We start from the raw sequence: 144,179 nt of genomic DNA on the forward strand, positions 1-144,179 counted from the left end.
CATAATGGTAGATACCAGGTCTATAAAGATGCTCTGAAGACTATACAAGTGATTACTGTAACATTATATTCGATGATGACAGGAGATGTTCTCTATGACTAAAGTCTTTCACTTTTTCTCTTTTCCATCCGCCTCAGACCTCCATGATGTCCTCATCCAGCCACAACTAGTTTCTGTAAAGCTTGCAGCACAAGACATCTTTGGCTTCTCACTTTATCAACACACCAACAACATTTCCCCAACCTACACAAACTCTCCATCCTGTTGCTACCCCCAAATCTGGGTCTATTGCTGCCCTATCTGTCCCTAATACTGTACCTATCACTATACTTATTAAGTAATAGTGCCCCCCACTCAGTGCAGTGCCCCTTAGTAATAGTGCCCCCCCACTCAGTGCAGTGCCCCTTAGTAATAGTGCACCACACTCAGTACAGTGTCCCTTACAAATAGTGCCCCCATTCCGTATAGTGCCTCTTAATAGTGATACCATTCAGTATAGTGCCTCTTAATAGCGCCCCTTTCATAATAATGCCTCTTAATAGTGATCCCATTCAGAATAGAGCCCCCATTCAGTATAGTACTCCTTAATACTCCCACCACTCAGTGTAGTGCCCCTTAATAGCACCCTCATTCAGTATAGTGCCTCCTAATACTGCCCTTATTCCATGTTATGCCCCTTAACAGTGTTCCCCCTTAACAGTGTTCCCATTCAGTCTAGTGCCCCTTGATTTTGCGCTCATTCGGTATAGTACCTCTATGCAATATTGTGCCTCTTAATGGTGCCCCCTTTCAGTAGAGTGTCCCTTAATAGTGCTCACATTCAGTATAGGGACCCTATTTAGTATAGTAGCACCTACCATGGCAAAGGCATGACTCCACCCATTGAGGTGACTGCTCACTCCACAAGTGTGGTGGGTTTATCCTGGGTCGTGCCCCATAACACTTCTGCTCTCCAGGTCTGCAAGGCCACAACCTGGTCTTCACTTCATAACTTTACTAAGTTTTACAGAGTACATACTTTTGCATCCTCTGATGCTGCTCTTGGTCACAGGATTCTGCAGGCAACAGTACCCTCATAGAATCAGAGGTACTTTTGGCCCACCCCTAGGGACTGCTTTTGAACATCCCAATGTATCCCCCAATGACACACCCGAGAAAACAGAATTTTTTTTTGTCAACTTAAAATCCTTCCACCCATTGCTTGAAGGAATCAGGAGTTTCTCTGTTCTGAGCGTCCCACTTCACTTCTTCCATTTGTTGTATCTTGTTTCAAGTTATATATTCCATTAGCCTATGGGGCTTTTCCTCTCCTGCTGCTTATGTACAAACTGATTTCGCTGAGTGGCTACAAGAGAAGTATAGCTGGTAGGAGGAGTCAACTCTTCCTTTGCTTAGTGTCCGCCTCCTACGGGAAGGAAACAGGCCCTAAGGTCTTAGCATGTGTTTCCCATTGTTTTCAATGGGAAAACTCTCATCCCACTTTCGTAAACCTCGCATGCTGGGTTATCCTTTGCCGGCCTCATTGAAAACAACGGGCGAGGCGTTCTGAGGGAACGCCCAAAGATAGGACATACTGCAATTTATTTCCGCACTCCAATGCGATGCGAAAGAATCACCACTCGTGTATGACCCCATTCAAAAGAATGGGGTTTATATTTGTGCCACATTTATGCATCTCGCAACACACAAAAATTGCGCGATTTTCATGGCAGTGCTTTCACGCGGGCTGAATATTTCACCCGACCATTTGCTCGGCTCTAAGCAGTTCCATTTACACGGCTGCAATCGGGGTGTTCTTTCATTGTTGCACTATGTTTTCGCCAAGGATGTCATCAGTCAGGTTAAGTAATTGTATCTTTCCCGCTATTGCTATCATACTGGACAAGGACAAGTGATTTCTGATGATTGCTCAGATACAGATTATAGGCTATGCCGGCGCTAATAACATGTTTTTCCACTTTCTAATAGACAACCTTGAAAAAATTGCACATGGTCATTACATTTAAAAATGTCCTTCGTACAAAAAGGCTTTGTTGGGCTTGTTCCCAGTCATCCGTATATGTGACCTAGAAAAACGTGATCTTCATGGAAAGAAGAGCGAAAAACATGTTAAAGGGATCCTTCACACGGACAGATGTGCTAATAACTAGGTAGATTTGTGCGCGAAACGGCGCATTTTAGTGTACTGTTTTCACATGCAGGACGAGGGGGGGGGGGTTGCATGGGACACTACCACACTCTGATTTAAAAGGCTATTTAGCCTAGTGTTTTTTTTTTCTCAGAATTGCGCATTCGTGCACCTTTTAGTGTGAAAATACGCACAAAAATAAAGCATGCTACATTTCTTGCCGTGCGCACAAAAAAAAGAGCAATGAAATTAATGGGTTCTAATCTCTACATATTGCGTGCACTAATATGTCTGTGTGAAGTCGCCCCTTTCACCTCCTCTGACATGGTAAGTGTAATCCAAGCACTGCTGTAAAGTCTCATGGTAGCACAGCGAGGTCGACTATTGGCACATGTATAAACTGTGCCATTTGCAGGCAGAATTGAGCTGCTCATCTTAGCATGCACTGGTAGCTGGCAACATGGTGTAGGTGCAAGACTTTGCAGCGGTGTGTGGATGATGCCTACCACGTCACAGCAGGTGAGAGGGGTGGACTTTTGGCAAATATGCAGTTAGCAGAGTCATCGGTCCACCGGAGCCGCTCTATCTCATTATATATGCAGTAGCACCAGCGGCACTCACCAGTTTCCCAGATAGGGCAGGACCCAATAGTATACATGCCACAGTAAGTGATTCGGATCAAATTCCCAGAAAGGCAATAGTTCAAGTAAATAAGTACCGTAGCGGCATGTATAGATGCAAAAAAAACGTAACTTTTATTCCCCCATGACATAAAAAGCTGCAACATTTCGATCTCTAAGTAGATCTTTGTCAAGCATGGGGGAATAAAAAGCTGCAACGTTTTGATCTCTCAGTAGATCTTTGTCAAGCATATGCTTGACAAAGATCTACTAAGAGTTTAAAACGTTGCAGCTTTTTATGTCATGGGGGAATAAAAGTTAAGTTTTTTTGTATCTATACATGCCGCTATGCTAGTTATTTACTGGAGCCACTCTATCTCATTAACATGCAGCGCGGGAAACTTTCAAACTGCTAATACTAAGGTATGCTTTTATCCATAGTGATAGTAAAGTAAAGTAAGTTTGGGAAAGACAGACTTTTGGGGGATCTTCATCTACACTTTTCAAAAGTCATAACCTTTTAATTTTTCCATTGACATGTCCATAATTGGATGGTGGAGCACTGATGATGTCACAGAGGGAACTCTCTCCCTTTGTTAAAGCAACCCTCTGAGTCTGGATAAAGAGGGCCGCACCACTTCTCGGACTACCGGATGCTCACTGTGCATTAGTATACATTGGTAGTCTAAGGCAGTGTTTCCCAATTCCAGTCCTCAAGGCACCCCAACAGGTCATGTTTTCAGGATTTCCTGAGAATTGCACAAGTGATGTAATTATTGTCGGTGCCTCAGATATTGCCACAGGTGTTCTTACATAGGAGATCCTGAAAACATGACCTGTTGGGGGTCCATGAGGACTGGAGTCAGCAGTGGTCATGTGTGCAGCACTGACCCATCAAAGCAGGTGTAGCGGCTTAAGGCCCATTTACACCAGCAGATGATCGCTCAAACGATAGTTTGAGTGACAGCTTTGCAATCATTTTGCATAAAGTATTAAGTAGCTACTCAGCTACTTAAATACCAATTAGATATGCAAATGAAGCCTTCACTAAACACAGATAATAGCCAGAGGCTATTATCTGCGCTCAAATCCTTTGTTCTCCCGGGGAAACAATACTATCAGCACTCCCCATGGAGAACTACTGATAAAAGTGAAGAACGATTTTTAGGTTAGCTTGAATTTAACGATCAGCTAACAGTGCCCGAAAAGTGGACGATGGGCACACTTTTACACGCACCGATTATCGCTAAAATGATCGCCAATTAGCGATCATCAGCTGGTGTAAATGGGCCTTTAGACTAATGATGAATACTAATACACAGTGCATTGGGTAGTTAGAGAAGCTGCTTCCACCATCTGCTTGTCCAGGCCCTTTAACGGATTACATGCCAGTGTCAACATTGACAATGGCACGTAGAGGGTTAATGGCTGGGATTGGAGGTTTTTCTGATCCCAGCCGTGGAATTCATGGGTGGTCCACTACTGAGCCACCTACTGTAGGTGCAGTACATGTACAGCATTTCATGAGAACTGCTTCCTCCTCATAAAGTACATGTACATCATGGGGTAGGAAAGTGTTAAGGTTTAGAAAGATTACCACTCAATAGTGTAGCAGCATCCGGGGTACGACATTTCACAAGAAACGTGATGTTCACCCAAAGTTCCTTTTTATTGCCACAGTTTTTGCATACAGAACTTTGGGTGAACATCACGTTTCTTGTGAAATGTCATACCCCGGATGCTGCTACACTATTGAGTGGTAATTATATGGATATCGGATGACGAATCCTCATCCAGTAAGCGTGCAGCATTGCCCAGAAGTGCTCCCTTGTAAGTATAAGGTGGAGTGTCTGTGTGTGTGCTGCAACCATATACAATATTATATCAAGGTTTAGAAAGATGCTACTTAAATAAGCTTGATTTGCAGGTAAATACCTCAGGTTTAGTGAAAAATCACGTGGGAGTATGCACAAAAATGCTTGCGTAAGCACAGCGCATTCGTGCTGTGAACAATGTGCTTTTGCTTATATTACCGTACTTTTTGCGCACATGGCGTGCAGGACACAGCCGCGCCCAGATTTAAAAGGCTATTTAGCCTGATTAGTTCCAGATGTGTTCTTTTCACCACAAAATTGTGCAGCATATTGCCTGGGTATAGACTTCTATGGGGCCTTTAGTGAGCAAATGCACACTAAGGGCTTATTCAGACGTCCGTATATAGGCCAGGTTCTCACGCCCAGCCGATATACGGTCTCTCTCTCTGCAGGGGGAGGAGGCGAGACGAGACGGGACGGGAGCAGTGCACTGAGCTCCTGCCCCTCTCCACTTTTTGCAATGGGAGGGGGAGAGACAGGGGTGGAACTAAATCCCACCCACTCCCATTGCAAATAGCTGTAATACCAGACCTGCCCTAACTACAAAGCCAAACCCAGATAACCAGAAACCATATTACTGGTGTCTAATGGCTCTCTGGTATTCAAGGTATTAACACTTTACAAAAATCAATTTTTGAATTGAGGGTTTCCTAGGAGGTTGGTTGTTTCTGCTGTTATACAACAGCACCATCTCCAGAAACTACATTGGAGTGACCGGCGGAATACAGTAAGTATACCTTGTCTGACGTCCTCCGACATTGGAGCTGCACAGGCTTCAGTGATTATGTCAGATGATGTCCAACAGTGGACAGGAGGGGGTTAAATGGTGCTGAGCTACCTCACCCACCACAACCAATAGCCAACAGCAATACGGTTTCTGTAGATAAGCAGCCATTTTTTAAATTTACAACCCTTTATGAAAAGAGTACATATCAGTGCCTCCCAAACTCCAGAGCTTACAGTATAGAGTGCTCTGTGAATAAAACACTAAATCAATTAGAATCAGCAGTTATTGCCTCATTATTGGGGCTTTTTGCTTAGTTGAGGCAGTCCGGCTGCTTTCACACCTACGTTAGGGCTCAGTCCAGAGTTTCCATCGATTGGCTCAGTACAGATTTGTTCTTCCCATAGATTTAAACAGAGTCTCAAAAAATAAAGTGAATTAAAGGCAACTGAAAGGCTTCACTTTACATATGTTCGGTTTCCATTTTCTTGGATGGGAAAATAGCGCAGTTTACATCATGTCTGTACATGACAGAACAGAAGCAAATTGGAGCGTTCAGTTTGCGTTCTGTATTTTTTTTCTAAATCAATGGGGGAAAAAATGCATCGGTTTTACTTCAGTTTCCTCTAAAAATGGAGTCGAGAGGCTGAAACCATGAACTGAGCCCTAACACAAGTATGAAAACAGCCTTAAAGGGGTTTTCAGAGATGAAAAGAATTAAGATACCAGTGTAAAAGAGAGGGGGGAAAAAAGAAGCTATACTCTCCTTTCCAATGGCTTCCCTATCCACCCCTGCCATTCCAGTCCCATCCTGTAGAGACTGTGGTATTCATGTCACTGCTCAGTCAATCCCTGACCTCAGCGGATACGTGTGCAGAAGCAGCATGTATCCACCGAGACCACTCACTGATTCGCTGAGCAGTCATGTGAGTAATGACCCAAGGTTTATAGTCCACAAGTCGCCTAATGCTGCCACCTTTTGCTATTATGCGGGTAATGACCGACGCACACAACATTGTCATTCTCTTCAGGGATCGGACTGGCAGGTATGGCTTTTCCCCCCTATTTTACACCCCTTGTTTTTTTTTCCCTTCATCTCTGATAACCCCTTTAGGATGCATTCACAAATAGTAGAAATGCTGCAGTAGAAAATTCTGCAGCAGAAAAGACCAAGCCCAATGGTGTGGATTTTGACCAGGAATCCGCTGCATACCCGCCGGTGACTTGAGCAGCTACAGTGCTCACCCTCACCTTGTCACACAGTAGCCTCTGATGAGTGCCAAGACACTAGTCAGGTGATTTGGAAGAGGCATCACCTGACCAGCGGTTCGGCCCTCACTAGAGGCTGCCAGTTGATGGTGCGTAATGTATTATGAGGTGGGGGCGCTGTAGCTGTTAATATAAGAGCTAGGTTTTGACCATTATTTTGTGCGCAAATGTTGTGGAATTTCCGTGGCAAGTTCTGCAGCATTTCCGCCACCTGTGAACATACCCTTAGGGTGGTTTTACACATAAGGGTTTTTTTGTGACAATTTTTGATGCAGTTTTTTGAGTCAAAGCCAGATTTGGATTCAGCGTGAAGAAGAGGTAGAAGTCTTTCCTTTATATTTCTCGTACATCATGAATCCACTTCTGGTTTTGTCTCAAACAACTACCCCAGAACCTTCCACAACACACACTTGTGTGTGAAACCACCCTTAAAATGGGGTGCTTAGTTACCGGACAACCCAGCTTCAGTAGGGCTGACCATATTAAAATAAACTGGATTATACTAACTGCTCCACACAACCGCCGGGATCCAGCATTACAACCCCGCTGTTGTCCCGGTGATTGTCATGACAAGTGATGTAACAGGAAATCAGGTGACTGCTGCAGCGTCATGTTCCTGAACTCCTACCATCATGGAGTTCAGGATGTGAGTGCCGATTCCAGATGAAAGAGTGGTTATGCTGCAGTCACTTATTGGCTGCACGGTCACCCGATTTCCTGCGACATCAACTGTTACAACAATCATTGGGACCACAGCGAGGCAGCAGTGCTGGATCCCAGCAACGGGGTAAGCAAAATTTATTTTAATAAAGGCAGCTATATTGAAGGGGAGTTGTTGGGAATATGCCTTTAAAGGCGTTGTCCAGTTTCCAATCTGGTGAATAATATTGCAGAAGTAGTACATGCAAGTATAAGAAATTTACCAAATATAATCAATTATTTTGAGAGCTTCATTCGCCCATCCTGCTTGCTTACCATTCATTATCAATGGTTCGGACCACACTTCCACTGTTTGCTCTGATGGATAGCCGGAAGCCCTCATCCTGCTGCTCTATTGATGTATATAGGGTAGCTCTAGGGCATGCACAGTAGCCCTGGAGCCATTTAATACTTCAACATAGCTGCAGGGCTCAGCATAGCACATGTTCAGAATGGTACACTGCCGCTGGCCTACAAGGAAGGGAGAAGTTGCCAGAGACAGATCTTAGGAAATCAAGTAAATGACATGGATAGCAATACCCCTTTAATGGTTGCCGGCGTCAGACCATTCCCTATGACCAGACTTTGTAAGAAGTATAGAGGTCTATATATTACTTGTGCAGCCCACGGTGATGGCATCTACTGACCCATCTGTGATGCTAGAATCTATTGGGAAGTAACATGAATCCGCTTTTTAGATGTAGTAAAGATATATTAACTACTTCATGACCTGATCCAGTCTACCAGCATATGCCGTTTGAAAAGAGATATTTGTACCTTTGTATATTTCCATCTTGGTACCCTGGGTGTAAAATCCATCACACCTGACAGCTATTTTCGGACACCTTTAACAACTGCTAAAGCAGAGATAATGGGTGCATCCTGCGGTACACAGATATGAGAGTCCTCTCACTGCTGGAATGTAGTAACACCAAACACAGGGGACGATACTGTCAAATTAAGGCAGCTTAAAACTAAATGTGTCAAACTTATCACAGTAGTGCATACTGTGTGATCGATTGTCTGGGACACACTTCCTTACACCACAGACCAAAATTATTGGGCACGCCATTAATACATCTGGCACATTTGAAGATGACTGCCCAGCCAACTTTTCTAGACACTTTTCATAACGGTCTTGTGAAGCTTGAAAGGTATCCAAGACACAAATCTGACACATGGCATGTACGCCACATTTTGCAGCAAACCGAGGAAATCTCCTCTTATAGGATATTAAGACAAGAAGACAAACGATTTCACTTTAAACATCACAAAAATTTAATAGAGCAGGCAGGCACGACTGTAAAAATTCCAGGAATCCTCGTCCATAGAATTCCCAATAAAAGTTCTTTTCAACATCACAAATCTTCATCAATTTGACAAATGCACATTTGTTATAATGAACACACACAAAAAGCACGTAAACACAATCATCCAATGCTACAGACTAAATGCCAAGCAAAGTGTATACAGTATATATATATATCTCAAGTTATGTAAAGTTCTCCACTGTGTACGGAAACAAATAACCCCCCGCCCCAATGAGTTCTAAAAACAAAGATTTAGCACTTGCAGCTGAACTCCTATCCTCCGCCAACGACGGGTGAAGAGTTCAGTAACCAAGTGCCAAGTATTGCCCATCATGATCTGACCCCACAAAATGCTCATCGGAAACAAAAAAATTGGCAAAAATGTGCCCAAAACACAACAGTCAGCTGTCTTACCCACGGTATACACACAAGTCTACATGTAGAACAAGACCATCAAACACAGTGCACCTTTTATAGACTCACTGTAAAAAGAAGCAGAGGCAGCAGTATGCCAACTTATATATGGGCAATAGAAACAGTGGCACATTAGAGGGACGGTGTTGGCAAACAGAAACCATTGATCTCCGTTCTGATCAGCTTAGATCTACTTGGGGGTTATGGTTTCATTTTCGAGTCCATTTCTGTGTGTGATGGTGTTACATAGACCCTAAGCACAGCAACTGTGTTGAGAGGGATACAGAATCTCTCCCATCAGTTACTGATTGTGATCACAAAGCTCCTGTTACACTGTTATAATAGAGGAGATCACAGCCCATCCTCTTGACTGTATACTTATATTGTGTGTCTTATTTAGGGGAATACAGAAGGTAATGATAATTAAACTGTTGTACTTGCAGACAAAACTGGTATAGTCTTAATTAATGTTGGGCTGATGCATCATAGGAGTGACTGAAAGTGAAAGTAAAACAAAAAAAATCTTACCATTAAGATAGTGGCTGACAGGGGTCTGCAGTGAGGGAAGTGACTAGAATACATAAAAGGGACCTCCGGAATGTGACAGGCAATCAGGTGAGGAGGCAGGCATGGAAAAATGTGTTTTTGCCAGAGCGGGCCTTTAAAGGGGGATTCAGAAATGAAGTTTTTTGAAACTAAACAGGCGTAGACAGAAAAATATAAAGGTTTTTTTCTATACTTTTCCTCTTCTGCAACTAATCCTGGTTCTGAATGCAAGCAAACAGTGCATGTGTCTCCAACCCTAATGATCTATTGTGCTTGGAAGGTAGGAGGATGATAACCTTAAAGGGGTATTCCCACAACTGACATATCACCTATTCACAAGAAAGGTGTTAAATGTCTGATCAGTGGGGAAGTGGGGGGGGTCTCACCGCTGAAACTCCCACTTTTGCTGAGGACTGTGGTCCAATGTCCCCATCGGCTCTTCACTACAGGCTGCACCCCACATGGAGGAGGAGACTGAATTGAACGGTTGTTGTGCAAGCAGTGCAGCTCCATTTAATTTTAATAGGATTTCTACAAACAGCCGAGTGCTTTATAGTCCGCTATTTCTGTCAGCCCTACTGAAATCAATGGGGCAGCACTGCGCATACAACGACTATAGCTCCATTCGTTCTTCATGTTCCTGTAGGTGGGCGCAGCGAATCCACAGTGACAAAAGGCGAGGGGGGGGGGGCAGGATCCCCATTCTTGGGATTGGTGACAGGCTCAGTGGTGAGATTTCCAATCAAACCTTTATCTCCTATCTTATGAACAGGTGATAATTCAATTGTGATACAAACCCATTAAAATTTCCCATTCCCAAAAACAAAAAAATATCAGCTACATGATAAAAATCTAGTCCCAATAATTTTATGCAAAGCTTTTTCATTATTGAAACCTACGAGCGCAGAATTGTAGATAATGTAATTTCTATTAAAGAGGCTATGAAAAACAGGTTAAGAATTCAGATTAAAAGTCAATATGGTATTAAGGATTTTGCTTAATTAATCCTCATGTTGCAGCTCAGTAGCATTACAACATTCTGGTGGAACGCAATGGCATAGTCTCCACACTCGGCCACCTATGTATTAATCTTACCTGTATAGTCTCCAAATCCATTAGTATGAATTAAAAAACGTCTGCAGCACAGACACTGGCATGAAGATCTAGGGCGTTAAACTCACAATGGGCGAGGTTCATAAATCACATTATACCGACAAGTACACTTTAGTCTATATATTTGTAACTGACTGTCTACGTCAATAGCTTGCTTTTATTTTTCGGCGCTACCATATACTTTAAATGGTGACATAGATCTGAAATCAGCCCTTTCTATAACCCCTTACTAAAAAGGAATGGAGATATTAAAGACCGCCTGTTTTTTTTACTACTTGCCTTTCCCATCAAAACAATTCTGAAGCATCTATTCTACGAACCCTGTTGCACCGTTTTTCTGCTATTCTTTCTGGAAATTTCTGAGTAGATTGACAACTACCTTCTCATATACTCTAACGCTGTCCAATGGGCGCTAGCAGTATATGGATGACTTATTAAACAAGGGGAATGGTAACACCTAGTTGTCAATTTATTCATATATTTCAAGGTGGAATAATAGAGAAATAGCATAATACAAAGAAAACACGCTACAGTACTGTTAATTCATGAGGCATACAAGTATTTTCTTAATTAAGGATCCTCTTTTAAAAAGGGTTTTCCAAATTAGTGAAGACTAGGGAAAGATCAGGAAATGGTTAACAATAAAAAAACAACTAAAGTTATACTTACCACTTTAAATCGCTCACTGCTTCTGTCCCTCCTGCCGATCCTTGTTGACAAGCTGTAGCGGTGATGTGTCTGTATACAAATACCTGATCACTGCAACCATTCACAGCCCTTAGTGGTCTTGAGCCATATACCAACGAGATCTGTGATTGGCTGCAACACTCATGTATGTATATGTAATGTCACCGCTGCAGCCAAGTAAACAAAGACTGATGAGCATCGGATCGGTGGCGTTTGTCCGTCGGGGATCAGAGCAGCGAGTATAACTTTTTTTAAACCAATGTCTGCCCTCTTGCAGATTTTTCAGCAACTGAAGGCCAAGTTCACACCATGCCTTTTTGGGTATATTTACTTTTACTAAGTAGGAATGGATCTCATAGGAGTCGTCATCTCCCCTCTCAAGGATCCATTACTGATATATCAATAGAAACGTACCACCAAAACACATCACTTGAACTTGGCCTAGAACTACTGACTGGCATCTTGCACTACATGTGTGCCCCAACGGCAGATCTTATTTTTTACTGAAAAAGTAGTAGATGCTTGGAACAAACTCCCGGCAGACATAGTTGGGAAAATCAAAAATAAATGGATGTCTAGGATAAGCATAGATCTATCCTAAGAGATGAGAAAGAGGAAATTACGTAAGGGCAGTCTAGATGGATCAGGGGGGCTTCATCTGCCATCAATTTTCAACGTTTCTAAATAACTTCTTTATTACTTATTAGCATAGCAGCTTTTGGTCAAGTTCAGAATGTAATGCTTTTCTTAGGAAACATATACCCCTTTGGGAAATATGGCCTTTTTTGGTATGAAAAAAATATATATATTTTGGGTTTCCCTAAATCAAAAACCTTCCATCATGGTCCTAAAAATTAAGGGTTGAGTAAATCTATGTGCAAAACCCTATACTTACACGTTGTGGAAGGCAAGCAACTGTATTTTTCAGGGCAAGCTTACCTCTGCTTACTTTTCCGACCATCCTGATATTCAGTACCTAACGGCCAGCATTGGGGTACACAAAGGACAGCCCGAGGTTCCATTCAAATAAAATTACATGTGCATTTTTCTCTGCTTTGTACAAGTTGCAATTTCAAAAGACTATATTACAAGGCAATGTAAATAAATACCGGGCTAGTACAAAAAGCTCTTATTTACAGTTGTACAAATGAACTGTATTCAGTGTAAATGCTGTGTTTTAAAATACACAATTCTAGTAATGCATTTTTACAGGAGTTCAGTTAGAGGCTCCAATGTGTTGTACAGTATTAGAAAAGGGGAAAAAAGGAAACAAAATACCACAAGACAAAAAGAAAAAAAAAAAAATTAAAAGTTCAAGTTAATGCAATGCATTTCTTTGTGTAGAATTAAATATAGACAAACCCATTTATATCAAGAATGGCGTCTGTTAAAGTGCTGATAAAATATTTCTGTGAATGTTCAGGAAATATACTAAACATCGCTTAAAGCTTGAAGTCTCTGAAAACTCTCTAATGTATTCCCATGGAGTCCCTCTCTCCGGTTGCCATCGCAGGGTTCGCACAGAGAGCATTATGTACTCCGGGCTCATCCTTCAGCTGCAGTGTCAGGCTTCACTATTTGATATGTAATTAAGTATTCAGGGTATGCCTGCAGAACAATTAAAATGCATGTTAGCAATTTCTCAAGCAGCACATCTTTACTTTCACCATTAACCTTTTGTAACGGACTTTTACACAGTTGTTTATTTAGGCAGCAATTAAAACAGATTTTCTCGGAAATTTACTAAAGCCTTATTATGGCCCAACATGCAAGACAAACTGTAATATAGTTTATTGCTTGCCATCCAGGACTGCTGGTTTTACTTTTAGCCATGTTAAAACTTAATTAACACTAGAACCTCTGATTTAGTTTTTCCTGCCTTGCCTTTGAACTGCAGAAGGAGTCAAAAATTACTCCCATGGTGGTTTTAGTGTTAACGCCAAAGTACATAAGTTTCTGTCCTGGCTGCCTGGTACTTAAGGCGACAGGACGTAAACCTATGGCCTGTGCGTGGAACGAAATTAGACGTTGAGCTGAAGCGATCTGCAGTGGCAGCCAAATGTGACTGACAATGTTGATCGCAGCATGTAAAGGGTGGAGCGTAGTCAGCCCACTGTGATGTCACCATGGAGAGGCGATGGGTTGTCATGGCAACTGGATGCCATTGCCTGGTGTCAGAGTCTGCTACGGCATATGACTAGAGATGAGCGAGCACGCTCGTTTAAGGCTGATGCTCAAGCGAGCATCGGTCTTCTCGAGTAACTGATTACCCGTCCGAGCAAATGGAGGGGGTGGAGGGGGAGCGAGAGAGATCTCAGTATAACAATTTGACCTTTAGAGCAGAATAGGCTGTGCACCCCTGCATATGTGCGCTAAAGGGCCTAATAAAAGGGGAAAACGCTAAGAAGGTTGGGAGTACCGGATCTCTCAACATATGTTGTGGCCAATTTTAGAGCAAATCACAGTGGAAAAATAAAAATCAACATAAGGGAAAATTTCCTTCCTTCATATAGTCACCTCCGAGAAGTCTCTCAATATCCAGTAAATAACTATAAAATACTGCTTAAGCAGATGGAGTTAATTACCTGTTCGCCCCTATAGATTACATACTCTGCCAGAGCAAGCCCATTGACGCTAGGCCGGCCAGTGACTGAGTGATGACCAGGAGGAGAATGAGCCATCTTCATTGCACTGAACTGAAGGAAGGATTTCCCCAGCGTCACTCGACAGAACAGCAGCTGTCTGTAAGAGAAAACAGAATGGCGTGAATTACATCTGACAGAACAAGGAGATTCTCAGCTATAACCTACGGTTTTCATTATTTTTCTGCATTTCTACCCCATGCACGAGTGATCGGAATAAACTGGTAGAGAGCAGCTAAGAATACAGAAGTGAACGGTTTTTCTTTTTTACTCTTCCGCACAAAGATTAAAATGCTCTTCCCCACCACAAAAATTAAAGTTCCCGTGAACGTCATGTGCAAGAGGAGAGACAACCCCATTCAATTCTCTTCTATGGCAGATAGACGAGGGTAATGTGCTATCACCCAGCTGAATGCTGTATATCCAACACTAAAGGGAGATCAAAAGGTGTCTAGCTACCGTTCATTTTGTTCTTTACTTTACTAGATGAATCTGCAAAATAAAGCTGCCACCTACTGGTGAAAGTGAGGAATGATCGATTTTTAAAATGCACTTTATTATAAGCTTATAATACTGAACAAACATGTATTTTTAATTTAAATACATTTCTTCCTGTAACATCCACAGAAAAACGGCTGCAAATCCACAAGCGAAGCACAAAGACCTTATTTCAGTAACCACAAAGTATTGCAGTTTAGCGCTCTCACCTATGGCAAATATAACAAGATCGATCCTTGTGAATTGGGCATCCTGTGCCCCCTCCAATGCCATAGACATACTGGTTGCTTTTTGATGAGTTTTCAGCAAAGTAAATACCGGCTCCAAACATGCCACCAATGTAAGCGTGTCTTTCATCAAATCCCTTGTGAATAATGGCATTTACAAATGGAGAACCTGTGAACGATTAAGCACAGCACAAATATTACGTTTTAACCCCCGGCAGTTTAGGACGAGCTCTCTTCCTTTTGCATGAAAAGGACATTACAGTTTTGGATGAACTTTAAACCGCTGTAGCTGCGGTTCTATCAGGGCTACCAATATGCTTTAAAAGCTAAGATTCTTAGCTTTAAAATGACACCCTAAAGCCGCTGCAGAACCAGAGCTATAGTACCTTAAATAGGACTCAGGAATACGGAGCTCACAGCTGTCATATTTTAGTCAGTGTGTGCAGTGGAGTGAGGGAGGGAGGGGAGACCAGACCACAGCAGAAATTTGTGTTTCACTTGTATATCTCCCTGTCCCAGGAAAGGGGTGACATCATTTTTTGTTCATTTTACACCCCCACACCCATCAATCAGAGAGCATATTTGCTCTCTGATTGACATATGGGTTTTTTCCCAGAAAAGGAACGAAATGATGAGGAGTTGCTCATCTAATTACTTCTCTACATCGTGTAACTCCACATATCGATCTGTCTATCTATCGTTATGACCACTGGAACAAAATAGAAACAATTAACTGGATCTTAAGGTTAAAGTTAGTTATGTCACTTATTGGTTAAAAAAAAAGCACTTAAGATGACAGAGTTCTGTGTCAAATATATTCACATGAGACAAATTCAAAATCTACAGTAAAAAAAGTGTCACATTTTCGGAAGGGTTTTTCCAATTTTAACGTGGCTGCAGGGGGTTTAATACTGTATAAACACATAAAGCTGCTTCCGAGATCAGCTAAGGCCACAGTCAAAGCAGCCTAATGCAATACTGCAGCAGGAAACCACATTATTAATGGTCTCAAGTTTGCCAGAGTGGATATCTACATGCAGTAATGGGGTATTAGGAAAAAGATGGCAGGAAGGGACACCTTAAATAATGTGAAAAGTCTAAAATACCATCACTGGTCAATCATCCAAGACACTTAAGTCTGCAGTGACAGCAGTAGTAAAGGTGGTATGTAGCGATCTGCCTTCTTCCAATTCCGAGAGGGAAGGTACGCAAAACTCTTGTAATTGCCTAGATTTCTGCATTGCACTAATAAAATGTGTCCGACTTCAATCAAAATGCCAATTATAGGCAAACACCATCTAACTAAACTCAAACAAATGTACCATTCATGTCTTTTATTTAGAAAACACTCCTGTGTTTCCTAAAAAGTCATGAACAGTTAACTGTGTGTTACTAGTTCAGACCTCCTGGGTCTTTAATTGGGACTTATATTATCAGACCACGTTTTATTAGTAATCAATGATGCAGAAATATCTAAGCGTTCACTTAGATACTTAGACACACATACTTCTGAAGACAATAGGCAAACCAACTGCAGTAAAAACGAGCCATCATTGAGCATGCTCACGAACATAAGGGCTCTATGCACATCTTTATAGCTCATTAATCGTGATCTTTTGTGTACCCATTAGAGTTCTCCTCTTACTAATTGCCTGCAATTAAAAGATTGTAAGCAAAATAGAATATGCAATAATGTAATAATTGTGATTGGATAATTCCCACTTGGTTGTGAATGTTGGATCTTAAGGGAAATCTATCCAGCTTTCATTACGGTTTTCACTTCCCCCTCAGGTACACGTTACAAGAAATGAGAACATTGCCGCAGCTTACCGTGAAACAGCATTCTTTCATTAGAATGATTATGGTTTTCCTCTGTGACTTCTTTTCTACGGTGAGTGTATCTTTCCCATAGCTTTTTATTGCATACCTTTTGAATCTAGACAGACGGAATGACAATTACTACGTTTACTGATCCACCTCTACAGCATAAATAAAACTGCTGAAGATTCATGATCTTACCTTCAAGATATTGTATCTGTTAAAAACGCCACCTGCATGTCCCCCATCACGATGCTCCCTGACTGTGCTCTGCATCTACAAGTCAAAGTAACAGGACATCAATTCACAGATTGTGCTAAAACCCAAGTCACATAACGAGGCACAAAACAAATTTATGGAAGTCTTTTTTTTTTTTCTTTAAACAGCTATGGCAAAATAAACTGTGTGCACTAACTTGTTTTGGGCAGCATATTTGATTGCAAGTGTATCTAAAGGTTTTCATTACCTTTTTTCTTTTTTTTTTTTTTACAAGTGTCGCCAATATATGTTCTGGTCAGTGCTTAACAGCAGCCGCCACTAGCAGCTGAAAGTGTCAAGATGTGGCAGATGCACTTGCTGGCACTTCCAATTTTGACTGTTTGCTGCTTCACAACGCTAGTGCAAGCATAAGTAGGTAGATAAATATTTCTGCATTTGGAGGCACCACTATGGATCCAGCAGGGAACTTTTCAGTAGATTCTTAATTTATACTATATTAGGCATTAATAAAGTGGGAGAGAGAGGAATGGGAGGATCATGAGAAAACATAACATTTTACCTCTTCATCCACAGAAAGAAACTCTTTATCATCTGGAGCAAGGTCAATTAATATGGTCCCACTGTTAGAGGTGTTCAAAGTTAAGTATGGATTCAAGCCTGCAAAACAAACCAAGCTCATCTATAACTGATCAAGAAGAACTTTACATCGCACACAGTCTCAACTAAGTTAGCCATTAAGAGAAAAAGTATCAAAACCAAATTGTAGGCACAATTGACCATTTTTAAATGTACATCATTGATGCACATACGCATGAAATGAAATCTTAACCCAAATTATACTTTGATCCCATATTAAAGGGGGGTTTTCAAGAGAGAATAGTAATGATGACTTATCAGGATAGGTCATCAATAATAGATCGGCTGCGGTCCGTCGCTCGGGACCCCAACCGAACAGCTGAGCAGGCGCATGCTGTTAGTGCTGCAAATGCAGAGGTCCGAGAGGAAGCATCCGTGCCAACTTCCATGTAGTGGCCGATGCTTGTAACTGCAGGCACTGCTCTCATTGAAATTAATGGGATGAGAAAAAAAACAAGACTCCTGCGCTCAGGGTACCCAGAGAACCCAAAAAAACCCCACCAAATATTTAGTGATGTAAAAGGAACTATATCTAAGAGAAACTTCTCATGCGGTCAATAAAAGATAGTAATAAGATGGAGGTAAATCCTTAGTATGTAATAGAGTGCATATTTATTGACAAACCATTCAATGTGCAACGCACTTCGGAGCCAAATGCACTCCTTTATTGAGCACAAATCTATGGAATATCAGTACAAAATATATACAGGTGATGAATATCACAAAGAAAAAATAAAAAAAGGCAAAAACAAAAAAAATTAGAATTATATACAGTCAGTCCACATAATTATGGTGTTCTTTGAGATTAATAGTACATAGAAGGTATGACATAGATTCTATAGGTCTAAACATATTAGAGAGTCAATATAGGACATATCTAAAATATACGACTGTATGTTCACAAAAACAAACATTTCATCGAGCCAAAAAAAGGGTGGATAAAGCTTACCTTGCTGACCCGATATAAGCCTCTCCACGCCTTTTATGATTTTATGTCTATGACCATAAGCATTAATTCCAATTTCCTTGAATTCTTTGTGTCCCATTTCAATTAGGACGTCTAGAGTTATCTGTAAATACAAAGAATTTATAACGTATATGAAGAAATAAATAGAAAAAAAAAATAATATACTAATACTACATCTAATTAAGTAAGTAGCAACGTTAGGCGTATGCTACTTGGAATACCTGACGGTTGCATCTGCTCTGGGTGCGCTTTGCCCTCGGGAGCAGAAAAGTAAAGTTTGTAAGTCTGTTCGATTATCTCAGAATGAGAATTAATTTCCCTGTTGTGTGCTGGGAGCGAGCTTGTAAATATCTTCTGTTTTAAGGCCCTGTTTTCCAGATATACTAAAAATTATGTTTTTATGGACTTCATTCCTTTTTTCTGCACCAAGCACAGTCCAATGTCTAACTAATCTCGTCTACATGCCTTGTAAAATCTAGAAGTGCTAAGTTATAAATGTTCTGCACAGTAGTCTCATGAGGGATCTAGGAGTGTAAATGCTCAAACAGCAGCGTATAACAAGTTATGAGACCTCTGAACATTCCCCAATTTACTTCCATTATACTAACTACTCCCTATAATACAGCTGTGATCCTGCAATAAAGCAGATTGGAGGGTAAATCCTTTGCATTGGCTTGTGAGAGCGTTTGCAGTAAAAGCTTTCATCTGATAAAGGTCCAACAATGTTTTCTGCTTTCCAACTTACCTGTTCCCTCTCAAAGATGTCAATTAAGTGATCAAGCCCAAGGTTCCTCAAAAACTGATTGATACTGAGATCAACGCCAGGTACTAGAAAAAAATGAACATGTATCTGTAAGAAGTCTAAACTATGCAAAGTATGGGTTACATTGTTTATAGGATATGGAGGCGACTGAGGAAAAGCCAAATGTATTATATACTGCAAGTCAAAGTAAATTAACCCCTTAATGACGTGGCCCCTTTCTCTTTTTCCATTTTCGTTTTTTCCTCCCACCTTCAAAAAAAAAAAAAAAAAATCGTAACTCCTTTGTTTATCCATCGACGTCGCTGTATGAGGGCTTGTTTTGTGCGGGGCGAGTTGTACCGGTACGTCATGGAGTGGCGGGGGCATGTATGAAGAGAGGTTGCGTGGCAACCTCTCTTCATACAGTGCGGGCGTCAGCTGTTTATTACAGCTGACACCCGCGGGTAATAGCCACTATCGGCCGTTCGTGGCTATTAACCATTTAAATGCCGCTGTCAGTTCTAATAGGGGCATTTAAATCCCCCGAACGATGTTCGGGGGTCCGCACGGCCCCCGGCGGTGAGATCGGGGGAGCCGTGCAGGTGTCATGGCAGCCGGGGGCCTAATGAAAGGCCCCAGGACTGCCTTGAGAGACTGCCTATCAAGCCATCCCCGTAGAGTGGCTTGATATACTGACTGTGAAATTGCAGTATGACGTAATGCTATAGCATTACGTCATACTGCAGGAGCGAATAAAGTATCGCATGTTAACCCCTTAACGACGGCCCCATCGGGAAACTACGTCCTCAGAAAGTGGGCCTTAATCCTAGAGGACGTAGTTTTATGCATCCTCTTTGGATTGATGCCCACTGGCCTGAGGACGTGACAGCTCCATGCTGTCGGTGCCCGCAGGTAGCCGACAGCATGGAGCTGTCATCCCAGGATGCGGGCAGTCCCCCCCGGCATTGCGATCGGCGCTATAAAATGAATAGCGCCGATCGCAAAAAAGTAAAGAAAACAGTGTTAAAAAGTAGTAATTCAGCTGCTATGATGGATCGGATCCATCACGGCAGCTGAAAATACTCACACAGCTTGTCGGCGGTGTCCCCCGGAGATCTGGTCCTCCCGGACCCGCCGGCGGCCTTCTGCGCATGCGCGCCTGACGATGACGTCACGCGCACGCGCAAAAGCCCGGGTGTCCCCGGCAAATTTAAAATCTCCTGGCTCCCGGCTCCTGAAGGTAGCCGGGAACCAGGAGGTGTTACCGGGGACCACTGTGAGCGGTCCCCGGGCCCGCGATCACCGCTATCCATTGCGATAGCGGTGATCGCGAAAAAGTTTAAAAAGTAAAACAAAAGTAAAGTTTCACCTCCCCTCATGGATCGGATCCATGAGGGGAGGTGAAGATACTCACCCCCGGTCCTCTGCGATGTCCCGATGTCCCGGGACCCGAAATCCCCGTCTGCGCATGCGCGCCCGATGATTGACATCGGGCGCGTGCACAGAGGGGCTCGAGCCCCGGGAAATTCAAAATTGCTCTGCTCCTGGCTGCCATGTGTAGCCAAGAGCAGAGGGATGTCACCAGGGACATGATCACTGTCATCCAATGGATGACAGTGATCATGTAAAGTAAAAAAAAAAGTGCAAAAAGTAAAAAAAAATAAATAAAAAAAGGGGTAAAAGGTAAAAAAAAAAAAGTGCAAAAAGTAAAAAAAAAGTTTTAAAAAGTTAAAAAAAGCTTGCGTTTCATCTCCCCCCACGGATCATATCCGTGAGGGAGGATGAAATGACGTACCTAAGGCCTGCGGATTTATCCGTGGACCTCACCCCAGCTTCTGCGCACGCGCCCGTCACCAATGTGGCAGGCGCATGCGCAAAAGCCGTGGTTTTTTAAAATCTCCCTGCTCCTGGCTACAAAACTTAGCCGAGAGCCTGGAGATTTCACGGAGGGCCGCGGTGAGCGGTTCCTGGTCACGTGTTCGCTGTTATCCAAAGAATAATGGCGATCACGTAAAAGTTAAAAAAAGGGGAAGGTTCATCTCCCCTCACCGATGCGATCGGTGAGAGGAGATAAAAATTTTTACCGGAGGCCTCCATATTTACACCCCGACGCAATCTTCTTCCGTGAACTTTCCCGTATTCTGCGCATGCGACCGCTGGCAAAACACCGGACACATGCGCAGGAGTCGGGGAGCCCAGGAAACCTAATATCTCCTTGCTCTCGGCGACCAATGGTCACCAAGAGCCTGGAGCAGTGACGGGTGGCCTCGTTGAGCGGTCCCCAGTCACGTGAAAAAATGGTAGCGATCTACCTTTGGCCGGTCTCACATGACCGGATAGGAATTACGGATTCCGCATGCGTTTGATTAGCGGTAATACGCAGATCAATCGCATTGGATTACACAATTCCGCTCACATTAGCGGGTTGGAATTGCGTAATCCACTCGCAGAAAAGAGAACGCAGCAGGTTCTATTTTACCGCGGATATCCGCAACATAGAGCCCATTGTGCTCCATGGTCATGGATATACCCGCAGCCCATACGCAACTACGTTGTATACGGGCTGCGGGTACCCGCGTCATCGCTAAGCGACGGTGCGGGAAATACAAACAACAAAAAAAAGTGTACTGCGCATGACCGCCCGTGTAAGTACGCAGTTATGCGCAGTACATTACGCGGCCGTACGCAGGGTCACAGCCGGGCTCACAGCCGGGATCCGCTGCGGGCCTCCACAAGCGGATTCCCCATACGGCTGCCTGAGCCCGGCGTTATTCAGACCGCTATCTGTAATACGCAATTTACAAGAAGCCCCGGGAACGCCCGCCTTCATGCAGTTCCAGGAGCACCTTGTTGAGTGCCTTCTGTGTGAGACCGCCGCACCTCATCAAGCTTACGGAGACTCACAGAGCGCCAATTTTTACACCCCATCCCCGCCGCTGAGGTAAAAAAATGACTCCCAAAAAGCATGAGAGAAGGGGGGATACCCGGTTTTATTGCCCCATGTGCCCATCCCAACCAACCTCCATAATTACCCGTCTTTGGAAATACTACACAGTTCACATTATTACTTTTATCTAAGATTTGGGGAACGCCGAAAAGGGCGTGTGGGGGGGGGGGGGGGGGATTTTAGGGAGTCAATTTTTATTCCGTACAAATGAGCAATGGGGCCTGGAATTTATTCAGTTATGCCCTGCAATCCAACAGGTGTTCCCTCCATTATAGGCCTTGCCATGTTTCCTGTAAGTAGATTAGGGCCACAATGGGTATGTTTTTGAACACGGGACAAACAGGGGTATCCATTTGGGGGTGAACGTCTTCATTCCTATGTAAACTGTACAAAAAAAAAAGTTTTTAAATTGACAAAATTGCCAAAAAAATGAAAATTGTAATTTTTTTCTTCTGCTTTGCTGAAATTTATTCAAATACTGTGGGGTCAAAATACGCAGTACACCCCTAGATGAATTCGTTAAGGGGTCTAGTTTTTAAAATGGGGATATTTGTGGGGGTCTTTATAGTTTTGGACGCTCAATGACTCTATAAGTGGGCAATGGGGCCTGGAATTTATTCCGTTGTACCCTAAAATCCAACGGGTGCTCCTTCCATTATAGGCCTAGCCATGCGTCCTTTAAGTAGATTAGGGCCACAAGGGGTATGGTTCTGAACACGGGACAAACAGGGGTATCCATTTTGGGGTGAAAGTCTTCATTCCTATGTGTGCTGTACAAAAAAAACAGTTTTTAAATTGATACAACTGCCAAAAAAATGAAAATTGTATTTTTTTTCCTACTGCTTTGCTTAGATTTATTCAAAAATTGTAGGGTAAAAATACACAGTACACCCCTAGATTAATTCGTTAAGGGTCTAGTTTTCAAAATGGGATCATTTGTGGGGGTTCTCTGTCGTTTTGGCCGCTCAAGGGCTCTACAAGTGTGCAATGGGGTCTAAATCACCTTCATGCTAAATTTCTGTTCTGAAAGCCACCGACTACTCCTTTCATTTTGCGCCCCGTTGTGCATCCAGACAAAAGATTAGGGCCACAATGGGTATGTCTCTGAACACGGGACAAACAGGGGTATCCACTTTGGGGTGCAAGTCTTCATTCATGTGTGTGCTGTACCAAAAAAGCAGTTTTTAAAACGACAGAATTGCCAAAAAAACGAAAATCACAATTTTTTCCTTTTGCTTTGCTTCAATTCATTCAAAAACTGTGGGCTCAAAATGGGCAGTACACCCCTAGATAAATTCATTAAGGGGTCTAGTTTTCAAAATGGGGTCACTTGTGGGGGTTCTCTTTGATTTTGGCCGCTCAAGAGCTCTACAAAAGTGCTATGGGCCTAAAACTCCTTCAAGGAAAATCTATGTTCTTAAAGCCACCGACTACTCCTTTCGTTTTGGGCCCCATTGTGCATCCAGACATAAGATTAGGGCCACAATGGGTATGTCTCTGAACACGGGAGAAACAGGGGTATCCATTTTGGGATGAAAGGCTTCATTCATGCGTGTGCTGTACAAAAAAAGCTGTTTTTAAAATGACAGAATTAACAAAAAAATGAAAATCACAATTTTTTCCTTTTGCTTGGCTTGAATTCATTCAAAAACTGTGGGGTCAAAATGGTCAGTACACCCCTAGATAAATTCGTTAAGGGGTCTAGTTTTCAAAATGGGGTCACTTGTGGGGGTTCTCTTTGGTTTTGGCCACTCAAGAGCTCTACAAAAGTGCTATGGGGCCTAAAACGCCTTCAAGCAAAATTTATGTTCTGAAAGACACCGACTACTCCTTTCATTTTGGCTCCCGTTAAGCATCCAGACATAAGATTAGGGCCACAATGGGTATGTTTCTGAACACGGGAGAAATGGGGGTATCCATTTTGGTGTGTAAATCCTCATTTTCATGGGCTCTATAGGAAAAAAATATGTCTTTAAAATGACATATTTGCAAAAATATGAAATTTTATTTTTTGTCCCCTAAATTGAACTAATTCCTGAAAAGAACTGGTGGGGTCAAAATACTCATGATACCCCTCAGTGAATACACTAAGGGGTGTAGTTTTTAAAATGGGGTCATTTGTGGGTGTATCTATTATTCTGACACTTATGAGCCTCTGCAAACTTGGCTTGGTGCAGGAAAACAAAGTGCTCCTCAAAATGCTGAAAAGTAATGTTAAATTTGTACGTCCTCTAAATGGTTAAAAAAAACACAAAAGTTTTTCAAGTGTGCATTCAGAATAAAGTAAACAGATGGAAATACATATCTTATCAAAAATTTGTACAGTATGTTTGGACATATTTGAGATATTACGGTTGAAAATGTGAAAAAATGACAATTTTTTCAAAATTTTTCCAATATTGGTACTTTTAATAAATATACACAAATTATATCGGTCTCTTTTTACAATCTAAATGAAGTACAACATGTGGCGAAAAAACAATGTCAGAATCACTGGGATATGTAAAGCCTTTACGGAGTTATGCCACGTTGAACGACGCATGTCAGATTTCCAAAATTTGGCTCCGTCACTAAGGCGCAAACAGGCTTCGTCACTAAGGGGTTAAAGTCCCCCAGGGGGACTTCAAAGTAAAGTATAAAAAAAAGTCAAAAGTTTTTTTAATTGTAAAAAAAAAAAAAAAAAAAAAAGTTATAAAAGTTTAAATCACCCCCCTTTTGCCATATCAATTACTAAAAAATCTAAATCATAAAATAAAAATATGTATTTGGTATCGCCGCGTCCGTAAAAGTCCGATCTATCAAAGTAGCGCATTATTTTTCCCGCACGGTGAACGTCGTCCGAAAAAAAAGACCGCCAGAAATACTGTCTCCCAGAAAAAACGCAATAAAAAGCGATCAAAAAGTCGTATGTATTCTAAATTGATACGATCAGAAACTACAGGACATCCCGCAAAAAATGAGCCCTCAACTACGTCGACGAAAAAATTAAAAAAGTTATTGCGCGCACAAAATGACCGCAGAAAATAATTGAAAAAAATTAAATGTCTTTGAAAAAAAAAAAAAAAAAAAGTAGTATAGTAAGAAAAAACCTATACAAGTTTGGTATCGTAGTAATCGTACCGACTAGAGGTGTGCGAGCACCCAAATGCTCGGGTCTGCGTTATTCGAGTCCAGCTTTTCGTAAAATTCGAGAGCTCTACTTGAGTAACGAACCCCATTGACTACAATGGGAGACTCGAGCATTTTTGTATGTGGAACGCAGGGGTCCCAAGCTTTTTTTTTTTTCTTGGTTCGTGTTTCTCTCCCTCCCCCGCCAGACCACAAATTTGCCAATGACACGCGCTGCGTCGTGGCAGGGAGGGGCCAAAACATGCACGTCACAGCGGGGAGGAGCCAAAAGCTGGGGCGGGGTCGAACGCGATTTGATGCTTGTTCAAGTAACGAGCACCATCGAGTACGCTAATACTAGAACAAGTATCAAGCTCGCCAGAGTAGGTTCGCTGAACTCTAGTACCGACCCATAGAATAAAGTTATCATGTCACTTTTGTTACCGTTTGTGCGCTGTAGAAACAAGACGCACTGAAAGATGGCGAAATGTCGTTTTGTTTTCATTTTACTCCACTTAGAATTTTTTTTTAAGTTTTTCAGGACATTATATGGTACTTTAAATAGCACAATTGAAAAATACAACTCGTCCCGCAAAAAACAAGCCCAAATACAGGGACACCGATGGATAAATAAAGGAGTTACGATTTTTTTGAAGGGGGGGGGGGGGGGGGGGAGGAAAAAACGAAAATGGAAAAAGAAAAAGGGGCCACGTCATTAAGGTGTTAATGTACCAAATAATGTACTAAAAAAACTTACGTCATACTGCCATTTGACAGGCAGTCAATCAAGCCATCCCACGGGGATGGCTTGATAGGCAGTCTGCTGAGGCAGCCCTGGGGCCTTTCAGAAGGACCCCGGCTGCCATGACACCTGCACAGCCCTCCCCCACCCTCCCCGCGGGGGGGGCGTACAGGACCTCAAAACATTGTTCGGGGGATTTAAATGCCGCTGTCAGAATTGACAGCGGCATTTAAAGTGTTAATAGCCGCAATCGGCTGAACGCGTCTATTGCCTGCGGGTGTCTGCTGTAATAAACAGCTGACGCCTGTGCAGTATGAAGAGAGGTCGCCCCGCGACGCTCCATGACGTACCCTTACGTCCTGGAGCGGGAAGGGGTTAAAGGTGTAAAAACTGTTAAAAAGTGATTGGAATAGTCCACATAAAAATCCAGAGATCAGCAGGACAACCAGTCCCTACACATGGAACAGTTGCACCGCCATAGATTAATGGTGTATGCAATGCCATTACCAGCTGTCACGAGCACCCCAATATGAGGAAAAATAGGAAAGAACAGCAACACTCGCTTCAAAAATGCAGTAAAAGCCAAAAAGCTTAGTTCACCAAACACCACAAAGTTTTGACGCAGGTATTTTTCCACGTTATCTATACTTATTTGTTGTGTAGTTGGAGCAAGCGATTACAAAATGTCACTTCCTCAGCATTAGCGATCATTAAGGTTTTGAAAAGGATTAAAATCAGAAATGCAAATCACAGTTTAAAAGAGCTTGTCTTCATACAGATAACTCTTGCCCATGTATCCTATACCATAGAGGCGTCATCCGCTCAGGACCCCCCTCTATGAGCCAAAATTGAGCGCCACTCTATGAGAACTGTTCCTGCTCTGTGGACTTGTGCCATGCATATATTCCACGGACAGCCTTTCCTCCAAATAGCTCCCATGTAATACTACCTTTCTAGACAGTCGTGGCTTCTCCCAGGAGCTGCACCCACAGCTTACAGCTTATTCTAACCAAAGTTCCCATACGTAGCTTCATCAGTATTAATTCTACAACCATTTACCTTCTTCCTTTTTCTCTAAACCGACGGCACCCTCAGCAACGCCGCTGTTTGCAGATGGTGCATCAGGGAAGCTGGTAGCCAAGTTGTCCAAGCTGCTGGCAGCAGAGAGAGTTGGCGGGCTAGAGGGCACAGATGACAAAACTCCCACCGGTGGGTTTGTGGGCTGGGTAACACTGATCACTTGAGGCTTATAAAATGTTGGTAGAGCAGCTGGAGGCATAGCTGCTGCAAGGAGGGCTCGTACGTCATCGGCCTGATTAAAAATAAAAAAAGGAATGATTAATATGGATACCACTCAGCTTCTTGGGTTTAAAGCACACAAAAGATGGCAGTCACTTCTATTGTAAATGAATTCTTAAAGAGACTGTCACCATCTTTTTGAGATCAGCATAGGTTAGTGCCTGTCACACTGATTATACTGATATGCCTGCTGTGTGTATCCGTACAGTAGATTTGGTGAAACTTGCATTTTATTAGTAGCAGCCAGACCCAGAATTAGTCCTGCATATTCATCAGCTACAGTCTAGTCAAAGCCATCCCGTCCTCCAGCCAAAAGCTCTCTATGGACTGTAATAAGCAGATAGCAGTCAACCATTGACTGCAGGGCGGGGTAGGTCTAGTAGCTTGCAGCTCATGAATATCAAGGACTACTTTAAGTAGTCTTCTATGCATATGATGCTACTGATAAATGGCAAGTTTCTCCAAAATAACTGCACCGATCCCCACAGCAGACATGTCCTTGTGATCAGTGTGACATGTGCTACCTTCTGCTGCTCTCAGAGAGAGTGAGTCTTTTAAACACCTTAATGCAATGTTTCCAAGGACAGTAGGATCTATACATAGACATTTTTGTAGTAAAAGCTCAATACAGAACACCATCATCTCTTGTATCCCCTGTATGTACATAGATTAGAAGTGAAGTTATTAAATACTTACTGCAACCAAGTCTAGTGAGGTTTGTCCCTCCTGATTCTTTAATGTAGGATCGGCGCCGTGTGCCAACAGCAGCGCACACAGCTGAGTTCTTCCTTTCTGAGCAGCTTCATGCAGCGGTGTGAAAGCCCACTTGTCATTGGCATTAACACAAGCATTGTATTTTATAAGTAAAGCGGCAACGTCCACATGCTGCAAACGACAACATCCTGGCTGGTTAGTACAAGACACTTACATAGAACGCAGAGTATAAAGGAGTAAAACAAGCGCTGCGGAATAAGTTGGCGCTATACAAATAAAGATTATTATTATTAATGCATGCAAAAACCGATCAAACACACAAGGTACAGGACTGAAAACCATTCAAACTATATCTGCAGACAACTCCACCACTGAAAACGACTGCCATGATGATGAATCACTATCGAGTCAGCTCCTGGATCGGCTCTTATTGCTGGGTTATATTGCAGCTGGCCATACAAATACATAACAGACTATGTAATACATGGACAGGTTAGATCCAGAGAGGGAACCACTCTTACATAGCAGCTCTCCACTGGAGCTCATGGAATGGGTGAAACCCCCTCTATAACATTCATACCCCTTAAAGGAGATGTCTCGAGGAAGCAGTGAATTTTTTTTTTTGCCCAGTCCCCCTAATTAAGCAAACATTACTAATTACCCCTGTAAATGACTTTTCTAGCTGGTTTCTACTTACAGTTCCAGCGTTTCAGCAACTTATAAAAATTTTGCCAAGATGGCCGCCGGCTCTTTTCCCTTCGCTCGCTGCAGCCCGACGTGCGCGCTCCCGAGACGCTACCAGCTGTGTCTCCATGGCAACCAGACGCCCCGCAGCCGCCGACCGGACCCCTGGAGTGAACACGGCCGACCAGTCACCCACCGCCAGGCAGAAGGTAACCGGCGCAGCGCCCACCCCCCCATCACAGCGGCAGCCCCCCCCGGCCCAGCGCTAGTTCCCCCGGCCTAGCGACAGCCCCCCCCCCCCCCCCCCGGCCCAGCGCTAGTTCCCCCGGCCTAGCGACAGTTCCCCCCCCCCGGCCCAGCGCTAGTTCCCCAGGCCTAGCGACAGCCCCCCCCCCCCCCCCCCGGCCTAGCGACAGTTCCCCCGGCCTAGCGACAGCCCCCCCATCGCAGCGACAGCCCCCCCATCGCAGCGACGACAGCCCCCCCATCGCAGCGACGACAGCCCCCCCATCGCAGCGACGACAGCCCCCCCATCGCAGCGACGACAGCCCCCCCATCGCAGCGACGACAGCCCCCGCATCGCAGCGACGACAGCCCCCCCGGCCCATCACTTACCAGGACGGCAGGACAGCTGGGCGGCAGGACAGCTGGGCGGCAGGACAGCTGGGCGGCTTCTCCGGACAGCTGGGCGGCTCTGCACCTTCCTCTAACAGAGGATGGTACAGAATGGCCGCTCCAGCGCGCTCCCGAGCAGTGACAGCTCATCTGCGCATGCGCAGAAGAGCTGTAGCGGGGAGCACACTGAAGCGGCTCGTGCTGAAAGGAGAAGACCGGACTGCGCAAGCGTGTCTAAAAAAGCAAGCTGCCAGCGAATTTAGACGGAACCATGGAGATGAGGACGCTAGCAACGGAGCAGGTAAGTGGAATAACTTCTGTATGGCTCATATTTAATGCACAATGTATATTACAAAGTGCATTAATATGGCCATACAGAAGTGTATAACCCCACTTGATTTCGCGAGACAACCCCTTTAAGGGTATGTCGAGATGGGTCAGAAATACTGCAGAATATCTGTAGCATTTCCAAGCATTGTGGATGGGATTGTAAGAAATCCCATCCACAGCCTAAATTGGCCTGTACTGCAGATTTTAAATGGAAATTTTACATTTATTTAAAAAGAGACTGTCGCCATCTTTTTGCAGCCAAACAGGTAATATGGGGCTGCATATTTTACATGCAGTACACAGTTAAATACACATGTGCAATACATATTTAGAGCACATTTTAAACCCCCCATTGCCTATAATGAGTGTATTACCAACCAAAATAGGACTTGCTGCAGTTTTTTTTCACGTGGATAGAAAATATGTATGTCCAAGTGACCCAATGGAAATTACGGGGTTTTAGGACTGTGTATTCCGCACGTTTAATGCAGCCCCCATACGCCTGTGTGAGTGAGCCCGAATAAGGGAGTGACAGGCACACTGACTAGTGATATGTCTGTGCAGTAGTTTTGGAGAAAGTAGCATTTTATTAGCAGCAGCCACAGAGAACTAGTCCTCCCTATTCATGATCTGCAGGCAGGCCTCACCCACTCCACCCTCCAGCCAATCATTGGCAGCAGTGTGTCAAGGCACGTAGGGGGGTAAAACTGGCAAAAGGCCATTTACATATCTATGCTAGAGGTTGAAGGAGGTTTCACAAAAAAAAAAAAAAAAAAAGGAATTCATATTTTGGAGAATTCCACAGATCCACAATGAAATTTTACATGTACAGTGTTTATTACGCTCCTATAGAGCTCTATTGCGCGTAATACATGGCAAAATAGATCATGTTGCGTTCTTTTTTACGCGTGTAATATACGAAATGTACATGCGCAAGTGTGAATGGATCAATGTACTTTCATTGACTCCATCCACCACATATCATGCACGTGTAATATGCTATTAAATTGCGCTCGTGCGAGCCTGCCCTAACATTTATGGGTCGCAAGCAGCAGTAATGTAAAGTAGCACAATATTCAAATCCATGTACTCATCTGATTACATATCGCTATATATTTATGTTTAACCCCATAATGCTAACGGATGTAAGTTAATGTCCTTGCTCTGGAGAAGGACTTAACGCAACAGGACGTACACTTATGTTCTGTGGATGGCACAGGATCATAAGTCAGCCAGCGCCATCCGGCTGTGCCTGATAGCCAACCTCCTGCTGAAACAGGGGTTATCGACGAGTACATCGATCCTCGCTCTTAACCCTTTACATGCTGCGATCAGTGTACATCACAGCACGTAAAGGATTCATAGTGGAAGCACGCTCCCTCGAAGACGTCATCGACACTGCGATGTGATCGCGGACAGCCAATAGGTTGCTACGGCCTCATTTGCTATTGTGAGCGATAGGGCATTGTAGTGCAGAAGTATTGCTATGCATTATCAGGGTGAACAGGGCATTTATGGTTTAAGTCCCCGACATAAAAATGTACCAAAAATTTTTTTGCCTACTTTCTCATTTGTATAAAAATAACTTTAAAAAATCCCACATATTTGGCATAATTATAATGACCTGTCATCCGTAAAAGTGATCATAAAAGCCGTATGTATCCCAATATAGCACCAACAACTACAGCTCGTCACGCAAAAAAACAAACAAAAAAAAAACACACAACAGACCACGCAGCATCACCCATAAAAAAAAAAAAGTTATAGGACTGTGAATGCAACTATGTAAAAAAAATAATTACGACCCCCTTCCCCCTCAAAAAAGCAAAACACTGGCTACTGCTCTACTCAAGGCCTAATGCCCACAGCTGTGACAGACACTATACTCCCCTCCCGGATCCGCAGTGCAGGTCCTGCATAAAGCGCTGGCGCGCATGCACAGTACGGCGCATGATGCTCCGGCAGTGTCATATGACAGGGTCGGCGGAGCGCGTACTCACGCTATACTTCTGCTTTGCTACAGCGGAAGTATACTGTGACGGCCGGCCGGTGTGAATTCCCGCGGCAAATGGGACATGCCATGGGTTATTTCCCGCTGCGGAGTTCCGAGGCGTGAACATTGAGACATTAGGTTCGATAGAACCTAACAGCTGCGATGCAACGCCACGGAATCCGTCCGTTGGCATTAGCCCTTAAGGAGCTGCAGACCGACCCCAGCTTTTAGCCAATAATTGGCAGCTCTCTCTGAATACAGACAGCAGTCAATCACTGGCTGGAAAGCAGGTTGTGCAGGACTAGCCTGCAGCTTAGGAATATGCAGGATGACATCTATCTGTGATGCTACTCATTAAATAAAAACTTGCAAGGCACTACACAGCCGACATATTACTGTAATCAGTGTGGCCATCACTAAATTATGCTGCCCTCCATGAGGGGTGCAACAAGATGATGATAGTCTCTCTTTAAATAATGTTCTGTAGCATAATTCTAGTCTTAAGGCCCATTTACACAAAACTATTATGGCTCAAAAGTCGTTCAAACGTCCGAAAGGGAGCGATAAATCGTTACATGTAAACGCGGGCAGCTGTGCACTATGCGTTCACTTGTCGTTTATGGTTGTTTTTTAGCCGGCATAAAAATAGTTGTCAGGCAACTCAAATTTGTTCCATTTGAATGGCATTTCTTCAGTCTTTTGAGCGGCTGTTTACCTTTCCAAACACAATGAGTATATTGTTTACTCATGCTGGCTGAAGGCAATGGATTTCTTCACACTAATTAAAATGAAAACTAAACACATGCCCACCTGAGCAAGCAACTGAAGGCCCATTTACAAGAAAAACAATCTTTCAAATTGACAGATTTAGCTATCGGTTTTCATAAAGTGTTAATGGACACTAATGTCCATTAACACTTTATCAACTTCATTTGTGTGTAAAAAGGGCCTCCAGGAGCCGTTTGCAGAGCACAGCATGTGGTCTGAGCTCTGCACACAGCTCCATTGTTCTCACACAGGCTGTTGGTAGAATACAATGTAATCTCCGACTCCCGTGCAGAACACAGTGTGCAGTCCCTGTTATCTCCTTTCGGCTGTATGATGGATTTTAAGCTCACCATAAAAATCTCGTTGAGCGGATGAACAATGGTAGTGTTTAAACGCAACGATTATCACTCATATGCCATAGTTTAAACTAATTTTGAGTGATAATAGTTGCGTGTAAATGGGCCTTTATACGGCGTTTACTTTAGCTAATTAAAGAAATGGATATGATTTCAAGCAATTATATTTTATGCCAAAAAGTCATCAATTCGTTAAGTCGTTCGGCTGCTTTAGCGATAACCGTTGAGTGTAAAGGGGCTTTTAGTGAGTTTGCGTGTACAATTAAAACTTCACAACATACCCCATAAGATGCTGCATTGTGCAGTGGGATTAATCCTCCTTTGTCTTGTGCATTTACATCAGCGCCATGTTGTAGCAAGTATTCTGCAACTTCTAGATTGTTGTAGCCAGCTGGTTAGAATACAGACAAGAATGTAATAAGACAAACATGTTCTTCATGTTTCCTGAATGTTGCCGTCTCACTAGAGCATGTTCAGACATTAGGTAAAATAAAGCAAACTATATCATCTAGACACTGTATTAAATCTTTCCAATCCAATTTCCCTGCCGCTCGCACACTCCCCAGTTCTTGTTCATTTTAGGTGGGGAAGCACTTTGTGGATTCCTTGTAATTACTCAACAGAAAGGGGCATCTCACACAGGCGTATGCGTATAACGCAACGGTTTACAGCTGGGTAAGCTGACAGTAAGCAGGCATATCACTGTGCAGGGCTGCGACACTGCACTGTGCATGACAGCGTATCTCACACACGTAGTCATGCGCAGTCTGACTTTTTTTTTTTAATATCCCACTTCTTACCAAAGCTGGGTATAAATGCCGCACATACGCAATGTAATTGCGTATGTACAGTGTTTATTACACGGCCATAGAGAACAACAGGGCTCTGTCGCATGTAATAAGCGGTAAAATAGAATATGCTGCATAGTGAGTGGGTCAATGTACTTTCATTGACTCCATTCGTTGCGTATTATGTGTGCAAAATACGCAATGAAATTCCGCTCATGTGAGCCCACTCAAACACAAAAATGAACTGCTATAATGATTTTATTATCAATCTTTTGAAATTGAGTTAATATGTAAATTTAAAATATATGGATATTACACTATACAGAAGAGAGGTCCAACATCAGACCTCTCTCATGCATACATATGCAGAAAAGAACTCCAATGACAGACCTCTCTTCTGCATAGTGTTAGAAACATGTGTTGGACCTCAAACGACGTGGGAGCTATGCAGGGAAATCTCCATGTCGGACAAGGTCTGACACTGGATTGGAAAGGGTTAAGACCGATTTTGGGTGACAATACAACTCCAATCATATACTTACAGTAATGTGCACTATAAAAGGAGCTAACTAAGAACTCAGCAACTTAATGTGGTTTTATGGGCACTGCAGATGAACAATACAGCACAGTGCTTCTGCCCCTGCCCTCCCATCATGCACTGCTCACAGGATGTTGGTGGCTATGGACAGGGGAGGAAGTCGCAAATGCAGACAAAATGTCAGATGAAGGGGAGATATTTTTTGAGCGGAGGCTCACAGGACATAGATAGAAAATGAAGAAAGTAGCTAGACCAGGTACAGTGAACCTATTACAGAATGACTTATTACGATGATGTACATTAGATTCTAGAATGTTAAAAACAAGAGATGCTTTAATGAAAAACAATACTGACCGGCTAAATGCAATGGAGTAGAATGTCGGCCCTGTGTATCCCTGCAATTGACATTTTCCGGCGTGCACAATTTCTTAACTCGAGCCACGCAGCCTCTTTTAGCAGCATCTAATAAGGCAGCATCCCCACGAAGAAGATCTTGAATGTCTGTATCTCCATCTTTGACCAGATCCAACGGGGTGTTACCATCTCTATTCTTCTTTGTAGAATCAGCTCCATGCTGTTCATATGAAAGTAGAAGAAACATTACATTTTTAAAACTTTTTTTTTTTTTTTTTAAAGATCATGTATCGGGAAAGGAAGCAATGCTTTAAAATTCGAATCACAAGAAATTCTGCAATTCCAACCTGCATCCAGCTGTATGCAGACGTGAAGTATGTTCTATTTTGAGGGTATACATAAGATGTAGATCCTTACACATGCTGGATTTTAACCCTTGTGTCATTCATTAAGTATTCTTTACACTACCTTTTGGTGTGCAGAGATTGTGGCTGACCACCCTGTGGAGGAAACTGTAGCTTTACAAATCGCCAACTATAGAGAATAGTTGGCCACCTTACTGAAACTAAGGCTATATTCACAGTGTTAAGCTCTCCGTTAAGCCATTCTGTGTCCAGGTTTCATTTAAATAGATGGAAATGGTTTTCAAGTAGAACCCAAAAAAAAGGTACTACTGACTTTAAAGGGGTTGTCCAGCCACTTAAAATTGCTTCACAACCGCTGTCCTTCTGGTTGCTACAGAGTAGGTCTTGTGACTGCTGCAGCCAATGGCTGGCTGTAGGTGGTCACTACTTTGGCCAGTGATTGGCTGTAGCAGTCACAGGCCTGGTCAGCAGCATTCGCGAAGAACAAAGCAGTTCTGAAGCAAATTTTAAGTAGTGGGACAATCCTTTTAATGAGTCAGATGGAGAACAAAAAGATGTAAATTTTGGTCTCTGACATAATTTAGGTTTGTTTGTTTTTTTGGAGGCCTCGAACATAAGTCAACTACTTTATCCTCCAAAGTAGCCAAAAACAAATGGGAACCATTTGAATACTGTTTTTTCACTATTTAAACAGAACTCGAAGTAAAGGCTCAGAGATATTAACACTGTACGAATGTAGTCCAATACTAAAACTTGCACATAGCAACGAATCATAGCTTAGTTTTAATTACTTCAGTTGTTGAAGCAACTAAATGCAGACCGTACAGTAATTGCTATAGGTAATAGGGCCAGTGTTTTCTAAATCACATTCATTTTTGCTTCTTCTAATGTATGGAGGCATGGGATTTCAGAATGTTAACTTTTACCATGAGTTGCACTGTGATATAATGGACCTGACTAGTTCAACATGCTTTGTGGGAGAAAGGAATTTACGCAGTCATTCCGTTTTGTAACCATCATACCTGAAGCAGTAACTTGCAAATCTCATATTTCCCTTTTGCTGCAGCCTCATGTAAAGGTGTGAATTTCCACAAATCTGCAACATTAATAATTGCTCCATGTTTAACAAGTAGCTCTGCTACCTCATAGTGTCCATAAGAGCAGGCATTGTGTAACGGAACCAAGCCCCTGAAAGAGAAACAAATGACACATTTTATCTGCTGGATCCTTGAAGGATTGATTCTGCTGCAGGTCTCCCGCACAAGACAATATTATGGGTCCATGATGATCCACTATGGGGCACCCACAGTGTGCTATGGGCCCATGCCGTAACTGTGTGCTTCCATGTTTTTATATAGCATGCTTCATCACATGCCACATTTCTACTAGGGAAGAATACAGTGACTGTTCAAACAGAGGCTGGACAGACATCAGTCTGGGATGATCTAGTGAATCCTGCGCTGAGCAGGGGGTTGGACCCTATGATCCTGGAGGTCCCTTCCAACTATACCATTCTAAACAAGTGCTATATGGTGGCACAGAAAGGGACTATGGGTATGTAGAAGCCAAATATCTGGATTTTGGGCAAAACTTAAAATTTCAGAAAAATGCCAAAATTATCTGAGGAAACAAATACAAGGGCAGATAGAAACAACTATCCCCAGTAGTATACAAAGTCAGAATGTTACATGAGGAGGAAGCATACATGCAAAATACTAACAGCTCCTCAGACATGAATCACATCAGGCAAGGTCCAGAGGAGGAATGCCTAATATTATGATTGCATTAAATGTCTTCTATTAGGATACTGCTCTTAGCCTTACGTGTAGTGCTCCACACACTTAAAGCCTCGCTGTAGGGGTTGCCTTCGTCCCATTGCTTCCAATGGGGCGGCAGCAGCACCGGATCCTTTCAAACCAATGTTATAGCATCGCGGTCCTCTGTGACAGGGGGTTTCTTTTGTCCCCGCTACAGAGATTGAGTGCGGTCAGTGTTCAGTGATGAGGGTACTCCCAGAGGGGATTAAAGGAACCCTCCGGTAGAGTCCCCTCATTCCCTGTCTTTATACGCAGCACAGACCTTACTAGCACACATTCAAGGAATGCATGTAATATGCTTTGCAGGTGTGAGTATTTTGTGCCTCTAAAAAACAGACATGTGAACACTTCATAGGAAACCAATGGTTCTAATAGGTGCGCAAAAAAATAAATTAAACAATTGCTTGTCTGTCCAAGCCCTAAGAATGTAATTTATTAGAATGTAAAGCCTGCTGTGACTAGAATAAGTCGACTGGATGTGGTCATGGAGAAATAAGCTGGTAACTGCTTACCCTTTATCTTTTGCATGGACGTCAGCGCCGTGCTGCAACAGGTACTCCACTACAGCCACTCGATTGTATCCCGCAGCAAAATGAAGGGGTGTAGACTGACGCCCTTCCACATCCCTGCAGTTAACAGTTTGTCCATTACACAGTTTCTAGGAGTAAAAAGGAGAATAAGGCAGTTTTAAGTAAAATTTTTATCCCTAAAAGCAATTAAACAGTACTTGCCTGTAGCAAATAAATGTGCAGTAATATCATTAGATGAGGTCCAAGTAAAGCTGCTCTCTGCATTAAAAAGAGTTTTCCAGGACATTAAATAAAATTATAAAGGGTTGAAATGAATAGAAATTGAATACGCACATATCCCGGTGGCTCCGGTCCAGCACTGCAGCGTCGGTGCCCACTGCACGGAACCCAGAAGTAGTGGGTGGACACAAGCTATTCATTGTGTATGTGACTGTTCAGCCACTCGCAGGCTTCAGTGGTCACGTGCACAATGAAGAGAAAGTGACCCCCCCCCACCCTTCTTTCCATACAGTATTCAATTTCTCTTCATTTTAAACTTTATAATAATAATTTTTTTATGCCCCCCCCCCCCCCCCCCAAAAAAAAAACCTTTAAAAAGGTTATAGCAATTTAGTGGACTAAAATAACTTTAATCTCAGAAATTCGGTACGGACTAGTTTAATGTAGTCATGACTTGTTCGTACTAGAGAAGTGAGAACAAACAAGAAATACTATATTCCGCCCCTGTTGCTTATATGGTGCCAACAGTTATTAGTCAGCCATGTACAGAGATTGACAGCGCTCTCATCAGTTCCTGTCCCTAGTGAGGTTCAAAGTCTACATTTCCCTATTTCAGATGAACATGCATATACTAATTTCAGAGGAACTCAATGAACCCATCAAAAGTGTAGGAGGAAACCAGAGAACACCTACACAAATATGAGAAGCATGTCCAACAGCCATGTATTTGCTACCTTGGCTGGAAGCCAACCAAGAACCGCAGAGCTGCAAGGCAACAGAACTAACCACAAAGTTAATCTTTATAAAGATCATCTAAAAGAATAAAATAGCGGTTTCTATAGACCAAATGATATCTGGCAATGCCTGTGAACTCACAACATGAGTAATATCTTAAGACAAAATGACACACATGACCACTCACTTTTACTATTTCTATGTCCCCAGCTTTTGCAGCTTCCAGCAGCTGTCGATCTGCGTCTGTATTACTGAATGATAAGCCTTCTGGTGAAAAAAAACACAACATTACACAATATTAGTACAAAGCACTTATTACAAACCTTTATTGAAAATGATAACAAAAACAAACATAACACAAAAATTAAATAAAATATATCTAATAGATATAAAAATAGGGAATGAGTACCCTGGAGAAGTTGTTGCACGTTCTCATTCCCCATCTGAAGGGCAGTGAAACCCTGCAGTGATATAAGTGCGGGGTCACATCCTGAGTTCAAGAGAGTTCGGCAGGTTTGTAAATGGCCGCAATGTGCAGCGCGATGGAGGCATGTCTGTCCCAAGTTGTCCAACGCATTCATCTATTGTAGAAGGGGAAAAGGACAAGGAAATGCAAATACCGTAAGCAAATGTTAGATAGGTTTTCACACCTCCCAACTTCTACAGTTTTCCTTAGATTGAAAGTACCGGTACATTATTGCACAGAGGGAAGACAGATCAGCACTCATGTCATAGGAGCCATTATAGCTGGGTCATCCTTATAGAGAAGCGCTCCAACAGGTAGACTTCCTACCTTTGCCTCGTGTTTCAGCAACACCTCGACAATATCATTGTGGCCCTTCTCTGCTGCTACGTGGAGCGACGTCAGGAAGCTTTTGTGAACAAAACAGAGAGCAAATTGGATTTTGAGAACTATTGATTCCAATAACACAGAAAAGTTACGCAGAACAAGACTTACTCTTTGGTCTTTTCATTGACATTTGCCCCTTTCCTAAGAAGCAGTTCACAGACTTGTTTCCTCTTGGGGTATGGAGATGATGCAGCAAAATGCTAGAAGACAGAATACATAAAATATTCTTTAGCTCCATGAAATTCTGCTTTCCAGTGTTTTTTGAGCCAGGTTAAAAAAATAAAAATAAAAAATAATTTCAAATTGCGTACATAATGCACAAAAAGTGTTCATGAAGTATACTTTTTTAATGGGCGTTAAATACAGACAAAACCAAACCTTTATGGGTATATGGCTGCTAGTATGCATTTGAAGCCACTTTTTTTAAATTATCGATCCCTCCTAACACAGTTTCTTCTTTTTCGCAGTATTTTGTGTCGCATGCTCAGTGAAACACACAAGTCAATGAGCCCCCAATTCAAGCATTGTTCAGATAATTTACACTGGGACTCTGATGGCACATATCAGCAACAGTGATTTTTTCTACATTGATGCCTACATGCATTTATTGGTACGACCCATAGCCTGTAAAAGGCTTTATCTGAGCAAACTTTTAAGGCCTCAAATAACCAAAAGAAAAAGTATATAAACGATGATAATTGTTAAAGATCCTTTTTTGCCCGTTTAGTAATTATGGTAACATGTATCTGCAGGTTCAGTAAGGTTCAAACAAGCACATTGTTGAGTAGCCATTTCATAATAGGAAGTGAAGTGCACATAAATAGCAAGTTATCGAAACATGTAGCATTCAGTGCAAATCCAAAAAATTAAGATACAGACCACCTCATAAGAATTCCCTTCTTAAACACTCTGAAACTACTTTTTTTATGGAAAGTACTGAAGATAAGCACGTTTTCCCTGGAGCCTTGCTTTACTGGAAAGTGAGGTCAGACGGATGACCTGTGAATAGCTTACTGTAAAAAAAAATGTTGAATCTGAGTTTTTTCACTCTACAGCCTGACATACATAGATTTTCCAGGCTTAGCAGAGGCGTTGTGGAATTCTCTCATGAGAAAGTCTAAAAATGCATTGGAGATGCTTCTAGGGTAAATTTAACTAATTCAGACTAAGAAGAGTAAAACCTTTTTGTCTCTTTACCACTGTCAAAAAAAAATACACTAACTGGCTACAGTAAATAAAATTCAAAGAATTGACACTATGTGGAGGAAAGCATTCCAGAAAGATGCAATAATTGGTCATTTCCTCCGTGATGCTCTATTCAGATCATGATTAGGGGATCCATTCTCCCATATGCCTTTTAGGATGAAAAGGAGAAATAAACATATTTCTAAAGCTGAAGGTTTCCGCTCTCACTTGTGCCACAACGTTCCCCTGGATGTTTAACAAAATAAATTAAGTAAAAAAGACACATGAGAAAATAAAAACTTTTGAATGTGACAGAGACCTAAAATGAAGGGACTACTGCTCGGCTGCTATTGTAGAGGTTCACAATCTCTATGCAGTTTTAGGCTAACTTCATACAGGCGAGGGCGATATCAGGTGTGAATCACGGCCCAATATCACACTCGCCATCCATCTGAGATCCCTCTTGATGCAAGGCGTTTTCATGTGAAAGCAGCCTCGCATCACTTCAAGGATGCAGGGAATCACGGAGTTCTCCCATTTCTTTTAATGGGGCCTGCGATGCTGCCGCCGACTCCTATGAAATCAATGGGGCTGTGATGCGAGATCACGCAGCCAGATAGAACTTACCGCAATTTGTTTCTCGCATTGCATTGTGGTGCTATGTAGGAAAAAAAAAAGCTCATGTGCATGACCAGATTCAAAGGAATGGGGTCCGTATTTGTGCATCTCGCAACGTATAAATCTAGCTCGATTTTCTCAGCCGCGTGAAGGCGGCCTTTGTTAAATCTCCTTGCTACGCCTTTAAAGAGATAGTTTAAATGGGACCCTATCCTTGGGTTTATACTGCCTGAAACATAGCTGGTATGAACCCAGGACCCATGCACAGTGCCCCATCTATGCGTTATTCTAAAAACGCTGCAAACACACTGAACGGAGCTCCCGAGTTAAAGAGGCGGGCCGCGCCAGATTCTCACTGCCCCAATCATGTAGACCGAGAGTTCTCTCCTTCTACAGAAGCAGGGGCAGAGCTGTCAGTCAACATGCTGCTTTTCACGAGAGCCAAATGTTGCTTGCTTCTGACTCGAGAGCTCTGTTCTCAAGTCCAACAAGCAAACTGTAGAGTGCATTTTTTCTGAAATGCCGCAGCGCTTCGGAACAACACAGACATGAGCAATGTGCAGATCTGTCCTGGGTTCATGCTGCCGTGATTTAGGTAGGATGAACTCCATGGCAGGTTCCCTTTAAGCCATGCTCTTCATTTCTTACTACTGCATGAATAGGTTTGCGAATATACATTTAGGTGATTTTTTTTTTTTTTTAAAAGAACAAACTTATAAAAGACACTAGAAAAAGTTACAAAATTGTGTTTTCCAAAGACGACAAAACCTTGGGAAGTACAAAGAATTCAATACATGCTCTGATCACTTTCTACGAACAAATTGAATTGGAAATTTACCAGTGCTGTCTCATGAGTCTGAGGATGCTTGAAATTGACTATTTCCAGTGAGAGATGTTTCTTAATGCGAGCGACATCTGCTTCTCTTGCTGCCAATAGCAATGAATGACCCTTAAATTCATCTAGATGAGAAGAAACAGCAAATGGAAAAAAGGATGTTGTGAGCACTTGGCTACTCTGGGCAAACAAGATCTGCACAGCAATTCCTTGCACGTTACAAAGTTAACCCCCATCCATAGGACAGGGGATTATTGATTGTTGGGGGTCGAATCATTGGGACCACCCACTGAACCCGAAAACAGGGGTCCTATAGGTCCCCACATGAATGAATTTCATTCATTTTAATAGTAGCGAGAGATGGATGAGCACTTCTACGCAGCAATTTCACACACTCCTATCAAAATTAATGATTTTCAGAGAAAAAGTGCGGACCAGGGAGGGGAGTCACGGGATGGCTCTCCGACTGCTTCTTCTTGCTTGCATTGCCAGGTCAGGCAAGTATAGCGTTGTAAGTGGACTGCTGAACCTTGGCAACTGGCATACATGATCCTATCTGATCATAAGCATCTGTACCTGAGATTCTTTTCCACCACGTAGCCCCACCCCCTTTGTATTAAGCTCCACCCATCTCAACTCTTAAAAAAAATAATAATAATAATCTTATTCCCTAACTTTACAGTTACTGTTGTCTAACTTTGCCCCCTCCCTCCTCTGGGGGTCCCAGTGCAATATGCCCCCTGACTGAAGAAATAGACATAAGGCACCAGCTTATGTTTGCAGCCGTCCGGCTTTGCAGCCAGCACTTTTATACTGACCCCGGCTCCCCGTCACCTCCCCAAACAGCACGATAACTTAGTTTATGGTGCTGTTTGTTCAATGGCGACAGCTCCCTTTAAAGAAAACACCTAAACCTTACAACTTGCAACATTTTTCAGAGATGAAATACAGAGATTCAGTTAGTTAAAGGGGTTGTCTCACGAAAGCAAGTGGGTCTATGCACTTCTGTATGGCCATATTAATGCACTTTGTAATATACATCGTGCATTAAATATGAGCCATACAGAAGTTATTCACTTACCTGCTCCGTTGCTAGCGTCCCCGTTGCCATGGTTCCGTCTAACTTCGGTGTCTTCTTGCTTTTTTAGACGCGCTTGCGCAGATGGATCTTCTCCCTTCGGCTGGTCTTGGAAGCATCTGCGTTTTGGCTCCGCCCCCTTGTACGCGTCATCGCGTAGCTCCGCCCCCATCACGTGCCGATTCCAGCCAATCAGGAGGCTGGAACCGGCACACGTCATGGGCGGAGCTACGCGATGACGCGTACAAGGGGGCGGAGCCAAAACGCAGATGCTTCCAAGACCAGCCGAAGGGAGAAGATCCATCTGCGCAAGTGCGTCTAAAAAAGCAAGAAGACACCGAAGTTAGACGGAACCATGGCAACGGGGACGCTAGCAACGGAGCAGGTAAGTGAATAACTTCTGTATGGCTCATATTTAATGCACGATGTATATTACAAAGTGCATTAATATGGCCATACAGAAGTGCATAGACCCACTTGCTTTCGTGAGACAACCCCTTTAATTGGGAAGCTGGTTCATGCCAATACATTGCCAGGAATAACAACCTATATCAAAATGGCACTCCTCAAATAGTCAATACTTACATGCTAATCGCTCCTTTAACTGTGGTGTTGGGGCCAAATCAACGGCACTTTTATTGTGGCAGTTGAGCATGTGGGGATCTGCTCCGTAACTAAGCAGGAGGGAGCACACTTCCACACGGTTCTTAGAGGCCGCTTCATGAAGAGGAGTGAATTGCCAGAGGTCCATTGCATTTACACAGGCTCCGTGCTGTAAGACAAGAAAGTCTATTTAGGTATGTCTCCATCTGGTAAGTTATGGCCGAACATCTTCATATTGTGTTTGATATGAAAATCCGTTGGATCTTAAAAAAAACATCAGATTATAAGGAATGCTACCGGACCCAATAGCAGTAACAGAAGCCATCCAATCATTACAGATCTGTTTAATAATGGCCCCAGACACTGACATGAATGGTAGTCTTTTGGGCTTCTGGTATATTGGGTGCTGCAGACTGCTTTTTCTAACGTCAAGTCAACCCTTTAATATTTTCACAATGGAACAAGGTAAATATCTGCCACTTGAACAGCACAGAGCTTGCAGAACTGTTCTGGGCTCCCGCACAACACATGGAATGGTGCTTGCTCCAGCTGATCAGCAGGGGGAGCCAGACATCAGACCCCTGCTGATCTGACTGATGTCCAATCTAGAGGATAATACATCAATATTATCCTCAGCATTTCATTAGTGAACAAACGGGATGACGTTACCTTAACCAGAAGCTCTGTCACTTCAAAGTGTCCATAAGAGCAAGCATTGTGAAGAGGCACTAGATCTCTAGAAAGGAAGAGAAATAGAGAACGGTCTCAATATACTATAATACAATCAATGAATCACATACATATCAGTTTAAGGCTAAGCACATACAAGCATATCTCGCAGCGTGCCACCTGTGAGAAACACTAGTGCGGCATGCAGTAACACACAATGACATCCTGTACTTGGTGATTGCATGCAGCCAATCACCATTTACTATCTTGGCATGTATACGTGTGTAAAACGTGGCAAGATAGAACATGCTGCGACCTTTCTTCTGAGCAGCAACATGGCCGCCTATTGGAGATTGGTACAGCGTATTTCGTGCACAGAATACTCTATACTAACATGCTCGTGTGAGACAGCCCTTAGGGTGAACTAAATGCAGCACTTTCCAACGAGACGTAGTATCTTAAGGCCCATTTACCGCAACCATTATTGTTCACAATTTAATCAAATGATGGCATATGAGCAATAATAGTTGCGCGTAAACGCTGTCATCATTCACTCTTCGGCTGAATGATGATTTTAAGGGGAGCTTAAAATCCATCCTTCAGCCGGAGAGAGACAATAGGGACCGCAGGTTGCACGTGAGTCAGAGATTAAATTGTATTCTGGGGACAGCCTGGGCAAGAACAATTGAGCTGTGTGCAGAGCTCAGACCAACTGCTGTGCTTTGCAAACTCCAGGAGGCCCTTTTACACGCAAATGAAGCGGATGTGTGTTAATTAACAATAATGTCCATTAACACTTTATGCAAAATGATCACTAAAACTGTCAATTTTTCAATTGTTTGAAAGATTGTCTTTGCGTGTTAATGGGCCTTTAGAGTACAACTTGTCTATGATAACACTGCTATTCTCAGGCCTATTCAGATATGTACCACAACTTCCTCCTCATAAACATGATGATCTAATGCTTACTTATAAGTAAAAATCGTTAAACCACAACCATGTCACAGAAGCTAGACACAAAACAAAAAAGCACAGATGGTGAAATTCGCTGCACTATACAATTCTATGGAAATATTACAATTACAGTTGACCTAAATCTGAAATTCTCATAGGAATAAAAGCAGTCGTGTTTCTGGGTAATCAGCATGGCAAATAGCCACAGGAACACAATCTGCATGGGTCAAATGAACCTACATCCACAGACGGCATGAGCTCAGCTATGTATCTGATAACAGATTAGGTCTCTGGAAACGCTGCTTAAAAGGAAATGTATCCATCACTGGTTAAATATGGACTCTGAACCATGAGAATTTTACAAAAAAATTCAATACTAGAGGATCTGCCAAGAAAAGTTTTAGTCTAGACACTAATTTCTCAAGCTTCTTTAGCAAGAAATGGCTGTCTTAGCTGATCCGCGTTCCACAGCATCCAGTATAGAGACTTTTTTGCAATTGTTTTACATAATTGACCAAAGTATAAAAAGGGCAAGATTTTCCAATTACATCAATAGATGGCAAAACCTGCGCCTTCTGCAAAAGTCATTGAGGTCTCTTACCAATAGCTACCAAGACCTCATATGGCCCAGTGGCAAGTGTGAGGAGATCATCTTAAGAGGCTTTTAGAATTAACATATTGCACTGCAATTCCATAAACGCAAACTGATCATTAACTGGAAATTATTCAACATGTTTTCTATTGGATAATGTCCATTTACAATACGAGCCATCATAGAAATATCCTAGAAATAAAAAATGTGTAGATAGGACCAAAATTAAATAAGGGTGCATCTGATAACAAATCCCAGAATACGGCCTCCTGCACATGGGCGGAAATTTCACGACAGGATTTCCCGTAGAATTTCTGCCCGTGCCTGCCGCAATAGGACTGCATTAGATAATGTAATCCTATGCAGGCAGCCGCGATTTGACCGCGTGAAAACTCGCACGGCTAACAAATCGTGGCATGTCCCATTACTGTGCGAGCCTCACAGAGGCCCGCACAGAAACATCACGGCTCACGTGCCAGCTCAGCTCTGCGCATGTGCCAGCAGGGGGCGGCAGCCAGCACATAGCAGAGTGGAGACTGCAGAGCAGGTGAGTCGCGGTGGTCACTGCAGGGGCACGGCTCGCATTCTCGCAGCGGGATCCGACCTGGCCGTCTGCAGGAAGCCTAAACTATAATACTAGTGCGCCTGCAAAATAAGTGTACCCATACCCTTTATCCTTGGCGTGTACATCTGCTCCATGTTGAAGTAACAGCTGCACAATTTTGACACGGTTATAGCCTGCAGCTAAGTGAAGGGGTGTTGACTGTAGATAAAAGAAAAAAAAGAATACAGACATATACATTCCCTTTTTTTTCAATCAGTCAATTAAAAGCTATGAATTCTTTAAAGCATACAAAGATTAACTATTTTAAAAGTTTTAAGCTTTTGCATAAAAAAGGTACAATGTATACAAAAACTGGTACATTCATTCTACAAATTTCTTATTTACTTAGGTGGGGTCCACACAGGGCGCCGTTGCAGTAGAATTTCCGTGTGGACTGAAATTCTGCGGCATTTACAGTAGCAGCAAAGTGGATGAGATTTTGAAAATCATGTCAACAAACTGTGCAATTTGACTTGAGGTGCGGAATTCAATTCCGTGACATGTCAATGTTATAGCTGCAGAATTCATCTCCTCTCAGTGAGGCGGTGAATTCTGCACAGAAATTTGCGATAAAGCCTGGGTTTGGAGGCCGGCCCTCTGCGGCTGATTTGCAGCGGAATGCCTGCTGGGGACATTCGCTGGAAATTAACCCTGTGTGGACTCTGCCTTAAAGGGGTTGTCCCGCGATAGCAAGTGGGGTTAAGCACTTCTGTATGGCCATATTAATGCACTTTGTAATATACATCTTGCATTAAATATTGGCCATACAGAAGTTATACACTTACCCCCCTCCGGTGCTGGCGTCCCCGTCTCCATGGCGCCGACCAAAGCCGCCTTCTGCCTGGATTAGACGCGCTTGCGCTAAAGGGGCCGCTCCGGCGTGCTCGCGCCGCACAGGTCTTCTGCGCATGCGCAGAAGACCTCTGCAGCGCGAGCACGCCGGAGCTGGACAGAAGAGGGCAGACTGCGAAAGCGCGTCTAATCCAGGCAGAAGGCGGCTTTGGTCGGCGCCATGGAGATGGGGACGCCAGCACCGGAGGGGGTAAGTGTATAACTTCTGTATGGCCAATATTTAATGCACGATGTATATTACAAAGTGCATTAATATGGCCATACAGAAGTGCTTAACCCCACTTGCTATCGCGGGACAACCCCTTTAATGATCTGATGGGCTCAGGAAACCTGAGGACTAATGGCCTTTTTACACACAACCATAATCCTTTAGTTTATCACTGGATCGTGTGAAGCTCAATGATTCCTCATTGTAATTAATGCCAGCGACTAAATGAGTGATCATTTTTTTTGCTTATCATTTTATGGGGGCATAAAAATCAAACGACAATCGGCCCTTGTGAACAGGCAGGTGTTCATTCATGAATGACTGTCTGTTCTCTGTTGAGATCTTCCTCCATTCACTGAAATTTGCTCTTCTATGAAAGCACAGAAGTGTCAATCAATGGGGCGACTGTCAGACGCTCAAGCAGCCGACAGTCATGCTGTGTATAAGGACCTGAAGGTATAAACACATGAATTAAGCAGTAAAAAGCGCCTCACATTCCAGAGGTCGTGGTCACGTCTGAGATGTGCAGCCTTTATTCCTTCCTGTACTCAAGGAAGCAGGAGAAATGCTAAAGGTGTTTACGCACACGTCGCTCATATGTACAATATGACATTATGTGAATTTGTAAATACATGCACATGATTACTTTAGATGGTCACAACTGCAGTTGTTCAGGAGTACATAAAAAATTTTTGGTTTTGTAAATGCATTCACTCAACGGTCTGACAATTAACCACCCATTTAGACTTAGCAGCTCCGCCTCTACCATCTGATTATGATTACGATTTTATCACAATATCGAGGAATTGCCAAATGTAAGAACACATTGTTAGGGTTTTTTTCTAAGAGCAGCAGCAAAAGTTTCACAAGTAATAATTTGCCAAATTGTACTTGTAAATAAAGTTTGTAAAGGTACCAAGTAAAGTTTTAAGAAGTTGTCCCACGAAATAAAGTTATCCCCTCTCCTGTTAATAGGGAATAACTATTTCATCAGTGGGGGTCTGACTGCTGGGGAACCTGACTGATTACAAGAATTAAGCTCCCAAAGGACCCTGTATAAATAGAGCAGTGATCACATAAGCGCTCGACTATCACTCTAAGTCCCAATGAGATCAATGGAGCAGCTGTGTGCATTCATTGGGGGGACCTTTGGGACCCTTGATCTCTTGGGGGTTCCAGAATTTGTACTCCAATGATAATACAGTCATACCTCTACTTTCGTTGCCTTCTGCTTTCGCTGGTTTTCAGTTTCGACAATTCTTCCATTTACTTTCGCCGGCTGCTTCTGTCCAAGCACAGTCATTTGTGGATTGCTCCGATCGCAGCCATTCATGAATGAATGGCTGCAATTGGAGCATCCAGCGCTAGCTGCGATTGGCTGAGTGGGCTGTCACTTAGCTGACTCAGCCAATCAGAGCAATCTCTGCTGGCTTGACAAGTGCCCAGCAGCCTGCACGAAAGGCCAAAAAGCACCCCCCGAGACACCAATGGCACCTGCAAGGTGAGTATTTTTTTTTTTCTCCTCCTAGGTAGTGTAGCTAGGGTGTTTAGTGCTGCCAAAACGCGGTACCAAGTTGTGCCACGTTTTCAGCAGCGCTGTAACTGCTGCCCATTCATTTCAATGGGCAACGCAGGGCCGTAAACGCTTGTGTGAACACCCCCATTGAAATGAATGGGAGTGTTGTACAGCGTTTAGCTCTGCGCTGAAAAAGCAGCACTAAACGCTGTACAAAAATGTGGTTTGGTGTGTTTTTTTGGGATGTCTAGAACAAATTAATTGCATTTACATTGATTCCTATGGAAATAATTGCCTCGAGTTTCACTGTTTGCTTTAAGTTTAGCCTATTGTTTTCGAACGGACCAACCAAACTAGGTTTGACTGTTTAAGTATCCCCTATGCTGTAGATGGGGAGGAATAACTTATTTCTTGGGACAATCCCCTTTAAGTGTTTAGGTCTTTCCTGCATGCTAGATGAGCAGATACTAATCCACGTAGCTCTTCTGAAACCCTAGGGTTTACATATAGGGGGCATAATTGTGCAGCAAGGACTCTTTGAGGCAGACTATTGGAGTAAGAACTCTGCATAGAATTCTTGCCCTTGTCAAAATCATCATCAGGATCATTTGCTTGCTAAAAGTGCCAAATGTCATTTGTAAAGATTTTAGGCATTTACACTAGACCCCATTCTCACAGCCTTCTTTTTTGATCATTGTAGGATCCACCCAATTTCATCTACTTTCTCATGATGGAAAGCTTGTACATGGACTGCAAAGAGAAACATCTACTTGTCTTAAAGAGGATCCATCCACACGCGATATAAGGGGGTGAAATTACATGTATGATGAGAAAACATCCAGAGAGGAAGCTGCAGATGCTTTTACAACTAATAACTAGTTCAACAAGATATCAGTAATGTCATGTGGAGTCTTTTACCTTTCTTCCATCGCTGGCATGGGAATTTACATTAAGGGGTGTTAGCAGAGCCATCATTTTCTCCTCATTTCCACTTCTAAAAGATAAAGTTATAGGAAAAATCTTTAATATCAGTGCAGAATATCACAGACAACACTTATAATATAGGAGCTGCCATGCCAATCTCCTGAAACCCCCAAAAAGAATGGATTTTGCTAGGGAAATATATTATGATCTGATCATTTCCCTTATAGTGGTGGCTGCAGCGGAAATTAAGTATGAAGGGTATGTCCACATATTGTGGAGAAAATCAGTGAAAATGCATAGAACGATTTTGGTGCAGAAGAATCCCCTCATTGCACTTCAGTTAAAGAGTTCTACAACAGAGTGTGCAACTGATCTGAAAATCCACAGCATGTCTATCCTCCGCCGTGGATATTTCTGCTGTGAGTGAATGAAGTGGATTTAATCTCCCATGCAGCAAAAATACTGAGATGGCAGCCATTAATTTGCAGCCATTTTCCAGTGGCTCTCCAAACTGATGTGCCGAGGAGCCCCGTCTACTGTGTTGATCTGTATCAACAGGATGTATGGAAAGGTGTCTTACGGATAGGAAAAATCAATTTCTCATTACATTTAGGCCTACATACCGAGCACTTTCCAACAGCTCATCCTTCTTGTATTCCCCTAAAACGTAGAAAGAAAAAAAATTAGAACATAGAGAGAAATGAAAACAGTTATAATAAGGAGTGCAACACAGGACAAAGCAATCTAAAGTAGAACTACATATTTTAAAAACTTTTGACACGTCAGAAGTTCTAGATGCTCAGACCCCAACTAGCTCTAAAACACATGGACATGAGTGATGTGATGTGCTCGTTCGTCTGTCACTGAGTAGTGTACGAACACAACACATTTCTGTGAAGCCTATATACAGCAGCTCCAAGCAGTGACAGAAATAACCAAACAGGCACAGTGCTCAAATGAGTGTTTCTGCCTATTCTTTTTAGCAATTCATGGAGCCCTCAGCACCAGAACATGCACCATCCAAACCTCTGACATGTCAAATGCTTTTTTAAAAAAAAACAACATTTAGTCACCCTTTAAAGCAGGGGCATCAAACTCATTTTCACCAAGGGCCACATCAGTCTTATGGGTGCCTTCAAAGGGCCGATTATAATTGTAAGACCGTATACTAACAGTGACCTCCCATAGTGGCTGCAGTAATAATAGTGACCCAAGTAGTAATAGGGTCCCCATAGTGGCCCCAGTAGTAAGTGACCCCAATAGTGATACAGACCCCCATAGACTCCTATGAGAGCTGCAGAAGAGGGGACGTGTGAGGGAGTTTAGCACCGCGTCTGCTAAACTCCCACCCTCTCCCTCCTCCTCTCTATCTCTTGCTGGCTGTTTGCAATGGTAGGGGCAGGACAGGGCGGGAGATAGTGTGCCAAGCTCCTGCCCCCTCTCCGCCCCTTGTCGACTGTCGGCAATGGGAGGGGGCGGGAGCTTAGCACACTAGCTCCCACCCCCTCCCCTTGCAGAGAGCCGTCGAGGGGGCAGGTAGTTTAGCAGAGCTAAACTCTCCCCCTCCGCCCCGACGGTATCCTAGGCTCTCGGTATACTCGCCGGACCGGGCCATCTGAACCGTGGATGGGAGATGCAGACGTGACTTGGTCATGGCTGCCTCTCGTTCACACGATTTTCAGTCGCCATGACACGGCTGACCAAAAATCACTGCACTCGTGTGAAAGAGCCCTTAGCTTGTTGCATGGCTGGCGGGACACAGAAAATGAGGCGGCGGTCCACATTTGGCCTGTGGTCCTTGTGTTCGACACGGGATACTGTCAGAATATGGAAAGTTAGCAGGCACCATAGTGCCATGCGTCACATGGCACACAACGTATCTGCTCAAAAAGGAAAAGCTGTATAGCTTTAAAAACTCACTTTTATGTTTTGGCACAGTGTATGAAAAACACTGACCCACCCGGAAAAACAAATGACCCACCCGGAGTCATGGAGGCGGGCCGCCAGCACCTGCGTCACAGAGTCCTGCCTTTGTTCATACCGCCTCCTTCGCTCAGCCGTTGGCATCAGCACAAACAACGATGAAATCCTGTGCTTGCGCTGCTTGGCTCTCCTGAGTGCTCTATCCTAGAGGACCCGGTGCATGAGTCACTGACGTCGAGATGTAAAAACACCTTGACCTGAGTTTGCATGTCTGCTTCCGACTGGGGCCCAGTGTTGCAGAGTGCAAGTGTGGGATTTCACCACTGCTTACACTGACATCAGCAGCTAGAGGAGGTGGTCGAGAGAAGGAAGGGGCAGAACAAAGGCAGGACCCTATGGCTCAGGGTGCTAAAGGCCCACCTTTGTTACTCGAGGCGGGCTGTTTTGCATACAAGGTGCCAAAACATAAAAGTTTTTAAAGTTATTAAACGGCTTTTTCTTTTTACATAGATATGTTTATGTCATGTGCCATGTGATGCATGGCGCCTGCTAATTTTACATATTCTGGTGACAGAATCCCTTTAAGCAAACTCTTGTCACTGTAACGTTATAAACTTTTTTTTTTAATTGAAAGTGAAAGAAGGTGAAAACAAAAGTATTGATTTCCTAAGAGAAATGGTTCCTGTGACTCAAGACTGGTGGCCAAGATTTGTACCATCACCTTAATTTACACTTCAACAAAAACACTGCATTCAATAAGGCAACATTGTCAACTATTAATTTTATTTCAAATCTTGGCACAATCTCCAGGAGCCTCTTAAGGAACACAAAATGCAATCAAAACAGATTACAAATTAATTCCCTTGTAAGACTGAAGAATCAGATACATTCTGCAAACTAAGACACTTAAGCAACTAACTACTTCAAAGCGTTACCTGTCAGCACCGCCTTTGCTGATGGATCCGATAAATCCAAAGCAGTCCTGCTGTCTGTATTGCGGATTGTTGGATCTGCTCCATGCTGAAGCAGCACTAGAAGAACAAGATTTATAAAAATGTGTTTAACACCGTCATATTAGATAGAGACAAAAAAACTGACATCAGGTCAAGAAAGGGGAAGAAACAAGGTTACAAACGAAAAGGTGGAACTAATTATCCCAAAAACTATTCTACCGAGTATACTGAACATGACAGAAGATTTACTTATAAATGCATTTATGGAAAATGCACAAAAAAAAAATAAAAATATTCAGAAAACTGCTGCATAATATACGTTATACGAGGGGCGTTCATTAAAGATTTCCCCTGACCCACTTCTATTTATTGCAGGATGCTGAAACGGCACATGTGTAATGATACAAGTCTCTATAGGTTATGCTCTAATTTGCAACTCTGAACTGATCACAGTCTTTCTTTTACTAGTGCTGAAGTGGTGCGAGGCCTGATAATGGACCCAGTGGAATACAGAGCAGTCATCAAGTTCATTTACTTGAAAGGATGCACAGCAAGAGAGACGTTCGATGAGATGAAAGAGGCTTATGGGGAGGATTCCCCATTATATGATGTAGTCAAGAACTGGCATCGTCAATTCGAATGTGGTCGGACTATGGTGGAAACAGCTCCAATTCCAGGGCGTCCCCAATCCACTATCGATGCACACCTTCCAGCAAGTGGAGGCTGCCATTTTGGAAAATTGCCACTTAACCATTCGCAACCTAGCGCAAAATGTCAAGATTAGTGTGGGGTCCATGGGAAAAAAAATCATCCAAGACCATCTTTATACGCATAAGGTATCCACTTGCTGGGTTCCCTGGCTTCTCACACCTTTGCAGAAGCAGGAACAAGTGGAATGTTGCCAGGCTCTTTTGACAATGTGCCATGGAAATCAGGAGGACTTTTTCAACAGACTGATCACACAGGATGAAAGCTGGGTCATCACTATGATCTGGAGACTAAAGTCCAGTCAATGCAATGAAAGCATTCAGACTTACTGCCTCCAAAGGCGGCACATGCCAAACCCTCAGCAGGCAAGGTCATGCCCACGGTCTTTTGGGACCAGCATGGAGTAGTCTTGATGGATTTCCTAGCGGGAAGCCATCAAAACCAAGAGACGTGGCATGCTCACCAAAGTTGTCAGACTTCTGCAAGACAATGCCCCAGCTCACAACAGGTGAAAGCATGCTGCTGCGACTATGAAATTCTACTGCATCCCCCTTATTCATCCGACCTCGCACAATCAGACTTCCACCGCTTTCCAAAAATGAAGTCATTTTTGAAGGGCAAGCATTTGCCAGATGATTTCCAAAGTCACAAAGTGTTTACAGTTGCATAAAGAGAGGCAACGGTTATCCCTATCTTCAAAAAAGGGAAGAAGGCGAATCTAGGAAACTACAGGCCTGTGAGCCTGACTTCTGCACCAGGAAAGATCTTTGAACAAGTTATTAACCAGCATGTGTGCAAGCACTTGGATAAAAATGGAGTAAATAACGAGAGCCAGCATGGGTTTGTAACAAACAAGTCATGCCAGACAAATCTAATTTCCTTCTATGATAGTATTACTGACTGGGTTGATCAGGAAAATGAGGTGGATTTAGTATATCTTGACTTTAGTAAAGCATTTGACAAAGTATCTCATACCATACTTATTGAAATGACCAAATATGGGAATGACAAGTCAACTGTTAGGTGGATTCACAACTGGCTGAGTGATCGTACTCAAAGAGTGGTCATAAATGGCTGCACATCCAAGTGGAAGAATGTATCGAGTAGGGTACCACAAGGCTCTGTCCTAGGCTCAGTGTTGTTCAACATTTTTATAAATGATCTGGAGGAGGGAATTGGTGGGAAACTGATCAAATTTGTCAACGACACAAAGCTAGGAGAGATAGCTAACACTAGGGAAGAGAGAGAGTATTCAAAAGGATCTAGAAAAGTTTGAACAGTGGACGGCAACTAACAGAATGGTATTTAAACATGCAAAGTCCTACGTCTGGGCAAGAAAAAATGAAAAAAAGCACATACATAATGGGAGGAATTGAGCTAAGCAGCAACACATGTAAAAAGACTTTAGTATACTAATAGATCATAGACTGAACATGAGTCAACAATGTGATGCAGCAACCAAAAAGGTAGACACAATTCTGGGATGTATTAAGAGAAGCATAGAGTGTAGATCACGTGAGGTAATTATCCCCATCTACTCTTCCTTAGTCAGACCTCATCTGGAATACTGTGTCCAGTTCTGGGCACCCCACTTTAAAAAAACAAAAAAAAACAAAACATCAACAAACTGGAGCAAGTTCAGAGAAGAGTTACCAAAATGGTGAGCGGTCTGCAAATCATGTCCTATGAGGAACGGTTAAAGGATCTGGGAATGTTTAGCTTGCAAAAAGAAGGCTGAGAGAACTTAATAGAGGTCTACAAATATCTGAAGGGCTGTCACACTGCAGAAGGATCAACCCTATTCTCATTTGTACACATTGAAAGACTAGAAGCAATGGGATGAAGCTGAAAGAGGGAGAAAACACAAATTAGATATTAGAAAAAAACTTTCTGACGGTGAGGATGATCAATGAGTGGAACAGGTTGCCACGGGAAGTGGCGAGTTCTGCTTCAATGGAAGTGTTCAAACAAAGGCTGCACAAATATCTGTCTGGGATGATTTAGTGAATCCTGCACTGAGCAGGGGGTTGGACCCGATGACCCTGGAGGTCCCTTCCAACTCTACCATTCTATGAAGTGTGTCCCCCTAGGTGGCACCTATGTATAGAAGGACTAATAACTGTGCCAAGTTTAATTGCTCTCAGTTCACAGAATGTGGGTCAGGGGAAATCCCCTCATATCAATACAAACTTGAGAAGTCTTACTATGACAATTACATGCTACATAGTAAAACATAAAAGAGGACAGTAAATAAAACTGTGAAGTACTTGTTATCTAGTCATGTTACATTATGCACCGTGGCATCTACCCGTCATTTGCTGTTTCATAAACAAGCATACCTACCTATACAGACATCTATTTTGCCCTTGATAGCGGCTTCATGGAGAGGGGTATAATTCCAATTATCGCGGGCATTAGGATCAGCGCCATGTCTCAGTAGGAGATTGACAACTTCGGCATGACCGAAAGAACAGGCATTGTGGAGAGGAATAAGGCCGCCATCATCGCGGGCGTGGACATTGGCACCGCTTTGCAGTAAATATTCCACTACATCCTTCCGTCCAAATCCTTGGAGACAACAAAAAAACATAATCGGCTTTCAGTAATAATTAAGAATTTACATAGTTAAAATCAAGTATAACATTGTTGCACTGTTACAAAATTGCAGGAGGTTCCACTAATTAATACTGTAATTTGTTTGGCTAGTTCTATATACAATGTAATCATTGTGAAATTAGATGTTTTGCAACTTTATCACCAATTTCAAAATCTCTGGTTACAGTCAGTGAAAAGAAACAGTCACCCCGACGTTGTTCTGCTTATACAGCTGATGGGTTTGTTACACAGCAGCAACACAAGGTTTTCTCCTGTCTGCGACTCAGTCGTCGTGTATACACAGGCAGGTGCGATATTGGGCTGAGAAACGGGGATCAATATTGCGCTCGTAAATCTGACATTTTATACGCGATTGCGAGAAACACACATAGCTGTACATGCAATTCCAACACAAAAAAAATATTGCACGTTGTTCTAATAGTAAAAATCCAAAAAATGGGCCGCACTCACATGAAAAAAAAACAGTTGCATGAATGTGCGAATGCAGTGCAATTTTTTTGGTCTCTTATCGGAACTAGTTGGAGATTCGCCCAGCAGAATCGCCCAAAAAGAGGACATGATGGGATTTTATCAATACTAACAATATTGGTGCAAGCCAAAAATGGGTTTCATATCCGTGCGAGATTTGTGCGTATCACAGCACACAAATCCTCCCCGATTTTCTCGGCCGCCTGCAAACGGCTATTGGAGAGAGAAAAAAAACAACCAACTTTTATTTCTGTTTTAGGCCTCCTGTCCATGGGTGATTTTTTCACTGCGTTTCCCACGGCGATAATCCGGCCGCAGGAAATTCAGTAAACGCTTTCCATAGACTACTATGGAATGCGCAGTCCTACTGTCCACAAGTGAAGAATCTAAGAGATTCTCTGCTCATGGGATTTATATCGCAGCATGCTGCGATTCGCCGTGGTGAGCCTATTTGTTAGATAGGCTCAGCGCGGAGAGCTGTCAGCTCTCCCCTGCTCCCCGGCGGCAATCTGCCGCAGGATATCGCCACACCCGTGGACAGAAGGCCTTAAAGGGGTTGTCTCACGAAAGCAAGTGGGGTTTTACACTTCTGTATGGCCATATTAATGCACTTTGTAATATACATCGTGCATTAAATATGAGCCATACAGAAGTTATTCGCTTACCTGCTCCGTTGCTGGCGTCCCCATCTCCATGGCTCCGTCTAATTTTGGGATCTTCTTGCTTTTTTTAGACGCGCTTGCGCAGAAGGGTCTTCTCCCTTCTGGACGGTCCGGGCACGAGCGGCGTTCTGGCCCCGCCCCCTTCTACGCATCATCGCGTAGCTCCGCCCCGTCACGTGTGCCGATTCCAGCCAATCAGGAGGCTGGAATCGGCAATGGAACGCACAGAGCCCATGGTGCACCATGGGAGAAGACCCGCGGTGCACCATGGGAGAAAACCGCAGTGCATCCATGGGAAAGGACCGGCGGCCATCTTGGGAGAAGAATTTTATAAGTTCATCTTTCATCACATCGGTGAGTAGCAAGCGGTTTAAAAACCGCTTTAAAATGCTATTTTATGCCAGGGGAGTGACAGGGGGAATGGGCTAATTTCAAATTTTGATGTTTTGCCTCGGGACAGCCCCTTTAATTACATCTCTGCCCCAAAAATGGAACAGACAGATGGAGCAACAACTGACGCCTCAACTGAAGTGTGAACGCGACTCTTCTACAGGTACCTTGTGTAAGGGGAGCGTTCATTAGTATACTGATACATGTGTTCTAGATCGTTTGCAGCAATGTGACCTTCTTTTGAAATGTTATGAGACAACTCCCTTTTAAACATTCATGTTGCATCACTGAGGTTTTTTGCCTTCTTCTGGATCAACACTGGAGGGGTAACAGGCTGAACATGGTGGACAAGTCTTTTTTCAGCCTTACATACTAGGTTCCTATCATGTCAGAACTTTCTCACGGTCATTACCACCTGATAGATGGGACTGCGATCTCTATAGGGGAGCGTTCTAATATTCCATATGGACAGCATCAGGTCCTCTGCAGGGAACAAGTACATAAAAGCACTTCTGAAAACTCATCTGTGCTGCAAGAACATTAGAGAAAACAAACAGTAGCCTGCGCCTGCCAAGAGCGAAACGTGCATTTCATCAGCCCTTTGGAAAAAAAATATATATATAACGGAAAATTGTGTTAATCATGTCAAATCCCCACAAGTGTCCACAAACAGGGCTGCATACACAGACTAAAACCGTGTCCGGAAAAATGGCTGCACTGTTGGTAGGAACCAGAGTCCACGGTCATCCTTCCACTCCAGCTTAGGAACTGTAAGCCGAAGTGTCCTGCGGGCAACAAGGCCGGTGATCTTCTGAGTATTCGTAATGAGAGGCCAGTAGAGCAAAGTCCACTGCCCTCGTTGGTTCAGGCGTTGGTGCATTGTGCTGCAATGGAGCGATCAGCATACAGGAAAAAGCTGAACTTCATGTAATTACACCATTATCAAATCAGACAATCCGTAATTGTAATGAATTTAGCAGTTCAAAATCTTTATGTAATTAATATCTAGCAGAAGACAAATTGTTCGGCACTTGCAGACTACTTCTTGGCATGTCGCTGCATCGCCACCGCACACGCCGGCAGCTACTCGGGGGTGGCAGTCACATCCATGGAGCTTATTCATCAGCACGCTGCTAGAATTAACCTTCGCTCTTCCACAACAGCTTTCCACTACATATGGGAACATGACTGCGGGGGGCTCCACCCAAACCTGTTGAAGTGGGTGAAGACGAAGTTCGGGGTAGGATCTTCCACGCAGACATATCCGAATACTTTTTTCTATGGACCTCACTTTGCTGTGGCATGTGCTCCAATACACAGACAAATCCTTTACTCCCAATTCTGTATCCAGCCACTGTATACTGTCACATTAGGGGTCACTGCACTTGTGGTAATAGTATAACTAGTGTGATAACTAGCAAAAGTGCAAAGAACTATCTGAAAGACATTTTTGTGCTGAAAAATCCTCTAAATTTCCGACCAATGGGGTCTCTCGTCCTTCTAATTTGCTGTCTGATTCCTATGAAGTCAGTCTCTGGTACTCTTAATTGCAAGAGCAGGTCTCATTGAAATCAAGTTGCTGCCTAGATTATTAAGTGATTTACAGTCCTAGTGCTACTGGAATCACATCTACACTGCTCAGTACTTTCTAATTGTGCTACATGCTGAGGTTATTTACGTGTGTGCGCTACAGAAATTCAGGGAACGAAATCTCCTTTTTTCCCCATGTGCAGTGTACAGACACATAACAGCAGTCTTCACCCACTAGCTCAGCGAAATCTGAAAACTAGAACTACGGCCTGCAGAGGGCAAAGCTGGTGAAACCCGCAGGATACAAGTCACATAAAGGTTAGAAATAGTGTTATCCCTCATGTAGAGACAGTATTCTGATAAATCTTCTGAATTAATTTTTCCAATAATTTGGATTAAAAGGCCCAATCTAGACATTGTATAAGGTCCAGCCCATTACTCCTCCTTCAAACGTTACACTGGCACGTACATCATGCTGGCAATCACCAAACCCTGATTTGCCTGCCAGACAGTGAAGTGACTAACCAGTGATGACGTGCTTTACGCCACTTCAGCCAACAACTTGACATTTGAGCACAGTGATCTCAGGCTTGTGTCAACATTGCTTCCAGTAGTCATTTAGAATGAAGTAGTGATGGTATCCATCTAGTCCAACTCAGTAACAAGCAGGCGGATTATCAGAAGACGTCGCACAGGAGGATAAGGCCTCATGTCCACGGGGAAAATCAGGCCCGCTTCGGATTCTCCATGGAGAATCCGTAGCGGGTCCCTCCTGCCCCGCAGACATGAGGGCTGAAAATAAGAATAAACTTACCCGCAGCGGACCGGGCACGTCTTCTCTTCTTCACGGCCGGATCTTCTTTCTTCGGCCGGCGGATGTACTCAGCACGCAGGCAGTGTGCCGCGCGCATGCGCCAGGCACATCCGCCGGCCCGAAGAAAGAAGATCCGGCCGTGAAGAAGAGAAGACCTGCCCGGTCCGCTGCGGGTAAGTTTATTCTTATTTTAGGTCTCCCGCGGATCTGGACGGCTTCCATAGAAGCCTGCGGGAGCCGTCCCTGCGGGAGACCCGCACGAAAATGGAGCATGTCACATTTTTTTCATGCTCCATTTTTTTTTTTTTAGTTCACTTTTATTGACCATCCGCGGGTATTTATCTACCCGCGGGTGGTCAATGCATCCCTATGGGGTGCGGATCCGCATGCGGGTGATCCGCTGCGGATTTTAAATCCTATTTTGCTCGTGGACATGAGGCCTAAAGCAGGGATTTTATTGCAGATATATTTTCCCTATCCAAGCCCAAACCGTTTCCAGCCCTGATGTCATTTCGCTCATCTTCTTCACATCTGCATGGACAGTAGACTATGGGGTATATTCTCAATACAAGGTGTTACATCGGATATTGGCGTAAAACAGTCTGCAGCTTGAAAGCTGAATTCATGGGGGATAAAGCAACTAGAACAAAAATCGATGAGCAACAGTAAATTAAAACATTCTTTCGTACAAAAGAAAAACCTCCGGGCTATTGATCTTAGTGGCCTTGGAGAACCGTAACAGATCTATTCTCACTTGACAAAGAGTACGTACACTTTTTTGGGGGGTGGGGGAAAAATTCTGTTTTCGCTTGAATGCATGTATTTTGAGCAGTCAATCATTTTTGCAGTAGGGTTTAGTAAAACCTTTCGCACCGCTTGTCTTCTGCGGCTTCAATGTATCACTGTATATAGACACTGCAGTCTAAGTCTCAGTAGATCTGTCCGTGAGGATGGACTGACGATTCAGTTTCCATTGCTGCGATTTTTCCTCTGCTTGTGGAATACGCAATTTATATCCACAAGTGTGAGTGAAAAAGTGAAAGTACATGCCTTTTAATGCGTGCGATTTGCTGCAGATCCTCCGCACAGACGCTGCTGATTTCGCAATAGGAACCGGTCGTGTGAAGCCGGCCTTCGTAGTAGTTTTCTGTATACGTTTTGTTCAGAACCACAATGACTCCTTAACCCCTTAAGGACACGGCCTAATTTTTGGTAGATTTTCATCTCCATTTTTCAAAAGCCATAACTTTTATTTTTCCGTTGTTGTTTTTTGCGTGGCGAACTGTAGTTTTTATCGGTGCCATTTTTGGGTGCATAGACTATATTGTAAACTTTTATTATTTTTTTTATGATCGCAGGAAGAGAAAACGCATCAATTCTGCCAAAGCGTACATTATGCAGCATGAATGACACACTACATTTTTTTCTGCGGGGCCGTACGATTACAACGATACCAAAATTCGTATTTTTTTTTTAGGTTTTTTTCACTTTTCTATAATAAAACCCCTTTTTTTAATCTTTTTTTTCTAAATCGCTGCATTTAAAGTCCTATAACTTTTATTTTTCCATGTACGGAGCTCTGTAAGGGCTTATTTTTTGCGAGACGAGCTGTAGTTTTTATTGGTACCATTTTGTGGTACATACTTTTTTTACAATCACTTTTATTGCGTTTTTTGGGAGGCAAAATGCTAAAAATTAGTATTTTGCCTCAGTTTTTTAGCTTTTTTTCTTTTTTACACTTTTTGCCGTGCAGGATAAAAAGCGTGTTCAATTTATTGTACGGGTCGTTACAGAAACGACGATACCAAATAAGAGTTTCTTTGGAGTTTTTTTAATTTTTTCATGCCAATATGAGAAAGCATAAAAAAAGGGTTGTTGTTTTTTTACATTTTAAATTTTTGTACATTTTATTTATTTTTTTTACACCATCTGTGTCCCTCTGAGGGACTTACCCCATACCACCATCGATCGCTACGATAAGACATTGCAGGACTTCTCTCCTGCAATGCCTTATGGCTTATTACAGAGATCATAGGCAATGGCAATATAGGACGCTGGTATCTGGCATCCCGTTGCCATGGCAACCATCCAGGCTCTCTGCAATAACATTGCGAGTGCCGGCTGAAGTCACAGAGGAAGCACGCTCCCTCTGTGAACCCTTTCCCTGCCGAGATCTACTTAGATCGCAGCGGGGTAGGGGTTAAGGGCTCATGTCCACGGGGAAAATATGATTTAGGATCCGCAGCGGATCTCCCGCATGCGGATCCGCATCCCATAGGGATGCATTGACCACCCGCGGGTACATAAATACCCGCGGATCGTCAATAAAAGTGATTTTTTTAAAAATGGAGCATGAAAAAATCTGGACCATGCTCCATTTTCATGCGGGTCTCCCGCGGGCTTCTATTGAAGCCTATGGAAGCCGTCCGGATCCGCGGGAGACCTAAAATAGGAATTTAAAGCATTTACTCACCCGCAGCGGGCCGCGAAGCTCTGCTCTTCCTCACGGCCGCATCTCCCTTGCTTCGGCTCGGCGGATGTGCCCGGCGCATGCGCGCGGCACGTCGACGACGTGCCGCCGGCGTCAGGAATTCATCCGCCGGCCGAAAATGAAGATCCGGCCGTGAGGAACAGCTGACCTTCCCCGCCCGCGCCGGATAGGTAAATGCTTTTAAATTGCTATTTTCGGCGCTCATGTCCGCGGGGCAGGAGGGACCCGCTGCAGATTCTCCATTGAGAATCTGCAGCGGATCTGATTTTCCCCGTGGACATGAGGCCTAACAGCGGAAGGCTGGCTATCAGTGACAGATGGCTTCCGCTGCCGGATAGCGCGAGATCTGTTATGATCTCACATTATGCCTATGACGTAAGGGTACATCATTTTGCGGGAAGTACCCCGCTCCCAAGATGTACCTTTATGTCATGGGGAGGGAAGGGGTTAAAGGAGTTGTCCCATGAAAAATAATATTTGTAGTTAAATCCAGTCCAGGATTATAAGTATTAATTGTACTGACTCTTACAAAAGAAAAAAAAATGTATCTACACCAGATATTCCAGGACTAAGGCCTCTTTCACACGGGCAACAGCAACATCACCGCGGGAAAATATTCCCTAGTCCCCAGGGTCACCCCACCGCAAGCTGGCCGGATCCTCTTCTTCCTGTGACGTCACATACATTGCTGGCATTCTGCTTCCTCCAGATCAGTGTCCCCGGTCACTAGTGACATAGTGTTCACTGCCTAGCAGGGAATGTTGAATCCTATGCTGGGCTATTGCCGAGACTGTGCATGCGCGGTGTCTTGCTGTGAGTGTTCATATACTATTCATATGCTATATGAACACTAGCGATTAGACCTCACGCCTGCGTGCTAAAGCAGACTGCTGAGGATTCGGCATTCTCTGCTAGGCAGTAAACACTACGTCACTAGTGACCGGGTAAACTGACCGACAGGAAGAAGAATCCCGTGAATGTACATAGCGTCACAAGAGGAGCATCCGGCTGCCTGCAGGTGAAGTGACTTGGGGCGCTGGAGAAGCCAGGAGAAGATCTGGTAAGAAGACTGACGTGAGAGGAATAGGCAAGTAAAGGATTTTTTTTTCTGTAATGACAAAATCCCTTTAAACGCATGTATAGAAAACGGCTCCATCCATCTTTACTGACAACTTCCTGTTGGACTTCTGATTGGATGCTAGAATAGGATACATGCAGTACCATGGGGATTAAATCTTGCCCCCCCTCAGTCATACAAGCTGCATTCCCATTAACTTGGATATCCCGTTGCCCGACAGACCAATATAAACTGCAGAGGCCCCGAACACACCTTATAGATAAGCACCCTTTTACCGTAGATCATCTATTCGGCCGTTCCTCCGGCAGTTCCCATCAGCCGTGATCACAACGAACCCAACAATATCCCACTGACATCAAGAAAAGCGCTAAAGACTTAGACCGAATTCACACAGACCATTTTCATGTGATTTTTACGCAAGTTTTCCTTTGCTCTGCGTTGGAATCTGCGATCGAATGTTCTGTAGCAGATCCGGCACTAAATAGCGGAAGAAATAGTGCTGTATGCCGAAACCGAACAGACCCCACTGGGGTCCATCTGGCGCTGTTTGGTTCCGTCATTAGATGGATCTGTTCGGCCAGGGGATTCCCCTTCCCTGCTTCCTAAACGGAGCAGGAAGACGAACTCCCCAGTAAGGATACGAAAGCAGCCTGAAAATTGCATACAAGTGTGATGTGTTTTCACGCTCCGGCTTTTTCTTACGCGGATGATTTTTAGCAGAGAGTTCTGTCCAATTATGAGAAGAGCAGAAATCGCACGTAGAATAAAAGCTATTTATTTCAATGGGCTATTACACATGGGCGATTTTTCTCTTGATTCAATAGCTCAAGATCGCAGAATTTCCTATTTTAGGGCAATTCTTCAAAAATTCCCAATCAATTGCTATGGCAGCGGGAAAAAAAAAACGCATTGCACATGTATGCAATGTTTTGGGGTTTTTTGGCATTTTACTAATGAAACCACATGGAAATCTGATGGAAATCACACTTTTTTTGCACAAAGAACCGCACAGTTTTCACTGACCTGCACGCACTTTCCTGCATAAACGCAGCCTAAGGGCTTCTTGATACAAGCATATTCGCCCAGTGTATTACGCACTCAAAGCGCAGTGATTACAATGGGTTCATTCAAATGGGCATGTTCTTCACGCGACCATGCAATCGCATGAAAAAAAGTATGCGCCATGATCGCGCACATTTGCGCACCACAATAGCACACTGAAATCAATGGGCCTGCGTAAATGTGCACAACACATGCAGAAAACCTGGGTTTCCGAAGTGCATGTACATGTAAAGTCAATGTGATTTTTGCCGAATGCACACGGGCACTGACAGATTTCCCATGGCCGGCGCCCCTGCCTACATGTCAGTGTCTTCTTTGTCTGTACTTGGTCTGGTCCGCACGGCTCGCCGTCAGACATGCGCAGTACAGATTTGCAAAAATTTTTAAACAAATGCTTTTGCCGTAGAACCCGCGGCCTGTCCACAATGCCAGTTGCGGACAGACCTCGGAACTGATGGCTTCCATTGACTTTAAAGGAGAGGGAGGGGGGGGGCGTCCGTGTGAGAATCACAGGAGAATGGAGCATGCTGCAATTTTTCATCCGTGAGCGGAAACTGCAATTGGTCTCCGCTCGTGTGCATGAAGAATCGTTTCTGCATTGCATGCTATGGAGGGTTATTGCTGCGGAACCCTGAGGCGGACGCCAGCCTGGGATTCCACAGCAAAAATCCGCCCGTGTGCGTAGGCCCTAAGGGTGGCTTCACGCCGGCGGTAAAATCACGTGATTTTCATGCGATGCAACAAGAGTGAGTAATGTTTACCTATGAAGCCTCCTTTTTATCGCATCACAAAGCACAAACTTGCGATTTCCGTGTGAAGTGAGGAGTTTTTAACATTTGAAATTCCTATTGACTTTTGCGCTAAAAGATTGAAATACAAGTCCTCCCCCGAAAATCATCCCTAAAAAGCTAACTCACCTAGTAGCGCTGGCCGGCTCTTCTCCCCGTTCCCGGCAGCCTTCTTCTGTATTCTGATGGCCGGGGATTGAAAAATCCCCGCCTCCAGGAAGCGCTGCCTCTGATTGGATGGTGAGAAGAGCCGGACAGCGCTTCTAGGGGAGTTCATTTTTTTTCCATTTTCTACAGCTAGGATTTTTCAGACAGGGGCTTATATTTCAAGTCACGTCCTGAAAATCATCGCCACGGGGAGTCCCCTCATCAATGAACAAAGACAGTGCTGTCACAGTGTTCAGGGATGAGGGGACTCCCCACGGGGATGAAGGAACCCCCTGCTGCTGCTGTCACAGTGTTCAGGGATGAGGGGACTCCCTGTGGAGATGAAGGAACCCCCTGCTGCGGCAGTCACATCTGTGGCAGAGGAGCGTGATCATCTCCCATTGCTTTCAGTGGGGCTGGTGCTGCTGCTACTGGCCCCATTGGAAAGAATAGGCGAGATGGCAAAAACATAGGACATGCTGCGATTCCGTCTTCACGCTGCATCGCACATGTGAAAAGAGCCGCTGGCTTCATAATTTAGCGATTTCTTGCAGCGCAGGACAAATCGCACGATGTCAACGTCAGGGTGAAGGCGTATTTTTTCTGCACGCAAACACGTCGTGCATTAGTACACACATATCCACGCAGGAGGGGGAAAAGTGCGTTGTGATCCTGCACGCCCAGGATGTATTTGTGGCACCGAAACGCGCTCCCGCCGGCCTTAGACTGCATGGACTCCAGCAATTCTGGGCCCATTTTCCACCTACAGTTTTTCCCCCTGCGCTCTGACCTCCCTGGTTCTTTCTCCCACGTGGCGCCCAGTAACCAACATTAAAACCGTATCGCGCTCACATAATGATGCAGATCACACGTGCAGTGCGTTTTGTTTTCACGCTCCCATAGAAAATAATGGTCGATTATTAAGCCAGAATTGACCAAAAATACGACATGTAGCGATTCTTCTAACCTGGACTATCGGCCAGAAAAAAAAAGCGCACAGTGAATTAACGCCTTCACCTAACGGGTCCGTTTCTTGTGCGAGTTCTGGACGTCCTCAAGTTGGAGAGAGCTGGCCTGTGTTTTACAGCGTGAGGCCGGCGCCACATGGAGGATACAACTCATTGGGTCCAACGGGCTCGCTCCACTTTCGGTAACGTGACGCGTGCATGTCGCGCAAAAGAAATAAACTGCGAACAATGGGGAATACACAGAAAGGCCTTGCTTATGGTGAGAAGTCATGCACAATTGCGCACACGTCCGTATGAAGCCGGCCTACAGGCTCCTTCTCATGGTGTATGAGAGTCTCGCAGCGTTGTACCCATCGCAGCCCCTACGGCCCGCCGGCAGAGATCGCTAACGGGCTGCGATGGGCACTGCGCAGATCGTTCACCCGGATCACGGAATCCGCAATACAATCCGCCCGTGTGAGCCCGGCCTCACCCAGACTAGGTTGCATAGTATATCGAGCGACGGCCGCCATGTCTGCAACAGGATGAATCTGGGCACAAGCGGCAGCCATTACCGAGGTCACCCAGCTTACCTGGGGCATATGACAGCAGCTATCAGCCCCCACTGATGTGCATGGGGCAGCAGGTTACCATGGTGATGACACGGCCGAGTGGTTACCATGGTGACCCCCCTCTTACCTGCCGCGAAGTGCAGAGGGGTGGACTTCCTGCCCGCCGTGTCCCGGCTGTTCACGTTGTCGGCTGTCACCAGCTTCCTCACCCGCTCCACGTCTCCGTTCCTGCAGGCCTCGAACAGCTCCCGGGCCGGCTCCCCGCTGCCCCCCGTGTCGCCGTGCGAGGAGGCCGAGCCCGAGGCCCCGGCGCAGCGACGGCCCGACATCCTCCACCAGCAGCAGTCCCCGTCGGTGCGCGGGGGGCCGTGGAGCGCCTGACCTCCCAGGCCGCACTCCCCCTTGCTGACGCCCGGGCGGGTCACCGACACCCGGAGGCCATCGCCGCACACCGGGCCCCCGCGAGTCGCCGTGACGTCCGACGGGTTGGGCCTTTCCGTATCTCAGCTGTCACAGCGCTGCATGCCGTTACTGCGGGAACCTGGCTGTGGGCATAACCACTCGGGAAGCGACACGGAAGGGGGCGACGGAGCGGACAGACAGGACGAGCTCCGTCACGTGACGCAGGAAACACCACGGGGGGAGGCGCGTGCACGGCGGCGCATACCGACACAAGGCGCGCGCACGTCGTATCGCTCCTCCCCACCAACCACGTCCGGAAGTGGGGACGTCCTGTACAGGCGCGGCGGCCGTTTACTGGGGTGTGCTGAGCGCGGGGTACGGCGGGAGCCGGCAGTGGGAAGGACGGGCGGGAGCGGCGGCCTTCAGTAACTCTACACGAGCAGCAGACAGGACTCGTAGATTACAGAACAGAAGCCCCCCGCAGTGGCCCTGGGTGGTGTCAGCGTGCCCCCTCCTTCATTGGCCCCACGTGGTGCTAGCACCCCTCTCAATGGCCCTGGGTAGTGCTCGCCCGTTCCTTACAGTGGCCCCGGGTGGTGCCAGCGCGCCCCCCTTAATTGGCCCCAGGTGGTGCTAGCGTGGTTCCTCTTTGTGGACTTGGGTGGTGCTAGTACCCCCCTTTTAGTGGCCCCGCGTTCCTCACAGTGGCTCCAGGAATGTATAGCGCATTCCTCACAGTGGCCACAGGTAGCGCTAGCGCGTTCCTCACAGTGGCCCCTGGAAGTGCTAGCACATCCCCTCTCCCTGGCCCCTGGTAAATCTAGAGCGTCTCCTCTCTGTGGCCCTGGTAGTGCTCGCGCAGTCCTTCTAATTGGCCCTGGGTGGTGTTATTGTGGCTCCTCTCAGTGGCCCCGATACCAAGAGTGCTGCAGCTGCTGTACAAGGAGACTTTTCTTCCTCCCCAGCATCTGCGTTCCTGTATGTACAGTATGCGCCGCAGACACCCGGGGGTGGTAGTGGGGTCTCTGCGTTCATCAGCCATAACACCCAGACCAGACCTGCTTCACTGAGCAAATGACTTGCTACATGGCTGCTGCCCAGCCTGATGTGCCCACAGGGCAGGGGGCAATTATTTTAGACTGGACCTTAACATAGCTGGTAAAAAATAAATACGGCACCGACCTGGGAACCTACCAGCCGGCCCGGTGGTTTACTAGCCAGGTGGTAACCGTAGTTACCATGGAAGCTCACAATCTAATTTCCCTTTGTTAGGCCAACGTTTCAATGCATTGCAACCTGCATGATTGTCACGGTCCGATGTCACCCGCAGGAGGCTGTGACTGATGACCAGCAGTGGTCTCTGTACCCCGTAGACTACACTATCCTACCCGAAGTATGTGGACCCCCTATCAGTAGAACGGATAGTGTCGTGTCTTAAACCACGCTACATAAGATGCAGAGCCTTGGAGGGGTCGGCCATAGTTAGTGACAGGAGCTGCATGCTATTGGATATTCGGGTCATGCACACAAGCCGTCCATCATGAAGCACAATGCATCAGTGCGGCTACGACGGTGCAAGGAGCGGTGTCATTGGATACTTGAGTAGTGGAGTGGTCTCGGGTCTGTTGAATGTAGTGGCAAGAACACGGAGGTGTACCCTGACATTATAGACAATACTCTGGGAATGGTCAGCCATACTTTCAACAAGACAACGCGTCTTGTCACAGATCCAAAGCCGCTTTACGTTGGTTTGAGGATGTAGATGTCCCATGATTGGACCAGCCTGTACAGGGACCGACCTGAAGCCTACTAAACATCTTTGGGACATCGAGTCCAGAAATCTGAACAACATCCATCTTCCTTCAGAGATCTTGGCAGACATTTGCAGGATGGATGAAGGGAAATACCAGCTAAAGTGTATCAAAGATTAATAGAACGTATACCATGAAGAGTATCCAATGTCATTCTGCCCAAAGCAGGCTCTACTATGTATTAACATATGGAAATAAATACTTTTGATCCTTGTTCAGGTGTCCAGTTACTTTTGGTAGCATGGTGCATTATGGGAGAGGTTTAATGGAAGACATGTGAACGTTTTCATGATGGATGTGTTAATTGAATGCCATTATAGTCCATGGATTAGAGATGCCAGTGTTAGGCCTCATGTCCACGGGCAAAAGAAGAATTAAAATCCGCAGCGGATTTTAACTCTTCTCCTGCCCGCGGATCCGCACCCCATAGGGATGCATTGACCACCCGCGGGTAGATAAATACCCGCGGGTAGATAAATACCCGCGGATGGTCAATAAAAGTGAATAAAAAAAAAATGGAGCATGAAAAAAACGTGACATGCTCCATTTTCGTGCGGGTCTCCCGCAGGCTTCTATGGAAGCCGTCCAGATCCGCGGGAGACCTAAAATAAGAATAAACTTACCCGCAGCGGACCGGGCAGATCTCTTCTTCATGGCCGGATCTTCTTTCTTCAGGCCGGCGCATGGAGCATGAAAAAATCTGGACCATGCTCCATTTAGGTGCGGGTCTCCCGCGGGGACGGCTCCCGCAGGCTTCTGTTGAAGCCTATGGAAGCCGTCCGGATCCGCGGGAGACCTAAAATAAGAATATACTCACCTGCTCCGGATCTTCCCTTCGCAGCGGCTTCATCTTGTCTCCGGCGCAGCTGTATCCTTTTTTCTTCGGGCTGGCGCATGCGCGCGGCACGCAACCGACGTGCCGTGCACATCCGCCGGGCCGAAGAAAGAAGATCCGGTCGCGACTGAGAGAAGATGAAGCCGCGGCGAAGGGAAGATCCGGAGTGTGCGAGAGGTGAGTTTATTCTCATTTTAAGCGCTCATGTTCGCAGGCCAGGAGGGACCTAGCGGGTCTGATTTTCCCTGTGGACATGAGGCCTTAGGGCTCCTTCCACAGGTGGGGCAGAATCCCACAGTGGAGTTTGGCATCTACTTCTCTGTGCTGCGGATGTGCAGCACAGAGAACGCCATCGCTAGGCGATGACACACCTCCCGCGGCCATTCTGCAATGATGATTGCGGAATGGCTACAGGACAGACTGCTTCCATTGACTTCAATGGGAGCCGTCAGTGTGTAGCCCACACAAAATCACAGCATGCTGCGATTTCTTCTCTGCAAGCGGAAAATCTCATGGACAGGAAATTGCGTTTTTACATTGCATGCTATAGGCTGGATTTGCTGTGAAATTCGACACCGGACTCCGCAATGCAAATCTGTCAGTGTGCAGGAGCCCTTAGGCAACCGTTTAATGGATTCATCAGCCATTAACTATAGTGGTATCCGTTTAATAGAGCTGTCATGGAAGAGTTAATGGCGCATTCGTTAGGCTGGGGTCTTCACTGCTTTTCACAGTCTTCCCCCTCAAAAACCGATGGCATTCAGATGGAATCCTGAACGGAACCTTACGGTGCTTTTACAAGGAACCATTCTAATTGTTTGGATTCTAGCAGTCCTGAAAAACTGAAGGATGTATCGTTCCGTGTAAACGGGCAGCGGTTCACTTATGAACGACTGCCTGCTTACTTTGACTGGAGGTTGGCGGGACCATCCCTGGCTGCTCCGCCTCCATTCAGTCAACAATGCTCGTTTTTATGTAAAAGGACTGGAACGATTATTGTGTATTTTCGCTCAAGCTTTAGCGCCCAGTGTTAATGTCTCTTAAGGTCACTCTCACACATGCGTTCAGAAAACGATGTTCGAAATCATGGCGTTTTTACAGTGATATTTGAACACGTAACAGCGTTTGACAGAGCTTTTTAACTCGCCCCATCATTGTGATGATGTGCAGAAAATGTGCGAAAATAGAACAGACAGCGCTCGAAAATTGCGACGTTAGAAATGTCGCATCAAGCGTATGTCAATAGGAGCGTAGTGCCACGTTTAGCACGATGCTTGGGGGGGGGGAAAGAAATTCCGCCATATTTCAGTGTGGTTTGCTTCCACGGCGCACAAATTGCAACAAAAATGACCTGATAACTTTATTCTATGGGTCAGTGCGGTTACTACGATGCCAAACATAGTTTTGTTTTGTGTTGTACTACTTGTTATTTTTTTCAAAGATTTTTAAAAACTATTTTCTGCCATCATCTGCGCAATAGCTTTTTTATTTTTCTGTCATAGTTGTGTGAGGGCTCATCTTCTGTGGGACGTCCTGTAGTTTGAGTTGGTACCATTTTCAAATACATTTGACTTTGTGATCGCTTTTTATGAAATATTTTCTTGGAAACAGGGTGACCAAAAAAGTGCACTTTTGTTGTTTTTTTTTTTTTTCTGACGACGTTCATCATGCGGGGTAAATAATACGGTACTTTGTTAGATCGGACGTTTAGGGACTCAGCGATACCAAATATGTATTTTTGATTTTTTATTTAGATTCTTTTATTATAAATGTGACAAAAGTTTTTTTTTAACTTTTCATACTTTTTTAAAAAAAATAATTAGCACAACTTTATTGATCTTATTTTAACTTTTTTTTTATTAGTCCCCAAAGGGGACAACAACTTGCGATGTTTTGATCGCTCCTGCAGTATGATGGAATGCCATAGTGATTGGGCAGGCAGACTATTAACCCACCCCACGGGCATGGCTTTAATAGGCATTCTGCCACGACATCCCTGGGGCCTTTCAGAAAGCCCCCGGCTGCCATGACACCTGCACAGCACCCTGTGATATCATCACGGGTGGTCGTACGGGACTCCCGAACATCGGGGATTTAAATGCAGCTGTCAAAATTGACTGTGGATTTAAAGGGTTAACAGCCCCAATGAGCCACGCGGCTGTTGCTGTCGGGTGTCAGCTATAAGAAACAGCCGACATCCGCAATGTATGGAGGGAGATCACCCCACAATCTCCCTTCATACATGTCCTGCAGCAGCAGGACGTAAAAACACTATAGTGCTGTCACTTAGTGACAAGCCCTTTAGGGAAACAGCCCAATGTGTTACAAAATGCTATTTTCATAACTTCCATTAACTTGTGTAGCCCTCTTGGCTGTTTCCATAAGTATTGGATGCAGCACTTAGATGGCAATACCCCTTTCGGTGAGCATGCTCTAATCTATGGCACTTGCACCCAGAAAACTTTCCTTGAAAAAGTTTCCAATGTAATTATTCCCGATCTCCTTCAGACTTGATGAATAATTGTTTAGCTCCGATGTTATGGGCAACCTTTTGAGCTCGGTGTGTCAGAATTCGCCAAAAAACCAAGCATAACTCGGGTGGTGTGTCACTTCGGGGAATAATCCATAGATTTGTGATATTTATAGTTTAAATAACAATAATGTATAATTGTAATGTATAACTGTATTTAATAAACCCAAAACACCCATAGCACAGGCCCTCACCTCTCGCAGCCTCCCCTCACTTATCTCATTAATGATGAGCCACCAGCAGGGACAGTGGCCCCCCACAGCAGCCCCCAGCAGGGACAGTGGCCCCCCACAGCGGCCCCCAGCAGTGACAGTGGCCCCCCACAGCAGCCCCCAGCAGTGACAGCGGCCCCCAGCAGTGACAGTGGCCCCCCCAGCAGTGACACTGCCCCCCACAGCGGCCCCCAGCAGTGACGGTGCCGAAAGCAATGACAGTACTCCCCCCTACTCCTGGAAGCTCCGCTCCTCCTCTGCCCGGTGCACCGCTAGCAGCAATGATCTCCGGCACACAGTGTGACGTCAGTGTGCTGCCGGACGCCTCCTCCCCCGGATGCTCTCGCAGAACCAAATAGTAGGAGACGTTGGGACGAGGGAGGAGGATCCCAGCTGCACACTGATATCACCGTGTGCGCCGGGATCAGCGCTGCTAGTAGCGCTGCTTAGTGAATAACAGCAGGGGAGTCGCGGCCCCCGCCGGTATTCACCACTAACAGGGTGAGCGGCCGCGTGTCAGCGACTATGGCTACGTGTGTCAGGGCTGACACGCGTATCATAGGTTCGCCATCACGGCAGTAGACGGATTTCTTTCTGCTTAGCACAGATCTAGCTGTCAGATGAGGTATGTGGGCCTGTATGCTCTTCTGCAGATTTGGTCTTCTCCCTTGCATAGAGATGAAGTGCTGGTAGTGTGCCACACGTACTCATATCCACTTCACTTCTTCTGCTGGGAGAGGAAAGATCATCTGTTCTTGAATTAACTGATTTTTATCTTTCCAGATTAGAGGTTGCAGTGGGAGTTGTTCTTTTTTACATCTAAAAAGGAATTGAAATGAATGAAATCCTGCATACCTATTAGAGGGATTCTGCAGGTATACTGTCCCACCTGATCTGATATCCAGAATGATGAGTATGGTGCATGGCTCCTATTACAACAAGGCTCTGATCATGTTTGCAGATTGCAAATGTCACAAACAAGGCTGAAACAATAGTGCAGCATGCTGGTTTTTTTTGTTTTTTTTTGGGGGGGGGGGGGTAAAATGACAAAAACTCAACAGACCCGACTATAGTCAATGAGGTCCATCAGGTGCCATTTGTGTCAGTCCTGTGGCACATCTGTCCTCATCTTGCATTCTGTTACTGTATGACTGAACAGAAAAACTGACTGCTCCGTGCAGATGTGAACAATGCCCTTATAGGACCTGTGTACAATACTCATTGGCAACCTGACCACCCAACGTGCGAGTGTTTCTCCACACCTGATGTCAGATTGGGTGGGAGAGTATGACCCCATTTACACTGACAGATTATCGCTCAAAAGTCGCTCAACTGACAGTCTGAATGACAGTTTTGAGCGATCATCTTTGCATAGTCTATAGTAGCTAAGTAGTTACTAAAGAGCTATGCAGGCGGAGCAGGACACCGCCGCTATCGCTCGGCGAACAATACAGCTGTTTTGCATAAGCAAGCAGCTGTATTGTTCTTCGCGATTACAGCTCGCGTCACGCGGGACACGAGCTCAAAGAATCTTGTCAGCGCTGCCGACTGTGATAACCACCTGCACCGCTGATAAAGAGTTCATCGCTCATATTAAAAAAAAAAGAATTGAGGGAGGAACGATTCGTGCACGAAAACTGCACAATGTCCGTGCATTTAGACGCAACGGTTATCGCTCAAGAGATGGCTTTAAGCGAGAATCGTTGGGTCTAAATGGGCCTTATACCTGATTAAGGGTACTATTACACATAACGAGAAATCGTTCACTTGAGCAAACAATGACACGGTTTGCTTGCTCGCTCGGGCAGTCGGTTTGAATACACAAATCATTTTTGTTTTTCTTTACAGGATCAGTACTGCAGCAGTAAATGAGAACGACTGAACGATCGGAGTTTAAACTGAACGATTAGTAAACGAGCCAACTATTATTTTAATGCTTGCATAAAATGAACAATAAGTGAACAATTATCGTTGGCCGTGTTTATACCGAACAATCATCTTAGTACATTCCACCGATATATATATATTTAAACAAGAATCGGTTCATGTAAACGCAGCGTAGCTCCTTTAAATGAAAGCCGGTCTATAACCTGAATGTGCACTACGTAAAGGCAGCACATTACATGGACAGATCCATTCTCCTTTTAGCCTGAATAGCCCCAAAATATTGTGCCATCTGACTGATAGGAACTTGCCCCCTTATAGGTCTCTCCACTGATTGATCACGGGCTGCTTTGTATACATACGCAGTGCTGAGAGGGGCGAGGGAGCACTTACTTCATGAATACTGATAACTGCTACATTCCTTCATAGTAAAGGCCCATTTACACGGAGCGATGATCGCTCAAACTACAGTTTGGGTGACAGCTTTGAGCGATCATTTTGCATAAACTATTAAGTAGCTACTCAGCTACTTAAATACCAATTAGGTGTGCAAATGAAGCCTTCACTGAATGCAGTTAATAGCCCAAGGGCTCTTATCTGCTTTCAGTTCCTTTGTTCTCCAGCTGGAAACAATGCTATCAGCACTACCCACGGAGAACTCCTGATAAGACTGAAGGACGATTCTTAGTTTGGCCTGAATTTAGCGATCAGCTAGCAGTGCATGATGGCCGCGCGTTAAGACACAATGATGATCGCTCAAATGATCGCTTTTTAAAGATTTTTAAGCGATCATCGCTCAGTGTAAATGAGCCTTAAAGGGGTTCTGTCAGCAAAATAAAAAAAAAATACTCACCTCCATCCTGCCCTGCATCACTTTACAGTGTAATCTGTGGAAACCGAAAACAAAGCATACTCACCTAACCCCATTGCTCTTGGTCCTGCTGTTGGTTAGGTGCCGCGTGCGGGGTCATCTTCAGCAGCTCCTGCGCGCTCCCGCCGTCCTGGCCGTGTCTAACCTCTGCCGCCCACGGAGAGTTGACAGCGAGTGCACATGTGCGCTGGGAAGGGGGATGCATGCGCACTCGCCATTGATTCTCCCGAGGACGGCAGACGTTAGATGTGGCCAGGCCAATCAGTGGTCGACGCGTCACTTGTGACGCGTCAACCACTGACCCGGGCGGCAGTACTTGCTGTCCGGCAGTGGTTGGAGCAGAGGCGGAAGCTGGCACTTTGCCAGCTTCTGCCCTGCGATTGGACGGCTGCAGGAAGGAAAGGAGATGACCGGGTGACTGGCTTCGTGCGGCACAGGTGAATATAATATTTTTTATTTTTCTGACAGAACCCCTTTAAGATAGTATGTTAGGCTGAAGTGAGACAATGTCCATCTAGTTCAGCCTGTATCCACCCCCTTCCCCCCTGTTGATCCAGAGGAAAGCAAAAAACCCCAATGAGGCAGAAGCCAATTTAGCCCATTTGGAGGGAAAAATTCCTTCCCGACTCCATAATGGCAGTCAGAATAATTCCTGGATCAACGTTTAAAAGTTCCTACCTGACACCCGGATCAACAACCTCGCTGTTTTTTTAATGTCTATATCCTGTAATATAATAGCGCTCTAGAAAGACATCTAGTCTCACTGCTCTTACAGTAAAGAACCCCCTTCTGTGTTGGTGATTGAACCTTTCCTCTAACCATAGAGGAAGCCCTCTTGTGGATGGCTCCTATTAGCCAAATGGCACAACTGTTTAGTGCCATTTGCACTAATTAGAGAATGGACATGACCTTATAATATGGCAATATATTTGGCCAACCAATCAGCTTTAAAGGATTCAGGAATACCTATGATTCTACATATATTTAATGAAATGACATGATCTTATCATTGTTTATGAGTAATCATATTTTTTATTGTGAAATACAAAAAAATGTATTTTTGTTTCTTTTTAGATTCCTTGTGATGGGAGAGATGTTTGCGTCCATGCATCATCCGCTGGGTTTTGGTATATCTACCATCGCCAACATAGTCAAGACCACTTGTAAAATCATCTGCATGGATTAGCAGCCTGTAGTCATGCCTGCAGATGTGGTTTCCCACAAGATACTTGGGTCTCAGAAAGTACTTTTCTGTGCTTGTATTAGCAGTGGTTTATGTAAACTATAAGTTCATTGCCATTGATGTAGGTTCTTCCAACAACATGGGTTGGATCAATCAGAAATATAACAGCAAATCCGTCAGAGTGAAATGTCTCTGCCCGCTCCAGGACCTTTTCCCGGTACAGCAGACCATGGTGATGGTGTCACATTTTGTATTTACAGTGACCTCTCCTCTCCATACCCACAACGTGCGTTAGATAGTCGAAGGAGGATGTTCAACAGGAGGCTGAACCGGGCACACCTGTTAAGGACCGTTACACATGACCGGTCACATTAACCTTTCAAGCCTTTGGTTCCAAATTAGTTCGTACCTGGATGCATCAAGGAGGCCAAAAACTATATAATTTATAGTTATTAGTTCCCACAGATACGTAGAGTTGAGCCGCGGCAGATATACAGCTCACTCTGCTTAAGGCGTGCGTACTCTGAATCTTTATTAACTTTTCATAGCGTTTCTCAATACAGGAAAGGAATACGTCATTAGTCACGGCTTTAATCTCATTGGGTTAAAAAAAAAACATTACAGCATAGTGAGAGAATCTATGTGAAATGTCCTTCAAATGTTTATTCCTCCCGGACATTATCCCGTCCTCCCTTGTGAGTTTGGATGATCATAGCGTCTTATCAGCACGATTTGCTCTTTTCCCAAAGCTCAGGACGTGGGGGAGTCTCTTCTGATAGCGACTGTACCAGGCAAATGTTCTCGGATGAATAGAAACAAATCATTAGACATTGCACCGAATCTCATGCTCTAAAGTTATTTCTGCTTGAATTATTGTTTCACTACGCACAAGCTTATTTACATCTTTTAATGCTCCATTTTGTATCTAGCGGCCATTTTGAGACAGATTCTTCCATATTATGAGCCTGTACCTTCTCACACCGATTTGTTGACTGCACTTTTACTGTTATGGCTAATAGATGGAATGTCTTTTCCCCCACTATAAAGTTGGATGGCCATGGTAGAGACGGTCATCAGGGCATGTTGTGTCCTTCACAATTACATACATGATTATGATGGCAAGGAGGTAGATGCAAACAACTGGATGCCCTATGTTGGCAGACCAATCTGTTGCAGCTACATCAGGCTTCCTGACATTGAATTGCACATAAGGGACAGCTTCGCTGACTACTTTTACAGTCCTGAGGGTGCTGTGACCTGGCAGTTTTCCTGCCTTGATGGTAGTCGCACTGACCTGCGCTAATATGCTATGTCATTCCCTTTGTACTTTGTTCAGAGAATGTTTTTATTTTCAATTGAAGGAAATTCAATATTTTATTAATGTTTGAAATGAGAAAGACACAAAAAAATGTTATTAAAAAAGTTATATTTTCAGTAATTAAAATTTCCGATTCTCTTTTGAATGCAGTTGTTATGATACCCCGACCTTCAGACGTTACTCACATGCAGGATTTTAATGTCTGAGATCTGTTTGGGTTTGAAATTAGCAGAACTTAGACGCATTAAAATCAATGTGTGTATTCACATGCAGGATTCCATGAATCAATGGTCTGCGTAAAAAGAATCTCAGTATATGTTATTCTGGTGCGATTCTGGGAGCCGAGTCACCCTTTCAACTCAATAGGTATGCTAAAAAAAAATGGAATGCACCCATTGACTTCACTGGTAGTTTTAAATGACATCAATTGGACAACTTCCAATTTTCTTTTTTCTCACACGCGTGAAAAACTGATCACACTCGGATGACACTTGCATGTTAAAATAGCAAAAACCGATGTAAAGCACACGTACACTCGCTATGAAATCAATTTTTCACTGACCTAAACTGTAGTCGTCCGTGTGAAAAAAGGTTTTAGTTTTGACCCACTTTGGGCCTCATGTCCACGGGCGTTTTTCACGGCAGCATAATGCGCGGTGAATGGAGTCAATAAAAGTAAATGGACTTTTCATTGATCGATGCACATGTGCGTGTAAATACGCTTGAGAAATAGATCGCAGCATGCTCTATTTATCAGCGTACCACACAGCATGAGCTCTGTACTTTTGTATCGGCAGCGTATGCAACACTGTCCATGCGCAATACATTGTGTATGGGCGGCATTTTCAGACGCAACCCTGCTATGAAACAGAGCTGAGAATTGAAAAAAGACAGAGTCATACTGCGCATGACCGCATACCTGAGATACGCAGGCATGCGCAGTACACTCCCTGGCCATACGTGGTCTCTGCCGGTAGAGCTGGCATCACAAACACGTTAGCACAATGGGATTTATGCATTTGAAAAACTTGTCCAATCCATCATACATTGCTTTGGGCTGACAGACTTCTCCGGGGGTGATCTGGCGGTGCAGAAACGGGAGACCACATTTTTGTGGCTCATCGCTGGTTGCATAGAAGTTTTTGATTTTGAGATACTGAGAAGTACAAAACTATGGAGATGTGTGAATTGTGTTGCATTATGGGGACACCATGGCTCTCAGGGCTCATTCACGGGGGCGTAAATAAGCAGTGTATCACAAGTGTATTTTTTACACGCATAATACGCAGTGAATTAAACCCATTGACTTCTATTAAAAAACACAGTGTGTCCTATTTCGGTGCATATTGTGCACAAAAATAGCCAATATAGGATATCTAAGTTTTATTTCTTATAAGGATATGGTCTCCCTACCAGGTTCATGTTATGAGTAAGAACTGTCATCCGAAATGCGTAGGTAGGCCTCTCTCCATGATGTGAACTTGAAACATCTTTTTCTACATTTTTGAAATGGATTAATGTAACGTCTATTTTCATTTTTTCATACTGCTTTATTTCTATTTTTGGATGTTTCCTAGCCTTGTCCCAGTTTAAGGTCCATTTACACAAGACAAATGTCGGGCAAACGATGCCTGACACTCGTCCCTCTGTTTCCTCGCTCCCGTGCTCCTGCACAGGAGCTAGCAGAGCAGGCTGGTTCACGGAGCCGCCAGCAGGAGATTTCTCTCCTCTCGCTCCCCCGTCCCTCTCCATCGAGATAACATCATCGCTCAGTTTAAACAGCGGCTGTTCAGTATGAACGGCTGCTGTATTATCTCAATAGAAAGGGGCGGGGGAGCGAGAGGAGAGAAATCTCTTACACTGCCCCGCCCCCCTGCTGGCCACCCCGTGAGCGAGACAGCTCTGCTAGCTCCAGTGCAGGAGCACAGAGACACACGAACGAGTGTCGGGCATCGTTTGCCCGACATTCGTCCTGTGTAAATGGACCTTAGTCTGTGTATATGAAGCCTGTTTGATATTCACATTTGGGAGTTTTTTCTCCTTATTTAGCTGGTGTTTTTTTTTGTTTTTTTTTTAATCTTTACCAATGGGGAGCTCCACCGCCCCAACAAACTGGTTATTGGTATTGTAAGTACAGTATAACTTTAAAAAACATTTCTCAGTACTCTATGATTAAAGAAAAATACAAAAAAAATGTGTGTTGACAATAATTGTTTGTAGAGTGTTTAAACTGAGCGTAAAACCTTTCAAGTTTGTACCTTGTGTCCATTTACACAGTAGTAATTAGTAAAAACGAAATATATGTATCCACTAGAGGGCGTTCTTTGCATATAGTTCAGAACACAATACATAGAGTTTGGAGTTTAGTAATTAAAGGGCATCTTTTATATCTTAGACAATTATTGGTTGGGGTATACAGGGGTCCCACCTCTTTGACCCCCACCTTTCGAGAAAAAAGGGGTAATTGGAAATAGCCAAACAAGGAATTGACATGGAAATTTCATGGACACGTGAACTTGACTCATGTACAGCCTTTTATTGTATAGACAGTCTGACAGTTTTCTTGGTGGAAAACGTAAAAATGTTATATGTTTGTCACACTTTAATTTTTGGAGAAAAAAATTAAAAAAGTAGGCACAAGCATAATTTTTAAAGCATTTGGATTAATATTTAGCAGATTTTATCCTCTCTGACAGGGAGGTGCCATCAATTGTATAGCTAAAATCTGACAAACGTTGCTTGTGCCCATGTTATAACATTGCTTCTACCATGTCTGACAGATGATGAGATATGCATTGGCTCATGAGCGCTTCCTTTCCTGCTCTATACTGTTGTCTTCCCATCATTCTGATAAAAGTTGATCTTGATTTCATCTGCCCATAGAAACTTGTTCCAGAACTTGGCAGCTTTCAAAGTTTTATCAGGTCTTTTTTGTTCTTGAGTTGAAGCAGTAGTGATGAGCAAACTTGAAAAGTTTGGTTTGTTGGGTTCACCAAACGTTTGCAAAAAGTTCCGTTGGTCCAAATTCACCAAAACCCCTAAAACTGGTGTAAAAGATAAAAACCTTGTATAACACTCTGTGAATGTAAGGGAAACCTTCATAATGGGCAAAATCTTACCAGCCTTACCAGAGGTTTGCATCTTGAGATCAACTTTATGTATTAACTTTAATGGATTATCGCCACGGGTAACGCAATGAACAATCGCTCGTGGACAGGCAGCCTAAGTGTCCTCCATGATCTTCCAGGCCTTGTTGAGCTCATCATTACTTTTGTTCTGTACCAAACTTGCTGATTTGGCTGCTGCTCAAGTTTCTGTTATCTTTCTGATAGATTTGAGTAGTTTTTTTTAGCCTAATGATGGCCTTATCACTTGCATTTACACCCCTTTGAACCATATATTGAGAGTTCCCACAAACCACTAACAAATGCAAATGCAGCACTCGGAATCAACTCCAGACTTTTTTAAAGTCCTAATTTGTCATCAATTAAAATAACCAGCTAACTATATTTGACAAAATTTTATAATTTAATCTTATGACTATATAGGCATTTGGAGTCCTGTGACAGGCAGAAAAATGGTGCCTAGACTGTCCATATTCGAGTAATCATTAGAGTTTCGTAGCCAATCCAACCTCATAAGGCTAGCCACATTGTGTAGTTGTATGTTTGGGAAGTTAAGTCCTCCTCCGCTTATGGGGAGCATTAATTTTTTTAAGGCGATACGTGGTCTTTTCCGCGACCACACGAAAGTCGTGAATGCTATCTGTAGTTTTGTTAGGTCGCGCCTATGGAGTAGGAGGGGGATTGTCTGCAATGGGTAGAGAAGTCTTGGGAAGCTGATCATTTTGATCAAGTGGAGGTTACTCCAACCGTTCAGCTCCGTTATTATTTTAATTATTATTGGGGGATAATTTAATGTGTATAGGGATTCTGGCTTTTTACCTATGTTTATGCCCAGATACTTGATATGCGTCTTTGCTACACTGACAAGCTAGTTTCCAGTGTTTGTATCTGTGAGATTGCCCCGAGCGGAGATATCTAATAGTTCGCATTTCGTGGTGTTTACTTTAAATCCTCAGAGTTTTCCAAAGGCTTCCAGCGTGGCAAAGACCCGTGGTAGGTCAGATTTTGGTCGGGAGAGCGCTATCAATATATCGTCCGCAAATAACATGGTTTTTATGATTTTCTTCTGGACCTCTATACCCCTAATCTCGGTATTGCTCTCTAGCTTTCGTGCTAATGGTTCAATTACCAGGTTGAATAGAAGTGGTGACAGAGGGCAGCCTTGCCTCGTCCCTTTTTGTAGGGGGAAGCTTGGGGATAGGAAGCCCGGGGTGTGAATTCGTGCCTGTGGAGAAGAGTAAAGTTTCCACAGGTAAGAACAGAAAGGACCTTTGAAGCCCATTCTATCTATCACCTCCCTCAACCAAGACCATGAGACATTATCAAAAGCCTTTTCAGCGTCTATTGTGAGAAGGGCTGGGGAAGGGTGAGCATTCGGGTGTATCTTGATATCATCTAGGATTGTCAGGTTTCTCCTTATGTTTATAATGGCTGAGCGTCCTTTCGTAAAGCCCGCCTGAGTTGGAGAAACCAAATGAGGCATAATGGTAGCCAGGCGATCTGCCATAATTTTGGCCAGTAATTTCAAATCCGTATTTATTAGGGAGATTGGTCTATATGATTTGGCCTCTGTAGGATCTTTGCCGGCTTTGGGTAATAGTTTGATGTGGGCCACATTCATTTCCGAGGGGATTGGGTTATCCTGCATATATCCGTTGAATAATGTCTCGAGTAGTGGGGTCGTTTGATCTTTTAGTATTTTATAAAATTCACTCGTGTATCCATCTGGCCCCAGAGCTTTGTTATTTCCCATATTTTTGATACCTTCTTTTATTTCCCCTTGGGACACCGGTGTGCTTAGTAGATTTGTTTGCTCCTCAGTCAATCTGGGCCACGATATGTCTGAAAATAAGTCTTCTCCAGTAGCTATATGTGATTGCGACTGAGCGTATAGTTTTGAGTAAAATTCAAGGAATATGTTCTTAATTTTTGGGGGGTGAGAGTGTGGTTTTCCTGTAGAGACCTTTGAATGGGCCCTCTTGCTAAATTGGCCATGACTTTCCCTGCCTTGTTTCCATATTTAAATAGTTTTGCTTCTTTACGTGAATACGCTAGCGCTTCCCTTTTTTGTAGCCAGGTCTCATATGTTTCCTTTGCTTTTGTCCAATTTTGTGTATTTTGGCCATTTGGTTTTTCTTGAAACTGGGTATATGCCTCGCGTAGTTGCTTATTGAATCTACTAATGTTATCTTTCATGTTCCTTTTCAAAGAGATCACATATGCGATTATCCTGCCCCGGATAACTGCCTTGGCCGTGTTCCAAAGTAGCTGAGGGTTGTCCGAGTGAGCTTCGTTGTCGGACATATATTCCATCCACCACCCCTTTAATAGTGTGCAGAACGTCTCGTCTTCTGCTAAATATGATGGGAATCTCCAGATATAATCTGTGCCCCTCGGGGTTTCTTCGCTAAGCGATAGTATCACTGGCGGGTGGTCCGATATCACCATATCCCCTATGGAGATTTTTGTGAGTTTTGACATTAAAAGGGACGGCATTAGTATGTAGTCTATTCTGGACCATGAATTGTGCACATGTGAGAAATGGGTAAATTCTCGCCCCTCTGGGTTAAGTTCACGCCATGCGTCCTTTAGAGCAGTCTTATTTACAAAGTTTAGAAAATTTAAGTCATGGTATCTGATCCGGTCACTCCGAGTCACCCGGCTACGCCTGTCTTCACCCATTTTAATAGCCGCGTTAAAGTCACCCCCTATTATTTTATGCTTTTCGGTGTCTGACAGTATTTTGTCCAATAGATTGTCTAAGAACTGTTTGTTGTTGGTGTTAGGGCCATAGACATTATAGATGTTGTAGCTCTCCCTTCCTGTTTTGATCTGCAGGAGTGCTATCCTCCCCTCCGAGTCATGCCAGTGTCCTTCTATTTCAATATTTAACCCCTTCTTAAATTAAAATCAGCACCCCTGCTTTTGACTGTACTGCTGGTGACCCGTATATTTCCCCGACCCACATCCTGCGCATACGAAAGTAGTCCTCTTCCCCTAGGTGTGTTTCCTGAAGCAAGGCTATGTCCGCTTTCAGACGTTTTAAGTGGCGTAGTATTACCGAACGTTTTTGTGGTGATCTAAGTCCCTTTACATTCCATGAGATAATTTGCATAATGCTAGTTTCCTTTCTAGTTAGCTTTTAGGTGGGGATTGGATGCTTGAGGGTTTTAACTTTAAACTCTTAACTCTCAATTAACTTCAAGTATTCTCTTCAGCTTCTTCTTTCTTCTTCTAAACCCCTATGTTCTATAGCAATAGGGGTATTAATGCAGTCTCCCTTAGGGTAAAATGCGTAGCATCGCCCCTAAAGAAGGGCGCATGAATTGACCTCCTTCAATTCCATTTCGTAAGCCTCATCAGGGAGCTTAACTTGTTACAGTCGCGCAACAGCAACTGTAAATATCTTCAGACTATCGAACCATCCTGCTCCTCTTGTGGATTACGGCATCAAGTTAAACTTAACTCCATTTTTATTCTGTATACATCAACTTTCCGCTCCAGATAGTTGCAATTTGTATTAGCAAATTTAAACAAATGAACGAGTTTGCTTTTTTTTTTGCAAAGCTATTGTCCAATGGCAATTTTCCCAATTGTCCCCATAATGTCCATTCCGTGAGGTCACATACTCACGACACTGTCGGGATGTCACGGGGGAGTCGTAGGTTCCGGCGCAGACCTGCGGTCCTATGGTGTAGCGGAGATGCTCTGGATGTCATCACGTCGTCTCCTGTTGTCACTTGATGTTGGGGGGGGAGCGATCTCCCCGTCTGCTTGGCGATCTCCCGTCAGTTCTCCAGGCCAGCTCTCGCTCTGCTTTTTCCGGATCTTGGAAAGTAAGGATAGTTCCATTAGAACAGAACACTTTCAGTAATGCAGGATAAAGTACAGCAAACTTTTGTTGTTTTTTGTGGAGTTCTGAGCAAATAGGGGAGAACGCCCTTCTCTTCCGCTGGACTTCTGCCAAATAGTCCGCAAAAATCAGGATTTTATGTCCCTCAATTTCTAGCAGGTTGTTACGGCTCTTGAAGTTCCGCAGAATCAGTGACTTATCTGTATAGTCTAGATATTTTACTATTGTGGGTCTTGGGCATGCTTTATTGCTTGAGGTTTGTTCAGTAGAGAATGTTCACCAGTCGGGTCCCCAGCGATGGGCACGTTCCACTTTACACTTATGGGTAATACCAAGGATGTTTGGAATTGTGGATTCACATAACGGGTGTAAATCTTTTTGTGAGTATCTTTCTGGGATTCCAATAATGCGCAGGTTATTTCGTCTGGACCTACTTTCTAGGTCTTCTAATCGCTCCCAAAGATGTTTATTGTCTTGACTCAACTGATCTATGCTTTTAGATGTAGTATTGAGTTCTCGAACTCCATTATCTCAATTCGGTTGCTGTGTTGTGTCACTTTATCGTGGAGCTCGAGCAATGTGCCCATCACTGTGGCTGCCAATGTCTCTTGTATGCCCGGTGAGATAAGTTTTGCAACTTCAATCGCAGGTGTTTGTAGTCTAGTGTTGTCGCATCTTTTATTGTTAGGTTTTCTTGGTCCGGTGGTGTAGGAGACCCTGGGAGTTCTCCCAGTGGGGCCCCATCCTTTGGTGTGTCTTCTCTCCCAATGATGGTTTGAATGGGGTTTTTTAAGGTGTCTCCGTTTGCTTATTTTTGTTATGTTTCGTTTTGACCACAAACTTCTCCATATTTGTTAAAGTCAGCCGTTGTGCGCAGAGTATATTGTTGCACGAATGACTGGACTATAGATGTTATGCACAGAGTATATTGTTGTACAAGTAGTAGGACTGTGGACGCTCTGCACAAAGTATATTGTTGCATGGGTAACAGGAACTGCAGACGTTGTGCGCAGAGTCTATTGTTGCACGAGTTGCAGGGCTGCAAACGTTATGCGCAGAGTCTATTGTTGCACAAGTTGCAGGACTGCAGACGTTATGCGCAGAGACTATTGTTGCACAAGTAGTGGGATTGCAGATGTTATGCGCAGAGTCTATTGTTGCACAAGTAGTGGGATTGCAGATGTTATGCGCAGAGTCTATTGTTGCACAAGTAGTGGGATTGCAGATGTTATGCGCAGAGACTATTGTTGCACAAGTAGTGGGATTGCAGATGTTATGCGCAGAGTCTATTGTTGCACAAGTAGTGGGATTGCAGATGTTATGCGCAGAGTCTATTGTTGCACAAGTAGTGGGATTGCAGATGTTATGCGCAGAGACTATTGTTGCACAAGTAGTGGGATTGCAGATGTTATGCGCAGAGTCTATTGTTGCACGAGTTGCAGGGCTGCAGGCGTTATGCGCAGAGACTATTGTTGCACAAGTAGTGGGATTGCAGATGTTATGCGCAGAGTATATTGTTGCACGAGTGGTGGGATTGCAGATGCTATGTGCAGAGTATATTGCACGAGTTGCAGGGCTGCAGACGTTGTGCGCAGAGTATATTGTTGCACGAGTTGCACGGCTGCAGGCGTTATGCGCAGAGTATATTGTTGCACGAGTTGCAGGGCTGCAGGCGTTATGTGCAGAGTATATTGTTGCACGAGTTGCAGGGCTGCAGGCGTTATGTGCAGAGTCTATTGTTGCACGAGTTGCAGGGCTGCAGGCGTTATGCGCAGAGTATATTGTTGCATGAGTGACAAGACTGCATACGTTATGCGCCAAATATATTGTTGCACGAGTGGCAGGTGCACCAATCTCAGAGGAGATAAGAGTGTCTGAATTTGCATTTTGTTAAGCCTCATGCACCAGTATGTTAGGGTATGTTTTGGGAAACTAATGGCTTCTTTATATGGGATTTCAGTCCTCCTTGTCAGGTCACCACTAGTTATGTGCTGTTACATCCAGGGAGAGATAGGTGCCCCGCTCACCTGATTTCTTTGGGGTTATTATTACAGTCTCCTGCTTATGGGACAGGGACCAATATGGCCGCCGCCTCTGCCTGGGGGGAGGGGGACACGTGTCTCCTACCGTCTCGCACTTGTCCTCCCTCCGGCTCCAAGGGGCTCTGTCCGCGCTGTGTCAGGAGCGCTATTGGTGGCTGTGTTGGCGGGACTCCGGGGCTCCACTCCTTGGCGGCGGTCCACTCTGGCTGGCCCTGAGGGTGCAGGTATCGGGGCTGCTGTGGGGGTGGTTTGCCGCCGGGCTGGAGAGGTTGGCGCCGCTGTCTCCCTCCTTCTCTACCGTTATTTCTATGGAGCTCCCCTGGAGCGGTGGACTGGTTCCCGGGGTTGCAGGGCTGACAGCAGCTGTGATTAGGGTCGTATCTGGAGCAGGGTTAGCGGAGCTCTGTGTCCGTGCTGCTTATTCCATGGCGCCGGAACCGGAAGTCCAAATCTACTAATTTTAACACTTTTCTTTAGTCCCCAGAGGGGATTTGAACTTGGGCACATTTAATTTAATTGGTGTCAGCTGTCACCCACCATGTATGGAAAAATCTTGCCTCCCGAGCCCGCTCCATACACAGACACCTGACATGTACAGCACACATCAGGCCGGGTTAGGCTGGGTTCCCCATGAAAAAAAATAATAAGCTATCTCTCTGCGTACTGCGTATTCAAATGTTACGTGCGTAAATACACCCGTGTGAAGAGGGCCTTAAAGTGTATTTATTGTGGAATAGTAGCAGCACATTAAAGAAAAAACGATACGATTTTGGTATTGCATAATTGTGTTCACCATAGAAAAAAGGTAACATCATTTATACCGTCCAGTGAACTCCCTAAAGAGTTATACACACATTATTTGTACCCCAAAGTGAAACCATTTAAAAATACAACTTGTACTGCAATTAAACTGGACTTCATATGGCTCTGCTGGCGGGATAATGAAAACGTAATATTTCTTGGAATTTGATGATGAAACAAGGAAAAACAATTGCCTATTAAGGCGCAATGCAATCCGGTCACCAAGAGGTTAAGGGTGTTATCCAGCCTTTATAAACAGTTAGCTTATCCTCTAGACAGGCCATCAGTATCTCGTTGTTGGGGTCTGCGACTCAGGAATAAGCCTGCTGTACTCAGAATGGCGCTCTAAATAATACGACATTCTGAGTACGAACATGATGCATCCGGTTCAGATATAAACATTGAGGAGGCTGTGATGCTTGAAGGAGCAGAGCGTAGACTTCAAGCAGCTGATTGGTGATGATCCTGAGCAGAAGAATCCCCCAATGAGAAATCGGTGGCCTATCCTGAGGATATACCATCATATTTTAAAGGCGTTCTCTGCTCCGCTTAGATTGTTTGGACACCTCTCAGCTGGCAGTGATCATGAGATCAGCACAGCTTGGAGACGGGTCTACTAGCAGCAGACCAATATGTGGGGCTGCTGCAGCTGAACAGTCCTCCACTCCTGGAAGACAAGCTGCTGGAGCTGTAAGTGCCCCGATGCCCCGGCCAATCACATATAGAAATGCTGCTGCGATGCATTTTATATAGCCAAATTCACCTTCCATTCTCAACAATCCAATCTGCTTGACCTGGTGGTGGTGCATTTGACAGGTAAAAGGCCATTAGTGCAGAAGTCTGTTTCCACGGGGCCGGATGCTTATAGTTATTTGTCACTGACAGTGGCCGGTCCTCTATATAATGAGCTGCCATGGACGGCCCAGAGAGCGATCGGCCCACCAGGAAGTTTCCCAGTACAATACTGGGCCAGTCCTTGTATAATGGGACAAGAATGTATGCAGAGTTGTGCTTCACATGCTGTTGGTGAAGTCATTTAACTAGATCGACCCATCACTACGTGAACATAAAATGTTTGGACAAATGGTGGTAAATGTATTAAGAACTGTCGAGCCTAGGATTTGGCTTGAACTGTTCACCGTCCACGTCTTGGTCTTCCACGTTTCAGGGACATGGCAAGTCAATCTGGTAAGCACCTGATATGAACATCGCTTAGTAATGCTTCACTCTCCCTAGCGGCGCGGTTGGCTGAAGCACAACAGCGCCACTAGATTTAACATGGGAACTCTGACCTAGCCTGACAGATCACTCAATGTATCAAACTCAAAGTTTATCATTTTACGGCGGTGGTGAGGATGTCACAAATCTCATGACACCAAAATCATCCATCAAAGGTCACGAAAAGGGGTCAAAGTGTGGTGTGGGCCACGGCCTGGGAGACAGCGTGGTACAGTTTGGGCCTCTTCACAGTGACTCTACCGTCTCACACCCGGGGGGAGCCGGTGACATGTCCAAAGCCTGAAGGCAGGTTAATAAAGGGGGACCCAAGGGATGCATTACCTTGAGTCCTGTTTTGTCTCGTGACAAGGAGGTAAGAGACGTTACCCCTTTATATGTAGGAAACACCATATTTATAGAATCTGGGTAGAATGTACAGTGTCAGTTATTGATAGGAAAATGAGCGATTTGTGTCAGTGTAACAGGCGATGTGCTGTGATGGCGCGGTGTGACATATGGAGACGGAGGCAGTTCGTTACAGCAATAACAGTGTTTATTCATATATATATGGCATGTACAGCATACCACTCCACTGGAGAGTTCATATACCTAAATGTTGTATTAGAACATTACAATATTGTAGCATCTTGACAGCAACTAAACATTCGATAGAATCCAGTTAATTACAATGTAAGGGCTTAACACATCGTTTGCTATAGAATGGCAGCGGTAAGGCACGGGTCACTCAGGCCTTTCCCATATCTGCCCAATTTGACAATAATTTACCAATCCCTTCTCAGTAGTTCTGATAAATATACCTGCAGGGCTCTAACTCTAATTTCAGGTACTCTACTCAGATGGGCGGCTGCTGGGATTCCACATCCAGCTTCTTCTGCCTACATTGTGTGTAAGCTGGTTAGCTAAGCACACTCAGCACACCATAAATGAATAAAAGTCTTCACTAAAATATTCTCTTCTTCAGACCTTCTTCACTTTAATCATTCAGCCCAAACTTCACAGAACTGAACATCAGAACATAGCTAATACTATGCAATGCACTCACTATCAATCCTTACTCTCGTTATACAACTAGTACTTTGCTACTCCATAACAATCACAATAAGCATATAATCATTTCTCATCCTATTACATAATTATGCCAGTTTTGCACTAAAGATGGTGCTATATTCAATACCGTTTGGTAGCATTAACTCTTTCACACGAGCGTTATTCACCTGCTATAGTACAGCAGGCCTTTTCTTTGTCCGCACAGCAGCTTCTTCGCAGGACTTTACACAGGCCCCTTGGTCTCTCTATGAGCGTCCTGCTAGTTGAGCCTCTGGCAGTTGACCGGCATGGGGTACAGCCACTCTCACCACTCTTCTTACTAGTCGGCCTCCACCACTTTAAAAGTTTGCTGCATCACACTCCTCTGCTGTCACAGCCTGGTGCTTTTACTTGGTGCCTATTTGAACCTTAGAATTTTCTCCCCCTTTGAGGGCAGGACTTAGCACTGTCCCTACATAGCGCTGTTCCTGGCAGGGACACGCTAGCCATGTCTCCACCATGTCACTGAGTGGACAGATCCTCCTCTCGGTGCTTGGAGTGTCTCTCCAGTTCTCTGCCTCTCTCCCTTCCTGATCCCTTAACTGGCTGCCATTGAAGCAGCAGCGTCCACTCTGTCATCCTGTGTGGATGTGCTTCTCCACCACCTTACATTAACCGAAAAATCAACCATGCTACTAGTTACTAAGGGAAATGCTGTAGTTGCTAAATTATCTACCCAAGCAACTTTTCGAGTGCTGTGCAAACAGTGCTGAGTCTCCCATCTGCTCTAAATGGTCCCCAACTCCCCACTGGTATGTTTCCATATTTAAGATGATATATGTGTAAAATCTTCATTTGGGCTTTATATTGGTTTTACTTCTTCCCTTGCTTTTTGGCCTGTTTCAAACGGGTGATGCGATATCGCTGCGAGAAAATCGCAGTGCTATTACATCAGTGGTCTGTGCGATATCGCTGCGTTTTCTCATGGTGATATCGTGTTTTGTGTTGCTAGCTAGTCGTGCATGGTGCTACAAAGGGTTTTCAGGGGGCTTGAAATATAAACCCTACCCCGAAAATAAGCCCTAGCTGCAGAAAAAAAAAACCCAAACCAAATATATCACCTAAGTAGCGTCGTGTCAGCTCCGTTGCGTTTCCTCTCTGGTCCCCAGCATTTGTCTTCAGGCATCTCAAAATGGCTAGCCTTTCACGCCCTAAGTGTATCATCAACCTTTAGGTGTCCTTGACCCTGTTGCAGGTCAACTGGTTGTCCTTCCTTGGACCAATTGTGTTAGGTATTACCAGGAGCGCCCCACCTGGCTTGCTGTTTGGAGATGTTTTGACCCAGTTGTCTAGTCATCATAATTTGGCCCTTGTCAAACTCACTGAAATGCCTATACGGGTCCATTGTTCTTCCAGAACATCAGCTTCAAGTAAGTATAAGGTCTTTCTTCCACGAGTGTATATTAGCCGGATGTTTTCATGGCCGCCTCATATACGCTGTGATCTGATGCATTAGATTCCAATGCATCAGATCACATGACCGTATTCCTGAGACATAAAAGCGCCTGGCCGGCCAATATAGCGCCGGGTGTTTTTATGTCGGGCCCAAAAGATAGTCCTGGAACTATCTTTTGGGCTGGAATACGTTGGCCGCTGCATTGGCTCCTATGGGAGCCCATGACAACGGCCGAAGGTGGGAGGGAGTTTAGCATTGTGGCTGCTAAATTCGCTCCCTCTGCTCACCTCCCCCCCCCCGTGCAATCTCTCCTCTGCTCTACTCCCCGCTGGCTCTTTGCAATGGGAGGGGGTGGGACAGGGGCAGAGCTAAGCACCTGCCCATTCCGCCTCCTCCCATTGCTGGCTGAGGACAAGGAGTGGGACATGGGCAGAGCTAAGCTCCCGCCCTCTCCCTGCCGCTTGTCCATAGCAATCAATGGGCGGAGGCCGGACAAGCCAGGGCTTAGCTCCGCCCCGCCTCCTCCCATTGCAAAAAACGAGCTGAGAGGAGAGCAGAGGTGAGGCTGCAATGGGGAGGGAGGGGAAAGTGGTGACGGCATGGTAGTTTTGGTGTATATGCGCCGGGACTTATGCCGTGTGAACGGGCGCACAAACGTTTGATTTGTGCGCCCGTTCACCAGTTTTATCTCTCTCAACGTAGCATATATCGGTTGGCCGTGAAAACGGACGGCCGATATACGCTCGTGGGAAAGAGCCCTTATACTCATATCTCCTGATTCAGCATTTCAACTCTCATGAGTCCATAAGTTTAGTTTATGGAGCTCATAGGAGCTCACAGATTCCCTTTAAATGAGATTTGGAAAAAATGACTCAGACCAAGTACAATAAGTTAAAAAATGTAAAATTTATTATTTGTGTATTATATGTGTTTTGGTTGTTACCTCCCATCACTCATGTAGAGGGAACAGCAACACGCAGGACAGGAAAAAAACCCAGTGGAGGAAACCTGTAGGGAAACCATGGCCGCTGTACTGCCCTTCCTCCGGGCATACTAAGGGAGGTAACACTATAAAATGTGTGCAAGGTGACGGTGTGTGACTATCTGCAGTGACTGCATGTGACTATCTACTGTGTGCAGGTGTGTAATCATGCTTATTGAATGTGTTGCTGTACAGTATGTGAGTATGACCCATGTATGTGACTATTAAAATGATACGTGATGTCTTCAGTCTTCATCTGTCGCCGCTGCTGCTGGGATCCGTGTCGGGTTCCTCTTCTGCCTGGTGGACTCACCACATCGATGGAAGCCTATGGATGGTCTTACAAAGGGCGCAGGGTGGAGGTGAGTTGCCGCATGGGCCGTGGATGGTGAACTCCTGATGGTATCTCCTGCACATGCGAATAGCCCAGCTGTGATGGATCTGCCGCTGTCTTCTCCATGCCCAATGTGTAGGATCTTCTGTCATGACCTAGGATTAACAGCATTAGAGATGAGCGAACGTACTCGGTAAGGGCGATTTCGCAATCGAGCACCGCGATTTTCGAGTACTTCACTACTCGGGTGAAAAGTACTCAGGTGCGCTGTGGGTGAGCGGGGGGTTGCAGCGGGGAGTGGGGGGGAGAGGGAGACAGAGAGGGCTCCCCCCTGTTCCCCCGCTGCTACCCCCCACTCCCCTTTGCAACCCCCCGCCCCACAGCGCACCCGAGTACTTTTCACCCGAGTAGTGAAGTACTCGAAAATCGCGGTGCTCAATTGCGAAATCGCCCTTACCGAGTACGTTCGCTCATCTCTAAACAGCATGTGATTAGTATTATTATCACACAGACTCTTCATTCAAGACTGGTGTGTTTTGTATTGTTCTAACTAACCTGTTCGCAGGTGCTCCGGTCCACCAACGCATTCATTCCCATCCGAAGGAACAGGTTGTACCGTCTTTCGTGAAATTGGTCCATGCTCTTCCTCCAGTCATCTCCTAAGGCCCAGGCGTAGATCTCTGTATTGAAGTCGATGTCCTCCTCCATCTGGTTGGCTAAGAAGCTGCCAGAAAAGATTAAACCAGATGATGAACAAGTCAGAATAGTGTAAAGCAGATTACCTGTCTAAGGAGGGACCTGGAGAAGAGGGGGGAGCTAATGAACACTAAACCAAGTAATGCTGTGGGGTCCTGGAGTCTTCTCCATAGTTCACTTGGACTCCTGTTACTTGTTTTAGTGTTCATCTTCATATTTCTACATCCGCCTGTAAATACAAATCTGTTCTAATAAAAGCAACTCACAGCGCTGGGAAGAAGTTTATTCTATATTCCTGGGTATGCAGTCCGGCTCTTCTGAAGTATACGAGGACCATCGCCAGGAGGTACTGGTGGGAGGAGAAGGACAGTGAGAGGCTGGAAGTAGATTTACTTTCTACATGACTCTACAGAATTTGTATAGTTTGTTTTTTTTGCTGTACTACTTTAAAACAATAAAATATCTTTGGAAAAAGATAAACTTATTCTCTGCCGCCATAACTCTTTAGATTTCCTGTTGCCATAGTGGTGTGAGGGGTGTTTTTTGTTGTAGTTTTTATTGGTACCACTTTGGAGTACATACGACTTTTTGATCGTCTTTTATTACATTTTCTTCTTGGAAACATGGTGACCAAAAAAGTGCAATTCTGATGTTGAGTATTTTTTTCTTCTGACGATATTCTCCGTGTGGTGTAAGTAATGTGTTACTTTGGTAGATCAGACATCTACAGATCCAGCAATACCAAACATGTCCTTTATTATAAATATGGGACAGAAGTTTTCTTTTTAAACTGTCATCGCCTTTTATTTTTTTAATAATTAAAACTTTTTTAAACTTATTTTTACATTTTTTTTCGCCCCTGTAGTGGACTTTAAATTGCAATTGTTTGATCACTCAGAAGGCCCCAGGCTGCCTTCACAACCGAACGGCACCTCGTGATCACACCAGTATTCGTTGGCCGTTCGGGACCCCAGAATACTGATTAAGATATTTAAAGGGTTAACAGTAGAGATGAGCGAGCACCAAAATGCTCGGGTGCTCGTTACTCGGGACGAAATTATCGCGATGCTCGAGGGTTCGTGTCGAGTAACGAACCCCATTGAAGTCAATGGGCGACCCGAGCATTTTTGTATTTCGCCGATGCTCGCTAAGGTTTTCATGTGTGAAAATCTGGGCAATTCAAGAAAGTGATGGGAACGACACAGAAACGGATAGGGCAGGCGAGGGGCTACATGTTGGGCTGCATCTCAAGTTCACAGGTCCCACTATTAAGCCACAATACCGGCAAGAGTGGGCCCCCCCCCTACCAACAACTTTTACTTCTGAAAAGCCCTCATTAGCAATGAACACCTTAGCTAAGCACCACACTACCTCCAACAAAGCACAATCACTGCCTGCATGACACTCTGCTGCCACTTCTCCTGGGTTACATGCTGCCCAACCCCCCCCCCCACAACCCAGTGTCCACAGCGCACACCAAAGTGTCCCTGCGCAGCCTTCAGCTGCCCTCATGCCACACCACCCTCATGTCTATGTATAAGTGCGTCTGCCACAGGAAAAGCAGGCACACACTGCAGAGGGTTGGCATGGCTAGGCAGCGACCCCCCCATAAAAGGGGCGGGCTGATAGTCCACAATGCTGTACAGAAGCAATGAGAAATCCAATCCTGTGCCACCTCCATCTGGAGCTGCACACGTGGGCATAGCAATGGGGAACCTATGTGCCACACACTATTCATTCTGTCAAGGTGTCTGCACGCCCCAGTCAGACCGCGGTTTTTTATAAATAGTCACAGGCAGGTACAACTCCGCAATAGGAATTCCGTGTGCACCCACAGCATGGGTGGCTCCCTGGAACCCACCGGCGGTACATAGAAATATCCCATTGCATTGCCCAACACAGCTGAGGTAGTAATGTCGTGCTTAATGCAGGTGGGCTTCGGCCCACACTGCATGCCCCAGTCAGACTGGGGTTCTTTTCAAGTGTACAGATGTAGTAAAAACTCCGTGTGCACCTACAGCATGGGTGGGTGCCAGGAAGCCACCGGCGGTACATAGAAATATCCCATTGCATTGCCCAACACAGCTGAGGTAGTAATGTCGTGCTTAATGCAGGTGGGCTTCGGCCTACACTGCATGCCCCAGTCAGACTGGGGTTCTTTTCAAGTGTACAGATGTAGTAAAAACTCCGTGTGCACCTACAGCATGGGTGGGTGCCAGGAAGCCACCGGCGGTACATAGAAATATCCCATTGCATTGCCCAACACAGCTGAGGTAGTAATGTCGTGCTTAATGCAGGTGGGCTTCGGCCCACACTGCATGCCCCAGTCTGACTGGGGTTCTTTTCAAGTGTACAGATGTAGTAAAAACTCTGTGTGCACCTACAGCATGGGTGGGTGCCAGGAAGCCACCGGCGGTACATAGAAATATCCCATTGCATTGCCCAACACAGCTGAGGTAGTAATGTCGTGCTTAATGCAGGTGGGCTAAAAATTTATTTGATTACACTGTAGGCGAGGGCCCACAAAAATTGCTGTATCAACAGTACTAATGTACCTGAAAAAAATTGGCCATGGCCAACCAAGAGGGCAGGTGAAACCCATTAATCGCTTTGGTTAATGTGGCTTAAGTGGTAACTAGGCCTGGAGGCAGCCCAGTTTAACGAAAAATTGGTTCAAGTTAAAGTTCCAACGCTTTTCAGAGCATTGAAACATCTAAAGATTGTTTAGAAAAATTATGAGTGAGCCTTGTGGCCCTAAGAAAAATTGCCCGTTCAGCGTGATTACGTGAGGTTTCAGGAGGAGGAGCAGGAGGAGGAGGAGGAATATTAGATACAGATTAATGAAGCAGAAATGTCCCCGTTTTGGATGGTGAGAGAGAACGTAGCTTCCATCCGCGGGTGCAGCCTACGTATTGCTTACGTATCGCTGCTGTCCGCTGGTGGAGAAGAGAAGTCTGGGGAAATCCAGGCTTTGTTCATCTTGATGAGTGTTAGCCTCTCGGCACTGTCGGTTGACAGGCGGGTACGCTTATCTGTGATGATTCCCCCAGCCGCACTAAACACCCTCTCCGACAAGACGCTAGCCGCAGGACAAGCAAGCACCTCCAGGGCATACAGCGCGAGTTCAGGCCACGTGTCCAGCTTCGACACCCAGTAGTTGTAGGGGGCAGAGGCGTCACCGAGGATGGTCGTGCGATCGGCTACGTAGTCCCTCACCATCCTTTTACAGTGCTCCCGCCGACTCAGCCTTGACTGGGGAGCGGTGACACAGTCTTGCTGGGGAGCCATAAAGCTGGCCAGGCCCTTAAAGACTGTTGCACTGTCTGGGCTGTACATGCTGCTCGATCTACGCACCTCCCCTGCTACATGGCCCTCGGAACTGCGCCTTCTGCCACTAGCGCTGTCGGATGGGAATTTTACCATCAGCTTGTCCGCCAGGGTCCTGTGGTATAGCAACACTCTCGAACCCCTTTCCTCTTCGGGAATGAGACTGGGAAGGTTCTCCTTATAGCGTGGGTCGAGCAGTGTGTACACCCAGTAATCCGTTGTGGCCAGAATGCGTGCAACGCGAGGGTCACGAGAAAGGCATCCTAACATGAAGTCAGCCATGTGTGCCAGGGTACCTGTACGCAACACATGGCTGTCCGCACTAGGAAGATCACTTTCAGGATCCTCCTCCTCCTCCTCCTCAGGCCATACACGCTGAAATGATGACAGGCAACCAGCATGGGTACCGTCAGCAGTGGGCCAAGCTGTCTCTTCCCCCTCCTCCTCATCCTCCTCATCCTCCTCCTCCTCCTCCTGAACGCGCTGAGATATAGACAGGAGGGTGCTCTGACTATCCAGCGACATACTGTCTTCCCCCGGCTCTGTTTCCGAGCGCAAAGCGGCTGCCTTTATGGTTTGCAGGGAACTTCTCAAGATGCATAGCAGAGGAATGGTGACGCTAATGATTGCAGCATCGCCGCTCACCACCTGGGTAGACTGATCAAAGTTTCGAAGGACCTGGCAGATGTCTGCCAACCAGGCCCACTCTTCTGAAAAGAATTGAGGAGGCTGACTCCCACTGCGCCACCCATGTTGGAGTTGGTATTCCACTATAGCTCTACGCTGCTCATAGAGCCTAGCCAACATGTGGAGCGTAGAGTTCCACCGTGTGGGCACGTCGCACAGCAGTCGGTGCACTGGCAGATTAAAGCGATGTTGCAGGGTGCGCAGGGTGGCAGCGTCCGTGTGGGACTTGCGGAAATGTGCGCAGAGCCGGCGCACCTTTACGAGCAGGTCTGACAAGCGTGGGTAGCTTTTCAGAAAGCGCTGAACCACCAAATTAAAGACGTGGGCCAGGCATGGCACGTGCGTGAGGCTGCCGAGCTGCAGAGCCGCCGCCAGGTTACGGCCGTTGTCACACACGACCATGCCCGGTTGGAGGCTCAGCGGCGCAAGCCAACGGTCCGTCTGCTCTGTCAGACCCTGCAGCAATTCGTGTGCCGTGTGCCTCCTATCTCCTAAGCTGAGTAGTTTCAGCACGGCCTGCTGACGCTTGCCCACCGCTGTGCTGCCACGCCGCGCGACACCGACTGCTGGCGACGTCCTGCTGCTGCTGACACATCTAGATTGCGAGACAGAGGTTGAGTTGGAGGAGGAGGAGGAGGGTGCTTTAGTGGAAGAAGCATACACCGCCGCAGATACCAGCACCGAGCTGGGGCCCGCAATTCTGGGGGTGGGTAGGACGTGAGCGGTCCCAGGCTCTGACTCTGTCCCAGCCTCCACTAAATTCACCCAATGTGCCGTCAGGGAGATGTAGTGGCCCTGCCCGCCTGTGCTTGTCCACGTGTCTGTAGTTAAGTGGACCTTGCCACTAACCGCATTGGTGAGGGCGCGTACAATGTTGCGGGAGACGTGGTCGTGCAGGGCTGGGACGGCACATCCGGAAAAGTAGTGGCGACTGGGAACTGAGTAGCGCGGGGCCGCCGCCGCCATCATAGCTTTGAAGGACTCCGTTTCCACAACCCTATACGGCAGCATCTCAAGGCTGATAAATTTGGCTATGTGGACGGTTAACGATTGAGCATGCGGGTGCGTGGTGGCGTACTTGCGCTTGCGCTCCAACACTTGCGCTAGCGATGGCTGGACTGTGCGGTGCGAGACATTGGTGGATGGGGCCGAGGACAGCGGAGGTGAGGGTGTGGGTGCAGGCCATGAGACGGTTGTGCCTGTGTCCTGAGAGGGAGGTTGGATCTCAGTGGCAGGTTGGGGCACAGGGGGAGAGGCAGCGGTGCAAACCGGAGGCGGTGAACGGCCTTCGTCCCACCTTGTGGGGTGCTTGGCCATCATATGTCTGCGCATGCTGGTGGTGGTGAGGCTGTTGGTGGTGGCTACCCGGCTGATCTTGGCGCGACAAAGGTTGCACACCACTGTTCGTCGGTCGTCAGGCGTCTCTGTGAAAAACTGCCAGACCTTAGAGCACCTTGGCCTCTGCAGGGTGGCATGGCGCGAGGGTGCGCTTTGGGAAACACTTGGGGGATTATTCGGTCTGGCCCTGCCTCTACCCCTGGCCACCGCACTGCCTCTTGCAACCTGCCCTGCTGATGCCCTTGCCTCCCCCTCTGAAGACCTGTCCTGAGTAGGCGTTGCACACCAGGTGGGGTCAGTCACCTCATCGTCCTGCTGCTCTTCCTCCGAATCCTCTGTGCGCTGCTCCCTTGGACTTACTGCCCTTACTACTACCTCACTGCAAGACAACTGTGTCTCATCGTCATCGTCCTCCTCACCCACAGAAAGTTCTTGAGACAGTTGGCGGAAGTCCCCAGCCTCTTCCCCCGGACCCCGGGAACTTTCGAATGGTTGGGCATCAGTGACGATAAACTCCTCTGGTGGGAGAGGAACCGCTGCTGCCCAATCTAAGCAGGGGCCCAAGAACAGTTCCTGGGAGTGTTCCCGCTCCTGAGCAGGTGTCATTGTAGTGGAGTGAGGAGGCTGGGAGGAAGGAGGAGCAGCAGACAGAGGATTCGGATTTGCAGCACTGGACGGCGCAGAACTGTGGGTGGATGATAGCTTGCTCGAAGCACTTTCTGCCATCCAGGACAGGACCTGCTCACACTGCTCATTTTCTAATAAAGGTCTCCCGCGTGGACCCATTAATTGGGCGATGAATGTGGGGACGCCAGAAACGTGCCTCTCTCCTAATCGCGCAGCAGTCGGCTGCGACACACCTGGATCAGGAGCTCGGCCTGTGCCCACACCCTCACTTGGCCCTCCTCGTCCTCGGCCACGTCCACGTCCTCTAGGCTTACCCCTACCCCTCAGCATGCTGTATTACCAGTGATTTGATTTCCCAGGCAGGAAATAAATTGGCGCAAGCCTGCAGGCCAAATATAATGTTTTCGCTTTTTTGCAAACGGAAGACCCCACTGTGTGTATTCAATGAAAAACAAGAAGTTTAATATCTGTGGTGTGGCCCTCAAAAAGTGTCACACAAGTATAGTGTAGCAGAGTTATTAACTCTAGCAGAGCAGGTATTTGCCAGTCAGGATACACAATGGCGCTAGGCTGCAGTAAAGCGTAGCTGGTTGCGTCTGATTTTTGTACGTTGTACATGCAGCACACACGTACACGCAGACCTTAGGACTGACACTGGCTGGCCAAATATAATTTTTTTCCTTTTTAGCAAAGGGAAGACCCCACTGTGTGTATTCAATGAATAATAAATGTCTTCTGGCCCTGCCTACACAATTCTATCCCTGTAGTATTAATGCCGGGTGCAATGCTCTGCACAGCCGGTTTTGAGAAAAAAAAAAAAAATGCAACACTGCTAACAGCAGCCTGGACAGTACTGCACACGGATAGAAGTGGCCCTAGAAAGGACCGTTGGGGTTCTTGAAGGCTACACTAACTCCTAACACTCTCCCTGCCTAACCCCCACTTCTGTCCCTATTGCCGGGCGCAATGCTCTGCAGATCCAATTTTGGACAAAAAAAAATAAAAATACTGTGCTAACACAGTACTGCACACTAGTAGATGTGGCCCTGAGAAGGGCCGTTGGGGTTCTTGAAGCCTACACTGACTCCTAACGCTCTCCCTACAGCAGCACCAGCAGCAGCACTTTCCCTCAGCTAAGTCACAAGGCATGTGTGGCGAGCCGCGGGAGGGGCCGATTTTTATACTCGGGTGACATCTGATCGTCCCAGCCACTCACAGCAGGGGGGTGGTATAGGGCTTGAACGTCACAGGGGGAAGTTGTAATGCCTTCCCTGTCTTTCAATTGGCCAGAAAAGCGCGCTAACGTCTCAGAGAGGAAACTGAAAGTAACCGGAACACCGCGTGGTGCTCGTTACGAGTAACGAGCATCCCGAACACCCTAATATTCGCACGAATATCAAGCTCGGACGAGTACGTTCGCTCATCTCTAGTTAACAGCTACTGCGAGCGTGTGTCAGCTGTCAGAAACAGCTGGATCCACCTTGTATATTGTGGGATCGGCTGACGATCCTACTTCATATGAACCCTGCACTTCCTGAGGTGTGAAGGGGTTAAATATGGTGCATATTCTGTAATTTGGCAGATTTTTTACTTTTCACAATATTATCTTACCATGTCAGACGTCCTCATGCAGCCGTCTCTGGTCAGGAACTTCTTGAAGTAGCTGATCTCTTAAAAAAAAAGAGGAGTAATATCAATATTTGGGAAATAAATGTATCAAATGTATCAATCTGTTTAGTGATAATAATAAAGTAACAAAATCTCCTCTGGGACATAACAGGAAAAAAAAATAGTAATTGGATGGAAAAAAAAAAAAACTCACCTAGAAGAGCCGTCCGGCTCTTCTCTCTGGCATGGTAGTCTTCTGTCTTCTGGAGGTCAGGGATTGAAAAATCCCCGCCACTAAGAAATTGCTGGTGTCATTGGCTGAGCACTCAGCCAATGACAAGCAGTGCTCAGCCATTGAATGACAGCTGAATGCTGCCTGTGCTTGGTTACAGCGTTCAGCTAATCACAGTAAGCGTTCAGCTGTCATTCAATGGCTGAGCACTGCCTGTGATTGGCTGAACACTCAGCATATGACACCAGTGCTTTTTGGGGGCGTGGATTTTTCAATAGCCGCTCTCCAAAAGACAGAAGAAGACTGCCATGCCGGAGTAAAGGAAACTGGTTTTTCTAGGTGAGTATGTGTGTGTATGTATATATATATATATATATATATATATATATATATATATATATATATAAAATTTCTTTTTTTCTTCTTTATTTTATTTTTTTATAGCTTGGGCTGATTTTTAGGAATGGGCGTATATTTCAAGCCCTTACCCAAAAATCATTGTTGTATATAATAGTGAGACCTCATAGCAGCCCTCAGTATAATAGTGACAACCTACAGTGACCCCCAGTAGTAATTGTGCCCCCAGTATAATAGTGACATCCACCAGAACGTCCGCCAGTATAATTGTGACATCCCCAAGAGCGGCCCAAATGGTAATAGTGACCCCCCCTACAGCCTCCAGTATAATAGCACCCCCCCACAGCGGCCCCAAGTATAATAGTGAGACCCCACAGCAGCCTCTAGTATAATAGTGACAACCCACAGCAGCCCCAGTAGTAATTGTGCCCCCCACAACAACCCCCAGCAGTGACAGTGCCCCCTTGAGACCCATATACTTAACCCCTCCTCCTTGTGGAAGCTCCGCTGTTCCTCTGCCCAGTGCGCTGCCAGCAGCGGTAATCGCAGGTGCATACTGTGACCTTGGTGTGTTGCTGGACGCCTCCTCCCCCTGCTCTCACAGAACCTAAGAGGAGACATCGGGGGAGGGGGAGGAGGATCCCGGCTTAAAACTAACGTCACAGTGTGGGCCGGGATCAGCGCAGTGAGTGAATACCGGCAGGGGGGCCGCGGCTCCTGCCAGTATTCAGTACTAACGTGGTGAGCGTGTGCCAGCAGGGTGAGTTTTGCATGCCACCCCTGGAACGCGTGGCATAGGTTCGCCACCACGGGGCTAGAGGCCCTCGACAATATTAGATATATGGAGGAATTGAGGCACCACAAGTACTGTTACCTGAAAATGTTGGTTGCACAAGAATTGGAGACAAATGTGTGAAAACCAGTTTTATTGCATAAGATACAAGAATCAAAGTCATGCATTATATACCGCGCACGGCGAACGCTGCCAGATAACAAAACAATGTCAAAATTGAGTTTTTTTGGTCATCCAGTCTCCAAAAAATGTAATAAAAAGTGATCAAAATGTCACATCTACTCCAAAATGGTATCAATAGAAACTACAGGATGTTCAGCCAAAAATAAGCCTTCGCACAACTATATCGATGGGAAAATAAAAAAAAGTTATGGCTGCCAGAAGATGGCGGCTAAAAATAATTTCAGTTTTTTTCAAAGATATTTTATATTTAAAAAAAAAGAACAGCAAAAAAAAAAGAACAAAACTATATAAATGTGGTATCTTAGTAACCGTACCGACCCACAGAATAACGTGATGTCCTTAGCTGCAGTGTGTACATCGTACCAACGAGCCCTCCTCCTCCCCAAAGATGGCAGGATTTCATTTTTTTTCTATTCCACTTGGTATTTTCTAAAGGTTTTTCGTACATTTTATGGTACATTTCATGGCAGCATTGGAAATACAACTTTTCCAGCAATAAAGAAGCCCTCAGACAGCCGTGTGGATGGAGAAATAACAGAGTTTGGATGTTTTAAAAGTGACAAGGAAAAACAAAAATGGAAAAATGGGGTTGTGTCCTTAAGGGGTTAAAGGTAAAGCAAGAATGTCAAGACTAGAGATGAGCGAACATACTCATCCGAGCTTGATACTCGTTCAAGTATTAGCGTGTTCGAGATGCTCGTTACTAGAGGCGAGCACCACGCGATGTTCGGGTTACTTTCACTTTCATCTCTGAGACGTTAGCGCGCTTTTCTGGCCAATAGAAAGACAGGGAAGGCATTACAACTTCCCCCTGCGACGTTCAAGCCCTATACCACCCCCCTGCAGTGAGTGGCTGGCGCGATCAGGTGTCACCCGAGTATATAAATCGGCCCCTCCCGCAGCTCGCCACAGATGCATTCTGACATAGTTCAGGGAAAGTGCTGTCTTGCCGGAGCTGCTATAGGGAGAGTGTTAGGAGTTATTTTAGGCTTCAAGAACCCCAACGGTCCTTCTTAGGGCCACATCTGACCGTGTGCAGTACTGTTGAGGCTGCTTTTTGCAGTGTTGCACATTTTTTTTTTTGTATATCGGCCGTGCAGAGCATTGCGTCCAGAGCATTGCGTCCTGCAGTAATTTTACATAGTCCAGGGCCAGTAGTGGTGGTGAGGCAGGGACAGTGAAAGACATATCCAGTCTATATAGGCAGTGGGCTTTTCCAAAAAAATTTGGGAAAAAAAATCTATTTGGGCTGCCTGTGACCGTCCTGACTGTACTGCGTCTCTGCTGGGGGTAGTTGCCTAATTCATATGCAGCCAGCTAAGTGTTACAGCAGGCTTGCGCAAAATTCTTTCCTGGCTCTGCGTTGCCTCTTACATCATCGCTGTCATCCTGTCCAGAGTGAAACAGTCTGCAGTAATTTTACATAGTCCAGGGCCAGTAGTGGTGGTGAGGCAGGGACAGTGAAAGACATATCCAGTCTATATAGGCAGTGGGCTTTTCCAAAAAAATTTGGGAAAAAAAATCTATTTGGGCTGCCTGTGACCGTCCTGACTGTACTGCGTCTCTGCTGGGGGTAGTTGTCCTAATTCATACGCAGCCAGCTAAGTGTTACAGCAGGCTTGCACAAAATTCTTTCCTGGCTCTGCGTTGCCTCTTACATCACCACTGTCATCCTGTCCAGAGTGAAACAGTCTGCAGTAATTTTACATAGTCCAGGGCCAGTAGTGGTGGTGAGGCAGGGACAGTGAAAGACATATCCAGTCTATATAGGCAGTGGGCTTTTCCAAAAAAATTTGGGAAAAAAAATCTATTTGGGCTGCCTGTGACCGTCCTGACTGTACTGCGTCTCTGTTGGGGCTAGTTGTCCTAATTCATACGCAGCCAGCTAAGTGTTACAGCAGGCTTGCGCAAAATTCTTTCCTGGCTCTGCGTTGCCTCTTACATCACCGCTGTCATCCTGTCCAGAGTGAAACAGTCTGCAGTAATTTTACATAGTCCAGGGCCAGTAGTGGTGGTGAGGCAGGGACAGTGAAAGACATATCCAGTCTATATAGGCAGTGGGCTTTTCCCAAAAAATTTGGGGAAAAAAATCTATTTGGGCTGCCTGTGACCGTCCTGACTGTACTGCGTCTCTGCTGGGGGTAGTTGTCCTAATTCATACGCAGCCAGCTAAGTGTTACAGCAGGCTTGCGCAAAATTCTTTCCTGGCTCTGCGTTGCCTCTTACATCACCGCTGTCATCCTGTCCAGAGTGAAACAGTCTGCAGTAATTTTACATAGTCCAGGGCCAGTAGTGGTGGTGAGGTAGGGACAGTGAAAGACATATCCAGTCTATATAGACTGTGGGCTTTTCCAAAAAAATTTGGGAAAAAAAATCTATTTGGGCTGCCTGTGACCGTCCTGACTGTGCTGCGTCTCTGCTGGGGGTAGTTGTCCTAATTCATACGCAGCCAGCTAAGTGTTACAGCAGGCTTGCGCAAAATTCTTTCCTGGCTCTGCGTTGCCTCTTACATCACCGCTGTCATCCTGTCCAGAGTGAAACAGTCTGCAGTAATTTTACATAGTCCAGGGCCAGTAGTGGTGGTGAGGTAGGGACAGTGAAAGACATATCCAGTCTATATAGGCAGTGGGCTTTTCCAAAAAAATTTGGGAAAAAAAATCTATTTGGGCTGCCTGTGACCGTCCTGACTGTACTGCGTCTCTGCTGGGGGTAGTTGTCCTAATTCATACGCAGCCAGCTAAGTGTTACAGCAGGCTTGCGCAAAATTCTTTCCTGGCTCTGCGTTGCCTCTTACATCACCGCTGTCATCCTGTCCAGAGTGAAACAGTTTGCAGTAATTTTACATAGTCCAGGGCCAGTAGTGGTGGTGAGGCAGGGACAGTGAAAGACATATCCAGTCTATATAGGCAGTGGGCTTTCCAAAAAAATTTGGGAAAAAAAATCTATTTGGGCTGCCTGTGACCGTCCTGACTGTACTGCGTCTCTGCTGGGGGTAATTGGCCTAATTCATACGCAGCCAGCTAAGTGTTACAGCAGGCTTGCGCAAAATTCTTTCCTGGCTCTGCGTTGCCTCTTACATCACCGCTGTCATCCTGTCCAGAGTGAAACAGTCTGCAGTAATTTTACATAGTCCAGGGCCAGTAGTGGTGGTCAGGCAGGGACAGTGAAAGACATATCCAGTCTATATAGGCAGTGGGCTTTTCCAAAAAAATTTGGGAAAAAAAATCTATTTGGGCTGCCTGTGCAGAAAAATTTGTTGAAGCCTATTTTTGGCTGCCTGCTTGAATATTAGATTGGTTGTCTGAGCTGGCTTTTTGTCTAACGGTGTCTGGTATATATATATACCTGTTGGCGACATCTTCGCAGACAACCCACTTTCTTGCCAATTTAATCCTACTGATTATATATCCTAAAAGAGGAAGATAGCTTAGTAAATTAAATGATTGACGCTATTAATCCCACTAAAGATTTTTTGGTCAAATATACATCTGTGGCTCCTGATGAACCGCTCTAAAGCGAGCGGAGAAACGCGTTGAGCCGTATTTCTCTGTGACTTCACCAGTCATTCAGAGCCGTAGTTCTCTGTGACCTCTACATACGACTGTCACCAGTAATTCAGTGCAGGAACTCTGTATATGCACTAAAGTTATCCACTTATACTGACCATGCTATTGTGACCATTATCTACATTGGAGACATTGGATGCATAATTCAAACTTGCACCTAAATATATCTTCTCTTTTTTGTGTTAATGTATGTTAGTACTGTTAGTCAGCCCGTATATGTTTTTAAGAGTTTTTAATAAACTATATTCTTTTAGTCTATACCTGTGAAAAACAGGAACCTACATGCAGAAGCAAGATATTTGCTGGTTACATAAAGTGCTTCCTTTGTACTGACCACTGACCCAAGGAAGCAAAGAAATAAGGAAACGAGATGCTGGAACCAACTATGAAATAATTTAGAGACAGGGATAAGCAGTAACAATAGAGAGGTGTAGCATGTTTAATTTTTATTATCAATGTGATTTGGGGGAATTCAAATGTGAGACAAGAATAATCGTTTAAGGGACAAGAAATAGTTTAGAAAGTAGCTTATTTTTACATGATGGTATGTGGATTAGCTAGTGTAGTGTGGCAATGTCTGAGGCACCTACAATGATTATATTAGCTGTGTAATACTGAGGAAATCTTGAAAATATGTTGGGGGTCCCTGAGGACTGGAGTTGAGAAACACTAGGCTAGTGTAATAGATATGTATTCACAATGCCTAAAACATTGAAAGTAGCATCTAAGGCACAGTTACAAAGTATTACAAAGTTCACAAAGAAATCCTATGTGATATAAAATTTGCTCAATGCGGAATCATTAACATTTTCATTTCTCCTTTTTTGTTTTAATACTAGTAATACAAGGAACTGGCATGTCTGTTACAAAATCTACTTCGCAAACAATTCTAGTTTAGAAGCAAACAGATATATGTTTAACTCATTTTGCTGCAAGAAGAGATCTGAAGACATGGATTCTACTTTTTGTCTGCTGTTTTTAGCTTTTTTTGTCTCTAGTTATTCTCCCTGTTTTGGCGTACTGAGAAAACACTGTGACATCATGGAGCATGAATATTTTCAGACTTATAGCACTAGAATGCTCTGGAATTTTGGCGGATTTGACCAACTGAACTTCAGCCTTGCAGCCGTCTGTACGCTCTATAACACTTCTATGACAGAAGACTTAAAAGAAGTTCCTGTAGCTTCAGACTGGCTTTTCCTTGACATATTCAATGTTACCATTACACCACAAGCTTTATCACATCTTCCAAACCTAAGTTACATCTATATAAGCGGTAATTTTGTGATTTCACCAGTGGTCTTTCATGGCCTTGAGAAACTCTCTGTTTTGTGGCTGGAACAAACACACAACCAAATCATTGATGAACTTGATTTAGGAGGACTCAACATGCTGCAAGAGCTCAAATTAAGAGGTTTTCCTTTTTCTTATTTGAAGAAATCGATATTTGATGACCTTCATCTGCTGAAACATCTTATTCTGGAAGACAGTTTCATTGAAACTTTATCATCAGTAACTCAATATCTTCCTAAACTCCAAAATCTGCAAGGATTATCTCTCTACAGCAGCAATCAAATTGCATTCAGAGAAGCAGACTGCCTTTTGAGTGAAAACCCAACAGGTAATATGAGTCCCATACATTTTAATATAACCTATTTGAACATTGATGGACATCAAATTTATATTCTGGAAAACAACTCATTATGTAACTTTCCAAAATTATCCTTTTTTAAACCTAATATATGTGATTCAGCTTTAAAAGCTTTGAAAAAATCTGGGATCCAAGAAGTTGACTCGTTTTCATTTTCAGATTCTGATTTTTCTTCTTTCCACATCTGTATTTATGTATCACTCTTCCAGATAAAGGAACTCCAGCTGACACACAATAACATAAAGTTTATCCATACTTCCAATGCATCTTGCAGCATACTGAAAATTCTAGATTTATCATATAATGCTATAAAAAAAGTGTCTGTTTCCCAAATGAAGAAATTGAAAAACTTGCAGGAACTCAACTTGTCAAACAATGAAATTACCACAATTAACATATGTTCTGAGAACATCTCCATGGAGCTTGTTAATCTTAACTTGACCTTCAACTATTTAACTTCTGTAATACAAGATCAATTTCTATGCCTCAAACAACTGAAAACACTTTCACTGAGTAACAATAAAATTCAGAAAATTAGTAAGTATTCGTTTCGTGGCATGAAGAATCTGGAAGTTCTGCATCTAGAAAGTAATCATCTCTACAGTTTAGATGAATTTGCATTCGCAGGTCTGTTTTCACTAAAACAACTGACCTTAAATGAAAACGCCTTAGAAGAAATTAATGACTGGGCCTTTGAGGATCTAAGAAAGCTTGAGGAGATTGCAATTGATGTTAAACATTTGATGCCCATGTGGTGGTCAAAGAATATGGTGTTTCTAAAGAGAATGTCCCTGAAAGCACTTGATGATGTCCTTTCCATTGAACCTCAAATTTTCAACCTTTTGGATGATTTGGAAAGTTTGAGCATTGAATCACAGACTGTATTTATTGATATGTGTGATGAGTTTCCATTTTACAAAGTTAAAGAACTCAGTTTAATAAATATCCAATCTATTTTCTGTTCTGATCTAGAATTTCAGACAGCACTGGAAAGATTTATAAATGTGGAAAAGATATATTTGAAAGCAGACGTACTTGTACAATCTGAAGTAAACCTTTTTGATTCTGCTCTAGCAAATTTAACAAAACTTTCTTTTTTTCACCTTGAGAATGTAAATCAACCGGGTGGTGGCTCAGCATTAGATGTGCACAAATTATTTCTTGGCTTGGAAAACCTTCAAGTTCTGCATTTAGTAAATTTGAGAATAGAGGACTACGGCTCAAATGTTTTGTTTCGATATTTAAAATCAGTTCGTTTTTTGATGATAGAAAATGAAAATATTTACAGATTTCCGGACAATGTGCTTTCTGATATGGTTAGTCTAGAATATTTTTTTTTGCCAAATACACAATTTTCTTGTCAATGTAATCTTTCATGGCTAAGTCAGTGGGTGACCTATGAAAAACAAATTTCTGTTCCTGATTTTTATCATCAGCTATGTTTTGTTAATGCCGAAACTGAACATTCTTATTTGGTCTCCTTCTTGGAAGAGAACTGTAATACCCAGCTTGGTTTCATTACATTCATCGCTACATTTGTCTGTACTTTGATTTTTATGTGCATCTCCCTTTTCTATGAAAGTATCTGGTGGTATAGTTTATATCTATTGTATACAATCCAATGTTGGCTGTATAATAGACAACGGAAAAGAGAACGCTACGAGTATGATGTATTTGTTTCCTACAATACTCACAATGAACAGTGGGTAACAGAGCAGCTCCTTCCTAACCTGGAGCAAAACGGTCCTCCTTTCTTTAAAGTGTGCATTCATAATCGAGACTTTGAGATTGGTAGAGACATAGTAGAGAATATTGTGGATAGTATATATAGCAGTAGATGGACAATTTGTGTTATCACTCGCAGTTACCTCCAGAGTAACTGGTGCTCCCTGGAGATAAGAATGGCTACATACAGGCTTGTAGCAGAGAGTAAAGATTCTCTTATCCTAATATTCCTGGATGACATCCCTAGAGAAGAACTTCAACATTACCACAAGCTCACTAGGATTATAGACAAGAAAACCTACCTGAAGTGGCCAGAAGATAGAGATGGGCAGCAGCTGTTCTGGGCCAGACTACGGAAAGTTCTCGCATACCAGGATAACCAGAAGCCATAAAATGTATGTTTACATTAAAATTGATTTTCAAATGTATTAGCTAATTACTATGTATTATATCATTATTAGAGATGAGTGATTACCCAAATGCTCAGGTCCTCGTCATTCGAGTCGAGCAAATCGTAAAATTCGAGAGCTCTATTCGAGTAACAAACCCCATTGACTTTAATGGGAGACTCTCTCTCTCTCTCTTCCCAGCCAGCCAGGCAAAAAAATTGCCGTTGACGTGCACAGCGTTGCAGTGGAGAGGGGCCAAAACTGACACGTCACAGCAGGGAGGGGCAAAAACTTTTTGTATGGCACCCGCTGGGTGCCGAACTTTTTTAGTTTTTTTTTTTCGTGCGTGTCTCTCTCTCTCTCTTCCCAGGCAGACAAAAAAATTGCCGTTGACGTGCGCAGCGACGCAGCGGGGAGGGGCCAAAACTGACACGTCACAGTGGAGAGGGGCAAAAACTGGGGCGGGGTCGAACACAGAGTGATGCTTGCTCGAGTAACGAGCACCATCGAGTATGCTAATACTTGAACGAGCATCAAGCACGGAAGAGTACGCTCGCTCAACGCTAATCATTATATTCTTTTGATGAGCAGATTTAATAGTCGTCCTAGTATAGAGCATAAACCACCCAAATACCTTTAGAATATTTAATATTAGATCAATCTCCTAATAACCATGTATTTTACCCAAACTGTGCACCTATGATTTACATACTCCATCTTGAAAGCTGCCAAGTTGGTGGACGTGTATTATAGCCAGTGAAAAATGCTTACAATGAAGCATGATACAAATAGGCGTTACATGTGTATTTTTAATATTGTGTGTGTTCAGTTTGATGGGGGGGTCATAGGTAGTACAGTGTATACAGTACATATAAAATTGAACATTAAAAGATATCTGTCACCTAGGACAGGTATGCCTATTGTCGCTGTGTATGTTTTATTCTGAAGTGCTGTGGTGTTTCAGAAAGAAAACACATAATTTGAAATGTAAATTCATAATTTTCCTTGTCTAGCCTCCTTATCCAAAAATATAAAATACATTGGTTCCTCACAAAATGCCAAAGCTTCAGTTAGGGTGCATTTAGACTGGATGATTCAAGTTTGCAAGAGCGAATGAGCCAGTGACGTCAACGCTAGCTCGTTCGCTCTCATGCAGTCTTTTTAGACAACCAGATTAATTGTTGACTCTTTATCGAGAATCGATCAGTGTTCTGTATTTGCTATGTGAAACAGTGAACGATCAGTGTTTAAACTGAACAAGAAGGGAGCGAGCCAACTATGATTTTTATGCCTTCATAAGATAAACGATGAGCAAAAAGCTAATGATTCTCGTTCGTCATTCAGTCATTGGCTTGAGTTTAACCCCTTGACTGGCACGCCCGGAAATTTTCCGGGACGAGCTCCACTGCCCATAGCGATATAGCCCGAAAGATTTCTGGGCTATGTATCGCTATGGGAGCTGCAGAGCGCAATGCCACAAGCTATGGCATTGTGCTCTGCCTACACAGACCCACACAGAGTAGTTCAGGATTTTGAAATAAGAGGCAGGGAGATACTGCTGATCTGCCGGCAATCTCCCGCTTTAAATTTCAAACTCCTGCACTAGTTTGCTTACAGGTTGCCATAGAGAGCATCGGCTTGTCAGAAGCAAGCCGATGGTTTCTGTGGCAGGGAGAGCTGGTGCTTGGCTGTCAGGGGACAGCCAGGCACCAGCTCTTACAGCAGAGATCAGAGGAAACCTCCGATCTCTGCTGTGTTAACCCTTTACATGCTGCAGTCTATGTGACTGCAGCATATAAAGGGCTGTCACCATCTGACCCCCAGAATGTGATTAGGGGGTCCTGATGGGTCTCTGTGGAAGTCCCTTAAAGGGATAAAAAAAAAATGTTTTAAAAAAAACAAAAACAAAAACACTTGCCTCCCTTTACTTTGCAAAAAATTAAAAATAAAATTACACACGTGTTATCCCTGCATCGTAATGACCCAGAGGAGGAAGTTAATACATTATTTAACCCCTTAATGACACGGCCCCTTTTTTTCTTTTTTTCCTCCCCCTGTTTAAAAAATCATAACTCCTTTAATTATTCATCAATGTCGCTGCATGAGGGCTTGTTTTTTGCGGGATGAGTTGTATTTTTTAATGGTGCTATTTGAAGTACCATATAATGTATTGAAAAACGTTTACAAAATTCTAAGTGGAGTAAAATGAAAAAAACTGACATTCCACCATTTTTCACTGCGTTTTGTTTCTGCGGCGCACAAACTGCAACAAAAATGACATGATCACTTTATTTTATGGGTCAGTATGATTACTACGATACCAAACTTGTATAGTTTTTTTTTTGCTGTAGTACTTGTATTTTTTTTCAAAGACATTTAATTTCTTTAAAATTATTTTCTGCTGCATCTTCTGCGCGCAATAACTTTTTTATTTTTCCGTCGACGTACTTGATCAAGGGCTCATTTTTTGCTGCATGTCCTGTAGTTTACGTTAGTACTTATTTAGAATATATCCGACATTATGTTCGCTTTTTATTGCATTTTTTCTGGGAGACAGGGTGACTGAAAAAGTGCATTTGTGGCGTTCTTTATTTTTTTTTTGGACGAGGTTCACCGTGCGGGGGAAATAATGCACTACTTTCATAGATCGGACTTTTACAGACGCGGTGATACCAAATATGTATTTTTCTTTTAGGATTTAGATTTTTTCATTATAGATATGGCAAAAGGAGGGTGATTTAAACTTTTATTACTTTTTTTTTTTTTTTTTTTTTAAAGTGTGAAAAAGTCGGGAAAAAGGAAAAAAAAAACTATTTAAAGTTGGCATTGGCATAATCGTAATGGCCTGTAGAATTACTTTAATACATTATTTATATGGCTCAGAGAATGCAGTGAAAAATAAAAATTAAAAACATGCCAGAATTACAGATTTTGTTAAAGGGGTTGTCCCGAGAAAGCAAGTGGGGTTCAGCACTTCTGTATGGCCATATTAATGCACTTTGTAATATACATTGTGCATTAAATATGAGCCATACAGAAGTTATTCACTCACTTGTCTCCGTCCTCGTGCTGTCTCTGCGTCCCCGTCGCCATGGTACCGTCTAATTTCTTCCTCAGCAGTCTGTTTTAGACGCGCTTGCGCAGTCTGTACTCTCCCTGCTGTGAACGAGCCGCTCCAGCGTGCCCGCGCGATACAGCTCGTCTGTGTGGTCAAGAGAAGGGAGAAACAGCTGTTTGCTGTATTCTCCAGCGGACTCCACCTCCCGCTGTGATGCGTTCTGCCGACCAGCCAATGGGGTGGCTGGATCGGCGTTTCATTCATTACAAGTGCACGCCTCCACCGATGACGTCAGTCACCTGCTCACGTGACCGGCGTCTCGGGAGCGCGCATGAAAGCCTCCTGGAAGCGCGGTGCACCGTGGAACGCACCCTGGGACATCACAGGCGCCATCTTAGATGAAGAACTTTATAAGTTATTATTTCTTCTAAACAGTAAGTAGGAATCGGTTTATAACCGCTTTAAAGGGCTGCTTTATGCCGGGGGGTGACAGGGGGAATGGACTAATTGAAAATTTTGAGGTTTTGGCTCGGGACAACCCCTTTAATCTTGCCACTAGAAAAAATGGAATAAAAAGCGATCAAAATTTTACATGTTCCTAAAAATTAGATAAATGAAGACTAGAGTTCATCCCGCAAAAAACAAGGCCTTCTGGAGCTCTGGCATTGGAAAAAAAATTAATACGGCTCTTGGAATGTGGCGACACAAAAGCAAACCTTAAAGAAGAAAAAATGCTTTAAATGTACAAAAATAGCAAAACAAAAAAAACTGTGTTATCACATTATTTATTCTGCAAACTGAATGCCGTAAAAATGAAATACAAAAAACCAATGGCAGAATTTTTTTTTACAAGTCCTCATAGGGCCGTGTCAATGGAAAAATGAAAAAGTTATGGCTCTTGGAACGCGACTGCAAAATTAGTTGAAATTAAATGATTAGACCATTCAAAAAACCTGCCTTGGTGGGTATGACAGGGTGGTAAGAAACCTGCCACTCAAGGGGTTAAACCAAATGACTATCATTCACTTTCACTCATTTCAACAATTTTTTGAACGATAAAAGCACCCTTAGTTTAAGTAGTTTTCCAGGAGTTTGATAATAAATACTGTGTGATCAGTCCCCTGAAGCAGAAAGTTCCACAGGCACAGTGACATCGATAATCCCCTTTAATCAATCTATTGTTTTCTCTTTAACTGGTATAAATAGCCCTCCATATATATCACTGTAAGGTAAAGTCTACAATACTGTACACAATTGTCATTTATTCAATTTTCTTTGTTTTTAAATTTAGGGGAACGCACAGTGAAGCACATACGTGAATGTACCTGATCTCTTTGCTGTTCACCATACAGTTCTACTTACCAGTCTCTGTGAATCCATGTGAATCCTGTTGTACCACCTCTAACTTGCATACGAGATGTGATACAGGTGGGCATGAAGGCATACAAGTTCCATATGGTATCCTGCGGCATATCGGTCCACATTTGCTGTAACTGAGCCTCTAGATCGTGCAAACTCATGGGCTGTTGAAGTTGGCATCCCAGATGGTCCCATACATGTTCTATTGGTGATAAATGTGGTGACCGGGCAGCCACAGAAGTGTGACAATGTTGTGTAGGCATTCCTGTGACCCCCTTGTGTGTGCAACCAAGCATTATCCTGCTGTAAAATGCCTCTTGGCCATATATGTGTTCGTTGGATGATCTACTGGTGTTCTGTCAAGGGCGTGCTGAGCCCAGTTGCTTTGTTTGCATGCCCTCACACATCCACAAGTGCCAACACCTCCTAACAGTCTGGTCAGAATGGCTCAGGTGGCTCAGTTCATTGATACAACCATCTAGCTTCTCGAATTCCCATAATGCGCCACCTCTCAAACTCTGTTAAATAGGCAAAATTTCCTCGATTGCATCATTGAGATGTCAAGTGGTCAACAGGCCCTACACAATTGGAAAAAGAGGTCCACAACACACAAGTAGTCTCTGAGAGCCTTTTTATAGGCCGATATTCGAACCACTTTTAGGGCCTCTGGGGCTAAGACTGTTCATTTAATCAAACCACAACTTTACTCATCTGCATATCTGACTGAGATGTAACTGCAGGACGAGTTTTTCAGCAAAACGACAACTTCTAGGTGTTGGATTTTTGACAGTATATTTTTATAGATAAACCATACTGAATATGTCTATTTAGGCATAAATGTGCCTATTATTATCATTTTAAAGTCATGCATTGATAAGGTTTATATGATAAGTTTGAGTAATTTTGCAAATATTAAGTTTACTTGTTGTTTTAACTATGTTTCTATATTACTTTTTTGGTTAACATTTTGTAATTAGTAGCAAATATTAAATGTACTAAATGTTTGAAATATTTGATTTTTACCTATTCTCCTAGTGGAAAATATGGCTCAACAACATCTATTCAGTCTGAGCTTGAAAAATCCAAAAATAAATGTCCAGGACTGCAGAGATCCTCATTAAAAAAATTGTTTATTGAGAAGTACATATATAATAAAAACATCAAAAATAAACAGAACATGAAGGAAATGCAGCATCAATATATAGGGAAATACATCACCTCAGGTCACACATATAAGAAGTTCCCAAAGAACTATTGGCCTAGTTACAGATAATTACAACTCTACTTAAAGGGAACTTCTCTACAGCAAACAGTACCATATATAATTACGGTGCTGTTCAGTGAGGTGGGCAGACGGGAATGTATTTTTAGTCACTTTATGAGAGTGCGTGTGCACAGCGGTCTGAAAAAAGTCAGATTTTCAGACTATGTGTGGACTTCATCATTGAGCACCACAAGAACAGGGGAGCAGGTGACTATTAAGGGAATACATCCCCCTACTCCCTATCACCTCCCTGAACACCACCATAACTTAGTTTATGGTTCTATTTGGTAGTGATGGGTTCCCTTTAAATCAGTGCTAAATGACCAGCAATAACTGCAAGTAAAGACTTCCTCTGTAAATTCTATAGTATTTGTAACTAAATTTTAGGTACCATTGCTCTCGTAGATTCAGTATAAAAATCAAATTAAAGAGGTTGCATCAAAATCAGTTTTTTCACCTATCCACAGGAGACCCCCACTGATCCTGAGAATGGGGCCCTGTGTCTCAGTCTTCTCTTTAACGCGGACTCACTGCACCCCCCAAAGGCCACCTACAGACGGGTGGAAATTCCACGGCGGGATTTCCGCCGCTGGAAGCCTGCATAGGATTGTGTTAACAAACGCAATCCTATGCAGACGGCCACGGTTTGGTCGTGCGAAATGTCGCACGGCAAAAAAAACGCGGTATGTTCTACTTCTGTGCGGGGCTCACAGAGCCCCCCACAGAAATGTCACTCACCCTAAGGTGAGCATAATTTAGAACTATTAATGTACCATACCATGTACTATTTAATGTACCATATAATATATTGAACAACTTTTAAAAATTCTATGTGGAGTGAAATGGGAAAGAAAACACAAAATTCTGCCTTCTTTGGGTGCGTCTAGTTTCTGCGGTGCGTATACTGCAACCAAAATGACATAATAACTTTATTCTATGGGTCAGTATGATTGCTACGATACCAAATTTACATAGTTTTTTTTGCTGCACTACTTTTATTTTTTTCCAAAGAAATTCAATTTTTAAAAATTATTTTCTGCCGCCATCTTCTGACAGCCATAACTTTTTTTATTTTTCCGTTGACATAGTTGTGCAAGGGCTCATTTTTTTGTGGGATTTCCTGTAGTTTCTATTTTTGAATACATACAACGTTTTGATTGGTTTTTATTGCATTTTTTCTTGAAGACGCGGTGACCAAATAAGCGTATTTCTGGCGTACTTTTCTTTTTTTCTGACAACATTCACCATGCGAGATAAATAAAGCATTATTTTGATAGATTGGACTTTTACAAATGTGGCGATATCAAATTTGTATTTTTATTTTATTATTTAGACTCTTTTATTTCTAAATATGGCAAAGGGGCTGGGGGTTAAACTTTCATTACCTTTAATTTTTTTTAATGTTAGTAAAACCTTTTAAAACTTATTTTTACTTATTTTTTAGCCCCCAGAGGGGACAAGAACTTAGAATTCTTTCTCTGACATGGTGACTAGAGCATAGTCTGAGAAAGAAATACTGTCGATTTTTGCCCCTGAAGAAATAGGTTCTATCTTGGAGTAGGAGCTGTGTGGAGGATAGAAAAAGTTGTAGTCCTTAGTTGATAGATGTAGGATTCTCCACATATCTACTAGGCAATGTCTTGCTGAATACACATAGAGTGGAAGCTGGTAGGCTATTCACTCTATGAAAGGGAATCTACTAGAGATGAGCGAGCACCAAAATGCTCGGGTGCTCGTTACTCAAGACGAAATTTTCGCGATGCTCGAGGGTTCGTTTTGAGTAACGAACCCCATTGAAGTCAATGGGCGACTCGAGCATTTTTGTATATCGCCGATGCTCGCTAAGGTTTTCATTTGTGAAAATCGGGGCAATTCAAGAAAGTGATGGGAACGACACAGAAACGGATAGGGCAGGCGAGGGGCTACATGTTGGGCTGCATATGAAGTTCACAGGTCCCACTATTAAGCCACAATAGCAGCAAGAGTGGGCCCCCCCCAACAACTTTTACATCTGAAAAGCCTTCATTAGCAATGCATACCTTAGCTAAGCACCACACTACCTCCAACAAAGCACAATCACTGCCTGCATGACACTCCGCTGCCACTTCTCCTGGGTTACATGCTGCCAAATCCCCCCCTCCCACAACCCAGTGTCCACAGCGCACACCAAACTGTCCCTGCCCAGCCTCATGCCACGCCACCCTCATGTCTATTTATAAGTGCGTCTGCCACAGGAAAAGCAGGCACACACTGCAGAGGGTTGGCACGGCTAGGCAGCGACCCTCTTTAAAAGGGGCGGGGCGATAGCCCACAATGCTGTACAGAAGCAATGAGAAATCCAATCTTGTGCCACCTCCATCTGGAGCTGCACACGTGGGCATAGCAATGGGGAACCTATGTGCCACACACTATTCATTCTGTCAAGGTGTCTGCATGCCCCAGTCATACCGCGTTTTTTTATAAATAGTCACAGGCAGGTACAACTCCGCAATGGGAATTCCGTGTGCACACACCGCATGGGTGGCTCCCTGGAACCCACCGGCGGTACATAAATGTATCCCATTGCAGTGCCCTGGGCAGCAGAGCTAACGTCAGATGAAATGCAGGTGGGCTTCGGCCCACACTGCATGCCCCAGTCAGACTGGGGTTCTTTAGAAGTGGACACAGATGCATTTACAACTCCCTGTGGACCCACAGCATGGGTGGGTGCCAGGAAGCCACCGGCGGTACATAAAAATATCCAATTGCATTGCCCATCACAGCTGAGGTAATAATGTCATGTTTAATGCAGGTGGGCTTCGGTCCACACTGCATGCCCCAGTCATACTGGGGTTCTTTAGAAGTGGACACAGATGCATTTACAACTCCCTGTGGACCCACAGCATGGGTGGCTCCCTGGAACCCACCGGCGGTACATAAAAATATCCCATTGCATTGCCCATCACAGTTGAGGTAATAATGGCATGTTTAATGCAGGTGGGCTTCGGTCCACACTGCATGCCCCAGTCAGACTGGGGTTCTTTAGTGGACACAGATGCATTTACAACTCCCTGTGGACCCACAGCATGGGTGGCTCCCTGGAACCCACCGGCGGTACATAAAAATATCCCATTGCAGTACCCAACACAGCTGATGTAACGTCAGCTGTAATGCAGGTGGGCTAAAAATTAATTTGATTACACTGTAGGCGAGGGCCCCCAAAAATTGGTGTACCAACAGTACTAATGTACCTCAGAAAAATTGCCCATGCCCAACCAAGAGGGCCGGTGAAACCCATTAATCGCTTTGGTTAATGTGGCTTAATTGGTAACTAGGCCAGGAGGCAGCCCAGTTAAAATAAAAATTGGTTGAGGTGAAAGTTTCAACGCTTTAATGAGCATTGAAACGTATAAAAATTGTTTTGAAAAATTATATGACTGAGCCTTGTGGGCCTAAGAAAAATTGCCCGTTCGGCGTGATTATGTGAGGTTTCAGGAGGAGGAGCAGGAGGAGGAGGATGAATATTATACACAGATTGATGAAGCGAAAAGGTCCCCGTTTTTGATGGGGATACAGAACGATGCTTCCATCCGCGGGTGCAGCCTACGTATTGCTTAGGTATCGGTGCTGTCCGCTGGTGGAGAAGAGAAGTCTGGGGAAATCCAGGCTTTGTTCATCTTGATGAGTGTTAGCCTGTCGGCACTGTCGGTTGACAGGCGGGTACGCTTATCTGTGATGATTCCCCCAGCCGCACTAAACACCTTCTCTGACAAGACGCTAGCCGCAGGACAAGCAAGCACCTCCAGGGCATACAGCGCGAGTTCAGGCCACGTGTCCAGCTTCGACACCCAGTAGTTGTAGGGGGCAGAGGCGTCACGGAGGACGGTCGTGCGATCGGCTACGTACTCCCTCACCATCCTTTTACAGTGCTCCCGCCGACTCAGCCGTGACTGGGGAGTGGTGACACAGTCTTGCTGGGGAGCCATAAAGCAGTCAAGGGCCTTAAAGAGTGTTGCCCTGCCTGTGCTGTACATGCTGCCTGATCTCTGCGCCTCCTCTGCTACCTGGCCCTCGGAACTGCGCCTTTGGCCACTAGCGCTGTCGGATGGGAATTTTACCATCAGTTTGTCTGCCAGGATCCTGTGGTATAGCAACACTCTCGAACCCCTTTCCTCTTCGGGTATGAGAGTGGAAAGGTTCTCCTTATACCGTGGGTCGAGCAGTGTGTACACCCAGTAATCCGTAGTGGCCAGAATGCGTGTTACGCGAGGGTCACGAGAAAGGCATCCTAACATGAAGTCAGCCATGTGTGCCAGGGTACCTGTACGCAACACATGAATGTCCTCACTAGGAAGATCACTTTCAGGATCCTCCTCCTCCTCCTCCTCCTCAGGCCATACACGCTGAAAGGATGACAGGCCAGCAGCATGTGTACCCTCACCAGTGGGCCAAGCTGTCTCTTCCCCCTCCTCCTCATCTTCCTCCTCCTCCTCCTCCTCACCGCGCTGAGATATAGACAGGAGGGTGCTCTGACTATCCAGCGACATACTGTCTTCCCCCGGCTCTGTTTCCGAGCGCAAAGCGTCTGCCTTTATGCTTTGCAGGGAACTTCTCAAGAGGCATAGCAGAGGAATGGTGACGCTAATGATTGCAGCATCGCCGCTCACCACCTGGGTAGACTCCTCAAACTTTCCAAGGACCTGGCAGATGGCTGCCAACCAGGCCCACTCTTATGAAAATAATTGAGGAGGCTGACTCCCACTGCGCCGCCCATGTTGGAGTTGGTATTCCACTATAGCTCTACGCTGCTCATAGAGCCTGGCCAACATGTGGAGCGTAGAGTTCCACCGTGTGGGCACGTCGCACAGCAGTCGGTGCACTGGCAGATTAAACCGATGTTGCAGGGTGCGCAGGGTGCGCAGGGTGGCAGCGTCCGTGTGGGACTTGCGGAAATGTGCGCAGAGTCGGCGCACCTTTCCGAGCAGGTCTGACAAGCGTGGGTAGCTTTTCAGAAAGCGCTGAACCACCAAATTAAAGACGTGGGCCAGGCATGGCACGTGCGTGAGGCTGCCGAGCTGCAGAGCCGCCACCAGGTTACGGCCGTTGTCACACACGACCATGCCCGGTTGGAGGCTCAGCGGCGCAAGCCAGCGGTCGGTCAGCTCTGTCAGACCCTGCAGCAGTTCGTGGGCCGTGTGCCTCTTATCTCCTAAGTTCAGTAGTTTCAGCACGGCCTGCTGACGCTTGCCCACCGCTGTGCTGCAACGACGCGCGACACCGACTGCTGGCGTCGTGCTGCTGCTGCTGACACATCTTGATTGCGAGACAGAGGTTGCGTTGGAGGAGGAGGAGGGTGGTTTAGTGGAGGAAGCATACACCGCCGCAGATACCACCACCAAGCTGGGGCCCGCAATTCTGGGGGTGGGTAGGACGTGAGCGGTCCCAGGCTCTGACTCTGTCCCAGCCTCCACTAAATTCACCCAATGTGCCGTCAGGGAGATATAGTGGCCCTGCCCGCCTGTGCTTGTCCACGTGTCCGTTGTTAAGTGGACCTTGGCAGTAACCGCGTTGGTGAGGGCGCGTACAATGTTGCGGGAGACGTGGTCGTGCAGGGCTGGGACGGCACATCGGGAAAAATAGTGGCGACTGGGAACTGAGTAGCGCGGGGCCGCCGCCGCCATCATACTTTTGAAGGACTCTGTTTCCACAACCCTATACGGCAGCATCTCCAGTCTGACAAATTTGGCTACGTGCACGTTTAACGCTTGAGCGTGCGGGTGCGTGGCGGCGTACTTGCGCTTGCGCTCAAACACTTGCGCTAGCGACGGCTGGACGGTGCGCTGAGAGACATTGGTGTATGGGGTCGAGGACAGCGGAGGTGAGGGTGTGGGTGCAGGCCAGGAGACGGTAGTGCCTGTGTCCTCAGAGCGGGGTTGGATCTCAGTGGCAGGTTGGGGCACAGGGGGAGAGGCAGCGGTGCAAACTGGAGGCGGTGAACGGCCTTCGTCCCACCTCGTGGGGTGCTTGGCCATCATATGTCTGCACATGCTGGTGGTGGTGAGGCTGGTGGTGGTGGCTCCCCGGCTGATCTTGGCGCGACAAAGGTTGCACACCACTGCTCGTCGGTCGTCTGCACTCTCAGTGAAAAACTGCCAGACCTTTGAGCACCTCGGCCTCTGCAGGATGGCATGGCGCGAGGGTGCGCTTTGGGAAACAGTTGGTGGATTATTCAGTCTGGCCCTGCCTCTACCCCTGGACACCGCACTGCCTCTTGCAACCTGCCCTGCTGCTGCCCTTGCCTCCCCCTCTGAAGACCTGTCCTCAGTAGGCGTAGCAAACCAGGTGGGGTCAGTCACCTCATTGTCCTGCTGCTCTTCCTCAGAATCCTCGGTGCGCTCCTCCCTCGGATGTAATGCCCTTACTACTACCTCACTGATAGACAACTGTGTCTCATCGTCATCGGCCTCCTTACCCACTGAAAGGTCTTGAGACAGTTGCCGGAAGTCCCCAGCCTCATCCTCGGACCCCGGGAACTTTCCAATGGTTGGGCATCAGTCACGATAAACTCCTCTGGTGGGAGAGGAACCACTGCTGCCCAATCTGAGCAGGGGCCCGAGAACAGTTCCTGGGAGTCTGCCCACTCCTCAGAATGTCTCATTTTCATGGAGTGAGGAGGCTGGGAGGAAGGAGGAGCAGCAGCCAGAGGATTCTGAGTTGCAGCAGTGGACAGCGCAGAACTGTGGGTGGACGATAGGTTACTGGAAGCACTTTCTGCCATCCACGACAGGACCTGCTCACACTGCTCATTTTCTAATAAAGGTCTACCGCTTGGACCCATTAAATGTGCTATGAATGTGGGGACGCCAGAAACGTGCCTCTCTCCTAATCCCGCAGCAGTCGGCTGCAATACACCTGGATCAGGAGCTCGGCCTGTGCCCACACCCGGACTAGGGCCTCCGCGTCCTCGGCCGCGCCCACGTCCTCTAGGCCTACCCCTACCCCTCTGCATGCTATATTACCAGTAATGCAGAAACAGAACGCTGTAATTAAATGTGCCACTTATTGGCCTGTGGTTGGAGGCTGACTTTGCTTACGGAACGCCAGGAAATAATTTGGCGCAAACCTGCTGTAACACTTAGCTGGCTGCGTATGATTTTGTTGAAGTACTACACCCAGCACACACAGACCCAGAACACTGAGCACAGTGACAGGCAGGCCAAATAGATTTTTTGCCCAATATTTTTTTGAAAAGGCCAACTGCGTATATTCAATCAATAATATATATCTTCTAGCCCTGGAGTGTGTGACAGAACTGCAGAGTGTTGCACTGTTATTAACTGCAACAGAGCGGTGATTTCTGAGCCAGGAAATAATTTGGCGCACGCCTGCTGTAACACTTAGCTGCCTGCGTATGATTTTGTTGAAGTACTACACCCAGCACACACAGACCCAGAACACTGAGCAGCACAGTGACAGGCAGGCCAAATAGATTTTTTGCCCAATATTTTTTTGAAAAGGCCAACTGCGTATATTCAATCAATAATATATGTCTTCTGGCCCTGCCTCCACAATTCTGTCCCTGGAGTATTACTGCAGGGCGCAATGCTCTGCACGGCTGATATAGCAAAAAAAAAAAAAAGTGCAACACTGCAAAAAGCAGCCTCCACAGTACTGCACACGGTTAGATGTGGCCCTAAGAAGGACCGTTGGGGTTCTTGAAGCCTACACTAACTCCTAACACTCTCCCTACAGCAGCTCCAACACGATAGCACTTTCCCTCAGCTATGTCACAACGCATCTGAGGCGAGCCGCGGGAGGGGCCGATTTTTATACTCGGGTGACACCTGATCTCGCCAGCCACTCACTGCAGGGGGGTGGAATAGGGCTTGAACGTCGCAGGGGGAAGTTGTAATGCCTTCCCTGTCTTTCAATTGGCCAGAAAAGCGCGCTAACGTCTCAGAGATGAAAGTGAAAGTAACCCGAACATCGCGTGGTGCTCGTTACGAGTAACGAGCATCTCGAACACGCTAATACTCGAACGAGTATCAAGCTCGGACGAGTACGTTCGCTCATCTCTAGAATCTACTACAGGGTCTAGTGAAATATTCAAATCCCCTCCCAGTCTCAGGGGTCCCCACTTTGAACTCACTCAGATCCTCCAGAAAGGCAAACTGGCCAGAGTTGGGTACGTATAAGGAAGCCAATGTGACCAGTGAGTTGGCGAACTTACCTTTAACAAACAGGTATCTGCCTGAACCATTTCTATGCGTCTCAAGATGTTCCTATGAGACTAAATTGGTGATGAGGATGGACGCACCTCTCGCTTTAGACTCTGCACACGCACAGTGGTAGCTGTGCTGAGAAAGTTGTAGATCGGATGTGGATATGGAGAATTTTTTGTTCCAACTTTGAGATCTGCTATGACAGCGATTGAACCTTCTGAGAAATGGCATGAATGGCCAAAGCATGTTTTTCTTCAATGTGCCTGAGCTGCGATTCCAGATCGACCTTTGTAGGTAAAGCGCTCACTATCCTCCAGAGATTCTACAATGTAGAGATAATTTCTGCAGAGTGGGGGAGGGTTGTCTCTGCACTCTGCTTGAATGTGTTATGGATCTTGGAGGCATAAGAGACCCCTGACCCAGGGGAGAAAACTGGGCATTTCCTTCTGCCTGGACCATCCTCCTGTCTCAGGATCTCCTTGCCACATCTTTGGGAAAAGGGACCTTATCTTGCACCTATGTCTCTGCCAAATAACTATTTTTTTTTACATAGTAAGGCCTCATTCACAGGAACGTGTGCTAGTTCGTACATAGGTGTGCACAAAACTGGCGCCCCCATGTACATGCACAAACACTGGTGAATGCATGTCCGTGCATCATTGCTTTCAATCGGGCCACGGCTGCTGCCGGCGGCCCCATTGAAAGCAATGGTCTGCCGGCATCCCCGCAGTGATTTTCAAAGAAGGGCTTTAAATATAACCCCACCCTGAAAATCATTCCTAGCTGGTGTTAAATTTTATATATACTTACCTCTCTGCCGCTGCTGGGGCTCAGGCGCATCTAGCCACTTGGGTCTCGGCACCGTAATGAAGTTCTTTCAACAGAAGAGGATTTAAAATCACAGCGCTCAGCCAATCACAGGCAGCGCTCAGCTGTCATTGAATGACTGGCTAAGCGCTGCCTGTGATTGGCTGAGCGCTCAGCCAATCAGATGCAGCCCTTTCAGCAGTTGGGGATTTTAAGTCCCCACCTGCTGAAAGTGCTTCATTACAATGCCGGGACCCAAGCGGCTAAATGCGCCTGATCCCCGGCAGCGGTGTAGAGGTGATTATATATATCTTTTTATTTTTTACACAAGCTAGGAATGATTTTCAGGGAAGGGCTTATATTTAAAGCCGTTCACTGAAAATCACTGCGAGGGTGCTGGCATCTTATTGCTTTCAGTGGGTCCCCTGGCAGCAGTGGTGGCTCCATCGAAAGCAATGGCAGAACATCGCGATCCTGCTGTGACAGCTGTGGCAGGGGATTCTTTACTTCCTGCAGGGAGTCCCCTTGTCACTGAATACTGTGACAGTGCTGCCACAGTGTTCAGTGACAAGGGGACCCCCCACGGGGAATATGACGTGCACCATGGACCTATGGTGCACGCATGTCCTATATTTTGCAGGTACATGCGTTTGCATGCCTGTAAAACACGGACATGTGAGCACACCATAGGGAACCAATGATTCTAATAGATGTGTGGTTTTTATGCGGATGTATGTGCGCACATAAACACGCTTGTCTGAACGAGGCCTAAAGGAGTAAAGGTGGGGTTTTGATGTAATATTTTTTTACAATTTTTAAAATACGTTTTCAACTTCTTGTTTTTAGCCCACATAGGCCACTGTAGCTGGCAGACGCAGAGGCTATATTCAAGCCTCCAGGTGCCACAGCAGCTTATCGGAACCCCATGATCACACCATGGGGCGTCCAAAGGGTGAAATAGGGAGTCCCCTCCCTCTGTCAGCCTTTTACATGCAGTAATTTCACTGACTGCAACATGTTAAGGTTCAAACGCCAGGGATCCAAGGTTTCTTTGGTCCCAGGTATTAGAGGAAGTGCCCTACTTTCATCCGATAGCCAAGCACCCGCTCCACTAGCACCAGAGACACGTGCCTGGCTTCTAATGCAGCGCAATAAATGTGAGAACTCTCTTACTACTATTAGGCTGCTATACCCCACTGTTCCTTTTCCTGTATTTATGCTCTCAGTTCCAATGTCCAAATTGCATATAATTATATTTATTTCCTATTATGGCTTGGCTGTTGGCTCCCATATGATATAACATGGGGTTTTGCACAGTTACACAGCGCTTCCCTTCTTCTCTGCCTTCTTGTGGAAATCTTTTCCATCAATCCCAATAAAAGCAAGTTATTGAAATGGTGGTATTTCTCTATGTGCTACTTAATATACCGTATTTTTTTTTTTACAGAAAATTCATTATTATTCAAATTATTCCTGCATGGATTGGTGTCCCTCTTTTTGAAGCATATAGACAAGTTTTATCAATGTGAGGCTTTGTTCACATCTCTTTTAAAAGGGGTCATCCAGGCAAAATAAATTTTGAAAATCTACTCCGCCTGCTGTAAAAACATATAAGATGTCATACTCACCTCACCCGACTCCCATTGCTCCATTTTGAATGGTTCCTAATCCCCAGCTGCTCTCCTTTTCCTGTTCCAGCAGGGATGACATCTGGATACTGAGACTTGTTACCGCTGCAGTTAATCACTGGCCAAAGCAAGCTGGTGATTGGCTATAGCAATCACATGTCTATGTCATCAGCCAGTAACAGGAGCCGCTAGGCATCTGGTGAGGTGAATATAACAACTTTTATGTTTTTCCAGTAGGCTGAGTAAAAATCCAAATACTTATTTTGCCTGGATAACCCCTACTATAGGATTCTGCTTGAGTCTTTCCAATGTTTATGATGGTATAAATAGCAAAGTCTGCAGCGCTATTCTTATTATTAACATACTGTGAACCCAACAGAACCCCACTGAGCTCTACTAAAGTCAGTAGGGTCTACCAGGGTTCACTGGTACCTGTTCTAAAATGGATCAGAGAAAACTCTCATAGCTCCGCTATAAACAGAAGCTGTAATACTTGTTTGACTTGTTTATTTTCTTGTCATCCGCATTTGTTCCTTGGGACATAGGAGGTTATAGCAGAATGCTGTGGCAGAAGCCATATCTGTCGCACGCCCAGGTATGAAATACCCGGGATTGTTTCTTAATGGAAAAAAAATGGTTCGTGTACGTTTCCTAGAGATTATAGCACAAAACGCGCTTAGTAACTGCCTCACATTTATGTGAGTTATGAGGGTTTCAATTCAGGAAGATGCATTTGTGATACCCCTGTATTAGCATGATGGTATCTGGAATAATATTACTTGTAACTAGTGTAATGCACAATGCCTAAAGCATTGAATGTAACATCTAAGGCACAGTTGCAAAGTAATGCAAAGTTCACAAGGAATTCCTATCTATGTGATATAAAAGTTTCTCGATGATGAATAATTAACATTTTCATTTCCCCTTTTTTTCTATATCAATGGTGATAAAGGGAACTGGCATGCTGGCAACCTAATCTGCTTGGCATACAATTCTAGTTATAGAAGCCAAAAGATATATGTCTACCTCATTTTGCTGCAAGAAGAGATCTGAAGACATGGATTCTACTTTCTGTCTGCTGTTTTTAGCTTTTTTTGTCTCTAGTTATTCTCCCTGTCTTGGCGTACTGAGAAAACACTGTGACATCATGGAGCATGAATATTTTCAGACTTATAGTACTAGAATGGCCTGGAAGTTTTGTGGATTTGATGAACTGAACTTCAGCCTTGCAGCCGTCTGTAAGTTCTATAACACTTCTATAACAGAAGACTTAAAAGAAGTTCCTGTAGCTTCTGACTGGCTTTTCCTTGAAATAGTCAATGTTACCATTACACCACAAGCTTTATCCCATCTTCCAAACCTAAGTTACATCTATATAAGCGGTAATTTTGTGATTTCCCAAGTGGCCTTTCATGGCCTTGAGAAACTCTCTGTTTTGTGGCTGGAACAGACACACAACCAAACCATTGATGAACTTGATTTAGGAGGACTCAACATGCTGCAGGAGCTCAAATTAAGAGGTTTTCCTTTTTCATCTTTAAAGAAATCGATATTTGATGACCTTCATCTGCTGAAACATCTTATTCTGGATAACAATTTCATTGAAACTTTACCATCAGTAACTCAATATCTTCCTAAACTCCAAAATCTGCAAGGATTATCTCTCTACAGCAGCAATCAAATTGCATTCAGAGAAGCAGACTGTCTTTTGAATGAAAACCCTTCAGGTAATATGAGTCCCATACATTTTAATATAACCTATTTGAACATTGATGGACATCAAATTTAAATTCTGGAAAACAACTCATTATGTAACTTTCCAAAATTATCCTTTTTTAAACCTAATATATATTATTCAGCTTTAAAAGCTTTGAAAAACTCTGGGATCCAAGAAGTTGAGTCGTTTTCATTTTCAGATTCTCATTTTTCTGCTTTCCACATCTGTATTTATGTATCACTCTTCCAGATAAAGGAACTCCAGCTGACAAGCAATAACATAAAGTTTATCCATACTTCCAATGGATCTTGCAGCATACTGAAAATTCTAGATTTATCATATAATTCTATAAAAAATATGTCTGCTTCTCAAATGAAGAAATTTAAAAACTTGCAGAAGCTCAACTTGTCAAACAATAAAATTACCACAATTAACATATGTTCTGAGAACATCTCCATGGAGCTTGTTAATCTTAACTTGACCTTCAACTATTTAACTTCTTTATTACAAGATCAATTTCTATGCCTCAAACAACTGAAAACACTTTCACTGAGTAACAATAAAATTCAGAAAATTAGTAAGTATTCGTTTCGTGGCATGAAGAATCTGGAAGTTCTGCATCTAGAAAGTAATCATCTCTACAGTTTAGATGAATTTGCATTCGCAGGTCTGTTTTCACTAAAACAACTGATCTTAAATGAAAATGTCTTAGAAGAAATTAATGACTGGGCCTTTGAGGATCTAAGAAAGCTTGAGGAGATTGCAATTGATGTTAAATATTTGATGCCCATGTGGTGGTCAAAGAAAATGATGATGCTAAAAAGAATGTCCCTGAAAGCACTTGATGATGTCCTTTCCATTGAATCTCGATTTTTCAACCTTTTTGATGATTTTGAAAGTTTAAGCATCGAATCGCAGGCTGTATTTATTGATATGTGTGATGAGTTTCCATTTCACAAAGTTAAAGAACTCAGTTTAATAAATATTAGAGATGAGCGAACGTACTCGTCCGAGCTTGATATTCGTGCGAATATTAGGGTGTTCGGGATGCTCGTTACTCGTAACGAGTACCACGCGGTGTTCCGGTTACTTTCAGTTTCCTCTCCGAGATGCTAGCGCGCTTTTCTGGCCAATTGAAAGACAGGGAAGGCATTACAACTTCCCCCTGTGACGTTCAAGCCCCATACCACCCCCCTGCTGTGAGTGGCTGGGGCGATCAGATGTCACCCGAGTATAAAAGTCGGCCCCTCCCGCGGCTCGCCTCAGATGTCTTGTGAGTTAGCTGAGGGAAAGTGCTGTTGGTGCCGGAGCTGCTATAGGGAGAGCGTTAGGAGTTAGTGTAGGCTTCAAGAACCCCAACGGTCCTTCTTAGGGCCACATCTATCCGTGTGCAGTACTGTGCAGGCTGCTGTTAGCAGTGTTGTATATTTTTTTTTTTCAAAATCGGCAGTCTGCAGAGCATTGCGCCTTGCAGTAATAGTCCAGGGATAGAAGTGGTGGTTAGGCAGGGAGAGTGTTAGTGAGTGTAGGCTTCAAGAACCCCAACGGTCCTTCTTGGGCCACATCTATCCGTGTGCAGTACTGTGCAGGCTGCTGTTAGCAGTGTTGCATATTTTTTTCTTTTCAAAATCGGCTGTCTGCAGAGCATTGCGCCTTGCAGTAATACTACAGGGAGAGAATTGTGTAGGCAGGGCCAGAAGACATATATTATTGATTGAATATAGTCAGTGGGCCCTCCGTTTCCAAAAAAGGGAAAAATTGTATTTGTCCTGCAGTCTTGCGCCAATTTATTTCCTGCCTGGGAAAAGTAACCGCTGTGCTGCACTTCATATAACTGCATTTCTGTGCAACACATATCTTATCTGATTGAATATAGTCAGTGGGCCCTCCGTTTCCCAAAAAGGGAAACATTCTATTTGTCCTGCAGGCTTGCGCCAATTTATTTGCTGTCTGGGAAAAGTAACCGCTGTGCTGCACTTCATATAACTGCATTTCTGTGCAACACATATCTTATCTGATTGAATATAGTCAGTGGGCCCTCCGTTTCCCAAAAAGGGAAACATTCAATTTGTCCTGCAGGCTTGCGCCAATTTATTTGCTGCCTGGGAAAAGTAACCGCTGTGCTGCACTTCATATAACTGCATTTCTGTGCAACACATATCTTATCTGATTGAATATAGTCAGTGGGCCCTCCGTTTCCCAAAAAGGGAAACATTCAATTTGTCCTGCAGGCTTGCGCCAATTTATTTGCTGCCTGGGAAAAGTAACCGCTGTGCTGCACTTCATATAACTGCATTTCTGTGCAACACATATCTTATCTGATTGAATATAGTCAGTGGGCCCTCCGTTTCCCAAAAAGGGAAACATTCAATTTGTCCTGCAGGCTTGCGCCAATTTATTTCCTGCCTGGGAAAAGTAACCGCTGTGCTGCACTTCATATAACTGCATTTCTGTGCAACACATATCTTATCTGATTGAATATAGTCAGTGGGCCCTCCGTTTCCCAAAAAGGGAAACATTCTATTTGTCCTGCAGGCTTGCGCCAATTTATTTGCTGCCTGGGAAAAGTAACCGCTGTGCTGCACTTCATATAACTGCATTTCTGTGCAACACATATCTTATCTGATTGAATATAGTCAGTGGGCCTTTTCTTTTTAAAAAAAGGGAAACATTCTATGTGCCCTGCCTCTGTCAGTCCTCAGCATTCTGTGTACGTGTGTGGTGGGTGGAGATAGTAAACAAATCGCGCCAAGATCTTTGTCGCGCCAAGATCAGCTGGGGAGGCACCACCAACAGCATGCGCAGGCATATGATGGCCAAGCACCCCACAAGGTGGGACGATGCCCGTTCACCGCCTCCGGTTTGCACCACTGCCTCTCCCCCTGTGCCCCAACCTGCCACTGAGATCCAACCCCCCTCTGAGGACACAGGCACTACCGTCTCCTGGCCTGCACCCACACCCTCACCTCCGCTGTCCTCGGCCCCATCCAGCAATGTCTCTCAGCGTAGCGTCCAGACGTCGCTAGCGCCACAGTTTGAGCGCAAGCGCAAGTACGACGCCACGCACCCGCACGCTCAAGCGTTAAACGTACACATTGCAAAATTGATCAGCCTAGAGATGCTGCCTTATAGGCTTGTGGAAACGGAGGCTTTCAAAAGCATGATGGCGGCGGCGGCCCCGCGCTACTCGGTTCCCAGTCGCCACTACTTTTCCCGATGTGCCATCCCAGGCCTGCACGACCACGTCTCCCGCAACATTGTACGCGCCCTCACCAACGCGGTTACTGCCAAGGTCCACTTAACAACAGACACGTGGACAAGCACAGGCGGGCAGGGCCACTATATCTCCCTGACGGCACATTGGGTGAATTTAGTGGAGGCTGGGACAGAGTCAGAGCCTGGGACCGCTCACGTCCTACCCACCCCCCGAATTGCGGGCCCCAGCTCGGTGGTGGTATCTGCGGGGGTGTATGCTTCATCCACTAAACCACCCTCCTCCTCCTCCTACGCAACCTCTGTCTCGCAATCAAGATGTGTCAGCAGCAGCACGTCGCCAGCAGTCGGTGTCACGCGGCGTGGCAGCACAGCGGTGGGCAAGCGTCAGCAGGCCGTGCTGAAACTACTCAGCTTAGGAGAGAAGAGGCACACGGCCCACGAACTGCTGCAGGGTCTGACAGAGCAGACCGACCGCTGGCTTGCGCCGCTGAGCCTCCAACCGGGCATGGTCGTGTGTGACAACGGCCGTAAGCTGATGGCGGCTCTGCAGCTCGGCAGCCTCACGCATGTGCCATGCCTGGCCCATGTGTTTAATTTGGTGGTTCAGCGCTTTCTGAAAAGCTACCCCCACTTGTCATACCTGCTCGGAAAGGTGCGCCGGATCTGCGCACATTTCCGCAAATCACACACGCACGCTGCCACCCTGCGGACCCTGCAACATCGGTTTAATCTGCCAGTGCACCGACTGCTGTGCGACGTGCCCACACAGTGGAACTCTACGCTCCACATGTTGGCCAGACTCTATGAGCAGCGTAGAGCTATAGTGAAATACCAACTCCAACTTGCGCGGCGCAGTGGGAGTCAGCCTCCTCAATTATTTACAGAAGAGTGGGCCTGGTTGGCAGCCATCTGCCAGGTCCTTGGAAAATTTGAGGAGTCTACCCAGGTGGTGAGCGGCAATGCTGCAATCATTAGCGTCACCATTCCTCTGCTATGCATCTTGAGAAGTTCCCTGCAAAGCATAAAGGCAGACGCTTTGCGCTCGGAAACAGAGCCGGGGGAAGACAGTATGTCGCTGGATAGTCAGAGCACCCTCCTGTCTATATCTCAGCGCGTTCAGGAGGAGGAGCATGAGGAGGAGGGGGAAGAGACAGCTTGGCCCACTGCTGACGGTACCCATGCTGCTTGCCTGTCATCCTTTCAGCGTGTATGGCCTGAGGAGGAGGAAGAGGAGGAGGAGGAGGAGGATCCTGAAAGTGATCTTCCTAGTGAAGACAGCCATGTGTTGCGTACAGGTACCCTGGCACACATGGCTGACTTCATGTTAGGATGCCTTTCTCGTGACCCTCGCGTTACACGCATTCTGGCCACTACGGATTACTGGGTGTACACACTGCTCGATCCACGGTATAAGGAGAGCCTTTGCACTCTCATTCCCGAAGAGGAAAGGGGTTCGAGAATGATGCTATACCACAGGGCGCTGGTGGACAAACTGATGGTAAACTTCCCATCCGACAGCGCTAGTGGCAGAAGGCGCAGTTCCGAGGGCCAGGTAGCAGGGGAGGCGCAGAGATCAGGCAGCATGTACAGCGCAGGCAGGGGAACATTCTCCAAGGCCTTTGCCAGCTTTATGGCTCCCCAGCAAGACTGTGTCACCGCTCCCCAGTCAAGGCTGAGTCGGCGGGAGCACTGTAAAAGGATGGTGAGGGAGTACGTAGCCGATCGCACGACCGTCCTCCGTGACGCCTCTGCCACCTACAACTACTGGGTGTCGAAGCTGGACACGTGGCCTGAACTCGCGCTGTATGCCCTGGAGGTGCCTGCTTGTCCTGCGGCTAGCGTCTTGTCAGAGAGTGTGTTTAGTGTGGCTGGGGGAATCATCACGGATAAGCGTAGCCACCTGTCAACCGACAGTGCCGACAGGCTTACACTCATCAAGATGAACAAAGCCTGGATTTCCCCAGACTTCTCTTCTCCACCAGCGGACAGCAGCGATACCTAAGCAATACGTAGGCTGCACCCGTGGATGGAAGCATCGTTCTCTCTCACCATCCAAAACGGGGACATTTCTGCTTCATCAATCTGTGTATAATATTCCTCCTCCTCCTCCTCCTGCTCCTCCTCCTGAAACCTCACGTAATCACGCCGAACGGGCAATTTTTCTTAGGGCCACAAGGCTCACTCATATAATTTTTCTAAACAAATTTTATACGTTTCAATGCTCTTAAAAGCGTTGAAACTTTAACTTGAACCAATTTTTCGTTAAACTGGGCTGCCTCCAGGCCTAGTTACCACTTAAGCCACATTAACCAAAGCGATTAATGGGTTTCACCTGCCCTCTTGGTTGGCCCTGGCCAATTTTTTGGATGTACATTAGTACTGTTGATACAGCAATTTTTGTGGGCCCTCGCCTACAGTGTAATCAAATGAATTTTTAGCCCACCTGCATTACAGCTGACGTTACATCCGCTGTGTTGGGCAATGCAATGGGATATATTTATGTACCGCCGGTGGCTTCCTGGCACCCACCCATGCTGTGGGTCCACAGAGAATTATAAATGCATCTGTTTCCACATCTAAAGAACCCCAGTCAGACTGGGGCATGCAGTGTGGGCCGAAGCCCACCTGCATTAAGCACGACATTACTACCTCAGCTGTGTTGGGCAATGCAATGGGATATTTTTATGTACCGCCGGTGGGTTCCAGGGAGCCACCCATGCTGTGGGTCCACAGGGAATTATAAATGCATCTGTTTCCACATCTAAAGAACCCCAGTCAGACTGGGGCATGCAGTGTGGGCCGAAGCCCACCTGCATTATGCACGACATTACTACCTCAGCTGTGTTGGGCAATGCAATGGGATATTTTTATGTACCGCCGGTGGGTTCCAGGGAGCCACCCATGCTGTCGGTCCACAGGGACTTCACAATAGGGAGTTGTACCTGCCTGTGTCTATGAATTAAAAACCGCGGTCTGACTGGGGCATGCAGACACCTTGACAGAATGAATAGTGTGTGGCACATAGGTTCCCCATTGCTATGCCCATGTGTGCAGCTCCAGATGGCGGTGGCACAGGATTATATTTCTCATTGCTTCTGTACAGCATTGTGGGCTATCGCCCCGCCCCTTTTAAAGAGGGTCGCTGCCTAGCCGTGCCAACCCTCTGCAGTGTGTGCCTGCTTTTCCTCTGGCAGACGCACTTATAAATAGACATGAGTGTGGCATGGCATGAGGGCAGCTGAAGGCTGGGCAGGGACAGTTTGGTGTGCGCTGTGGACACTGGGTCGTGGGGGGGGTGGTTGGTCAGCATGTAACCCAGGAGAAGTGGCAGCGGAGTGTCATGCAGGCAGTGATTGTGCTTTGTTGGAGGTAGTGTGGTGCTTAGCTAAGGTATGCATTGCTAATGAGGGCTTTTCAGAAGTAAAAGTTGTTGGGAGGGGGGGGGCCCACTCTTGCCGGTATTGTGGCTTAATAGTGGGACCTGTGAACTTGAGATGCAGCCCAACATGTAGCCCCTCGCCTGCCCTATCCGTTGCTGTGTCGTTCCCATCACTTTCTTGAATTGCCCAGATTTTCACACATGAAAACCTTAGCGAGCATTGGCGAAATACAAAAATGCTCGGGTCACCCATTGACATTTTGGTGCTCGCTCATCTCTAGACAAGACTCTTCTAATGAGGTGGCCTTCGATGGCGGTAAGGTTATATTTAGGATTTCCGATTTTTGGGGGTTTATTTTGAAGTTACTAAGCGTCCCATATTTGGTTAGCTCTTTTTTAATTTCAGGGAGCGATGTGTCGGGATTTGTGACGTATAGTAATAGGTCATCTGCGAAAATTGAGATTTTGTGTTCGCCACTTGACCCTGCGATCCCTTGTATGGCTGGGTTTCCTCTCAAGGCTGATGCCAGAGGCTCCATTGCCAATATGTATAAGAGGGGAGAAAGAGGGCAACCTTGTCTGGTGCCGTTTCGGATCTGGAGCGGCTCGGATAGCAGTCCATTGACTCTGATGCGAGCCGAGGGTGAGCTGTATAAGGCCATTATCCGAGACAAGGTTTTCGGTCCCAGGCCCACCTCCCTCAGTGTCAACTCCAGAAAAGACCACTTTACCCTGTCAAATGCCTTCTCGGCATCTATCGCGAGAAGGCACATGGGGACGTGAGAACTTCGGGCCTTGTTGATCAAGGATATTGTTTTGATCGTATTGTCCCTGGCTTCTCTGCCGGGGACAAATCCTACTTGGTCCACGTGTATTAGGGATGGAATATGGGGGTTTAATCTGTTTGCCAAAATTTTTGAAAATATTTTGAGGTCACTATTTATGAGGGAGATCGGTCTGTAACTCTGGCACAGGAGAGGGTCCTTACCTGGCTTCAATATCACTGCTATGTTAGCCTGCAATGCCTGGGGGGGGAAGGGGTTCCCCTGAGAAACCGCGTTAAACGCTGTCAGCATGACTTCTGAGAGTTGGGTCCCAAAGGTTTTGTAAAATCGGGGTGTGAACCCGTCTGGGTCGGGGCTTTTCCCTAATTTAAGGTCCTGTAGAACTCGTGTTAACTCCGTGGGAGTGAAATCTTCCTCGAGAGCTTCTATGTCGGCCGGCGGAATAGTAGTGTGTATGTTGTGGTGTAGATATCGTCGGATTTGTTCTTTTAGGTTGGGCTCATCTGCTTCCTCTGGGCATGTGATATTGTATAGTTGGGCGTAGTAAGACCTGAAGGTTTCTAGAATCTCGCTCGGTGTGTGTACCTCCCTTCCTGAGAGATCGAGTATAGACTGGATGTTCGTCTGGGGGGCCCTAGGTCGTAGGTAATTCGCTAGCCACTTCCCACTTTTGTTGCCGTATTCGTAGTGTCCTGCTCGGAATCTGTCTCTAATGTGGAGGGTTTTTTTGGTCTAGGATAGCTAATATCTCGTGCCTAATGTTGATTATTTCCAATAATAATGTCTCTGATCTCAAGGTTTTATTGGCCGACTCACGTATTTCTAGGTCTTGGAATAGCTTTTTGAGTTTGTGTGTTCTTTCCTTTTTGAGTCTTGCACCATGGGCTATGAAAACCCCTCTCAGGGTGCATTTTAGTGCTTCCCATTTTATTGGCGCTGGGGTCGGGTCGAGTCTGTGTGCTTCCAGAAAGGTCTCTATTGTCTTGTCTATGTCTGCTTTACAAATAGGATCTTTAAGTAAGTTGTCGTTAAGTCTCCAGTTGAACCCTCTGCAGTCTTGTGTCGTTGGATTTATCTCCCCTAAAATTGGAGCGTGATCTGACCATGTGAAGTTCCCCATGGAGCACTTAGGAGCTCCGTCTAGCAATCTATGCGAGACAAAAATATATTCTATTCTGCTGTACGTGTTGTGCGCCCGCGAGTGACAGCTGAAGTCCTTGACGGCCGGGTGGAGAGACCTCCACAGGTCGACAAGGTGGAGACTTACCAACAGTTTCCGTAGCTTGCACATGGTCGAGCGAGGGGTCGAGGATTTCCCGGAAGAGGTGTCCAGACGAGGGTCCATCACAACGTTGAAGTCCCCTCCGGCTATAATGGTCGTGTTTCCCGCGAACTCTGACAGCCTTCGGAGAGCTCTAGAGCCAAAGGAAGCCTGACCCTGGTTGGGGAAATAAAAATTAGCGAGGGTGTAAGTAACATTAGACAGTTTCATCTTCAAGAATAGGTACCTTCCCTCATCCTCCCTTTCATGGTCTATAATCTGCGGTTTTAGGGATCTATGGAAGGCTATGGAGACCCCTCCGACTTTACGGTTGGGGTGGGGGGCATGGTACCAGTATGGGTAATACCTGTTGTGACAGCTAGGAGTGCTGGCTGTGGTGAAGTGGGTTTCCTGAAAAAAGGTTATCAGCACCTTCTTTTTGTGAAAATGGTATAGAATTTGATTTCTTTTCCCCGGGCTGTTCAGGCCTCTGGCGTTAAAGGAACTTATTGTCAGGGGAGCCATCGCTCATGTTCCGGGGGAGCATCGCCCATAGTTTCTAGGAGAAAGCTCAGTGTCTTGGGGTATGAGTGCCCCGGGGTACTTGGGTTTGGGGGGGAAGGGGTGACAAGAGGGTGGGCAATAGGGGAAAAGAGAGAGAGAGACAAAACATGCTATACTAATAGTAAACATTTGGGGACGCTGTCTTAGGCCAGGAAGACCTCGTCCCCTAATTAAATGATCACGCGGCAACCAGGCCACGGAATAAGAAATTTAACTAAATTGCAGCAACACGTGCTGCTGGCCTAGTTGGGGGGGAACTGTACCGAAACGCGGGCATCGGCTCCCCCCGAACCCCGGCAACTGGAACTGAACCCGGGTACGGGTATGTTACAAGGCATCCACGGACTTAGGCTGGAAGAATTCCAGTGGTCTCGGTCGACCAGGTACTGGCAGGAATGTGGCCCCTCGAGGGATGTGCCACAGTCCGTCAAGGTTTGCGTGTCCCTGTTGGGTCAACCAGGTGCCATTCTTCTCTCGGGGGTAGCGGGTCCAGAGCTTCGATTTTAGGCCAATCTGGGATTGCGATCATTGGGAGTTCTAGTTTGGCCAAGAACTTTGGGAGGTCTCCGAGACCTCTGAAGATGGCAGTGGACCCGTCTTTCCCTGCCAGCAACTGGAAGGGGTATCCCCAGCGGTAAGGGATGTTCTTTTCTTTTAGCGCCGAAGTGACCGGTCTCAGTGCTTTCCGGAGTTGAAGAGTCCTTTTTGATAAGTCAGGTAACACCAGGAGGGTAGAGCCTTTATAGGTTAGAGGGCCTTTCTCGCGGATTTTCCTCAGTAGTTCCTCTTTTTCTTTGTAGAAGTGCACTCTACAGACGACATCACGGGGCCTCGCTGGATCAGAGCTTTTGGGGCCGAGTGCTCTATGGATTCTGTCAATTGACACTGGATTGTCAGCAGGGCGGTTGAGGATGTCGCCGAAGCACTTCGTGGCCCATTTTTCTAGGCGTGCTGGTTCAACGTCCTCGCTTAGGCCTCTTATGCGGACGTTGTTTCTCCTATTACGGTTCTCCAAATCGTCCAATTGGGTTAGGATATTAGTTATTTGCAATGCGTGCTCTTGGAGAATATGGTGATGTTCGGTAAGTTGTGAATGGAGTTGGCTTTGCGTTTCCTCTGATTCGGCGACTCTGTGCCCTATGTGCTTTATTTCCGCCTGCAACGTTTCTATTGCTTGCATTTGTGTACTAGTGGCTTTAGTTAGCAGGGCGTCTATTTCGTTTCTTGTGGGGATACTTTTGAGATGCGCTTTCCAGTCCCATGCGTCGTTCTCATCTTCATCGGATTCTGGGGCAGCGGCGCCCAGAGTGCTTGCTCTTTTGTTGGGTTTGGAGCTTTCCCTCGGCGGTGGGGGGACTAGGGCGTAGTTGGCACCGTGAGGGCTGTATGTAGGCTCTTCTGGGTCTGTAAGGCTCTGCGGCTCTCTGGGGGTCTCTCCCTCCACACTTGGTGGGGACATTGATCTGCTGCGCGCCCCTTCTCTTTCTGCTGCCCTATCAGGGGCCTGGTCGTTGCCCCCCATTTTTATGGCAGACCCTGGGCATTTGCTCGCCTGGCCTGGGCGATCAGCTGCTGAGCGGCAATCTTCTGTTGGCCCCGAGGTCGCCGCGTCCGGGGCGCTCATTTCGGGGGTGTTATCAGCCCCTGTGGGGTTCATTAGGTGTCCCCTGGGGCCGCGTGTGGTAGTCGGCCTCTTCATAATGGCGCCGGCGGCGGTGGGCAGGGCCTGGCGCGAGAGGCTTTTAGTGCTTCTAACCTGCCTCTGGCGCTGGGGGGACAAATGCCCTCGGTCTCGGGGCTCCGGTGGGCTAGATCGGGTCGCCGGGATCATGCTGGGGAGCGCCGCTGCCTTCACTGGGGCTCCGGCACCGGGCGCGGAGGAAGCTCCGCCCCCTTTCCTGAGCGGCGGCGCCATCTTGGGACCCTCCGGAGCTGCAGGCCGCCGCGGAAGGTGATCAATATAGGCGTCCAGCGGTCCTGAATCTTCGCCTCCTGGCGTCCCCCGGTCTCCTGCTTTCTTGGTGCGTCCCATAGGGCAAGGTAGGCGTCCGTGGATGCGGTTACGCTGCTTGCCAGCCGGGGCTCAGCGGGAGCGTCCGGAAGATGCGTCCTACTGCCTCATGTATCAGGCCACGCCCCCAGACTCTTTTATTTCTAAATATGGCAAAGGGGCTGGGGGTTAAACTTTCATTACCTTTAATTTTTTTTAATGTTAGTAAAACCTTTTAAAACTTATTTTTACTTTTTCTTAGCCCCCAGAGGGGACAAGAACTTAGAATTCTTTCTCTGACATGGTGACTAGAGCATAGTCTGAGAAAGAAATACTGTCGATTTTTGCCCCTGAAGAAATAGGTTCTATCTTGGAGTAGAAGCTGTGTGGAGGATAGAAAAAGTTGTAGTCCTTAGTTGATAGATGCAGGATTCTCCACATATCTACTAGGCAATGTCTTGCTGAATACACATAGAGTGGAAGCTGGTAGGCTATTCACTCTATGAAAGGGAATCTACTACAGGGTCTAGTGAAATATTCAAATCCCCTCCCAGTCTCAGGGGTCCCCACTTTGAACTCACTCAGATCCTCCAGAAAGGCAACCTGGCCAGGGTTGGGTAAGTATAAGGAAGCCAATGTGACCAGTGAGTTGGCGAGCTTACCTTTAACAAACAGGTATCTGCCTGAACCATTTCTATGCGTCTCAAGATGTTCCTATGAGACTAAATTGGTGATGAGGATGGACGCACCTCTCGTTTTAGGCTCTGCACACGCACAGTGGTAGCTGTGCTGAGAAAGTTGTAGATCGGATGTGGATATGGAGAATTGTTTGTTCCAACTTTGAGATCTGCTATGACAGCGATTGAACCTTCTGAGAAATGGCATAAATTGCCAAAGCATGTTTTTCTTCAATGTGCCTGAGCTGCGATTCCAGATCGACCTTTGTAGGTAAAGCGCTCACTATCCTCCAGAGATTCTACAATGTAGAGATAATTTCTGCAGAGTGGGGGAGGGTTGTTTCTGCACTCTGCTTGAATGTGTTATGGATCTTGGAGGCATAAGAGACCCCTGACCCAGGGGAGAAAACTGGGCATTTCCTTCTGCCTGGACCATCCTCCTGTCTCAGGATCTCCTTGCCACATCTTTGGGAAAAGAGACCTTATCTTGCGCCTATGTCTCTGCCAAATCACTGTATTTTTTTTTTACATAGTAAGGCCTCATTCACAGGAACGTGTGCTAGTTCGTACATAGGTGTGCACAAAACTGGCGCACCCATGTACGTGCACAAACACTGGTGAATGCATGTCCGTGCATCATTGCTTTCAATCGGGCCACGGCTGCTGCAGTGATTTTCAAGGAAGGGCTTTAAATATAACCCCATCCTGAAAATCATTCCTAGCTGGTGTTAAATTTTATATATATATATATATATATATTCACCTCTCTGCCGCTGCTGGGGCTCAGGTGCATCTAGCCACTTGGGTCTCGGCACTGTAATGAAGTTCTTTCAGCAGAAGAGGATTTAAAATCACAGCGCTCAGCCAATCACAGGCAGCGCTCAGATGTCATTGAATGAATGGCTAAGCGCTGCCTGTGATTGGCTGAGCGCTCAGCCAATCAGATGCAGCCCTTTCAGCAGTTGGGGATTTTAAGTCCCCACCTGCTGAAAGTACTTCATTACAATGCCGGGACCCAAGCGGCTAAATGCGCCTGATCCCCGGCAGCGGTGTAGAGGTGATTATATATATTTTTTTATTTTTTACACAAGCTAGGAATGATTTTCAGGGAAGGGCTTATATTTAAAGCCGTTCACTGAAAATCACTGCGAGGGTGCCGGCATCTTATTGCTTTCAGTGGGTCCCCTGGCAGCAGTGGTGGCTCCATCAAAAGCAATGGCAGAACATCGCGATCCTGCTGTGACAGCTGTGGCAGGGGATTCTTTACTTCCTGCAGGGAGTCCCCTTGTCACTGAATACTGTGACAGTGCTGCCACAGTGTTCAGTGACAAGGGGACCCCCCACGGGGAATATGCGTTTGCATGCCTGTAAAACACGGACATGTGAGCACACCATAGGGAACCAATGATTCTAATAGATGTGTGGTTTTTATGCGGATGTACGTGCGCACATAAACATGCTTGTCTGAACGAGGGCTAAAGGAGTAAAGGTGGGGTTTTGATGGTATTATTTTTTTTACAATTTTTAAAATACGTTTTCAACTTCTTGTTTTTAGCCCACATAGGCCACTGTAGCTGGCAGACGCAGAGGCTATATTCAAGCCTCCAGGTGCCATAGCGGCTTATCGGGACCCCATGATCACACCGCGGGGTGTCCAAAGGGTGACATAGGGAGTCCCCTCCCTCTGTCAGCCTTTTACATGCCGTAATTTCACTGACTGCAACATGTTAAGGTTCAAACGCCTGGGATCCAAGGTTTCTTTGGTCCGAGGTATTAGAGGAAGTGCCCTACTGTCATCCGATAGCCAAGCACCCGCTCCACTAGCACCAGAGACACGTGCCTGGCTTCTAATGCAGCGCATTAAATGTGAGAACTCTCTTACTACTATTAGGTTGCTATACCCCACTGTTCCTTTTCCTGTATTTATGCTCTCAGTTCCAATGTCCAAATTGCATATAATTATATTTATTTCCTATTATGGCTTGGCTGTTGGCTCTAATATGATATAACATATAACACAGTTACACAGCGCTTCCCTTCTTCTCTGCCTTCTTGTGGAAATTCTTTCCATCAATCCCAATAAAAGCAAGTTATTGAAATGGCGCTAATTCTCTATGTGCTACTTAATATACCGTATATTTATTTTGCAGAAAATTCATTATTATTCAAATTATTCCTGCATGGATTGGTGTCCCTCTTTTTGAAGCATATAGACAAGTTTTATCAATGTGAGGCTTTGTTCACATCTCCTTTAAAAGTGTTCATCCAGGCAAAATAAATTTTGAAAATCTGCTCCGCCTGCTGTAAAAACATATAAGATGTCATACTCACCTCACCCGACTCCCATTGCTCCAGTTTGAATGGTTCCTAATCCCCAGCTGCTCTCCTTTTCCTGTTCCAGCAGGGATGACATCTGGATACTGAGACTTGTTACCGCTGCAGTTAATCACTGGCCAAAGCAAGCTGGTGATTGGCTATAGCAATCACATGTCTATGTCATCAGCCAGTAACAGGAGCCGCTAGGCATCTGGTGAGGTGAATATAACAACTTTTATGTTTTTCCAGTAGGCTGAGTAAAAATCCAAATACTTATTTTGCCTGGATAACCCCTACTATAGGACTCTGCTTGAGTCTTTCCAATGTTTATGATGGTATAAATAGCAAAGTCTGCAGCGCTATTCTTATTATTAACATACTGTGAACCCAACAGAACCCCACTGAGCTCTACTGAAGTCAGTGGGGTCTACCAGGGTTCACTGGTACCTGTTCTAAAATGGATCAGAGAAAACTCTCATAGCTCCGCTATAAACAGAAGCTGTAATACTTGTTTGACTTGTTTATTTTCTTGTCATCCGCATTTGTTCCTTGGGACATAGGAGGTTATAGCAGAATGCTGTGGCAGAAGCCATATCTGTCGCACGCCCAGGTACGAAATACCCGGGATCGTTTCTTAATGGAAAAAAAACGTTCGTGTACTTTTCCTAGAGATTATAGCGTAAAACACGCTTAGTAACTGCCTCACGTTTATGTGAGTTATGAGGGTTTCAATTCAGGGAGATGCATTTGTGATACCCCTGTATTAGCATGATGGTATCGGGAATAATATTACTTATAACTGCACAATGCCTAAAGCATTGAATGTAACATCTAAGGCACAGTTGCAAAGTAATGCAAAGTTCACAAGGAATTCCTATCTATGTGATATAAAAGTTTCTCGATGATGAATAATTAACATTTTCATTTCCCCTTTTTTTCTATATCAATGGTGATAAAAGGATCTGGCATGCCCGCAACCTAATCTGCTTGGCAAACAATTCTAGTTATAGAAGCAAACAGATATATGTTTAACTCATTTTGCTGCAAGAAGTGTTCTGAAGACATGGATTCTACTTTTTTTCTGCTGTTTTTAGCTTTTTTTGTCTTTGGTTATTCTCCCTGTCTTGGCGTACTGAGAAAACACTGTGACATCATGGAGCATGAATATTTTCAGACTTATAGTACTAGAATGGCCTGGACGTTTTGTGGATTTGATGAACTGAACTTCAGCCTTGCAGCCGTCTGTAAGTTCTATAACACTTCTATAACAGAAGACTTAAAAGAAGTTCCTGTAGCTTCAGACTGGCTTTTCCTTGAAATAGTCAATGTTAACATTACACCACAAGCTTTATCCCATCTTCCAAACCTAAGTTACATCTATATAAGCGGTAATTTTGTGATTTCACCAGTGGTCTTTCATGGCCTTGAGAAACTCTCTGTTTTGTGGCTGGAACAAACACACAATCAAACCATTGATGAACTTGATTTAGGAGGACTCAACATGCTGCAGGAGCTCAAATTAAAAGGTTTTCCTTTTTCATCTTTAAAGAAATCGATATTTGATGACCTTCATCTGCTGAAACATCTTATTCTGGATAACAATTTCATTGAAACTTTATCATCAGTAACTCAATATCTTCCTAAACTCCAAAATCTGCAAGGATTATCTCTCTACAGCAGCAATCAAATTGCATTCAGAGAAGCAGACTGCCTTTTGAGTGAAAACCCAACAGGTAATATGAGTCCCATACATTTTAATATAACCTATTTGAACATTGATGGACATCAAATTTATATTCTGGAAAACAACTCATTATGTAACTTTCCAAAATTATCCTTTTTAAAACCTAATATATATTATTCAGCTTTAAAAGCTTTGAAAAACTCTGGGATCCAAGAAGTTGACTCGTTTTCATTTTCAGATTCTCATTTTTCTGCTTTCCACATCTGTATTTATGTATCACTCTTCCAGATAAAGGAACTCCAGCTGACACACAATAACATAAAGTTTATCCATACTTCCAATGGATCTTGCAGCATACTGAAAATTCTAGATTTATCATATAATTCTATAAAAAATGTGTCTGCTTCTCAAATGAAGAAATTTAAAAACTTGCAGGAACTCAACTTGTCAAACAATAAAATTACCACAATTAACATATGTTCTGAGAACATCTCCATGGAGCTTGTTAATCTTAACTT

The 144,179-nt window shown here is 45.1% G+C and overlaps 4 protein-coding genes and 1 pseudogene across 4 annotated transcripts in view; 3 read left to right on the forward strand and 2 right to left on the reverse strand.

Moving 5' to 3' along the window:
- Positions 1 to 8,568: 8,568 nt before the first annotated feature.
- Positions 8,569 to 67,329, reverse strand: LOC136626012 (poly [ADP-ribose] polymerase tankyrase-2). The gene is made up of 27 exons (XM_066600707.1): positions 66,800 to 67,329; positions 55,451 to 55,675; positions 52,382 to 52,477; positions 50,147 to 50,183; positions 49,518 to 49,593; positions 46,088 to 46,182; positions 43,874 to 43,940; positions 43,187 to 43,373; positions 41,527 to 41,648; positions 38,994 to 39,085; positions 38,829 to 38,907; positions 38,445 to 38,616; positions 38,223 to 38,302; positions 37,064 to 37,209; positions 35,757 to 35,922; positions 34,370 to 34,589; positions 32,971 to 33,080; positions 27,926 to 28,114; positions 26,990 to 27,242; positions 19,137 to 19,219; positions 18,374 to 18,494; positions 17,348 to 17,445; positions 16,771 to 16,845; positions 16,582 to 16,687; positions 14,734 to 14,920; positions 13,970 to 14,126; positions 8,569 to 12,992 (listed from the first exon to the last, which is right to left on the reverse strand). The coding sequence occupies exons 1-27, from the start codon at positions 66,999 to 67,001 to the stop codon at positions 12,930 to 12,932; spliced, it is 3,504 nt and encodes a 1,167-aa protein (XP_066456804.1). The 5' UTR covers positions 67,002 to 67,329; the 3' UTR covers positions 8,569 to 12,929.
- A 24,718-nt stretch (positions 67,330 to 92,047) lies between these two features.
- On the reverse strand, positions 92,048 to 100,916 carry LOC136626587 (speedy protein 1-B-like). Its single transcript, XM_066601637.1, has 5 exons — positions 100,863 to 100,916; positions 93,539 to 93,621; positions 93,132 to 93,300; positions 92,556 to 92,731; positions 92,048 to 92,105 (listed from the first exon to the last, which is right to left on the reverse strand). Exons 1-5 carry the CDS (start codon positions 100,878 to 100,880, stop codon positions 92,048 to 92,050), a joined length of 504 nt encoding a protein of 167 aa, XP_066457734.1. The 5' UTR covers positions 100,881 to 100,916.
- Positions 100,917 to 106,941: 6,025 nt separating this feature from the next.
- LOC136624853 (toll-like receptor 13) lies at positions 106,942 to 114,307 on the forward strand. Its single transcript, XM_066598784.1, has 2 exons — positions 106,942 to 109,761; positions 114,105 to 114,307. The coding sequence occupies exon 1, from the start codon at positions 106,942 to 106,944 to the stop codon at positions 109,756 to 109,758; it is 2,817 nt and encodes a 938-aa protein (XP_066454881.1). The 3' UTR covers positions 109,759 to 109,761; positions 114,105 to 114,307.
- A 12,822-nt stretch (positions 114,308 to 127,129) lies between these two features.
- Positions 127,130 to 128,905, forward strand: LOC136626588 (toll-like receptor 13; annotated as a pseudogene).
- A 14,135-nt stretch (positions 128,906 to 143,040) lies between these two features.
- The window catches only part of LOC136624854 (toll-like receptor 13), a 7,417-nt gene continuing 6,278 nt past the window's right edge, over positions 143,041 to 144,179 (forward strand). Inside the window, exon 1 of the mRNA XM_066598785.1 lies at positions 143,041 to 144,179. This exon is cut by the window's right edge and continues 1,681 nt beyond it. Coding sequence (XP_066454882.1) covers positions 143,041 to 144,179 — 1,139 coding nt within the window.

This window comes from Eleutherodactylus coqui, chromosome 4 (assembly GCF_035609145.1).
Source record: "Eleutherodactylus coqui strain aEleCoq1 chromosome 4, aEleCoq1.hap1, whole genome shotgun sequence".
Lineage (NCBI taxonomy): Eukaryota > Metazoa > Chordata > Amphibia > Anura > Eleutherodactylidae > Eleutherodactylus > Eleutherodactylus coqui.

What these genes read in the sequence shown, in the direction of transcription:
- LOC136626012 (XM_066600707.1), bottom strand. Translation starts at nt 67,001, where the DNA reads ATGTCGGGCCGTCGCTGCGCCGGGGCCTCGGGCTCGGCCTCCTCGCAC. An exon ending in AGCAAAGGCGGTGCTGACAG is followed by an intron (nt 50,184 to 52,381) that starts GTAACGCTTTGA and finishes TCTACGTTTTAG; the next exon opens with GGGAATACAAGAAGGATGAG. An exon ending in GCTTATATCGGGTCAGCAAG is followed by an intron (nt 17,446 to 18,373) that starts GTAAGCTTTATC and finishes TTTGTTTTGCAG; the next exon opens with GCTTGAATCCATACTTAACT.
- LOC136626587 (XM_066601637.1), bottom strand. An exon ending in ACCGGAGCACCTGCGAACAG is followed by an intron (nt 92,732 to 93,131) that starts GTTAGTTAGAAC and finishes TGTTAATCCTAG; the next exon opens with GTCATGACAGAAGATCCTAC. An exon ending in CATAGGCTTCCATCGATGTG is followed by an intron (nt 92,106 to 92,555) that starts GTGAGTCCACCA and finishes TCTCATTTAAAG; the next exon opens with GGAATCTGTGAGCTCCTATG.
- LOC136624853 (XM_066598784.1), top strand. Translation starts at nt 106,942, where the DNA reads ATGGATTCTACTTTTTGTCTGCTGTTTTTAGCTTTTTTTGTCTCTAGT.